The following is a 144179-nucleotide window of genomic DNA, read 5'->3' on the forward strand; positions in this document are numbered from 1 at the left end:
TGGCACACACAGAGGGCCCAGAGCTGTGGATTTTATTTGGAACGTCCTATGTTGATTTTCTACACCAGCCTGCAGTCATGAAGGGGTGTGCAGTGGTTTGTTGCATTCATGGCAGCTTGATGTTTTTCACATTTAGTCACGTTGCAGCCACAAACTTTGATATATTTTAATGAGGGTTTTTTTTATTGGGTTTATACCAACACAAGGTGGTACAGCATTATGAAATGGAATTATAATTGAAATATTTTGTTGACAAATTTCCCAGAAGCTCTGGCACATGCTTATATAATAGACGACCTGGGTGTGATTTAATGTGAGCCAACATATACAGTTATGTGATTGAGGACATGAAGTTCATGCAACGCATTAGATTAGACTGATGATTTAAAAAGTTGAGAAGTTTGAAGAAAGGGTATGCTTTAAAATAAAATCAAAAGCTTTGAATATTTCACAGGGCACTTTTAATTCCATCTTCCAAAACTTGAAGAATGGAAGAACTGCAGCAACCTACAAAGACGTGGTCATCTAACTAAACTGACAATTCAGGAAATTGGAGGCTCTAAGAGAAAAAAAATCATAATGCCAATTGTAATTCATAGTTGAGATTCATAGCTCACGTTGAAAAATCTGAGGACAAGAGAACTATTAGTTGTCCACTCCACAAGTCAGATCTTTTTCGCAAAAAGAATAACCATTGACAGAAGATGGATGGAGGTGAAAATGTAGACATGGAATAAAAATCTGTTAGAGGAAGCAAAAGATTTGAGATAGTGATAGAGGTTTATTCTTCAAACAGCCAGATCTACAATGGAATTGTTTAGATTAAAGGACATGCAAGTGTGGGTGTTGCCCAATTAGAGTCCAAACCTTAATCTGATTGACACTCTGTGGATAATCTTATAATTTGTACCTACGGAAAGTTGGTGGAGAGATACTGTAATTACATCAAAATATTGTTTGCTTATGTATTGAGTCGGCACAGGCGTTTGAGAGCGCTTGATTTTCTACACCAGCCTGCCACACATTTAAGCAACGTACAGTGCTTAAATTGTAATTTTTTTCTTCCTTTACAAAAGGATAGTACTTTGTCCAAGTCTATCGCATAAAATCCCTACAATTTTGCACCTGAAACAAGGTGAGATTCCTGTGCATTATTAGATATTAGATACTTGAAATCAAACGAATGTTACACCTTCATGTTCTTCTTTGAACATTTCCCAAAAAAGCATATCTGTATTTGCACTCTTGAAGTTATTCAAATGAGCAGAACTTGTTGCTACGTGTATTTTACACTGACACTTGAAGTGTTAACAATAATGTGCATGTAATCCTGTGTGATGTCACCTCCTTTCAGGTGCAGCACCTTTGAACATCAAATCTTTTTTTTTTTTTGGAAAATGTCTAACTAATCAGCTCTGCTGCCCCCTGTCAGGCGGTTGAACCTGCCATTCTTGGATCAGGTAAAGCTACAAGACACCCTCCGGCCCTTCCCCTGGAAGCACTTTACACAGCCGTTTAAACTCACGCCCAGGGATAACACCGTGAGGCAACTTTAAAATTTACCTCCAAATATTCACAGAGGAAAGAAAAAAAAAATCATCATCCAGCTCTGTGTGTGCCGTCACCCCCCATTCTGTATTAAAGTGGAACACAATGTCCCGCTGATTGCTACAAGCCTCACAGTCACAGCATAAAACCATTACTGATGCATGTTCTGGGTTGCAGGTAGAATTTTGTACCACTGTATGTAAATATTCCGCCACACAGTTTGTGTAACACCTTCACATTTGCAATGGTGCATTTTGTTGATAAAACATGAGCAGTGAATGCGGCGTGTCTGTGCCGCACTACGAAACATTAAGCAGTGACTCTTTCTTCCTGAAGCACATTTGTCACACGTTGGGTAATCATGAGAGGACCCAGTTGTAATAACTCAAGAACATTGCAGTTGTCAAGTTTCCCTAACCAAGACAGTGACTGGCGAATGACAAAAGAACAAAACCCAAAATGATAGTCCTCATCTGACCAGATGGCTGATTGTTTACTTGTGAGAAGAAAAATACATGTCACTGATTGCAATCATCCTCAACCATCACGGCCTCATTAGGCAGCATTTGGAAATCATGACAATGTGGGCACAAAACCCTTGTTAGTTACCATCTTAATGTGACTCCGGACCGACACGTATTCCAAACATGTCAAGAGGAAGGCCAAAGGCATGTTATACCAACTTCAAATGAGCCTCTCGTTAATTAGATACACCTGCTTTAGCTTGGTCTGCAACCCTTCTTCTTCTGATTAACAAAACCAATCAAAGTGTTGGTGTAATTTACCTCAAGTACAAAAAATAAATATTTGGATCACAAGCTTTCCAAATGTTCCATCAACTTCGGTCTAAGCTGTTTTCACCTGTACACATACAAAAGAAATGTTTGCAAATTATTAAATGTGAAAAAAAATTCTGACGATGTTATTTCATTGTTCAAGCTCTTAATAAGGATGAATTTAATCAAATGCTGCAATCAAGTGTTTGAATTTTACATTGTCACGCTCTGCTCTGGTGGTTACGTTTGTATTTGGCAATGTTCTCAGTTGCATAGTGCTGTTAAGGAAAATGTGAAGTGTTTATCCAATGTATTTAATTGGAAGTTATACACTTACACACAGCACTGAGAAAAAGTATTTGTTCTCTTACAGATTGGCTTCATTTTTGTTTTATTGCAATATGTTAACATTTTCAGAAGTTCAAAATCACACAAAAATACCCCAAGTGAAGCAAAAAAAAAAAAAACATTTATTAAGGGAAGTAACCCATCTAAACAATTCAGACCCTTTGTGCAAAAGTAATTGCCACCTTAACCAAATAATCACTGTTTCTTTTACACCAGCAACTAGTATATCAAGTATTTATGTTCATTTTTATTGAGCCTTTAATATTTCTGTGGTTTACTTAAGCTACAGACCTTATAGACCACTTCAAAACCAAACAAAAAAAAAAAACAAAGCAACTCAAAACAATCATCAATGGGATTATTTTCTGAATAATATCCTAGTTTTACACCTGATGTAACAGAAAGCACAGCTCTGAAAAGGTTCACATTTATCTCATGTGTTCTGAGAATATTTGCTCAAAAACTTGTTTTTGTACTTTTGTGTTGCATTATTTTTGGTCAGCAGTGGTTTTCACTTTTGACAGCTGTCTGTCTTATTCTTAAGTCAAAAACTGGCCAAGTCAAGTTAATACTTCAGTGTTTTAGATGTTGTCCCGGTTGACCTCCTGGAAGAGTCGTCAATACACATTTGAATTTATGTTGGCAGATCAAACACTTCTTGAACAGTTTACCATTGTTTCATGTCTTATGCAGCTTTCACTTGTTGTCATTGGAATCCCTAAGCCTTAAAAATGATTGTGTAACCCTTTCTATGTTGATAAATGTCAATAATATCTTGAACATTTGTTCTAAACAGGGTCAGGATGTGTTGGTCTTTGAGCTTCTAAGCTTATTCCATTTTGTTTGACAGTTTTTTCATGAAACTGTTATATTTGAGTAAACAAAATGTGAATAAGGTTTGTTAGACTTCTCACGTTTTCTTCAAGAATTTTGTCTAGTCTCATTCTTAAGAAGTCAATGTTGACTAATAGCTTTTCTGCAGTTTGTAGATAATCAGATGCAGACTTCATAAAAGTGATCTGAGTCTATTTGATTCTTTAGCAATGTGTTCCTACTTTCATCTTATTTTTGCCAACAAAATATTTGTTGTGGATAAACTTAAGCCATAGCATATCAGTTTCCAATTTGCTGGTGGATTAACATTTGAATGAAGAAGGATGACAAGTATTCATATTAATTCTCAAATCTCAAATAAGAGGAATTATAACTCCTAAACTACTCAAATTATTTTCAGTGGGGGGATTTTATTTATTGATTTTCAAAAACTGTGTTTTCTTACAGAAAAGAATAACTTGATGAATGAAAATGATTTTCTATAATCTGTTTTCAAAGCTGGTGTGAATGCTAGGTACAACTTAGCACAAGATGGTTTGTTTGAACTACAAAAGTACAACACAGTACAATAAGTAAAAATAACTACTCTACCAAAAACATATATAATTAATATTCATCTATAAACCTTAACATATAGGACTTTTAAATATTTCAATCACATCACAAACATCAAAATATATTAAAGAAGTCCAGCACATGGACGAACTGACTTTATTGTAGATTTAATCTACTGCATGCATACATAATAAATACTAATGTAGTGCTATAACCAGCTCAACTATAGGCTAAACCATCAAGTTTATGACTCCCCCATCAATGAGAAAATGCCTTCTTTATGATTTCTGGCAGTCTTTGATTGGGGATTTGTGCCCAAATGAAAATGCATTTGAAATGAGCAGCCCTCTGTGGTTCCCACAGTGTGCAAAGATGGCATACAGCAATAATCTTAAAAAAATGTAATTAAACACAGATAAGATTAATACAATCAGGGAGAGATGATTGAAAGATGCTGTTGTTGTGTAGGAGGGTGGTCAAGCCCCGGGGCCCCGAGGCCCCCCAAAAAAACGGGTAAAAACGAGGTGACTAGCAGCGGGGAGGGAGAGGGAGGCCTTCGCGCTGGGATTAGCTTGGCCAGGTGGGGGAGCTTCGTGGTTGGAGCATTTAAATTAGCGGTGAGATGACAATCCCCATTAGGAGGGATTAAAGGCCTGCTGGCAGGCAGAAATGCACTGGCACTGGCAGGGGCATCCGTCACGGAAAACCCAAGGCAATGTGGCACAAGTCAGTCACTCGACAGCTGCTGTGCCCCTCATTACAATCACACTTGACAATGTAAAGTAATCTAGTTGTATTTAAATTGCTTTTTGATCAAAGCACAGGAGGGTTTTTATTTTTTGCAATTGCAGATGTAACATCACGTCATAGTTTCATCCTGTTCCTAGAGTGCCTAAAGTTTAGGTCTGGCTGTCTATTGATTTGTTCAAAACTCTAGTCGTCAAGCTATGTGGTGTCCCTTCAAAAGAACAAGACCCAAGTTCAAAGGTGAGATGGTGGACAAGTTCAATCACCGTGGAAGTCCCTGCAGAGAACCTGTCTGTTGGTGAAAATATGCTGTACAATGCTGCTCTTTGTTTCAGACGCATTCTCCAGTTATGATGGCAAAAATGAAAACAAAGCCATAACCAGCAATCGGATTAAACCAATCTCTTTTTGTGTCTTGATTAACATACATTTACATGAGAATAGCCCACCATGATCAAACGGTGGTAGATGAGTGTGGCACCCTGTGCGGTGTTATGGACCCACACCGCAATCGTAGCAACGAGCGGCATATTCCTCTGCTCGCCTGCATCTGGGCAGACTGTTTGGCCTGCAACCATCATCGTAAATGTGTCATTTCTCCCACGGCAGCTTACAAACATGAAGTTTTAAAGCTCACCACCCGCTGCCCTTGGAACTGGGATCAGGGCGCGATGAGAGGATCGTATCTCTATACAAACTAACGATGACATCTTCCAGCTAGAAATGAAAACAGCTGAGGGGGAAAAAAAATCCAGAAATATCAGGCTGAGGGGATCTCATATTTGAAACCCTACTAAAAAGAAACTCTAAAAAATATATTTTGTAGTTTTTTTAATTGGAAACAGTGTGTTCTTACCTTGTGACTGCAGGTAAGACTGAGAAATCATGCCAAATTGTCGACTGCAGCTTCAGACCGCATGATGGGAACTGGATGCTAAAAAAAAAAAACAGGAAATGGAGACAGACACCGTCGGATGTCACAATTTGGTATTTCTACAAAGCTCCAGAGAGAAAGACTAGCCTAAAGCCATCACAGCGATACAGACAAATAAAGGCAGGACGAGCTGTGCCCACCTGGTCTTTTTTTCCCCTCTGCAGAGTACCGAATTCTCTGGTGAGCACGGAAAGTCAAACAATTAACAAGAGGGTAGAATTTTTTGCCCTCTGAACCTTGTGGAATATGGCAGCAGTATTTAGAAAATGCTGCTGTTTTTTCTACTGTAAAATATACCATTGCAAAAAAAAACAAAAACATTGTTTTATTGTTTAAGCACCCAAAAAAAGTTAGAATTTCTTTCTGGACATTATATATGACAGAATCATATAAACGTTCACACTGATTTTATTTATGAATCCAAACAGAAATAGATTTATCTGGTAACATTAAGTACAATGTTAAATGTGGAAAACAGACCAGCCATATGTTTAAGTATCATGCACATTTTTTTCTCTCACAGCTATTGATTTGTATAGATCCGGTAGGGAAAACAACGTTATAAAAACTCCAATAATAAAAAAAAAAAAAAAAGCAAGTTTATGCCTCATCCAAAACTGTTTTCATGTAGTTCTGCTCAGCCAGATGGGCATTGAAGCTCCATTTAAAAGGCTAACCGAAGCAGTTTCAGAAGAGAACGAGCGAGAACATGAAGCTACCCCCGTACCGTGTCCGAGTGCAGCACACTCTCTAAGTGGAAATCTTAACTATGGGACCTCTTCACAGCGAGGAGTTCTCTGCTTACATAAAAGAGCCGGGCGGCGTCTGGGACATTGCACTCGGGACCGGGTCATCCCAGTCCTCTTGTCTGAGTGGAAAAGAGAAAAACACGGACATTAATGTAAAAGCAAAGAAAAGGGAACATGTTTTTTTATTTACAGATGGGGTTGAAAGTTTCCGGCTTGAGTTGTTTTGTGTGAACTCAGTGTACTTAAATGTGGAAGTAATAGTTTCTTTACTGTATATTTATTATTTGCAGAGATATGTTTCACCATCCTGTGGATTTAAAGTATTACTTTAGATGTATTTTTCTTCCTTTCGACAATGATACATTTCTTATAGTAAATTCAGGATGTAGACAGTAAAGGACATAAAAACCATACATTTTTTTTATTTATTTATTTTTTATTAGATTGTTTTGTCAAAAGAAACACATGGAAGAATCAATATGGTTTCTTTTAGGGTGTTTGCTTTGGTTATAAAATGCACTTTAAATATAAAGTTATTTCCTTGCACTGATAAAATGAATTGAACTGAACTGAATATTAGTTATTTTGCACACTTCTGGAAAAATTACCAGAAATTTGTCTCTGCTACATTAATGTGACATTTATAGTTTTTTTTTATAAATGCAACATGTGTAAATATTGACAGTAATTAAATCAGAATAAATGGTACTAAACACAAAATAGAGCAGAAAAGATACTGGATTTCGGCTCTAAATTTTTACCATACCAAATCATAGCATATGAAAATTAATCGGTTAGCTGGTGTGTGTCAAAGAGAAAATAATCAAACCGACTTCCTTTCATGGATGAAGCAAAGTGCAGAGAGTGTTTCTGTTAAAATGAAAAATGTTAAAAATGTATAAATCAAATGCTTAACCAATATATTCAAAATATCTAATTTATTGTTATTTTTCCAATTTTTCAATTGGTTATTTAACTGAGTATATAATGGAAGTATCTGTCATATGCAACCCTTTCTTCCTAAATGTTAAAACTGAATAATCAACTTTTTTCCTATTTCTTTGCAACATTGATTGTACCCAATTTTTGTGTTTTTAGCAATTGTTTTTTTTTTCCGACTCCCTTTCCTCGTTTCATCCTGTCTCTTCACATGAAGCCGAGAACACACACTGTTCAGAGTCCATAGAGCCACTGGAGTCTAGTGTTGGCCTGACCTGTCCACATTTTCTCCAGCCTGTCTCCGTGCTCCCAACATACCCTTGTAAAGCGTGGTGCTTCACACTCAGGCACCCCGACTCAGGCTTACAGGGAGCTGGGGGTGTTTGCTTTTGGAAAAATGGATGCACTGGTCCTACACTGCCCTCAAATGGCAGCAGCCACACTCGTACTCGTCATCAGATTCTGCCAGTTAAGAGAGGAGTGATGGAGGCTGAGGCCACAGTGAGGCCACAGTCAAGAGGCGCCCAATCTGGAAAACCAGCTCTAGCTGATGCATGTGTACAGATGAGGCATGTAGCTGGAAGGTTACAGGCAAGGGTAAAGAAATTTGCTTCCAAATGAATTCTCAGTTGTTAATGGTTTAGTCATTACATCCTAAGAGAGTTAAAAGTCAGAACATTTTACAATGTGAAATGCTTTTTAACAGTATTATTTTATGAGTCTTATAATCATATTAAATAAATGTCATCATCTTTGTGTGTCATCACTGATACAGTAGGTTCTGATATTAATATATTTGTTGTAATTTCCCAACTAAAACAATACATATATAAAGTGCATATATATATATATATATATATATATATATATATATATATATATATATATATATATATATATATATATATATATATATATATATATATATATATATATATATATATATATATATATATATATAAAGTTAAACAAACTACATTTGGAAATCCATTACATCCTCTACACTCAAAACAAGGGGCCCATAAAATATACTTGAAGTGTGATGCACATATTTTCAGCACAGTTTTCCTATCAAACATAGGATAAGTCAAATTTATTATGGTATTGTTGACTTTAAAAAACTTTCTTAAATAATAACTTCTCTTATATCCTGGATTCATTAGGAGTAATGGATCCAGAATATAAGATTCTGCTTCTCAGAAAATAAATGTAGCAGTATTAGATTTAGTTCTGCCATCATGTCGTAGAGGTAGAGGATTTGATATGTTCTTTCTTTGAAGAATGTGACAACTTTGTTAAGTATAATAATAAAGATCTCAGAAATATGAGTAATAAAAAATATTAATTTTACCTCATTAGGCTAAGGTGTACAAAGTTCAATAATGTGGATTTAATGTCTTCACCTTTGTCTTTCAGTTGAAATTGCACACATATTTGCAAATTCTTGTTTGTTTTGCCAGGGTCTCTCTTGATTGCATAAGAATTTATACAATAGATATAATGTGCATTTCATAAATCCCTCACCAACAGAAAGGATGTGTATAGTATGTCTTAAACATACAAAATAGAAATTACATTAAAAAAAAACAATATTTTCGTTTTTTATATTAATTTTATTTCTGTATCTTTTAAGAAATTAAATTATCCTCCATAAAAACTGCTTCTTAGAATGTGTGTGTAGCCATCTTAATCTCCGAACTTCCACAAGAGGGCAGAAGACAGGTATCAAATTTGATACAGCAGGTTTATGAGGAAAGTGAAACAAATTTAAGGGGTAGTAATTTCAGAAATTTAAAAAAATATACATTTGGTGCCATCTGCTTAATTTAATGGCTAATAATTTTATAAATGTAATGTTTGTTTGTTTTTATTTTTTACCATATACCGGCTTTTCTCTTTTTAGTGTCATAACTGATAGGATTTCTGGTCATTTGACAGGCCTTAATTGTTTATCTCCTACCAAAGAACCCAAGAAACATTACCAAATACCTAAAGAGTAAAACTAGATGCACATATTTTTGATTTGTTTATGAGCCTCCTCCACCCCCCAATTTATGCCAAAATAATTTTGCTATTTAAAATGTTCTGGTAGCTTTTATAGATTATGCTTGTCCAAGATGCCGATATGCATTTATGATGATGCAGCTTTTTGAAGAAAGCAACAAACATATTTAAGATTGAAAATGTGTATTAAAACTCATAAATTTGGGATTGTAGTGTTAAGCTTTCCAAACCACAACAATGTAAATATGTTGACCGCTACTGTTTTTCTCTACATTTATATTTTAACAAGTACACATACTGCAATAATTCCCATGCAAATAGACACCAATAAGTAAAGTTGCGCACAGTGCTGCATATAGTTCATAAAGATAAATCTAGACGGTGAGCTGAGGCCCAGATGGCTTAGTCACAATGGCGGTGCAGGGCCGCCTTTGATGGGTGGGAGTGATTGATTTCAGGCTTGACTGGTTCTGATAGAGTCACCTCAGGAGGCGCCTGGCAACCACAGGCCCACGCCAGAGCCTTTCTGCAAGGAACAAGATGGAGCTCAAATTTGCTGGATGCCCAGCAGCTTCATTCCCTGTCCCCATAGAAGTCCAATACATTCTGCGTACTTAGGAACCACTGGAATTGGATAGATTTTGTCACTAGCTTCAACTTTCAATGGCGAAAAGCAGTTTACAGTGGCGTAATTGGTCATTCAATACATCCCAGCATGTTATCCTCAAGACGAAACACGTCTATTTTCAAGTATTTCTTCTTCGTTTTTTTTTAAACCATTTTTTTCATGTCTCATCCTTCGAAAAGCCCAGAAACAACAGCGAGGCCGTAATTTACGACAAAACCCAAAGATAAGCACAATTGGTATGGTACAGACGATTCACTCAAATAATTCTGGTTGATTTTACATCCATATGGTTTTTCCTTTGTTGCTTTATGCTCTGCTGAAAACGCTGTAATTTGCCCGGCGTGAAGATATTGAGCGATAGCTGTAATGGAATATGACTGTCATCTTGGGGTGACATTTTCAGCACTGCCACTGTGCTGCGACCGACTCCGCTGAGCTTGCTGGGCGGGAGGGCACTGTGTTCTCCAGTAACATATTTGCCCCGGAGTCATCTCAGTTACCCACTACAGTGTGACATGATTTGACAATCAATTAACCGTCCCCTCGACGAACGGGACCCCTCGATTAGAGCCAGTCGGTGACGTAGTGAAAGGTTTTCCTCAAATAGAAGACCTGTCATTGTAAAAAGAAATGTTTTCTTAAAAATGAGTGAATTGATTTTTACTTTGTTCCCAACAAGCATTTTCCTGAAGAAATATACATGCATGGGTTATAAAAAGAAAATAACGAAAGGAGCAGTTAAAAACTACACTCATAAGATGAAAATAGCCTGTAAAAATGAAAAATTGACTTAAATCTGCAATTATATTTTATTTCTAATCACACCACCTAATTGCTTTAACTAAGACACCGCACTCTGATTTGCCATGGCATTAGAATTTCTATGGTAATAATTACTACTGCGATGACATTGACATCAGGCAGGTACACTTGGCCTCATTTGAATAATTAACATCTTAAGACGCACTGCTCTTTCTCCGTTTCCCCTCTTTCTTCAATCATCCTCCATTTCTGCTTCTAATTGTGAGTTGTTGTTCTATTTTTTTTAAGGATGGGATTGATGAGGCCTGTGCATAATTTACCAATTAGTTCTACACATGTATGAAACTGCAGCATATAATAACAGTGTCACATTTATTTAAGATTAAAGTTTAATGTGTCTTGCTGCCGATGACTTGAGAAATTAATTTATCTAAGAATATCCCTGAAGCTATTTTTTCTGGAATATGAATTATATGTTAGAATACATGGAAGAGTGAAAGAGCAAAAATATTGTCATCCAAAGTCTTAATTAATATCTACTTTAAATTATGCTGTCGATAGTAAACAAGCTGTTGAAGAAGCTGTTTGAAATCCAAACCTTTTTGGATAGCTGCCACTCACATAGGCCCGGCTCCAAACAGACATATATCTCACTGGAGACGGAGGGGCGGGCAGCGAGGTGACAGAGAGGGCAGGACAGCGTTGCCCGCCTGGGGAGTTTGGCATGTGCCCTCCCAGGGCCTCCTGCAGACCTGAGGTCAAAGTAAATAAAGGGGCAATCGCGAACCGCCTCCAGCAACCCCCTTACTAACCCTTTCTCCTGAACACCAGTAGCAGGAATTGGGCTCTTTATGCAGTAGCCACACCCTCTCAGCGCTATCCATACTCCTACTATCGATGCCGCCTTTTTCTGCATTCTTCAGCTCCATGTTGTGGCCAAGGTCCTTTTTTGCCACCATGTATAACATGGCAACAGCACTGGGCTATAGGATGTGGAATATAGTGAGTCACATGCACTTAAAATGTACAGCTGCACTTCAATCATATGTTTACATATACACAAGAAACAGTGCTGCGCAGAAATTCAATATTTATCCTGCAACCTTTCCTGTATTTTGTCCTGTTATAACCACAAACTCCATTGTATCATGGTAGGACAGAACAATGCAAAGCGAAATGTATTTGTGAACCACATGTGCTTTTCGCAGCCACATTTAATGAGAATTAAACACATCAATTTTTGGCCATTATCTGTCAATAAGCTAAAGCTCAACAGGAAAAAAAATGGAGAGAGTCTGTAAACAACAATTTTCAAGTCTTGTCACAAGTTCTTGATGTGGTCTGAACTCTAACAGGGCCATTCTGACACATAAATACTTTGATCTAAGTCATTAAATGACCCAACTGACTGTATATTTAGGGTTATTCTGCTGGAAAGTGATTGTCCTCTCCAGTCTCAAACCTTGCAGGCACCACAAGGTTTTCTAGCATTATTGTATTGTATTTACTTGTATCCATTTTTTCTATCAACTCTAAATAGATTCTCAGACTCTCGGTAATCAAATAAACCCCAAACATGATGCTGCCACCACCATGTTTCACTATTGAGAGGGTTTACACAGATAGCATGTAGCCAATCAGCCCACCATTTGACTCACGTGACCCAAACACCTTCTTCTGAACATGACTTTGGGTTGGACAATAATTTCAAGACCCAATAAAATTGTTTTAGCAAAACAGAAGTCAGTGGATATGAATACTAAATCTAGCTGTACGACTGTGACACATCTTATCGCACATATGCACGCATTTACACACTTGCATACCTATAAGTTAGTTTGATCTGTTTTCCATCTTACAGAGATTACAGGCAAGCCACATGTATAAACACAAGCATATGTCCATGAAGACACGCACACTTTCTCCGGTAATGAAATCCAAACCTCCATTTCATTCAAACAGATGAATAAGACCTACAGACTGATTTCAACTAGACACGGTGTTGGGGAAAGAGTGTGCACTTCCCCTATAAGTTTAAAAAGTCGAAAAGGGTTCACAGATAATAAAAAAAATAATAGGAAGCTGTGGAGCTCACTGAGCTCCTAGCAGGAGCCACAGGATTTGCAGTATGAGATGACAGCTTAGGAGAATTGTAAGCTTGTGTTAAATGTCTGCTCATAGTCGACAACACTCACGTTATTCTCCTGAAAAGTTTTTTTTTTACCAGTATAATAAAGTAAACTTTCGCTCTTGTTACACATTTTGACACCAAGTCACCTCTGAATGCATGGCGGTGAAGCATCTGGAGCTTTACCACATCTGAAATCATTTACAACAATCCACAAAAGAACATTATGCCTACATCCTCTAAGTTAATGTCAGGGCAAAGACGACACATGGAGAACAACTCCTTCTCTCCTCCTCCTCCTCCACCACCTTTTCCCAACCCTCCATCCTCCCGTCCCTCCCGCTGGAGGAATTCCCAACCCTCTCTGCAGGTAGCCAGCCAGCCAAGACCAGCAGAACATGTGTTTTCCTGCCTGTTTGGGTCAAAGCAGGGTCGTTCATTCATTCCCAGAGATATAGCGGCCCAACTCCCCTGCTTATGCGCTTTGTATCGTATGCTGGGGCCCTCACAACAGTTGATGAATTCGATTCATACAAGTATGGATAGATAGGAAGATGGAGGACATAAGGAGGAAAGCAATGAAAGACTCCGTCGAGAGAGTGAGAGACCCCCCTCTGCTGCCTCCAGACGCATCTCGTCTCAGCCAGTTTGCAACTCAATCAGAGACATGTGCAATGTTTGGAGAGGATTTGTATGTTATGTCGTTTTTTTCCCACTTCTCAGATGTTCATGCCGGGGATGGTTTTGAACTTTGACCACAAAGTTATGAATTTTCTTTTAAGGCTCAAAGGAACTTAAGGAAAACATTTCCAGGAGAAAGTACACAGGGTATTCGACTTTCAAAGCCAGTTCGAATTATATGGGGTTGTCGTGCTTTTAATCATGCTGTTTCCTCAAGTTGGTTTAGTTCAGTCTTTGGAACATCCATAATATTTCTTTAAAGAGCTCAGTCTACAAAAACAAAACACGGTCAAATAATATTATGATACTTCACTTTATTTAGTTAAGATGCAAGGTACTAGATAAAGGTTAAAAAAATGATAAAATTCCACATTTTAATATGTTCAGTTAAAGATAGCTGATTTCAGCTAAATTTCCATGTTTTTCCATTCTAAAATAAACATAAAGCGGAATCTCAGTGGTTGACATCAAAACAACTAAAGGGACAGATTTTTAAAAATGACATTACTTGGTTGTAGATTGCTTTACTTACTTTGTTTCACTTTTTTTTTTTAAAGAAGTATTTACCCAGACAAATGCTTAAACTGGTTTTCTTTCCTATTAAAAATCCTCTTGGCTCACTGCTGCTGTGTCTAGCTGTTTATTTTTTGGACAAAGTCATTGAGATGACATTTGTTGGGAATTTGGTGCATTATTAATGAACTAAATTAAATTAAAAAGAGTACTTCAATGCACTTAAAGTAGTCACTTGGGAAAATATTTTAATTATACAAATCGATTCTGCTTTCATCTGCAATCCCGACAAAAGAGTCTTTTTTTTTTCCACGCTTGAAAAAAAAAATATAATCCTTTGTGCAACATTAGCATATGGTTATGCATGCAAGCCCCTGTAACAACAGCTGTAGACAAGCTGAGATGGCTGCAGCACTAATGAGACATAAAATGAATAAACAACAATAATAACACTTAGGTATCGCAGCCTGTACTTAATGTTTATCAGGTGTCGTGGCGCCCATGACACAGTGCTGAGTAAGACTCGCAACAGGAGGCATCCCCTTGGCCCCGCAACCAGCATGTGGGCACCGACTGGAGCTGAAAAGGCGAGACAAGAGATTAAGGAGGCAAGGAGCTTTGTCTGTGCACCCTCTTTGCCTCAAACCCAAGCCTGTTCATCCGCTACAACACACACGCACATACATTGTGCTCCCATTTTTTCTTATTACCGTAAGCACAAAGAGAAAGGAAAGAGTGAAATAGTACTTACTAATGGACCAAAAATGTACCTAACTCCCTTGCTTTTCACTTTCCAAAAGCGCTGAAGAACCATGCACTCGCCAAATCTGTTCTCTGTCCCACTGTTAAGGACTACATTTAGTCAATCATACAGAGCCCTGTAAGGACTGGATTTCGGGACATTTTGCAAGACTGGATGAAATTCGAGTTAATGGGTAGAGAGTTGGTGGCTGAGTGAAGAAGCCAGGGAGAGTAGGTAGTTAAAGAGCAGAACAGTGCCTTAGGGGTACTCAGTGTATCCGGACTCACACTGGGAAAAGTGTATTTATCAACTTAATAGCAGGTGTCTGATTGAACATGACTATGATTACAGTAAGTTGTTCCTTCTCTTGGCTCCTCTTCTTCCTCATCACACAGCCCCCCTTTCTCCACTTCCTCCTGCTTTCAACCTCACCATCAGCCATCTTCTTTTATCAAACATTGTACAGCAGCTGCTATTGTCAACAAAAACTGATTTTTTTCCCCACAGGGCATATTACAAATTAAAGGCATGCTTATTTAAATGCAGAGTGCAAGTAGTCAATAGCTTCGACTGGCAGTGCAGTATCAAACATGGTAGTTATTTCCCAAATTTTCACAACAAAATTTTGCTAAACTGTGTGAGCTAAAATGAAGGGTTGCCATGCAACAGGAGTTATGGCAGTATAAAATTATTAGAAATTTTTGAAATATTTTTAACAAGTCACCTTGTTTTAAAAATACAATAAAGTCATACATGTAATTTAATAAAAGGCAATAAAGCAGAAAAAAACTAACGTCCTTCAATATTTTGAATTTTCAGACATCTCCAGTTTGATGTGTTTCTTTGCTGACAAGTCTTTTTCCTCTTTTATTGCCTTTTTCTGTTTAGATATGTATCTAACAGTCGTTTAGGGATCATCTTCTTTGCAAATTTGCATTTTCTAAACATTCTGTGGTGTGCCTTATTTATTTTAGTCCAAATACATACAAATAAATCTGAGATAAATAGATGTTTTTGCTGATTTCTATAATGCGCAATGTTGCATTTTGCACAGACCTGAAGAAAAAGCTTGTGCATGTGCTTTTCTGAGAGGGAAACATTTAAATAAACAAAACTGACTTGTGGAATCGTGGGAGAGGGAGCCATTTAGCTGATAAGGCAAGGAAGGCCCTTCAGGTGTCTCCTGCTCCACTGCTGTGTAAATGAGCTCCAATTAAACAGGCGGCCCCTTGCTCCGGGTCTCCCCGCAGCCCTCCCCAGACTCCTCCATCGCTAAAGCCTCCCCCAGCCCCTTGCTGCTCGCCGTAAGGCCCAGCCCACCCCACAGCTCCTGCAGCTGCTCGCTCACTCCCAGTCTCTGTTTCTAACTCACACTGCGTGACCCACAGGCCTGCTCGACTTGTATGTGCGTGCACTTGTGTGTGTGTTAACAGTTTTCTATTGATGTGTTTGCTTGTCTTTGCATTTCTCTGTGTTTGGAAGCCCAGCAGCATTTCAGCCTGTTGTCATCTGCTGATAAGTGACAGAGCGATCCAAGACCCGCATCCCTACATCAAGTTGCTGTGTTCACATTGCCGTAATTGCTCTGAAATTGAAAACTTTTCTGTTTAAATGTGTAATTTTTAAAAAATGGAACACTTTTGCTTGATAGAAATCATTTCCTATGAACCCATGCTCCCCTATGTTATGATATCTAGAAGCATCTTTTAGCAAATGACAGAATGTTAACAGTTTGCAAACATCATCTGATTCCTCAGAAGGCCTTTGACATGCAACAACAGGGGCCTGGGAGCAGCAGGCGTTTTGGCCAATTAGACAAGGTGGTGATTTAGGTGACCAGATTGGAAAAGTCACTGCTGGCTGCTGGCCAGGCCACCGGGTTGCAGCCTTCAAAGGAGGAAACCATGTCACAAGTTTCTAGAGGACCAAACCAACGAGAATCAAATTTTAAAAGTATTGCATTTTTTATTTGGCTTGAAATCTAGAAAAAAAAAAACTAAACTGGATCACTTGATAATTTGAAAAGGTTCTCTTTTAAAAACATTTCAAGATTTATAAAACTTCTCTTCTATTTCTGATAGACACTGGGCTCATTAAAACTACAGTGGTTGTCAAAACTTTTAAACTTACTAATTCAAAGCAAGCATTTTGACAGCCAGACAAGCGTCCTCAAAATCCAAATGTTAGCAGACAAGCCAACCTCAGCTAATTATTTCCGTACTACATCCTGAAAATGTACAATTATGTTTTGTACGGGGCAATAAAAGGATTAAGTGTTAAAGTTTAAATGCATCAATACTATTCTCCTGTTTTGTGGTGTTGAAAATTCTGTGTGCATAGAATCTAAAATTGCCTCTGTTTATGTCAGAACCGCTAGTCAATCTGCTTCCTAGATTGGTCCCACTTACCGTAAGAGAAAGAAACAATTACCTGCTCTCCTCTAGGTATATAGGCCCTGTCAGTGGTGCCTCGTGCATAATACATACCTGACATTCTCCAAACGTTACCTGCCACATGTAACCAGTCTAACAGTAAAAGGTATTTGTCTGCACCCCTGCTGCTCCAAATGCTAGATATTTAAAATTAATGGCAGATATTAAGATACCTTAAAACCCACAAATGGTATATTTAAATATTAAGTCACATGTAATTAAGCAGGAAGAAATATTCGTTCCTGTTGTTAGGGCAATTATAGCAATTTCCATCAAGGGATTTCTCAGCTTGGCTTTTGTTCTGATCGATAGTGATTAACATTACTTCTAATTGAAGTCATTTTCCCGGACTTGGGTTATTTCTCATCCCTGGCCTTAGAAAAAGAGGAAGCTGGACAGAGCGCCAGCAGCAGGTGGTGGTGGAGGTTTTAACTATTTGATTTTCTCCTCTCTGGTTTCTTCCTGTGAGCATATTTGACTGTGCATAGGGGGGTCATCCGCAGGTGCCTGTGGTGGTCAGTTTTCCCAGAGGGAGAGGTGAATCAGTGGACAGTCGGAGATGAGGACACAGTGGGGAAACGCCACTGGGGTTAACAGCTATTTCCTTACATCACTTAGGAAAAAGAAAGGAATTAATTGTGTGATGTCCACCTTGTTGGGTGGTAACCGCTCCCTAAAAATCACAATGTTGTGTTTTCCTCTAATCAGACGACCCTATTAAAGTGACAGTGGGAGTCAATCTTTTAAAGTGAGTTCAAAATTAGTAATTTTATGTATAATTTTATGAAAGTTCCAACTTTTACCTCAACAAGAACATTTGGTAGCTTAATTTAAAATCAAAACTGTTTCAGAAGGACATAAATTAATTGATTGAACTTGAAAGTAGTCTTTCTATATATATATATATATATATATATATATATATATATATATATATATATATATATATATATATATATATATATTTATATATATATATATATATATATTTTGGCTCTAGCAACCTTTTATTTGAAAGTGCTCAGACATGAAAGTAGGGTAAAGAGAGAGAGGGAAATCATACGGCAAAGATCATCAGGCCGAGGATTGAAACTGCGACAGCCGTGCCGAGGACGAAGGGTTATGCTTATCCCCTGGGCCACCAAAGCACTCCAAAGGTAGTCAATATTTTAACTAATTTGCTATTACATTGCTGATGAGTTTCAGAAAATATTGTTGAACTTCCTGTGAGGAAGTAGCAATTTGAGTATCCCCACTGTAGACTATACAAAGGTGGATCAATAGGGAAGACAGAAAGAAGGATCAGTTTACCAGCATGACAGTATTTTCCAGGTTTTTACTTTAAAGCCATTATAAAAATTTCTAAGGTCTTTTGAAAAGAATCTAACTCTGAAAACATGAATGAAATCACAATTCTAGAAGACTGATCAGTGTGGACAGTTGTTTTATCCCTTTTAACTGAGACACTTGTTGGCATCAATATGTGGTTTATTTAGGGGAGGAAAACCAGAATGTTTTGTCATCATGGACATTGTTTACCTCAAGCAAATTGCTCCAATATTTAAGATAATATGCATCTTGAATGTATGGTGCTTTGATTTTGACAAAAAGCAGTGTTCTTTGTGCTATAAAAATACTTTTGCTATTTTAAGACGGTTTATGTTGTAGTTTGAACCTGCCAACATATTGACTTATGTCTTCACTATTGGTGTCAAAAGGCAAGGCTCCACTCGAAATTCCAATGGTAGAGCGCTCCAACAGGCCCTGTAAATGGAAGCACAGATTACGGAAATTGTCACATAAACACTTTGCGATCAAGGAGATGATAGAGTAGTTTATTTCCAAAGTTACCAATGTGACCATGGTAACTACAAAGAAGCTGCTAAGATCCACAGGTGAGACGGGAGACTCTAGACAAGACACATTTTAAGTCTGGCATTCCTCAACTTAACTTTCTGGAAGAGTAGTAAAAAGAAACTCATTGAAAGTTATAATAAGTCCCATATGCAACTTCTTATGACTGTGGTACCAAGTGGGGAACAAAGTGCGCATGCACTTGTCAGAAAAGTCCAAAGTTGATTTTTTTTCACCTACATGTAAAATGAATTTGAAAGGTAATACTCACTCACTGTACATACCATCTCCATGATGCTGTAGGGATCCTGTTGTTCCTTAGGGACCAGGAAGTTGATTCAAAGTTGAAGGAATAATGGCCAAAATTTGAGGCTGTTGTGCTATGCTGACAGGGACACAGGTTAAAAGACAAGTTGTTATAACATTGTATTGAGTGAGAGGGACTGAATACAAATGCTTATTATTCATTTTAGGTTACATTTTGTGAAGCATGTTGAAAGCATTCTGCCATTTTCTCATTTTGTCATCGATTACTCTGTGTTGGTCTGAGATAACTGTCATAAAATCTCACTAAAATCAGTTTTAGTTTGAGTTTGTTGTGAGGTGTTCACAAAATTTAAACTTCAAGTTCAATGACTATAAGACCTCTGCAATCCACTGGATAGCTGTGACAACCCACAGCATTATCAATTCCATTTTTGGGAGAAGACTTCAGGAACATTGAGATGCACAAAGCCAAGATATGTTCTATTTTTAAAATTCTGGTAGTTCAAGAATGTTCTGCATTGGCATAGACTTTGACTGGACATCCCCACATAACGGCAGAAGCAAAGTGACTCAATTCCCAGTATGCATGTTTTAAAGTCAAAATAATTTTAAAATCAACATTTCTGACAATAGCATGGAAGGCTGCAAGTGTGTACTTAAGAACTGTCTGGGATTGCATGAAGAGTATAGCAGCCTTCCTTGCCATTGAACTAAGTCAGTGGTTTCTGAAAGCTTTTAGAACAAACTAGATGAGTAAGTACTAAAACTTTCATGTACCTCCATATTGGCCAGTAGTTTCAAACAATAATGCAACTAGTTTCTTCTTGAAGACAGAAAGAAGAGAAAATACTCTTCCTATTTATATAGGAATACAGTAATTGGCATATCCCTCTGGCTTTCTGGAACATGGTTGGATTTGGTGTAACTTCCAAATCCACTTTACAACTTCAGACTTAAGTATGTACCAGAGCTGTTCCTGGTCCACTGTTGTCCACTTCACATTATTCTGGAAGTTTTGGATTTTTTAACACATTGTATAATATAAATGGTTCACTTATTTATAGAGGGCTAGGTCTACACTAGAAAATCTTTTACTAGCTCCGAAATGGGGTATTAATAACCGCCTATGCTGAAAATAGATCTTTCTATTGCTGAGGTGGGCAAATAATAGAGGGCAGAGCAGCAAGACTGAGTAAGGTTGACATTGTCAGTCAAACTGATAAATTGGTATATTGAATTTCTGTTTTGGATGACAAGTTCGCAACGGCTGTTTGTCATTTATCAGGATTGCCATTCATTACACCCAAGTTATTTACCAATTGATTTGTCAAAACCCAGCCAAACCATCTAATGGCTGCTGCACAGAAAGAGGTCCAAGATATCTTGATACTTTCATTAGCTGGTGTCCGTGCCAGATAGTGAAACTATTTCCAAATGTGTCTCAGTGTAAGTAATATGCCTATACACTGCTTTGAGTGACACAGGTCTCTCTTCGGCTGCGCTGTGACCCGTTTTAAAGATCAACGCCATCCCATGAGCGTTGATCATGGGATGGCGCAGCAGTTGTCCTAACGCTGAATGTTATTACAGAGAGAAGGAAGGTCAGACTGCTGCCTTGATGATACATGGGAAGCACTTTCAGATTAAAGAAAAAAAAAGTCTTGCCTTTTTTTCTGCCGTGTCGCATATTGACCTTGGCATTTTTGACAATAGCATCCATCACACGAGTAAAACCGTTCCAACAGGCAACACTGGTCCTCCAAGCAGCCAAGTGAATCAGATTAAGGAATAACACCGGTAGATGGATGCTTGACGTCAAAGAAACAGAGGGATCAGTCTTCCCTTTCCGTATGCCTTCCACTTCCTCTGAAAACCCCCCACATACCCACAGCCTGGCTGGATTATGTTTCTCCAATTTTGACACTGATGATTAACGGCTGTGAGATTACAGCATTTTTTTAATCGATCCACCAGCACTGAAGGGGCGATTAATATAGACGATCATTGAGAGATTGTCAATTTAATCATCTGTTGACCACATGGCCAATCAGTTTAGAAAATGATGGTGCTTTGTCTCCATGATGACAATTACTCATATAATTTTAGCACAATTTGTACTCTTGGGGATTATTTTTTTACTGTAATTTCACAAAATAAAAATAAATAAATATAATATATTTAATAAACTTTATTTCTAAGGCATCAGTGTGGGCTTGTAGACATATCTATAGATATTAGTATTAATGAAATACACATTCACCCCTTTTATATAACTGCAGATGATTTTGCAAGAAATCTCTATATCTAAAATAAACCTGACAGAAACAATAACAAGATCAAAATTAATTATTTATTGAATAAAGCCACTTAGCTTGAAGTTGAAGATATATATAAATCTTAATCTAAGTACTATAAAATGTGTTCAATTTCATAAAAAAAAAAAGGTATTACAATTAATATCTGTTTTATTTTTAAAAATCAGCAACACTACTCAGGTAAATTTAGGAATAATTCAAACTACATGAAAAAATACAGGGCTTAAGAAAAAGCTAACTCTCTCTGTTCTAATGTAGAAATAATGTTAAAATTTACTAATTACATGAGATAATTGTATCTTTTTTTAAAAAAATAAGCTGATTAAATTGTTTAAATAAACCTAACAAACATGTTTTTTGTTTTTTTACTGAGAAGCTACGATCTCCTCGACTGCAGAGATTTCCTGGCTTTTGCGGTGAAGAACAGGCAGCACAAAAGCCAAAGCTTTATACAGAGCCAACATGGAAAAAGACATTAACTCTGCGCGTGCAGATGTGTGTGTGCATGTTTCAGAGAAGGGCTGCACTGTAGCACTCAGCTGGGAGCATCCAGTCACTGACCCCTGTCTTCCCAACTGTGTGGAGAAAACTCTTCAGCGTACATATATGTGTGTGTGCGTGTGCCTGTGTGAATATGAAAGAGGAAGAGGAGTGTATGTCTGCAGGACAGAAAGTCAGTGAGACAGAAGTACAGCACAAAGAACAGAGGAGCATTGTGCACCTCAGGCCCTCTCGTCCACATGCTGTCTATACACAGCCCAAGGAGAAGTCTTGAACCGCACCGGCCTTTGCTCTTTGCACTGACACTGACTCATGCAGGGAAACATGGCGGGCCTCACTGTGTTTTTTCTGGGCTGACCAGGTTCCTCGGACTCCTGAAACTGTAAATACTCAAACTGTCGGTTTTCATGGAGCTGTTTTAACTATTTTCCTTTTTAAATTCAGTTGTGCATTGTATTCAAAACTGAAGTCTGTAAATATTGTCTGTTTACCTAAACTTCAAAAGGTTTGATTAGAAAAATAATGTAATAATAATGTAAATGAAAAGTACATAAATTGCAATTTTTACAAAAAAAAAAACAAAAAATCTTCAGTATGCACAATCACTTAAAAAAATCCAGCTGATCAACAGTTTTGTTTGAATAAAAGTATGAATATAACTGGCCTAATGTAAATAACAATGAAATTTACAAAGTGCCTTATAATGGTAAAAGAATCCACAAAAAAATAACAGAAAAATAGCATTTGCAATGCCGTTTATTTCCCGTCTGCTACTACAATCAAATTTGAAAATAAAAGCCTCTCTGATTTTTCCCTTTACTGGTCTCAGTGTGATGGGTGTTTTCTACAATCAAGTTTGTCCATGGGGACTCTCTAGAGAAAGAGGTGAGCACCAAGTGCTTCCCCACTCACACTATCACCACCACACTGTCATGGCTTTCTGTCCCACTATACTTTGCGTTCAGCCTCCCGAGATGATGCAAAACAACAGGATGGTACCGCAACAGCTGCATGATCTGCAGCTCTGTCCACTTAAAACTTATTTCAAACAATTCACTGAAGCTTTTATTCATGCTGATATGACTACAATGAAAGAAAAAGACTGACCTTTTTAGCAACTTACAAACTACCCTAAAATGAAGATACGGTTTCATTGTTTCCTCTTTTTGAAGAGTGACTATATTGGGTAGCAATGTAGGTCTGCAATGCACTGAACATCAAACATGGAACAGGAGCACCCTCTACTTATCAAAAGTTAAAATGCAGGATTTTACCAAAATCGTCTCTATTCCTACGGCTCCAACTGTCCGAGAGCCAAGCCGTGGTCCCGCTCTCCACAGTTTTAACAGAAACCATGAGAAAGGAAGCAGCTTTAAAGGCTTCATCAACTGTGACCAACCGCCGTCAGCAGTAACCCGTGTTATACAGGCCACAGTTATGACACCCTCAAAAGGCTGCCCCTGGGGAGGCGGGCGACAGGGAGGGGTTACAAGCGAGGAACAGGGCCTCAGAAGTTTCCCACCTTCCCTTGAACCACAGCCACACATCCTCGGCAGGAGGCGGACAGGGCCAGCTTTGAAAAATAACACCTTTGTGATCCCCTGTCTTTGGGGATGGACCGTGGCCTGCAGATGGCTCTGGATACTTTCTGTGTGGATGGATGAAAAGGAGAGAAAAGAGCAGGATGAGGACGAAAAGCCAAACTGAAACCTCTAACATTAGGATTTTTTTTATTGTTCAGGTTTTTATTTTTGGTTTTTGTTTTATTTTTTTGTTCTTTCAAGGATTTGCATTCAAAACCATCCTAATTATTTTCAATTACCCAAGTAATTTTGATTGACCTTTGCACATGAACGCAAAAAATCTGTCAATACAAGGTTAACATAATGGCAGCCTAATAGCTGCATAAGTAGCTACAAAATGTATTGATGCCCTTTAAAGGTTTTCATGTCTATTAAAAACTAGAACAAAACAAAGTCATAGATGATTACTAAGCCTGAGAAAAATAATGCATGGTTTGAGCTTTTTTTTTTTTTACAGATTAAGATCATAAAAGCAATGTATAATTTTTTTCACCCCCCAATACTATTGTCACCAAGTACAATTCTGTTCTACTAATTGCCTTCAGAAGTCACCAAGTAGGCAAAGAGAGTCTAGAAAAGTCTAGACTAGACTAGTCTAGATAAGAGAAAATTATACTCTTATTCAATATTTTAAGAAAACAATTATGAATAAATCACAAAATGGAGAGCAAGGTCTACAGCTTAAAGCAGTGTTAGGTTATAAAATCATAAGCTTTCAATATTTTCCAGAGTGCCTGTTAATTCATCCTCTCAAAGTGGAAAGAGTATGATAAAACTCCAAACTTACAAAGACATGTACATCAACTAAAACTGACCGACTGGACTTGGCAAGGTAAACATTCATAAGAGAAGCAGGCAAGATATCCACAGAAACTCAGGAAGAATTTAAAAGATGCGCTGCTCAAATGAAGGTATATGTTGACAGGACAACTATTTAAATAAGTATTCTCAAAGAAAAACTGGCCAGGTAAGATATAAGGCATGTGGAAGAAGGTCAATTGGTCTAATGAAATGTAATTTTTTAAAGAAAAAAAATTTTTGTTATATGGAGTATTCTTCCTCAAAGACAGAAGCTGGTCAGGTTCTATGTGAAGGTGAATAAAACATAAGACTTGACACTGTGATGAAGGTTCACCTTCTCGTTTGGCAGCAACCTCCAACCTCCATTGTAATGACTTAAATCAGAAAATATTCATGTGTTGATTTGTTTTGCAATTGGACATGCAAAACGTGTCTCCAGATGTGCAGAGCTGGTGGAAACATCTCCCAAAAAATACTGAAATAAAAAGTATGTGTAAGTATCATATTGAGGGACTAAATGCACTTTTTAGATTATTTGAAATGTGTCAGTTTTCTTCCAGTTAATTACACCTCTGTCTTGGTCTATTACATGAGATCTCAACAAAATGCCTCATGGTTGCTGGTTTTAATTTTACAAAATGTAACAAGTTCAATAAGTATGAATACATTGCAAGCCCCTGTAAATAAAGTCAAACAGAAAGACACAGAAATTCAAAATGCACTTCCAAGTTATGCACTGGAAGATGAACTTCAGTTGACCCAAACTTCTCGACAGTACTGAATTGAAAACATCAAACTCATTTCTTACCCTAAACTTTGTATTGACTTTTAGCTGGGGTCCATCCCACTATTATATATATTTTTTTGAATAAAGCACTTTTTTTTTCCTTTACTTTGTTGCCACAGGTACGGCATTGCCACAACATGATTTTCTGCCTCTTAAGGCAGAAAATGTTTTCATGCAGACACTTTTCTCTTTCCACACATTTGAACTTCAAAATGTATTGGTTCTCACCTCCAAGAAGTGAAGTTACAGCTTTCAAACACAAGCATGCTGCTTGCAAAGTCAGCACGGGTGTAGGTCTGGAAGAAGACAGTGTCTTGCGGAGGCTTGTGTTGCCTCCAAACAGCTGTGGTTGCCTCCTTTGTGTTATTTGGAGGGCCTGTTGCCCCCTTCCCTATTCACGGCTTTCAAACCAGTCTCACTCACTTCTCACTCCCTGGGTTCCTCCTCACAGGTCATAAATTAAGCCGAGGGAGGGGAGGCTAGAGATCAGAAGGGGAGAAAAGGGGAAAAAAGATCAGTCAGAGCCTTATTTCAGTTACAGAGTTAAACATATGAAAAAATATTGTTTCCAAGAGTTTCCCTGAGCAACTTGTGAGAGACATTTGTAGATTGGTAATTTAGCCGGAGCAATTAGGTTCATCTCGTTGCTGTTGACAATATATGTTATTTTAATGACCACAATTCGTGGCTAAGAGCTTCTGTGATGCTGTGCATATGTTGGTGTGCAAGAAGAAGAGTGGGTTGTGGAGTCGCAATATGGTTATGGTGACAACCAAACAGCCTCTCCTGTCAAAACAAAGCCTGCTTGTGGTGAATTAAAGCCAGTAGTAACACTGTTCCAACCTTTTTTGTTGCCATGGACTTGAGCTCAGATGGACCAAATTCTTATTTTCGCTTCCTATTTTTTGGGTTAAAGAAGCATAATAGACACATTGTATTCAGTAAGGTTGGCAGAACATACTGTGACAATGACTTAATGACATGAATAGGAGAAATATTGCACAGTTCAGCGGCTCACTTCATGTGCTATTGTCCCCTTTTGTGATACGGAGAGATCAAAATTATGAAATATCATGCGGCACATGTGGGATCTATTCAGCGATGTCACAAAATCTCCCATTGCAAAAAGAAAAAAGGAAAAAAGAAAAAAGAGAAAAGCGTTAAATGGCTTTGCATGGCTGTGTACGGAACCATATGGACACCTCCACATCTTCTCATTTCATACATGTTTCTTTTGACATCAATAATGCCGTGGTATCCAGTGGCGTCTGGAATGCATCCAAAACAATTATAAAGTTGCCTTGGAAACTGAGGTCCTGTGCCAGGGCGAGGCATACTGTCTGCGCTCAGATAACCACATGGAAAGTCAGAGCAAACAAAGCACTTGACAGGGGTGCAAAAATGAGAGAAATGAAGAGACAGAGGGAGGCGAGGGATGGGCAGAGGTGGAGAGACAAAGATGGAACAAAAGCCGGTTTTTTGGGGGGGGAATAAAAAATATAAATGATTAATTGGAATATTTTTAAACTAGGGTGTGAATACTACAGGAAAACCTCTGTCAGTCACCAGAATTCCTTAAGAAAAATAAATTATATCTACACTGAAGATCAAAATCGTTTCAAGGTTAAGCTGCCCCTTCAGTGACACACTCAATTTTCCATGTACAACACAGGGGCTAGATGCACTGTAACCTTATATGCTAACCTAATGAACAAGAGGATGAAAGTGGTGTAATGGGGGTATTTTTACATTCATCTTTAGGCTCCTCATTATGCGGCCAATCTGACAACCTCGTTAGGAGTGCACGAAAGATTACCCAAGCGTATAAAGAGCAGTACCTTTACACAAAAAGGAAATAAGAGCAGAGAAGAAGAAAAGGAATCTTAGAATAGGTAGGAATGTCAAGTGCAAAGCCTCTATGACTGGTACACACATGCATATTATCCAAAGGCTTTACCCCAGTGGGAGCAAGTGGGCTGTGGGAGTCAGTAAGTCAATCTGACTGGCTTTCAAAGACCCCTGACTGTCCAGTCTGTTTATTCAGACGAGAGCGACTGTTTCACAGTCACTGCATCACTTTGTTTTGATCACACTGATGAAGAACATGTGTTTTCTTTCTCTGTGAGCAGTTGATATGATAAAGAAACCTGTCTGTTTGGGTCCCAATACATTAAACATTTTTATTTTACAGTTTTAAAACACCAAAGTTGTCTATTGCTTTACCCACACAAGGTCACTATAAGCGATGGCCATGAAACCAATCAATTAAAACACATTTTTAGGCATTTGCACCTGAAGTGTCAGCAGATCTGTGTGCGAGTGATCATTTGTTCTCATTAGCGTTGCTTGAAAAAAATCAGTAGCCCTTGAGAAAATCAGGTAATTTGTATTCGCAAATAAGGATACTCGACCCAACAACGGCACACAATTTATTAAGCGGCAGCAAGTGCATTTGTGTGCATCTGTGTGTGCTGAGTAGGGTTGAGTGCAGCCCTTTGAAACTGAAGGGGTAACTCCAGCATTTGGCCAACGTTACTCCGTGCTTTTAGCTCAACACTGCACTCTAGTGGATCCAAAATGTCATACTGCAAATTTAGAGTTTTCTATGATTGTGCTTTGATATTGTTTGGAAGCAAAAAATAAGGTTTTGTGCAGAATATTTTACTATTCAGCTCTCCTACTCTATTACAATCTAACAACTTACTTAATTTATTCTTTTAATAATTAATATGCAATATTGCAAACTTGGCATTTATTCTCATTCCACTTTGCAAGCAACATATTAGCTTTAAATGCAATACCATAGAATACAGTGGTATTGCATTTAAGGAACATCTGTAAATGCAATGCCATTGTGAAAAATTGTGTCACTAACACCATTTATGGTGGGGACAGGATGCTGTTAATATTGACTCAGGACTTTGTGGATCGGTGGAGTCTTTGAAGACTTCCTCATTCATATTGTCATTTCCACTGAGAAATGATAATGGACGGACCTAGGGTCTAGATGTTACCCCCCTATTTAAAAAGGGTCATCACACTCCCAAGTCACCTGGTAAGGTCTGTTCAGAGGTTTGATCCTCCTGGAGAGGAGGATCAAATCTTGGATTCAGGAAGATCAATGTGGTTTTAATTCTATTTGTGGAAGACTGGCCCAGCTTTACACCCTCAGCAGAGTACTGTACAGTGCATGGAGTTTGCTCAAGCACTTTTTATTGTTTTGTTGCTAAAAATGCACTATATAAAATTACCTTTACCTTTATCTCAACCAGTCTACATGTGTTTTGTGACCTTCGAGAAGGCATTAAGTCATATCCCTTGGGAAATTATGTGATGGTTACTCTGGGAATGTGGGGTACCTGGCTCTTTCATATGGACTTTCAGGTCTGCATTACCGGCAGTGAGCCAGGCTCATTTCCAGTAAGAGTTGGTATCTGCCAAGGTTGCCCTTTGTCATCAATTTTGTTCATAACCTTTATGGACAGAATTTCTAGGCAAGGTCAAGGTGCTCAGATAATTTTTTTGTAGCCTTATGATTGTGTCTCTGTTTTTGGCAGATTATGCAATATTATCACCGTCATCAGGTTGTGGTCTGCAGCTTTCACTGAAGAATTCCATAGCCTGGTGTAAAGCGGCTGGGATGAAGATCAGTGAGTCCCAATTTTGGCCATGATCTTGAGCCAGAAAAGGGTATAGTGCTTTCTATGGGTCAGAGAAGAGATTCTGCCCCAAGTGGAGTTTAAATATTTAGATTTTCTGTTTACAAATGAAGGAGAAATAGAGTTTGGTTAGAGTTTTTTTCAACCCATGTGTGGGTTGTATGTGGGTTCAGTATCCACATGGTGATGTGGGTACTGAACCGACATGTCATGGCGAAGAAAGATCTGAGCCAGAAGGTGAAGATTTTGATTTATTAGTTGATACACATTTAGAGCCACTGCTCTTTCACAGTGAAATTGGCTGAAGTGGCTCTATGGCACCTGGCTATAATGCCAACTGGATTCTTCCCTGGAGAATGTTCTAGGCATGATCTATCGGATCCACCAGAGGAGGGTAACGCCTAGGAACTCCCCTGGAGAAACTGACCCAAGTGACTGGGGAGATGAAAGTCTGAATCACTCTTCTTATTCTGCTACTACTGCGACACATGACCCCAAACTAGCAGAAGACAATGGATGGATCTCTTTACAAAAAATGGTTGCATAATCCAATGCCTTTTAGATAGAAATACAGTGCACCATATGAATACTTAAAATGAGGTTCACAGTGTTTTGCAGGACAAACCAACACTAAAACAATATTAGTAAGGGATGCATTTTGAATTCATCCCATAACACATCTCATCTGTTGCACTATAAAGTCTGGGTAATTTATTATAGGTAGAAAACTCTGCAGGATAGATGACTTAAACTTTTAAGATCTTAAACTTTAACCACATCAAAATTAACCCATCATTAAGAGCCATCTACATTTTTATATGATGATATTTCTTTTTGCTTAAAAATATTATTGTAAGGCTTAGAAGCCACTAAATAATCACATAGAAGAGACCAAATTTACTATGTAGACTGTAATATTAAAACACTGAGAGAAAGGTCAGGAGTCATCTTCATAGTTATTCTTCATTCAGTTAAGTAACACAATAAATAAATCACACCAAAAATCTGAAATTCTGCTGTATGAGGACACAGTAAAAACACATGTTTTGCTGTAGAAAACATCCTAATGTTTTACAGCATCCTAATGACCAGATGGCCATTGCACGGGAGTAACACATGGAAGAACTTGACCTTTAAGTTGATAAATTTCAGCATAAACTCCTCCTGACACTGTAAATATCTTTCAAAATGTGGAGTAAGCAAGGGAACCCTCACATATGGCAAAAACGCCTAATGCTAAATGTTTATCCCACCAACCAGAAATCTGCTTCGAAATGTTTCACAAATTTAATTCATTTTTTAAAAAAACTATCTAATCAAAAGACAAATTAAAAGTAGTCATCCATGCCTTTGTAACAAGTGGCCTGGTTTGTGTAATTACTTGTACCTTGGATTTACTAAATCATCCCTATAATCCATTCATGTAAAATACCACTGCACATGTTTTTAACTGGAACACAAAGAAGAGTGCAGGTCCCTCCAATTTTGTCTTCTCTGGAATGCTTGCCTGTCCATTTTAAAGTTTATTTTCAAACTTCTTTATTTATTTTTAAATCTTTAGATGATCTTGCCCCTCTGATCATCTACCACACTTATTTTTACATGTATTAATATTAATGGTTTTAAATGGTCGTGTTTTGGTACAACAAAACAAATTTATATATATATATATATATATACATATATATATATATATATATATATATACATATATATATATATATATATATATACATATATATATATATATATATATATATATATATATATATATATATATATATATATATTATATATATATATATATATATATATATATATATATATATATATATATATATATATATATATATATATATGTATATGTATATATATATATAAATTGTATGTTGTAGTTATTATTTAAGGACTTTCTGCATTAAAACTCAGTTTTCAACACCTTCGTGTGCTCTGTTTATTTCAGCTCTAGTCGCGTCTGCTTGCTTCTGTTCGCTTAGATCTACTGTGCGATATTCCCATTGGCCCAGGAGAGCAGGAAGTGCTGTGACGTTTTCCAATCAGATTAGAGGTTTATTCCACTGCTTTGCTTCCATTCTGAGTGACCCGTTATTATTGGAAGTAGCACGTCAAAAATCGGTGAGTATTTATTTTTGTGTCGCGTTTTATGTCTCGGCTTTAATGCTGAGTTTGAAGCTGTGGGCTTCAAACGTGGAAAAAAGTAGTCCGACGGAAAGCTTTGCACGAGCGTTTCAACGAAGAGGTGGGCAGATGAGACGTCGGTGTGCGCTGCGATTCTCTCCAAACGACGAGACGCGAGGAGTAAACATGCATAACACGACCCGTCGCCGCGATCTCCATTGATGCAAATCTCTACACAGGAGGGACATGGCTGCTGTGCCTATTGTTGGAGTTCACGTTTAAGTCTGTTGTTAAACTAAAGCAAGTAAGAGGATTTCCCACGTTGCCGAGTTATATCTGGAAGCCTTTCACTTCCAGATATAACCAGGAATGTCTGTGTCGCCCACCAGCACGTAGACCCCAGTAGCACTGAGGTTCTCCGGGCGACACCGACGACTTGAGGAAAAACACACTTCCTCATGTCTTATATATATATTTATAGATATTTACTTTGATTTTCTTTTTTTTATGAAGCAAAGACTATCTGAATTTCCTCAACTACGACGGTTCAGCATTTGTTTATGACTGTGACCTAAATTATCACAAGATGGCGCCAGTTTGCTGTTTTAAACAGTTTCTTACACATCAACAGGTCTCCCAGCATTCTGAAGACATGAACATGTACGCTGTGCCCAGCCCAGGAATACCTGGGTGTCCACCAGGATTAGAGTACCTGACAACTGTAAGAGCATGCTCCCCTATATTACAGTTAAAGTGCACCTTGATATCCTTTGGAAAAGTTAAAAGTATGTGCACAGTGGCTTGCACAAAAAATTACCGCTCTTGGCATTTTTGTTTATTTTTGTTACAATACAAGATGTATTTAAATGTCTTCATTCAATCTAATTTCCAGATAATACATATGCACAAAATATTCTAAGTTGGTGAAGTGAAATAAGGAAATATCTTTCTGTAATAATAATAATAACTTAAAATATTAAGTTACTGAATGTATTCATTGTATGCATCTAAAACATTTCTGGTGCAAACAAACGACCTTCAGAAGTTGCATGTTTGATGAAATGAACTACACCTATGTGTCACATGATCTGTCACCATACACCTTTTGTATCACTTCATGCATTGTCTCAAATGACCAAGCCTTGTGAATCCTGTCACGTAATGTCTAAAACAAACTCCCTTCTTTGTTTCTATTTTTATTGGTTGCATTAAAAAATGAAACGCTTATATGTGGTTTTCCAGGTGGATCAGCTCCTCATCAAACAGAAGGTTGAGGTTGTTGAAGGTACAGTATAAAGTATGAGTATTTTCCTTTTTTTGCTGCAACAACAGCTAATGTTGTATGCTTCAATTCACACAGCCCTAGTCGGTTTTGAAAGCAATAACAAGTATGAGGTGCGAAACGTCATGGGTCAGAATGTGTTCTATGCCGTCGAGGAGAACGACTGCCTGAGCCGGCAGTGCTGTGGCCCCGTGCGGCCCTTTAACATCCATGTCCTTGACAACTTTGGCCAGGAGATCATCAGCGTCACCAGGCCGCTGAAGTGCATGTCTTGCTTCTTCCCATGCTGTTTACAAGAAGTGAGTTCAATCGTCTGGTCACGGATTGGATCTTAGAAATCAAATGGGAGCATTCAGATGTTATTTATGCTGCCTTTCATAAATATTCAGCCCCACTTTATGTGGCAGACCCATAGAAAGTAGCAGGGTAGTGTGGAGAAGAAGAAAAACTGCATGCTTTTTAAAAAAAATCAAATGATAATAATAACATAATGAAAGTTTCAGGAGACATTTTACTTCTATGTCCCTAAATAAAATTTCACCCAAACCTACCAAGGTTTGTTTGTCTGGTTCAATGCACAGGTTGAACATGGAGAACTTTAAAACAGGGAAGAGGCCAGCCACAACTAGGATGGTAAAATTTGTTGATAGGACAAATCATCATTTTTCACTTTTACAAATTTGGCCATTATTGACAAGTGAAAAAAAAAATACAGTTCTGAAAGTAAAGCCAGCAAAATCTTCTCAACATTAAACATGTGGAAATAGATGCTTAGGGCAAATGAGGCCAAAAACAAATATTCTGACCTTGCAAAACACTGTGTGGCAAAATATCCTAAACTCATCATTCCATGGTAGGGTTAGTGGTGGCAGAACCATGCTGTAAGGATGTTGTTCTTCAGCTTGGACAGGAAAGTTCTGTCCAAGCTGGTCAGAATTGATGGAAAGATGGATGCAGCTAAACACCAAGCAGAAAGTGGCTATAAAAGACTTGAGACTCAGGAATAAATTTTACTTCTAGCAGGATGATAACCTAGGGAACTCTTAAATAAAATTCTAATCAAATTGGTTTACTTTTGTGGCATCATGTCAAAATGTTCAATGTTATGCATAGCACAATATTTGTTCTTTGTGTTTTGCATGTATTTTGAAAGCATGGTGGTTTAGGGTCACATTTCTCTGCCTCTTGCAGCTCGAGGTGCAGGCTCCGCCCGGTAACACAGTGGGCTATGTGATACAGCAGTGGCATCCATTGTCTCCTAAATTTATCGTAGCAAATGAACACAATGAACCTGTACTGAAGATCCATGGGCCCTTCTGTGGCTGGAGCTGCCTTCCTGATGTTGACTTCGAGGTGGGGCTCTTTATTTAAATGATTTTAATCATTTAACAGTCGGAACAGCTTTTCCCTTTAACAGATGTCAGGGAGTTTCCAGTGAGGAACAGGACACACTGGCATTTTGGTACAATCTGGCCTTTGTTCTATGGTTCACATAGTTTTATTAGACTGAGCCGTGAAGAGGGATCGGGGTCAGTGATGTAGACATTTTACAAGACCCTGAGGATCATGGTTTATGGCCATAATGTCTCCCTCAGGTCTTTGAAGACTTTACAGAAATAAAGACATTCCTTTGGCCATAAGTAACAATATAAATGAATATAAACTGCTCACTGATCCTTATTCTAATTCAACAAAGTTCTTTTCTATATCCTATCCTGGATGCTTTTTGTCACAGATTTTGACAATGGACGAAGTCAGCAAGATTGGAAAAATCAGCAAACAGTGGACAGGACTGCTACGGGAGGCATTCACAGACGCTGACAACTTCGGCATCCAGTTTCCCATGGATCTGGATGTGAGGATGAAAGCTGTTATGATCGGCGCATGTTTTCTCATCGTAAGTGCAGCATAAAAACATTTATTTTATATATACGTATATACTTATAGCAGCAGTAAATCAGTCTGAAATGTGATGATGACCTGTAATGTCACCATCTTGTAGAGGATGCAGTTTGGGGATTCTCACGTTGTAATTTGCAAGCAAGCATCTGTAAAAGTGCGGCTACCGCAGACGCCATGGCCTCACTTGACCCTGCTCTGATTGGGAATGTTTCTTGTTGCTGGTAGTCAGGATTTTCATGGAGCTTCTAATTAGATTACCACTTATGCTACTTTTAGTATTATTTATGACCTAAAAAGAGTTCAGTGACATTAAATCCAAGACTGTTTGAGCTACAGTTTGGATGAAACTTTTACATGGACCTGCAAAGGCTAGGGATGCCATTTTAATTTTGGGGTTTTGATGATTTATTTGATTATTTTTCTTACACAGGTTTGAATTTAGAGATGTTTTTTCTTCCCTACACAGGGTCAATTGTTTCTATACTCACAATTAAGTATTTAAGTAAATATCCTGAGGCAAGTTGACCACAGGATTTCTGTCGTCTTCAGCAAGCTGCTACCATGATTCTGGCTTTACAAAATGTGATCTTGCGATTTTGGTTGTCTAAAGGTGTAACGAGGCAGAATCGGAGGGGTATTTTTGCTAGTTTTCTAACATGGACTTGGCTGTTGAGAGTAGTTTGCAAATTTCTAGTTGGGCTTGGCTTTCCGAAAGCTCTCCATTATTCTATTTTATTCACTCTAAAGCCAGATTTGGTGTGTGCTTCAATTTGTATTGAGAGGAATGGAGACGAAATCCTTCTTACTCATAATTTCTTGTATTTTATGCCAGTACTAGTTGTAGCAAAAGAACTCACCCAACAGCATAATGCTACCAACATTGTGACTGACAGTTGAAACAATGTTTATTGGTTGGCAAATCTCACCATAACTCTTCCAAACATATATCTTGTCACAAAAATTCAATTATTGCCTCATCCATCCAGCTATCCTTCCCTTTTGGCACCTGCAAAGGTCAGATGAAGGTGTTGACTTTGGATTGAGGGCTTCATTCTAGGCCTTTAGCCTTTCATTACATGGTCACATTTCATTACATGGTCACATGGTCACGTTTAATGTTAGCTGGTGACATTAAACTTGTTTAATGTCACCATCCTCCTCTGACATCAACCCTATTGAGCACCTTTGGCGTTTCCTCAAGCAGAAGATCTGAGGGTGAAATGCAGTTCAATCAAAACAGCAGCTCTGGGAAGGTATTCTGACATCCTGCAAAGAAATTCAAGCAGAAACTATCCACAAACTCACAAGTTCAATGGATGCAAGAATTGTGCAGGTGATAACCAAGAAGGGGCCCTATGTTAACATGAAACTAGGTCTGTTAAGATGTTATTGATAGAGATAGCTTTTGATTTTAGTACATGTGACCACTTAATGCTATACATTCAAAGAATTTGCACTTCTTTATAATTCATAAAATGTTTAGAAAATCTGCTGTGCATAATAATTTGGAATAGTGCATTTTGAGTTTTTTATTTTTGAAAAAAAATAGTGGTCTTATGGGAACTTTATTCAGTAAAATTTTACTTATACTGTAGTAATTCATGAGTTGAAAATTATACTGACCATCATTTGCTTTGACCTTTTAAGAAAATCTGAGAAAATATCAATAATTTGGAACATGGCATAGTTTTACATAAAATCAAGAACTAGAGTTAATTAGTGGACACAGTTTGGTATCACTATCCCAAACTTGCATCAAAATTGACTTTTGAATAGATAAAGCTGTTACTATTAATCTTTTGGAGTGACCTCACCACCAAAGCCTTAACTGCAACTGTGTTTTGTGGACCAGACGTAAAAGTTGAGTTAGTAGCTGGATCAAACTAATAATGAGCTGCACGTACAATAAAATAAAGATGAAATATGATTTATTGCCTAGCTGTCTATTTCCATTAAGTAAATACATTCCAAGCCGTTTTATGATACATTTCCACCCAATAAGTGTTACATGAATACCAGTTTTAGTTTTGGCTTCATTAACACTTTCTTCTTGTTCTTGTTAACAACAGGATTTCATGTTTTTTGAGACTACCAACTGAGACTAGGAGCCAAGCAGGATTTCTACATCACATTCCTGGAGGAACAAGGCCACAAAGCCATGATGATCAGTCCCAAAATGCAGTCCGATCAAACAACCTTCAGTAAATAGAATACAAAAATGAGCCCAAAAGTTCTAACATTGCATGAACAATGAAATGTAGAAGGTTTGTTTTTGCTTCAGCTGCTCAGGTTCGTTGGTCATGTTTCTGTGGCTGTGTGGGTTCTGTTATTATTTTTTGATTTTTTTGAATAGCAGTGATTGTATGGATGTTGCTGTGTTTATTTTTAGGGTGTATTTACATGATGGTTACTGATTCCATATTGAGCCCAAGAGTTTTAATAACTACTATGAAAGATTACTTTATTATTTTTTTTACAGTAAGAAGACACTGGTTTAAGATTTAGAAAAGGAAAAACAGCCATGTTCTGTTACACAAACTATCAAAAGTATCCTAAAAGAATTTTCAGACATTTAACACACGTTGCCAATTTTGTAGGTATGTTAGGTGGTGTGGTAAAGGATTCAAGTAATATAGAAGTTTGGATTTGTGAAAAGCAAACAAGCTTTGAGTGTGTGTTAAGTGATTCATATACTGTAATGTTTTGATGTTTTGCAGCATCTATAATTTTATTTACACAGTTGATATTTTATTTTTTTAGGGATGAACTGTAGCTTCTTATGACATGTCAGCAGTGACCAGGAGAGGGAGCTAGATAATTACTTAGTATTGGTTCATTTTTGCAAATGAACAATTTCAAAACTCACTAATAGTTGGTTATCTATTTATTATTTTTCCATGCTAATCTGTACATTTGGACAAACTCAGGTTGAAATGCATACTGCTGTACTGTAGTTCTGATTACTGCTGATTCTAAAAATTATGCACCTGCATTTAATTCTATCAAGATGATTTATTTTTGTTTCCATCCCATGGAGCATACATGGCATGATCTGTGTATCCATGTTCTTACAGTTCCATTGTGATATTTTTGCAGTTTAAGTATTAGAAAGCATACAAAGCCAAGAGGTTCTATTAAAGCCACTGGCAGCTACTCGCTCTTTGATCAAGTGGAAATGTAACAAGGAAGAGGATTAAGTTCTTAATAATGCCAGTATTTTTATAGTCCTGTTTAGGCATTTTATAATTCTTTTTGTTTGTTTTGTTTAGGCATTTTTTTACAACCCCCATCACTTTGCAAACTTCGAAAAAAAGACCCATCTTAAGCCATTTTGTCATATTTAAGACCTGAAATTCTATAGATTTTTATTTTTGTAAAGGATAAAGACTACTGCCAGTTAGAGAAATTGATTATACCTGTGTGAACCGAAGATGTCCTCTGTCAACAGCGTTTCACTCTGCCTTCAGTGAGACGACACTTACTTGTAGAATTACCATAAGTGGATTTATTTCACCAGATTTATTTCCGTTATTGATTTGGAGACTTTATGACTAGTTCATGAGTTGGTTGTCTTTTTCTAATTTAATGGCATAGAGATTACCAAGCTAAACCTGGAAAAATATAATTTCTGCTGACCTGATCATTTTACAGCGCAGTACAAGTTTGAGATGCTCAGATACATTTTGTTTGTGCTTAAACATCAGTTTGGGACAGAATGTGATGCAGTGTAACTTTTAAGCAGATAAAGCCTGTATTCTACCTTTGCACTAATACTGTGAATTAATAAAATGTTTAGTCCTTGCAATGTATTGAAACTGAGCTTGGCTTAAATTGTGCAAATAGTCTGCAAAACCACCTCAATAAAATTTGCAAAATTGTTCAATTGCAACTGGTTCAATTTTACAGTTTTACTTTATTGAAGACTTTCTGGAAGTTGTCTGTGGCACTGTATTTCCAGTCTCAAAAATATACATACATCCTCTCTGATATCTGGTTTGGTAGTCCTCAGTATGCATCTCCCTTAATTTCCTATTTTGAGCTGTAACGCAAGGAAGAACGGGAAAAGAACATCTTTTTCTACATGTTCTTTTCTCTTTGAAAGGATCTAGCTGCATATCAAACCACAACCAGAAAACTCCCCTCAACCCCAGAAACATCTCTTATTCACTGCTGGAAAACATTCATTTCTTGATTAAACCGTATATTGCAATAGAAAATGAGAGGTTAAGTAATAGTCAACATTTGGTGTGAATTAGATTCAGCGACCACAGGAATACATAGATGTCAGTAACACAGTGATTTGCTGCTTGAGAGATCTCAATCTGTGGGAAATAAAAACATTTTAGCTGGTGCAAGTGAGAAGATGTCAAGTGTAACACATGTTTTGACCAAAGATTTGACGTGTGTTCTTATGGACATATGTCAAAGCTTTGTGTCTCATAAACTGTAAAGCCTCTGTATGCTCTCTATATGGGAGTCAGGCAATTTAAACACAGAGCAGTTGAGATATTTTTGATTTGTTCTGTTTGACTGAATAGGATTTGACAGATGGACCAGCCAGCGGCCATTTGTTGTACCCTATTTACACCCCTGACGGATTCCCATTGTAATAGGTGTTGACCATGTAGTTTTTAACCAAGCAGTCTCTGTTCATTAAACGTATCTGGATTGTCTTATTTTCAGAATATGGACCTTAAACATAATTTTAAATGCTATGATTTATTTTTTAATCAGGATTTTTTTTAATGCAAACTTTGGTTTATAAGTATATAGAGATCTGAGCCAGTGGAGCCATTTCATCCTATAACAAGTCATTAAAAAAAAAAAGAATATTTCATTATTCCTGCAACTTAGCATGCACTGGGAGCTGTGTGGAATGCATTGTGCTCTGTAATAGGGTGACTATGTACTGGTGTTCTCAAAGGCTCTCACTGGAATTTAAGCTATTTGTGTTTCAAACATACTGGGACAAACACATGGCTGAACCCACATCTGTGCAAGCACAGCCTAAGAAAACAACACCCAGAAGGTTAAAGACAGAATCTGTAATTGTCACATAATTAGTTACTTTACTCTGGAATAAGAAAGACAAATCAAGTATACAAGAGGAGCTAAAGTTAAGTATTTTAGAAGTCAAGCATAGGCTAGGGTTTGGGTTAGGGTTAGGGCATATTAGCTAAGTGGGTTGCATTATTTCACTCACCCATGCCCACAGCAAATCATGGTCATGACAGCATCATGATGCGGGACGACGGCTGCAAAGCTACAGATTAATAATTAGAAAGTCAGTTTAAAAGCCATCTGGATTTTTGACAGTTTTGAAAAAAAAGTTATATTTCGGTATAACTTGGTTCATAAATTAAAGTGGCCCAAAGGACACATAATGTATACAGTCCAGACTAGTCTCACTGGTGGAAATGAAAATTCCCGAAAGCACTGACAAAAAGAAGAGGTGGAAACATCTAAGAATAAAACATTTGATTGTTGCTTCCCGCCCTACCAAACACTAAAACCAAAAATGGACAAACAGAATTAATGGCAACTCCTAACTCAATCAAAGCCACAGTCCAATAAAACATGGGTTCAAAAGCATTTCTTTAAGTGTGGCAGGATGCCTGTTGATGGAAGGAGAAGATGGGACTTAAGTCCTGCCTCTGGGTTTGTATGTCCTAGGCAGCCAGTCAACCCTGAAGAGAGCTCTCCATAGCCATTATGGAGAGCTCGTCATAAAACACACACAAAAGGCACAAAATACTAAATACAAATTAACTTAAACATCTCTAAAAACACTCTACTGCTTCAAGTTTAAGTCCCAGTTCAAAAAAGAATAAAAAAAAATCCAGTGAAGAAAATCTATCAAAGAAAACAAACTCCACAACAATTAATGTAGAATTATCTTCAAATGTATGGAAATTTAATAGTGCACAGAAATGTCTGATGAAAGTAATCCTTGTCTCTCAAGTTAAATGGAAAGACGACAAACAGTCTTGCAAGAATTTACGATTACACACATTAAGTCAAGTGTAGCAGCACTTATCGCAACCATATCTTGACAGAGTGATTGATCCTCATTCCAAATGATTGTGCAAGTTTTCTTGTGGTTCTGATGGTTTTTCTTTTTCATGTCGGAGCCTGAATCTCAGAAGTCCTACGCAAATGGAATATCCAGGAGATGATCGCCACTGATCAGCTAATTAGTGGTGAAATTTGGAAAATGTTTGGCCACGTCATTTTACAAAGCGAGTTAAAAAAAAAAGGGAACCTAAAGTTTTCCTTACCACATTATTTGAACTCAGTGACACGAAAAGAAATGAGTGCAAACAAGTTTCACCTGTTTACAATTCTTTTGGCTAAAGCAGCCTCCCACATCAAAATTTTAAGCATAGTCTTCCGTCCAATAAAACGATAAACATAGATTACAGAGTCTGACACATTAATAATAATTTAAAGTTAGCACTGAATATTAAGGAAATCTGTCATTTTAAAAGCTTGATCACTTTTTAATCAATAAAAGAAAGAACTTTAATCACATTTATATTTATTATATATATAAAATAAAAGACACATTGTCATCTTTTTCTGTTTGTGTAAAGTTATTGTTTAGTTAACCTTCTCTATCGTTTGAGGGTGATGGCGACCGAGGATGTGGCAGCCTGGCAGATCCCAGGATCCCTGGGCAACTGCTATCACCCTTAATTTGCAATAAACAGCCCTATTATCTTTTTAAGTTCGACCTCTTCAAATAACTGGCTAATTCGACAATTAGAGTTAAGAGAAAGCTATTTACTTTTAAGCTTAAAAAATTGCTAGGTTGCTTAGATAGCGCATGATGTTGAGTTTTTAGATGCCGAGCCTTATTAAACAGGGGTTCCTCTTTGCTACTCTAACACAGTAGCCATGTTATAAATATGCCTGGTCAAGGTGTGGTACATTTCAGATCCTATTTTTAGTCACATGGACAAAAGTGACTTGCTGAAAGACTAAACAAAAATGCCAGCCAAACCTTTTTTTTCTGTTTGTCCAAAATTGTGATGCTGGTGCACCCACCAGGTCCAGGAAAGAAACCATATATGTCTGTCCCCAGCAACACTCACCCTGTAGTGTTGCCAGACCAGAAGAGGGTCAATCCATCGAGTTCTGAGTCAACTTAATCTCCTCCATGTGGGACATGCCTCGTAAGCCTGCAGAACAGCAGCATTTCTACCTCAAACGTCTCTATGATGATGGAGTTCATCACAGTATGCATGAGGTTGAACAGAGCCACCCAACAGTAGAAGTTTATTTCTCCAACTTGTATCTGAATCCTTATTTTTTCAGCCATAATCCTTATCTAATGGGTCTAGTTGACAGCAGGACCTTTGGCAATCCACAGACCAGAAAGTATGTTCCAGATATCAAGAAGTCTCAACCGCCTTGGAAACATATTACAGTGTTTGAAAAAAAAAAGGGTTTTAACCATTAGTTAAGATTCAGATTTAGGAGATCTGTCACTTTTGTCCACCGTCAAGTTACTGAGGTTTGAGAAAATGTGCTTTTATGGCTCTTTTTGTACTAGTGACCCTTATTTGCAATAGTTAGGCAGGAAACGGGCAGAGAGTGGAAGACATGCAGAAAAGAAACTATGGACAACTGCGTCAAAGATTAATAGCCTCTTTACCTCTGAATGGCGTACCACCCCATAATCAAATAGGTTTAACAAAAATCAGCATAACATAGTTCTCTAACAATGCGAGGGCCGCAGTAACCAACTTAAAATAACTTTTGTTTTTCCTGTAAACTATGCCCAAACTTCTCCTCATGACCAGCTGGATATATAAAGATATGATGTGTCATATAGACTGGTAGCACTGTCTTCAATGATGGGAATCAAAGTATTGGTTTTGTTTTCTCCAAACATAACTAAAAAAAGCTAATTAGTAGTGTGTGACTGCCCTGAATGGCAATGAGAGTGCACTGTAAGGAAAGGTTTGTTGGAAGGTTTATTTTTATTTATTTTCACAAGCTTTGTGGTTTTAACATATGGTTGCCAAATAAGGATATTCTAATGAAACTGCCCAAAGAAATCATTATGTGTAATTCTGAGAACACGGTCCAAGTACCTCAATCTGCCAAATGTAAAATTAATTGAGGTATAAGGTGTGCCAAAATCTTCAACTGTTATTCACATATTTTTTAAAATCCTAGATAAAGTTTAAAGTGAAATGTTCAAAACATAGCCTCTTGCTGACAAGTTTGTGGGAAATGTAAAAAAATCCCCGGGTGAAGTTCTTGAGTCTTTAATTAAACAAACCAATAGAAAATCCCATTAAGAGGTCCTTTATAGTCCCCTCCTCCACCACACCTCATGTCAATATATGCTTTGCATTCCCACAATTGTGACCACAAGAGTCTGAGCTAAACAAAGCATGACGTAGAGATGACATTTTTTTCAGGAGGATGAGCTGACTAAACAAAATGACTGATACGCTTTCCACCAATCTGGATTGGTAATTAAACTTCCTGTGAAGTGATCAAAGAATTTGGGATAAAAATACAACCCATTCTTTAACAATCACAGAGCAATTGTGGGTTCCTGAGAAAAGGTTTAGGGGGCTGAGTTTCTAGGTTATGTGACTCACCAGCCTGATTGCAAAACCATCCAGTTTTACCACCAAAAGAAGTGGAAAGTGGTGTAGAAAGGAGGGTGAAATCCAAGGTTTTTCTCAACTACTTCTCAAAGGAATTTGCTGTCTTGTGTAGACTATGAACAACTCTCTGAACAACCTAACAGTTTTGTAGCTATCGAAGAAAACAAAAAAAGTTTAAAAATATGTAGACATGGCTATGTTTGCTTGAAGATGTTTTTTGCTTATTACTCAGCAACGCTTTTGCAGTCTACCTTCTAACTGTAGTCTAATTACACAGTGCTTGCAAACCCACTGTCTCCACAACAGCACCAAAACAGAGGATACATCACTGCTGTCAAGAAATGGCATCACTAACGCTCGTCATCAGGGAAGTGTGCAGGTTTGTGAGCTGAGAAGATAAAGCAAAATAGAAAAGCTAACACTGACCATTGTGACATGAAAAAAAATTCCATGTGTCTTTATTTATTTATTTTTGGCTAAAATGGTTTTTGCTTGAGGGTTGTTGCAGCATCCACTGGTACCCGGGGAGAGTGGAGATAATTATTTGCAGCTTTGCCTTGTTGTCCACACAGGCTCCAAGCTTTTTACTCTGTCCTCCTCCAACTAACCGCAGCCACATCTTTACTGAGGTATTTTACAATTTTTGAGCAATTAAATGTCATTTTCTCACCCACACCTTCTGTACCCCACATTTAAAATTGTCGCCAGTCTCACTGCCACCACCTACCCACAGTTTACTGTATATATTCAAGTACTCAGAAAGGTAGAGTTGTACAAACACATTGTCTTGTAAAATGTCTTGACGTTTTGCATTGTTGTATTGCCAATGTAAACCTTAATGTGATTTATAGTGATTTTAATTGGTAGACCAACACAAAGTACCACATAATCACATGGGTAAAAAAAAATGCTGTAATACTGTATTACTTTAAATAAATATCTAAACTAGTGTGCTATGTAGTAAATTTGTATTCTGAGTTGGAGGCTGGTGAGAAACTTCTGAATATGTGGAATGTCTCCATTCGGGTATTTTCTGTTTTCTTTTCAAAGTTTTGAAAAAAAAAAGTGATTAACAAAAGCATCCCACAGCATGATGCTGCCACCTCAATGTTCTAAGTTAGTCATGGTGTGTTCTTGGTTATGTGCAGTGTTTGTTTCACAAAGCATTTACCTCAGAATAAATTAAATCATGGTCTTATGCCTTAAATTATATCAAATCACAAATGAACCTTCCTGTAGCTTTTTTTTTTCTTACTGCTTGTCCAAACTCTATTTTCAAGACTTTTCTCAGTCAAATTTATGGTCGCCTGTCCACTGGATTTTTGCAGCTCCTTCATAGGTACAGTGGACCTACAGAAGGCTTTTTAAAAATACTATCTTTATTTTTTTTTTTCCCAGGGTGTGATTTTAAATGGGCAGCCATGTCCAACCAAAATGTTTTGAGTTCTGCAATATCCTGAGCATTTTCTAACGAGACACTTAAAAAAAGAGACACTTATAAAGTCTGCTGATTTTATAGTAAGAATAAATTACACACGAGGGTGCTCTGTTAGGTGATTTTTGTAGGCTTTTGGGTGCCTTGATTTTATTTGATGATATTAAAGGAGTCTGAACAAAAATGCAGACTCTAAAAATAGTGAGAACTACATATATTTTTTATCCCTCTCCAACATGGTTTAATTTGTATTGGTCTGTCTCATAAAACTCAACAAAACGCAATGAAATTTGTCGTCTAAATATTTTAAATTGTGAAAAAAAATAAAATAATAAGGAACATGTATACTTTTTCAATACACTGTGGGTATTTGACTTCTCAGAACATGACATTGATGGAACAATAATCTGCTCAAAGAATATTAACACATGTAATGGTTTCCTCAAACTAATAAACCGAATGACTTTCAAAATCGTTGGCAGGTGTGATAAATAAGCCAATGAAATGAAGCAACACCATATATCATTCTGCAAAAATGCATCACCGTTTCTGCCCCCCACATCCTATTGTTTTCATGTTTCAGACAGTCATTCACAAGCCACTGAACAAACAAATGTATTTATGTCATATATTTGTTTTGAGCTGTTGAAGATCACCTTTGAATACAAATGTAGAACTGACACCTTTAAGGAACAACCAAGACGAGAGGTAATCTGTTGGTGTTTGTGTTTGAGCTTCACAGTGGGGAGACTGACCTTTTTCTGATGTGTAACAAAACGGGAGAAAGACAGCAAGCGTCAAAGTGGTAATTTTCTCATGACATACCAATTTCCATAAACATGCCTGCTCCATACTCTCCCCACTGTGAGTTGCAAGCTAAAAAGAATGGCTGACGTCCAATTCAAGCTTTTTATGTTGGTTTTCTGGCACAACTCTGTATTTCCAAGGTTTATCAGGGCCTCACTGGAAGCGTGTAATTTACATCATATAAAAGCTTGAATTTCTACTCACTCTGCTATAAACCCATGATGTCATTACATACACTGGAAGTCATCATCACTGCCACTCACTGCCAAAAAACTATGTGAGAGCTTAAGCGGCAACTCTATTCTAAAGCCCCTATATATTATGACTACAATGGAACACAAAATCCTCTTCATAAAAAAAAAAAAAAAATCACTCCTTGTAAATTTGGATTCTTACAATTCATTCCTCTGCTTATGTTATTATGGAAATAATCTACTGCCAGTCATCACAATGTTCTGTCAAGTGTTTGCAAGGAGGAGAAACCAGTTGGGGGAGGTATGTCTTTTCTTCTTAATAAGGAATGAAGAGAAATGAAGAGAAACAAATAAGATGTAGCCTTTGGTTTAAGGTTTAGCTGGGACACAGATTAAGTCTGACAGTAATTGGAAGCCACATTCAGAGTCTGTGGTTTTGCTTCTTTTTCCCCATTTCCCAAAGTAGGGAGGGACAATTGGTTTATACCATAGAAGTTGATGCATATACCAGAATAGGTACCAACTGCTAAATAAACATCTGTCACCACTGGTTGTAGTTAGAGAACTGAGTTTGTCAAGATTCCATCAAATACCACTGTTGTGACATGAGTTTACTCCTGTAAAAAGGTATAGATACAACAACTATGACTTTCTTGTCTCACCTAAAATGGTGTTTTGAATCAATACCAAATAATAAAAGAAAGAAAAAAACTGCTATTGGGAATACTTTTGTTCTTGCCTTATTGAAAGCTAGGTTTTAAAATTGGGGTGTCACAATTGTTAAGTTTTCCTTTGCTGTGGGTGTGATTTCCATGAGTTCTTTTTAATGAGCGTGAGTGTGCAACTAAAAATGGTCAGCTTGACGCTCAGGGGGGAGGAAACCAGAGTGGAGACACATTCGGTGGGTGTGGGGCACAAACACAGCTGTGTTTAGTCGCACTTTCACGCAGGACGTCCCTGTGTCCATGAGGAGGACCGTTATCCTCCCTTTCTCCTCCCTCCTCATACCCTCTGCTACGGAAACGCAAGTGGCTGCTGCGGCAATTAGTGAACCACGCCTGTCGGGCTCTAATTTCTCTGAATTGTGCTCCTTTATATACAACCCCCCTCCGCAGCTGAAGAAGCTTGTCTCCAGTGGCTGCAGGTCTACTCGTCCAGAAAACGCGCTATTACAGGCTACTTGTTCAATTACTCTAACCTCGCGAGAGCTTCCAGTGAGACCCCTTCGGGGCTGTTTTGGACTGGCAGGGAATTAGAAGCTCAGTCCGTCACACTGGCCGGTAATAAGCCCAGCGACAGCCATGGATCCCTTCAGGTTCTGTTTGATGTTATCCTTCTATATGAAGTTTGGAAGTTCTGTCTTCTCAAGTAATGCGCCTCAAACTCCTGCGCCTATCCCTAATGGTAAGGCATCATCTTTTTTTTTTTTTTTTGCGCCTGTTCTAACTTTAAAATGAGTGAATGTGTGACTACCGCTCACTGTGAAGGGAACTTCTGGGCTTCCGCCACAAAAAATGATGTCACTGCAGCCTATGAGACCGTGCAGGGTGCATTCACGTGTGGGAATGTCATCGTGTTTGCGGCGAACATATGCGTACAGCGTGAAATTGATTGTGCGGTTTCTCGCAGTCTTGTCTTGTTGGCGCAGCTTTTATGTTACATATGAGAGGCAGTAAAAGTTTTAGTGCCAGAAGCGCTAATTGGTGAGGAGGGTCTTTGAACCTTTTCTGTAAATACCGCAGCGGGTAGATGTTGGACATGATATAGGCTACCAAACCGTAAAAAGTAAAAACCAAAAACAAATAACGTTTATAACTCATTTAGAATGTAATTGGGAACCAGAGATGTGCTTGTAAGTTTGTTTATGGGCATCTGAGAAGAGCAGTTCCTCTTTGAACGTATAGGCTGTTAAACCGCTATGTCTAACTTTTATTGACCTCGATATCCTTTCCATGTTGGCAGATTGTTTCTGGCTGTTTGTACCAAATTACGCTCAAATCCAGACAGACGTTCACACAGAGGTCTTGTAAAATATGTGGATGTTTAAATGTTTATCTTTAGTCTGGAAATTGGAAGATACATTTCTTTATAGGCCTGTAAGAAAAAAAAGAAAAAAAAAAACACTGGAAGAATCTCTCCACTAGAAACAAAAACATTAGTTTCCATCACACTTTTAGTCAGATTGCTTTTTTACATTCAATCTAAATTTGAATGTAAAACAATGTACTGGAATCTGTGATCCACTTCTGGTCTCAGATCTTGTAGAACCCTGCTCAGAATTTGATAGAGCCTGAATCACCCTCACCCACAAAGGATATTTCTTTCAGATTGTTTGAGTATTATTGCTATGTTGTGCTATGTTTACAATCTCTAAATACATCTTTTACTACACAGCCTACAACTAAATTAAGGGCTAATTTGGATTTTTTTAGATGAGTTTGTGTGAATATATATCAAGAGTAGTTCCTTATCTTTGATACATGTATTTATGAAACTATCTAATATTGGACAATATTGAATAAATAAAATAAGTACTGGAAGCCTTTGAAGCCTAAGATGTTGTCAGATAGTTGCACTATTTTTGCAGATTTTAGTTATTTACAATGCGTGAAACCTGGAGTGATCATATTCTTTACATTCAACGCAGCATTAATGGAGATACAATATTCACACGTTCTTAAAAGACTACAGTTATTAAAATTAAAATTACACTGGGTGAGCCTGATGGTTGTATCAGCCCATAAGAATCATTTCTGTGAAAAATCAAGTATTAGCACTCCAGAAACCAGCATGCAGGCCTTGCTGGTTTCTGCTTGCCGCTACTTATTTCTCTTATGCCTTGGACTGACACTGTGCGGTACAGTGGGTTGAGGAAATGACTTTTGTGAACTCACCTCCAGGACACCCAGGACGCTGTGGTTCAAATTCCCAGAGCACTTTCAACACATGTTTGGTTTGCATTTACATTTTTTTTAAAGAGGACTAATTTCTTGGTTAAAAGGACTCTATAGGATCCTAACTATAAGGTAAACACTTCACTGTAGGTTCCACATACAACTGACAAAAACTAACTTTGAACTGAGTAAGATTTACCTTTGGTAGGGAATGTTTTGTGAGTGGAACATAATGTGAAACTAATCATACTGGACAGGCTTCCTGCTGCATTAGTTGAAACAGAAATAAGAAAAAAAAGGAATAGGCTTATTTCACAGCAAAGATGTGAGTTTTCATTGTGAGAATCTAAAACTCACCACATTCTCACAGCTTTCCCCATCTCCTTCCTGAGAGTATCCTTCTGTGGCCAGAGCTCAGATACAGACTGTGATTCAACAGTGAAAGGGAGCAGTGGAAGAAGCAGGAATGCAGAGCTCTCCATTTCTCAACAGCTTGCACCTGGCTGGTCACTAGGAACAGTGGACATTGCTGTTGGTGTGGTCAGTTTTGGAAAGTTACAAAAATTGGGCCACGCAGACAGCCCCTGTCCAGCCACCTGAAAGGACCCTTTCACTTATGTTTGACTGTTTGAACAGAAATTCTAACAAAGTAGTGAATTTAACATGTAGGTCTTGGTGTAAGAAGCGCTGCAAAGTTTTGTGCCTTGCTCTGATTCTGAATACTTTGTATTGTAGTATCAGAGCAAATATTTTAGTACTTTTTAGGGTATTTAGAAAGCTGCATCTTTAATGTTTTCTGAGTCCTTGATTTGTTCTGCCCTAATGTTAAGTTACCAAATCATGTGTGTTGTATATCAGCATACTATTCCCATTGCTTAACATCCATCCTCATTATGCATACAAAATACCCATGAACTTATTATTTCTTTTCAAATGTGTGTAAACTGGATGTATTTGAAGGAGTGATATCCTAGCTATGGAGTATTCAAATTTAAATTATGATGTGTTTTAATTTTTTATGCAAAAAAAAAGTAATCTAAAAGTAACTTTCTCCATTCCATGCATGCAAAGTGGTAGATTTACTGTGCATAGGATAGCTTTACAGAGTGGAAAGTAAAGAACACGTCACTGATTTCACTCCACCACTGCCACTGTCATCAGACCAAACACATACAACATGACAGACCTCCACCAGAAACCAATGGCAGCAAGATGGAAATAAACATTAGTTGTTAATATCAGCCTGGTTTTATCTATTGTACCGATATGTTTATTTTAAAAAAAAAAAAAGACTAATACCAGTCAATATTGATATTGCCAATATATTCTATATTCTGACAGAAATGCATTCCAGAAAAAGATTTTGAATAGGAGTCAAAGTTTAAAAGGTTATAAAGTAAAATTAAAATGCATTTAAAAAATACACAACTAGTTCAAGTGTTATGCAATGCAATCAGAGTTAATACAAACAAAAATACAGTTAAACACAAAAAAAGACATAGATGTCGCGCAAGCCCCAGAGACCTATATGGTAACATTTATTTTGGAACACTTAAGGAATACTTAGGTGAGGCCTGGTAAACGCCATCATTCATTATCTAGTAAAGTGCCTCTCTTTTACATAGTAAAAGCAACTCTAGATTATACCTTACGCAGACATCTCTGACGCGACAGCAAGGAGATCTTTATAGAAAAGTAAAGGAAACTCCACCTATGGTTGTCCATGCCATTCTGTAAAGCAACACTATGTTGCCTGTAATGCCAGTCTAACAAACTAACAAACTCTGCTGGCAGGCAGGGTCTATAATCATCCCGTAAGACATTGTCACTATATCACCACAAGGTTGGGTCCATGCCTTCTTTCAGCCAAACATGTGTTGAGCTGTTTGTTTTTAACTTAGAGTGTCTGAGGTAAAGCACTATAAAAACTACTGAGTTACACATAACATATTAATATGTACTTCAAAGACAGACTTATGACTTTTTTTAGTTTTCTTGAGGAAATATCAATAATCGATTGTTTCTTCACTCATTTAATCAATCAATGCCAATAAGATATTAAATATTTGATATAATAGAATATAATGCCAGTTATGCCATCTTGGTTTTTTTGCAATGCAGTTCGGTTAGCCTGACAAACTGAAAATTTTTAACTAGTCTCAGTGTCAAGCTTACATTAGGGTTATGTTATTGGGAGACAACAATTCTTGTTGGCTTTGCAAATATTTACTTTAGACTGCTGATACCTGAAATAAATATTCCAGATTATTAGGATTTATGCTCTTTGAAGTTTTTATTAGTAATAGTTCAGTTGCCTGTAGTCAAAAGACGTTAGTTTCTAGAAAAGTGAGAAATCCTGAGAGTGATCGAAGGCCTATATGAAACAATAATTGTGTGTTAAACCTAAACACTGGTTGTTTCAACCTTGGTGGCAACATCTGCCATCAACCATATTGCATTGCCTATGGTTGATGGCAATGCCAATAGTTTTTGCAGAATTGTTGCATTTTAGTCAATTATTAATCGCCTATTGAGGGTCACCCTGCAGCGTTTCCATGAGATTTAATTACAAATCTGGACTGGGCAACAAAACCTTCATTTTGTTTGTTAAGCTATTTAGAAGTGTGTATTTTGGGTATATTTTTCACCTGTTGAGTAACCCAAAAGCCTTTGAGGAAGGAATTTATGTCCAAATCATGAAATGGCTGCAACCTTATTTCACTACACGTATAATGCTCCTTTTCTTAAATGCTGTACCAGTTTTAAGTTAGATGTAATCTCATTGACTGCACCTTCCAAAAAGTTAGTTTTTTGTTCAACAGAAGACTAACTTATCAGAAAATGTTCTGAGAATATTTTCTCTGAAGTTTTTGGGAGGTCTGTCGCAATCATTTTGGGCATAGTAAGACAGACAGACATTTGTGTTATTTTTGGTCATCAGTGGTTTTTCAGGATTTTACCATTGATGCTATTTTTGTCGTTCTATTTCTTATTTTCCAATAATCACTGCTGTCCTTTACTGAGCCAATAGAAGTCAGTAAATCTTTAGATTAAATTTAGTTTGGGGTTCTTTTATGACCTCCTGGATGACTTGTAGGTACACTAGTAATTTTCATTGGCCACTTTTTGAAAGGTTTGTCTTTGTTCCATGTTTTCTCTATTTGTAGACAAAAATAGCTCACACTGTGGTCTACTAGAGTTGCCAATCTTCAGAAAGATTTGGTTTTATCCTCAGACTGATAGACGTCAGTGACTTTGTTTCTGATCTGTTCTCAAGGTTTTCGTTTTTCTTTTCAGATTGGGTTATGGTGTGTTACTTTTCAATATCTCTATTCCTGTTAGTGAGTTGTTTAAAGGGATTGTTTTTAATTCTACATCTTAGGCAGTAGTCAGGTCAGTGTGTGTGTCATTTGAAATTGAATAAAAAACCAAAAATTTAACCAAACCAAAACCACAGCTACATTTCTTAAAGCTGCAGTCTTAGTTCTGCTCACAACCTTCTTGCTGCTTTCTGCTACCCTACAGTTGGTTCTACACAATAGAGCCTGTCATGAATGCCTAGGATAGACAGCATGGCCACCACAATAGTTGCTTATTTCACAAATAAAATGAAATTGGAGTATATCAGGTGCAGTTTTAGGACCTTGCCCACAGAAATGAACACTCCCACAGACTTTATTTATGACTTGTGAACAGTTGCTAAATTTTGTAGTTTGGTAAATCTGCCTCATAATGTGCAGTGTTAATTTATCAGTGAGGAATATCTCAGTAATAGGAAACTTAATGGTCTAAAGAAAATGGCCATCATAACTCCTGGCACACCACCTGAAGCAAACATCCAAGCTGCTTTTGTAGAATTCTGAGCTATTCTTGACACATTATTTTCTCTGACGAGACACAAATTGTTTTTGGCGAAATATCCTAAGGCTAAAGTGCCTGTGGTTTCACACATGTCATTGAAAGTATTATTATTTTTTCTGTGGGTTCAGAGTGTACCCATAATATCATAAAAATTTTGTATTTTGTACAAAATAGGGCCACATTAAAATATTATAAATAGAATGTTTTTATGTTTTTCCCTTTTTTTTCTTATTTGACTAAATTATTGCAATGTGCCAAACTCACTTCCAAATACCCTAATCTGACTTCTTTGAGGTTTTTGTCCATCTTGCAAAGTTCTCTTAATATTTTGCACAAATATGCTTATTCTCTTTTTTTCTCTTTTAGCTAAAAACATAAACAATTACTGATGAATTATCTACCTCAGGAGATGGCGCAATCTCCTGAGATTAGGAAAAGTTTCCATGTTCTGATTTGTGTTTTGAAGAAATACAAACACAAATACAAAAGAGGACACTGATGATCTGACTTACATTGATCATTCTGAAATGACTTGTATTCCCCATGAACTGAGCGTTTTAGTGACTGTTGGAGTGAAAACCTTCTTTTGTTTGCTTAGAGTCAATGCCAAAACTAGAGCAGCAGTTTGCACTCAGAAACCTTAACAAATAAATTCTGTTACTCTTTTATGTAAGCTTGGGATATTCTCACTCGATGCTTTCCCTTTTGAAAAGAAACATATACCTTAGCTATTCTCTGGTGAGTAAATCAGAGCTTCTGCTCACTGAAGTGTGAAAGTTTAACCAAACATCTCAGCCACTCATGGGCCACAAAAACTGTGCAAAGGAAAGACTGCTTAGAGTCAATGCCTTTCTTGGTGAAGAAATTCAGTAGCACCATTTGCTTTACATTCCTCTCCTCCTGGGCTGTTCAAACAGCACTGTCAGGAGAAAATGCTGTTTATACTGACTGGACACTCATCCTCTAAAATACCAAGTTCATAAAAAGCTCCCTTGTTTGCTGATGATATATGGATCTCAACTCTGCATTAACATTTGTCAGTCTATGACAAAAACGAAAAAAAAAAAAAAACACTTCAAAGGGTTGAACATTTTGCAGAAGATGAGATTTAAGTTGAAAAATCTTACATAATTTGATTTGATAAACTTTCTTTGTCTGTTTCTAAGCAAAAACAGTGAAGCATTATAATATATCTCTACATAGTTATTCAAATACTTAAGTAGGACTTAAAAACTGGCGTGGAAAACATTGTCTTCATAGTTATTTTTTGAATAAAAGTGATGTATTTGTTGATTTTTTTTTTTTTTTTTTTTGTCATACATTAGAAACATTTGACCATGGGTGTAGATTTAACTGTTAGGGGAAGTGGAGGCCTGTAATTGATGAATTCCATCAATTTCCATTGTTTCCATTGAATGTAACTGTTTTACACGTGTATAAAACAGCACCTACTGTTTCACACACATGTAGGAAAATGTGTTTCCTAAGAGACATTATCTCCTTTCTTTCCTAAGGAAGAAATAAGTCTTCCTTTCCTAAGAGAAGGAAGACTTCACAAATCTAAGAGTGAAGTCTTCCTTCACTCTTAGAAGGAGTGAAGGAAGGGAAAGCATGTTGCTCACAATAGGTTACATTTTCTTCCATGTAGTAAAACCAATGGCCTTCGGCTCTGCCTTTTTTGGGATAATGTATTGAAATACTTGGACAGAAAGTAACAATTATCATCTTGTGCCTGACAAAAGGTTAGGCACAAGATGATCAGGCATAACATTGTAACTAAAGACAGGTGAAGTGAATAACAAATCATCTATTAATTATACTATCTGGTAAAAAGTGGAATATATCATGCTGCAAGTGAACATTTTCTTCTTAAAGTTTATGTGCTTTAAGCAGGAAGAAAATATTCAGCTGTAAAGATTTTAGAGTTCCACAAATCTTTACACTTTTCATATTGGGATGGACCAAACATCTATGGACTATACAGGATAATAAAGTTAAATCTAAAGAGGTTCAACCTCAACTTGCAAAAAAAATTCTGCCACTGACATCATGGTGCCATAAAATGCACCCTACATTCAGAGTTCTAGAAAAGTCCATTCCTTGAAGGGTTAACACGAGTGTGGGATCAAAAGAGAACCAGCACACTATTAGTCAGGTGGTCATATTGCAATGCCTCATCAGTGTAAAATGCATTATTATAGTTTGTTGTGTTAAGTTAGTGAGATGAGGGTTGCACTTGCTCTTTAGCTACGATAATGCTCAAAATGCCATTTGAATTAGCTCTGTTAAACCCCTTTCAAAGACACAGGGGAATTCTCTAACAGACTGGATTCATAACCAATTTAATGTGGCATTGACTAATAAATGATTTACAAGTGTTAGATGTAGCCATGGTGTCTATTAAATAAAGGTCAGATTTGCTTTTCATTTTCAAGTAGTCTTATAAAACTGTTTTAATGGGCCAATAAGTTTTTGTTGCCATCTCTGAAGACTAGCACACGTTTTGCAGACTTCTACTGTCTGCCAGTAGCAAATTAGACTTCTCCCTTCATGTAGTAATAACATCTGATGAACAAGATGTATAGGTGTTGGGAATTTCCTCAACGTGTCTCCTCAAACAAACACAGCATATTTGATTCAAGGTTTGGAGGCTATTCAAAAAAAACTCTTCCTCTTTCTAGTGTTACATTAGACTACTGGTGAAAGTGTGTGTTTGTTTAACCCTTCCTTAAACCTCAAACTTCAGCACTCAAGGCAACTGGAAATGTCCCTGAGGTTTCTGGGAACCTCTCTATCCCAAGAGCAAAGAGATAATTGAGTCTGTGTTTGAAAATATGCCACTGTTTTTAAATGAAATTAAAATTACAAGAGTCATTCCTAAATCAAGACATAGGTTCAGACTGCTAAACCAAAGGATCAACAGTATGTTGACATAGGTTTGAGGTTTACAAGGGACATGCTTCATAGGACAGCAGAGGGAATCTCAATACTTATATTTAAGCTTAGGAAAATAAATATTTGCGGATATGTTTCAACTCCAGCCAATTTTTGTTACAACTTTATATGATGTAGTTTCCCTATGTAGGGACATATCCCTTCATCCCTATAATTTAGCTGCCAAAAAATATGTGATGAATTTTAACTAAAGTTGTGTCCATTTCAGAAAAGCTGGTGGTATTAACTGTGGCAACTAAGGAAACAGATGGCTTCCAGCGCTTTATGCAGTCTGCCAATTATTTCAACTACACTGTGAAGGTAAGAGCATCCCATTTACTAAATCCATGCCCAAACATTCGTATTGTTTGTAATTATACAGAACTAACACACACTCAGCAGGAAAATGCTTTCCACACACAGTTGCCAGAATCAATTGAGCCTGTGAAAGAAAACAAAGATGCGCAGCAAGCTGCGAAAAACTTCCATCCCAAAGGGAAACTCCACGATGCAGCTCCATAATTGACTTTTGTGGTTAAAAAAAAAAAACAACTTTTTTGTTTGTGCTTAGTTTGGAGGTTGGTGGTGACATGCCTGCACTGCTAACCTCATATGCCCCTATATGCAGTTATTTTACAGTAGTTTGATTATAAAACTATTCTCAAATGTTCAGTAATCAGGTTACAGAACCAGTAGATTAGGGGTGTAATGTATACACTGACATGTTTTAAAAGCTCTATTTTTTTTTTACATCACAAAAACATGGTATTTTAAGAGGTGTGGGTAGATTTTTATATCCACTGTTCATCAGCACAAACACACATACACTAAATCTTCCCATTAAAGAATGTACATGGATATTTTTGTTTTCTGGTAACATTTATAAATAGAAATTAGTGAGATGTTCCGTCCAGCTCTCTTAAGTATGACATAAAAACATGGGGCCAACTCCTCCAGAGATTTAGGAGACTTATGGTTGCTTAGATATTGTTGTAAATGGACATTTTCACAGCCAAACTTTATTTGCTCAGCAAGTTCATAGTTTAGACATTTTGTCTGTCTTTTTGTCTGCATCAGGTCTTGGGAATGGGAGAGACATGGAAAGGTGGTGATGTTGGTCGTTCTATTGGTGGAGGGCAAAAAGTCAGACTACTGAAGGAGGCCATGGAGAATCTGGCTGCTCAGGAAGATCTTGTCATTTTGTTTGTGGATAGGTATGTTACGAGCCAAACTAATGTAAATTCATCTATATTTTGCATCAGTCTTTTTATTGTAACATATGACATACTTGGTTTTGAGTTTGTTTTGTTTCTTTACAAGCATTAGTTTGATTTACCTTTCATTTGATCTACACTTAACTTCCAACCAGAAAAGGGAACCTAAGCACTTTTTCCAGCATGGTGTAAATGCTAACCACCATGTGCTGTAATAACAGATTTGAAAGCCAGAATTTCTTAGTGAAAGGTGTTTTGGTTGAAGCATAAACACCAATCAAACATTCAAAAACAGGCATTATTATATGTGAGGAGAACAATTCTCAAATACAGGTAGCTAAACTGTAAACTTTTAACCCTAATGGAAAATACTTCCATGGGTAAAGATAAATACTTTGCGCAAGTCTTTATCTTTAAATCGAGCAAAACATATTTACAGTGACGTCTTAAATCTATAATTTTAGTCATAATTGCAGCTCATTGCACCTTGAAGCAGGTTGTTAGAAAGTAATTTTCTCTCTTTTAAAAGAAGCAGTAGTGGTCTAAATAACTACTTGGAAATGACAGAGGATCACAAGTAACTCAATGTGTTTTATATTTGAAATCCTCCTGGCCCACCAGGAGTGTACGGGTAGGTACTGACTAAGACTACCCATCACCCTCAACATGCCACCACAAAGTATTGGCATCATCCTTTGGGAGTGCTTTTGTAGAACTGCCTTCCCATAAACTCTGGTCAGGGTGTCCTGGATCTTTTTTAGGCAGATATTGCACTGCCCCTCTGCCATAATAAATAAACAGCTCAATGTTTTGCATTGCTGGTCCCCTTGCTGCTGGGTAACTCATCACTCAATTCAGTGTAAAAGTAATTTAACATATCCTTGTCAATCATATGATATTATCTAGCCTTTTTAGTTCCATTACTAATGCTCTGAGGTTTTGGTAAACACTACAAACAGCCTGGAAAGCAATACAATAAAATGCATATAAATGGAAATAGGAGATTTCCAAGACGCATTTGTCTTGAATTTATTTCCGTGTAATTCTCAGACACAATCTTGAATGGTTTTATGGTGAGCAGGCCTATGTTAACAGGATAAGTACGTGATTTATGATTTAACAAGTCACAAGGGATCTTTCTATGAACATGTGTCTGCCAGATGTTAGCAAAACTTTTCAACTTCCTCGCCTACGTCAGGCTTCCTCTTGTGGCTCAACCTTTACTTTTCCTGCCATCTCTATAAATGGCCATATAATGCACTATTTTTAGACATTTTAGAAGCTGTATATGTTTTCATACTTTCAAGCTTTCAAACTTGTGGTGTCAAACAAGCAGAATAAGCTCCCATTAATCGATGTTAAAGAGACAGTGACTCTTATGAAATTATCATAATTTTGCTCTGAAGGCCAACTGCACACTCCAAACCAATAAAAACACCAAATAAATTAAATTACTGATACTTTAAGATCAGCCCTTTGGACAATTATGTTGTTTTGTGTGTGTTAATGTCTGGAAAAATAAACCCCATTAGAAACCATGGCACTGCACAGGCTCTCATGAAATTTAGTCTTAACAAACACAAAGACTGCTTTCTTTACATTCAGATTTCTATTAGTCCAAGTCAAATGAACCTATACTATGTATCAAACGCAGTGAAATATGTTGAAGACAAAACTGCTCCTCCAGGATAAATAAAAGACTAACGATCGGTTACATTTTATCTTCTTTCCTTCCCCCTAAGTTATGATCTTATCTTTGCTGGAGGGCCAGAGGAGATTCTCAGGAAGTTCCAACAAGCCAATCACAAAGTGCTGTTTGCTGCGGAGGGACAGATATGGCCAGATAAGCGGCTAGCTGAGAAGTACCCGTTAGTCCGAAGTGGCAAGCGCTACCTCAACTCTGGCGGTAGGTTCTAAAAGTTCAGTTTGTCTTTAAGGACTGAAGTGTTTTTATTGTTGTTTTAAGCCTGATCCTTCCAGTTCACACTGTAAAACTCACCCACAAAAACAATCTAACGTTGCACCTAAAATATGTTCATTGACTAGCACAAAAGTAAGACAACCACATTTCTCAAACTTCTATTTTTCTATTTTTTTTAATTGTTGTATTGTTTTAAAGAACATTAGCAGATGTGTAAAAATGTGTAATAATATTAGTAAAAGTTGTCAATCAAATATGTATCTTGAATCATGCACTGAATTCTTTCTACCAGATATTTTTAACACATAAATAGCTTTTCACAACATACACTACACCAAATAAAAGTTTTTCTATGCACCACTGACATACCAGATATTTTAAAACTGAATTTTGCTGAAATGGAAACTTGGGGATACATGCATCTTCACAATTGCCAGGTTGGTTAGGACAGCTAACATTGGCTACTTAACATTTTACAATAAATCACCATTTGAAATTTATTTTAAATTTCTAATAAGATATTTTTGCATGGTTTTAGCATTGGCTTGAAGATGTGATGCAAAAAAACCTAATGGAACCTGTAAGGGGGCAAACAGTGTCTCAGCACTTTACCTGAAGGCATGATCTAGAAAAATGCAAGAAACACAGGAATCACTGCTTGTTTATGTAGCCATTTAAACTGTCTGTCTCAGCTTATAACAGTCTTTTACACACTAATATAGATGTATTTCTATAGTATAAATACAGGGATTTCACACAGAGCTTTAAATATGTGGGTTTCCATTATATTATGTCTTTAGGGTACAATAACTCCTAAAGACTATACTGAGTGCTGAGACTATACAGTGTCTCAGCACTTTACCTGAAGGCATGATCTAGAAAAATGCAAGAAACACAGGAATCACTGCTTGTTTATGTAGCCATTTAAACTGTCTGTCTCAGCTTATAACAGTCTTTTACACACTAATATAGATGTATTTCTATAGTATAAATACAGGGATTTCACACAGAGCTTTAAATATGTGGGTTTCCATTATATTATGTCTTTAGGGTACAATAACTCCTAAACCACCCCTAACTTGATACCTGTATTTAACCACACTTTACACTATGTCTAACGCTTGCGGAAGATTTTATTGCAGCATACTCTATGCATGTGTAGAAATTTGAAGTAATGCTGGATTACACAAGTTGAAGCCACTTAGTCATCCCAGTTCTCTGGGTGTAACACATTCCATCATTAGCTGTTCAACTCTGAAGACTTGCAGACCATTCTGGAATTCAGTGGGCTAAGCACAGTGTTCTAGTATTTGGTGGAAAGAGTGCTGCAGCACAAACAAAGAATAGCAATAAGCATGTGTTAGTTTTAAAATAGGATCCTTATTGCTAATTCCTGGTGTAAAATTTTTGTATATTTTCCAAGTAAACTTGGATTATGAAGTATTTCCTGTCTATGGTGAGCAGAATGTGGCAGGAGGAAATTTGGCCAAAGTTTAACCTTATGCTTAGACATCTTTTTTTAGCCGTTATCCTCCCAGTGGTCAATTAGACATAATTACAGTTACATGTCGGGGTGTTTTCCGAAAGTAATTGCAAATGGTGCATCTTATAGACTTAAAAATTCTACGTAGGTAGAACATTTTGCAACAAAGCAAAAGCTTATTTATGGTTAACCTAAACCCCATCTTTCCAATTCTTTGGAGCATTGAACTGCTCCTTTCCCTGTGGTCATCAATTTGGTGCGACCTCCCATAGTGGAGCCTAACTGTCTCAGACTGATCAGAGACTGCTTTTTGCGTTCATTGTCATTGACTTGACATGTGGATTTGTCTTGGGCCCCTGAGTGTGCCACAGTTTGCATGAAATTGCAGGTTTTGTTTGTGTTCCTACAGCTACCGCCCAAGTGACCAGTGAGGAAAGTTTTATAGCATTTGGACGTGCACAGTTATGTCACTGAGAGTGTAGTCTTCTGGGGATGGAGCTGAGATGGAGAGATTCCTTATTGGTGTTAAACTGAATATTTAAACAAAGGAATAAGAAGGTCACTTAATTTTGCTCCTCGATATAAAACAAAGTTTTGTCAGACAAAATGTTTTCCAGTGCCAGGTCTCAATTTTATATACGGTTCTTTCAATTTTTTCAGTTTAGTCTAGCACTTTTGGGATTTACTGTGAATGCTCAGGAAGGTTGCAAACTGCAACGTGTACACCACACTACTTGGAACATTCCACTACAACATAAAAGCACTGAAATCAGGGCACCAACATAGATCCGGATTTGAGTGCCTTGAGCTGCTCTAATGCAAAGTATTACCAAGGCATTCAAAAATATCTTAATAACCATCCCAAAATCTGTAATCTTGTCTGGGGATTCCAGGATAAAGCTAATTAATGATAGAAAATTTGAATTGGGGTAAATTCAGCATTAAACATCTATTACCATGTTCAATTAAATCCTGAAGTTTCATGCTACATTGTTTAAGTCTTTTTAGTGTTTTGCAGCGGGAATATTTTACAGGGATCAGGGAATCATTGTGTCTTTTTCGATCTAAAGGATAGAAAGACTAAGGCAGAATGTTCACTTCACTTTCCCAGGATCTGTAAAATGAACCACATGCCAACAATATAATCTGCATAAAATTGATGATTTTACTTTGAACTTTCTTCCCTCGTTCCTACCATTTATATTATGTCATGTCTGTCCATTGACTTGTTTACAGTGTCTGAGGTTTTTTTCCAATGATGGGATATAAAACGACACACACCAGCAACATAGCTAAACCCTGCAATCTGTTACTGTGGTTGCTGTCCTTGAGCGACAGAGTGAGAGAATAAAAAGGAACTGAAGTTATAGAGGAGTGTACCATGAGAATGTACATTTAGAGTTTAAGTATGTAATGTGAGATGGTCACAACAAATAGATTGCAGCTTTTTGTAAACCACTTTTACTTTCTGTGGAAAAGAAAATGTCCCTGCCCTGTGTTTATGTGTGCCTCAGATAATTGCCAAAAATCACACTTTGTTTAAGGCGTCATGGCTTCCTCGCATGAAGTTGGAGGCTGTTAAGCCAGCCAGCCACCCAGCAGCCTGCCAGTTGTGTAAACATCTCTCACCATATCATTTACACATTGGTATGAATTTCACACTATTCATTTATTTGCAGGTATAATTGGCTATGCCCCATATGTAAACAAAATAGTTTCACAGTGGGATCTCCACGACAATGATGACGACCAGCTCTTTTACACAAAGATTTACCTGGATCCATTGAAACGAGTAGGTTGATGTTTTTCTTTGTATTGACATTTTTCAAAAGAAATGTTTTGGACTGCCTAGTACATTTTTATGTTCACATCTTACAGGAATCTCTTAACATGACTCTGGACCACAAATGCCAGATTTTCCAGAATCTGAATGGGGCTGTTGGTAAGTAATTATTAGTATTTATTGAGTGAGTGAGAAGACTTAGTTCTTTCTGAACTAACTTGGTATTGACATTGTGTGGCATATGTCAGGTTTTCAAACTTGACCTTGAAATCTGGTGTTTATGATTTTTGGCAGATGAGGTGCTTCTTAAGTTTGGAACTGACAGAGTGCGAGTAAGAAACACAGCGTACAATTCTTTGCCTGTTGTCGTCCATGGAAATGGAAACACTAAAGTGAGTATGAAGCTCTGCTCTTTGGTACAATTGGGAATGGGCTTGCAAAGAGTGGCAATCTCTTTAAGAATATTTTAATTTCTAAGCGACCCCCAAAAATAAGCAAAATATGTATCATTATCTAACTTTTTTTTTTTTAACAGGCAGATAAAAAAGCAACAATTATTCCTACTGCCACTCAGATTATCTATATCACATAGTTATTTTATAATAATGTAAGATGTTATTTTATAAAAAATAACACATATAACATTTATTGTTTTTTGTTTTTTTCTTGTTACCCATCTGCTCAAGCAAACATTTTGAATTGCAACCTGGTAAAGTTTGTTTGAACTTTAAGGTAATTGTGTTGATTAAACAAGACATGCATGCATATTTTTATCCTTTGTTTTTTTTATGAAGTAACGTGAGTTTAACTTCTTGCTTTTAACTGTGTAATTACTTAAGCTGTCTGAATGAAGAATGAAGATGTTTGAAAAACATGTTTTAAAACCACATCAAAGTTTAAGGTGCCTTAGTAGCCATACTTCCTTTTTAATGACTCAAACTCTTGTTAGATACATTTTACTATCTAAAAAACAAAATGTTAGTTTTTCACATAGTTATGCTGTTTCATCCTAAACCAGTATTTACTTTTACCATGCTGGAATGTAAGCTGTTTTTTTGTTTGTTTGCTTGTTCCTTTGTGAAATTATGCACTACTATGTATAGCGAGTGCACTTTTAACAGTGCTTTATTTCACCTTGATGTAGTTATGACTCAGTGGAAGGAGTAGTTACCCTGCAATTGTAAAGTTATGAGTTTAATTCCAGCTCCCTCTCTGCCAAATGTTGGTTTGCCATTGGGCAAGCCTCTTCGCACCAAGTTGCCCATTTGTGTTTGTGCATGTTAGCTAGTTTGACTCAGTGAATATGGTATTTGTGCTAAAGTATTTTGGTCAACGTGAAGCTATCAGTATTCAATCTATCTGTTTACCATTTGTAGTAGGTTGGGTGCACATAACTAACTGAGGCAATACTGACAAAATATGGTAATTATGAATGGATAATATGAAAGGAAATAAGTACAATGAAATACTTAATGTAGGAAAATAAGGTTCAAACCAGTCTCTCAGAATTTTCTGAGAGAAATATTCTCTCAGATATTTTTTGAGAGAATATTTTGTCTTTCTTAAAAGTGAGGGAAAAGTTTAGCTGCTTTCATTCACCCACCTGTGCAGCAACAAGTTGGGGAGGAGCAGCACTACATTACACTATGCTCCATTGGACCTGTAAATATTCCAGTCTCTCTGGCAGCTTACTGTAAGGATTGTAAAACCATAGGAACAGTATAATGAGAACTTTTGGTGGTTTTGAAACCACAACTTTTTAAAATTTGGTATACCTTGATGTTAGATGGATTTCTTTTTACCCTAGTCCTTTATGTCTTTCTCAGTAACCACTCATCATGACTAGCGTATTTCACTTGATACATTGCCCCACTTTGGGTGAAAAAAAAATGCAGTATATTGGATACTTGCCAGATGACCCTGACCATAGTGTGCTCCTCATCCATGTCAAGGTTGCTTGCTAATGCTTCTGACCATGTGTTTCTCATTTGCTCAATGCCATCATTCAGTTATCAGTCCAAGAGAGTCAGTAAGTCAACAGGATGTCTGTAAGATAATGCTCCAATTTTACAGAAGTTTATTCTGATATTTCCCGTCCTTTAACTCATCACAATCTTTTCCCACTAACAACCACACGAGCTTTGAACGAAACCCACCAATTTATTGAGTCATTTTTCCCAAAACGTCATACCAGCTGGAGTTAAAGCGCTTAATGGTAGAGCACTAAATACATGCCTTTCTAGGACTGGACAGTTGAATAACTGGCATATAGTTAAATATTACCTCATGTTTAATCATCTGCAGCTCATTCTGGTTGCAGGAAGATTGTATTTCTACTTTAGCATGGGTAAATTAGCAAAGTAAATTAGATACTCTTACACAACATAAGATAAATAGATACTTAAGATGAACATAAATCTTAAGATAAATATTCCTTGGCAGCAGTGGATGAGGTGGGAATATTTAGGAAATAAAAAAAATGTTAATATGATACCACTTGAAAGGGTTATGCGGTGGTCAGAATTTGAAAGACTTTTTTTTTATTAATATTGATGGTGACTTAATTTCATTTTCTGTATATATGTTTCATTTCAAAAATGTTTTGCTTTGGATTTCTTTAATTGAAATGAAAAACTGGATTTTTTTTCTTATTTTACAAGACTGACATAGAGGAGAATCAGATGAAAAATAATACATTATTAACATGGCAATTATACAAGAAAATCAATCAAATGTTAATTGAGATGAAAAAATAACATGAGCTAGTCATGTATATTTGGCACCAATATTTCAAATGTTGTATTCCAGTGACTTTTATTACATAATATAGATTTGTCCATTGCATCAATTACTGAACATTCTCTGATTTCTTAACCAATCATTTTGTTTCATCACTAATTTTGACCACTTTTGCAGAATAGAAGTCTAGAATAGAAAAAAAAAGTAAACATTATACACTGTCTTTGTTCTTTCCACAGATGTACTTGAACTACCTGGGGAACTATGTCCCCAACGCATGGAATTATGAACAAGGGTGCAGCCACTGTGATGATGATCTTCTGGATTTGTCTCAGTTACATGTAAGTGATTCACATTTAGCACTTTTCCATCTGTTTGTAATACTTGTTCTTTCTTAAACTGCAGCCATGGAAATTTTTTTTGACCTAACTTTTAGTGAAGTAAGGAAAAGATGAAACTGTTTCTTGTATTTCCAGTACGAGCTGTCTAGCTACGGGTAACCGTCTAGACAGACGAAGTGAGCTCGGTTTGTCTTCTTTCAACAGATAAGTGAGGCTGTCCTTCTTTCCTGCAATAATAGCCTTATGCTTTTTGGACATTTTTAAGGCACACAAACGTGATGTGATCTACTTAGGAGAAAAGGGAAGCATTGCATGGCTGTGGTGCAGGATATGGTTTCTGAGGTTTTGAGAAGTGATCATTTAAAGGGGAGTCACTGTTGACCAGCCTGCCTTTTAGTGGGCTCCGCAATCCGGCTTTTTTCCACAATAGTGAGTTATAGCGGTCATGCTGAAAATTTGTCAGTCTATGCTGCAGTTGGGCAAGACTGGCAGGCTTTCGGAAATGTCTCAGGCGGCGTGCTTCAATCTGCGAAGAATGTTATAGAATTTGTCACGGAGCTTGGACTCTATCACCAATTTTATTTATTTATTTTTTTTGCTTTGTTCATTTTTGAAAGTTTTTCTTTACATTTTAATGACATGAGGAGTTTGTGTTAAAAAAAAAAAAATTGACCATTCTCATTTCAAACTTCAATGTTGCTTTAAAGATTTTCTGTGAGGTCCAATGGATAATTGTATTTAATTATAAGTAAATTTATACATGTCTTGCATTTGTATTCAGGACACTTTACTCTGATACCCTTGCAAAATATTTCACTTCTACCAATTACCTTGGAGACTACAATTGTGTATTCTAGTCTCAGTGTAAATGCAGCTTTTCTATAAAGGCCTCATGGGTTTATTAGAATACAGTAGAAAAATATGTAGAATACAGGAAAAGGTCCAGGAGAAAGTTGTGGGAATTTTGAACCCTGATTTAGATTTAGACAATGGAACTAAGGGCGTAAAATAAGAAAAATGTGTCTTTTCTCAGCGAATTCTGCACATGCTGACTATGAGTTTCATGTCACCACAAACTCACCAAGACATGGTCATCTTCCTTTAATGACAAGACTTGACACTTGGGTGAATGTTCACTTTCCAGCAGAATTGTGGCTCTTACCATGCAAACAATTAAATTGTGTGGACCTAAACATAGTCATGACTTAAGAACTCTTGACCAAAATCCAGAACGGCGTGTGTAAAACTTGAAAACAGATGCTCAAAGTTGCTTATGGTCACTGACACTGAGGTTATTTGCAAGGAAAATTGAAGATTTTAATCTCTGGATGTACAGCATTGCAGCTCTAAAAACTAATTGGCACGAGACGGTTGAATGCAACATTCAGATTTGAGAAAAAAAAGGAAACATTTATAATATCCTATCCTCTTTACAAGTACGCACTGCTTTTCTTGTTTTGTTTGTTTGTTTTTTTTTTTTTTTTTTTCTTTACGTAAAATACCAATAAAATAGACTGGAGTTTGCAGTTACCATGTTACAAATGTGAGAATGTCCAATGGCTATAAATATTTTGTAAGGTGTTTTAAACTTTTAAAACTACATTAACACTAACTGAAGCACATAAAAAGCATCCAGCTGACCTTTCACAAAGAAAACTAAAATGTTTGCTGAAGTAAAATAGTTTGAGAAGACATATCATTCCACTGTGTCTCTTTGTTTGTTTGGGACAGAGACGACCAGGATATCGGGTCATGTGGGAACAGTGTTCCCACTGTGACCAGGCCTTTCTACTCGGGTGAACTCAGTCCACAGGCAGTCCTGTCTGGCTTTCATGAACGTTAACTTTGAACCTTTGGCCCTGCAAAGACACTGGAAGTCGTGGCCTGCCAAAGACTAGTAGCGTGCCATCCAGATAAGCCCAATTTGTGTGTCTGCTTCATGTTGAACCTCATTGTAAATGCCCCAGTTTGTCAATGTGACCTTTTCTTCTTTATTGGTCCACCCTGTCTACAGTCCTGGTGTAACAATTTAAGCTTGTGTTGGCTTGATGTTTGAGGTTTCTTTTCTGTGCCTGAAATACAGTCATTGCGGAACGTGCAAATTAGATGGTTCGGCTAAGAAGGCATTTTATCCCTGGCCCAGACCTTTTGCTGTGAACTGGTCAAGATGATCACAAGTCCAGACTGGCCTGTGTGGGCTAAGCAGAGTATCATGGGAAAGTCTTTCCTCATCTCTGTGTCCTCCTTTATTCCCATCTATGTATAGCATTTCCACAGTGTCATTTTCTGAGTCTTTTATGTGCCTTCAATCATCACTTGGGCTTGAGTGTAGCAGAAAAGCATGCAATGCAAAGAATAGCACTAAGTATTGTTGAAGACATCTGCAGAGTCAAAATTTTTATACATCTATATGTTTGAAGCAAACTGTAAATATTCTTGATTTATTTGAAACAGTGTTGTTTCACTGTGATTAGTTGTTTAAAATAGAAATGATTTATCTTTCATTTTATCCAAACAGGAATATCCAGATGTGCTGGTCGGAGTGTTCATTGAACAGCCAACTCCATTCCTACCTGAATTCTTCCAGCGACTGCTCACTCTAGACTATCCAAAAGATAAACTGAAGCTCTTTGTTCATAACAACGTGAGTGTGTGCAGCTGCTTTCTGGGTTTTCTTTTTCTAGATCACTGCAATTCAAATCCCCCCCCAATAATCTGTTAATATTGGCTCCCTGCCCAGGAGGTTTATCACGAGAAGCACATTCAGAGGTTCTGGGAGGAGAATAGGGATGTGTTCAAGAGCTTCAAAGTTGTGGGACCAGAGGAAAATTTGAGTCAAGGAGAAGCCAGGAACATGGGAATGTATGTACGCTTGTTATAAATGAAATATCTTACAGAATTTTGTGTTTGATAAACAAAACAAGATTGAGTTAACGAGTTCATAATGTGCTTGCTCTGAAAAATCTTTTGTATTTAAGCCGCTGATGCTCCAATCTGTCCTGCCATCGCAAGGTTTTCTTCAAGAACTGTAATTAAAGACAGCATTTTTTTGTACACGAAAAAGTCAGTTATGAAATTATCCAAACTGAAAACACAAGAGAAGGAAAAGGGTTCTCAACCATTCACAGGTTTAGCTTTCTGCTATAGTAGCCTGAATGAACAGTTTATACAAATCCATAGAAATTGTATTTTCCATTTAAATAATTGCTGCAATGTGAGCACATAATGCTAGCATGCAGTGCTTTTTATGGCTGCAAAAATATATTTTTGAGTTTCCAATCCTCCTGTATTTTGTTCACAAGTTTATTTATTGGTGCATCCCCTTCTTCAATAAGTTTGAATTACAGATCTTAAATGTATGTTCCTTAACAGTATGTCATCTCCAGTCTGAAAGACAAAATCAACAGAATCCCACTATCAACAATTCATGCTCTAAATGTCATCTATCCATCTGATGGATAGATGACTAAGTATGATATATATAACCAATGTTTTTTTGTTTTGTTTTTTTTTACATATAATTCCTTATCTATATAAGGTTTAAAAATACTCAGACTCTGTGCTAAAACTCTCTTGTGAATTTAAACAAGACATTTCTGACAATGTTCTGTTTATTTTATCAGGGATCTTTGCCGCAAGGACGCTTCATGTGGCTACTACTTCAGCATAGACTCCGATGTCATGCTCACCAACCAGCAAACACTGAAGCTCCTCATTGAACAAAACAGGTACTCACACAACAGCTGAAACAGAAGTCATACCAGAGTTCTCTGGTAGCTGTTGCACTCGTTGAAGTGTGGGAGTCATTCCTGAAGTGACAAACCCACAGGAACATTACAGCTATGTTAATTAAAGTTTTCAGAAGGGTGCTTTGGGTTCCAGCTCTTTTGCCCTTCCTCATAGAAACAGATGGAGTCGGGTGCACTAGTCCTAAAATGCTGCTTAGAAATACAAAAAAAAAAAAAAAAAGACACAACACGCAAACCCTATTTCCCCTTCTGCAGCATATGATTGTGAAGAAACCTTCCCATAAACTGGATGTCACTGTGGCTTTTGTTACTGACTGGAAGCATTCAAGGCGAGAGACTTTCTCGGATATTTAAAGGCACCATGGGAATTTTCTACGGGCACTGGGGCTGTTGGAAAAAAAAAAAGAAAAAACAAAAACTAGAAATGTGCTTTGCGCAAGTCTGTCATAGAGCAGACAGCTATCTAATTTATATTAAAACAATTTTGGTATGTCTTTTTTTATTAAGCTGTAACAAAACAATATTCCACAATACATTTGAAATATTTTTATTAATAATAAGATTTGTTGAAGCACTTCCCCTCCAAAATGTGACAGTGAAACATTTTTAGAGCTACCAGAGGCAAGGCATGGGAATCATTTTAATTCAATCAAGCATAATAAGTGGACCTGGTTTGCATTAAATGTTTATGGGATTTGTCACTGAATTGACAGTTATTTCAGGTAAAAGTTAATTGCTCAGCTCCAGCACAATGTTTTTAAAGGGAATCTATACATTAGATGTTGGTCTTGTTTTATCCACTTTTACAAAAGCACCCATTTATTTCCCACTTTGCCTTCACAGAAAAGTAATTGGACCACTTGTCACTCGTCATGGCAAGCTCTGGTCAAATTTCTGGGGAGCCTTGAGTCTGGACGGCTACTATGCACGTTCTGAGGATTATGTCGACATTGTACAAAGGAAACGAGTGTGAGTCAAACATATACCACAAAACATTTCTTTTTTTTTTCAATTTTTCCATCACAACATGCGAGTTTTAATCTTCAAGTGTAATGTAACTCTTATCAAATGCATCTCAGTGTTTTGAAAACTTTTTTAGCCACTATTAATGATACACAGCAACATAAGCCCATTAGCTCATTGGAATCAGAGCAAAAACTTGAAAGTTCACCTTTAAAGTGCACATTTGTTATTTATTAAATATTATACATGGCGCTGTGATTGTGGTAAACTTAATCATCTTCCATTGTTCTGCAGGACAACTGTTACAGTAATGTTATCACTATAACTCTCACAAGCAAGGAAAAACAAAAACAAAAACTTGAATATCACTTAACATATATCAACTTTGTTAACCACATAGTTGCTACAAGTCAGTAGTTGCTAAATCCTAATTCATGCATGGAGTGAATACAATCACCAATCTCTAATTGTTCCCTTAAGATAGCATGAAAGTAAAGTGTAAGATTTTATGTTTCTTTTTGCTTCAAGGGGTGTGTGGAACATTCCTTACATGGCGCACATATACCTCATCAAGGGAACTGTATTGAGGAATGAACTTAAAGAAAGGAATCATTTTGTCCTGGAGAAACTGGACCCAGATATGGCTTTGTGTAGAAACTCCAGAGAGATGGTAAGAAGGTGGGAAACAATGGTGTGTTGGATGTTTTGCTATTAATAAGCTTCTGGCGCATTGTCTGAAAAGATTAAGATAAATGTATGGTACAGTATCAGTTTTGTAGAATGGCATTGTTGGAGTTTTTAATGTCATGCTGGAAGTAGTACAAATACAAGGCAGCTAGGCAATAGTGTGTCAGAAGTGTCAAGGTATTAAAAAAGGATTTTGTTTCCATACCAAGAAGGCTTAATGATACAAGTAGAAAATGCAACACATCTAACTTTTAACAGAAGCCAGTGACTCAATGGAAACCAAAACCAGGCAAGTGTGTAGGTGTTTTGAAATGTATTTGTCACCAAGGCATGACCCGTCTATGTTCATGATTTGTCTACAGATCATTAAGGTACTCTGCTCTACTTGCATTCCATCGTTGTTTATTTTTTCTACCATTATTGCCATGATCTCAGTCAGTTGTAATGCTTGGCTTGGCAACTGACAACATATATCTTGCATCTTGCATTTTTTCCGAACACCTTTAAACTGTTCACTTAGCTCTGCTCTGTGCACCCTACTTGTCACCTCTCATCACCGCTGAACCACGACCCTGCTCTGCATGCATTCCTCCCATACTAACCCCCAAAAAACATCAGCTTCAGAGGGAATCTTGCTCTTTTGATCACGCAGGCGCGTTTTCACTCCTACTAAGTTCTACTATGTGTGACATGGACATATTTTAATTGTCACTTTGTCTCTTACTCTTGAGTAAAATTTATGCAGTCTTATTTACATGATGCTTCTCCTTTATTGTAGACCAGTCACAGGGAAAAAGACTCCCCTTCTCCGGAATCATTCCATATGCTCAGGTCCCCAAAGGTCAATATTTGCTTTGATTGTTCTGCTGTCTGATATTTTAATTTTTAATGCACTCAGAAACTAATTGTGATTCTTGCAATAGGTAGTGCTAAGTTAAAACCTGAGGTTCCAATAACATTTAACATTGAGATCTAGAATTTCTACCTTATGATGACCCCTGGAACTTTTTCCACATTTTGTCATTTTATGATGGCAAACTTCAGTGTATTTAATTGGAATTTCATATGGGTAACCCACACACAAGTTTAACAAATTAGTGACATGTAAGAAGAAGAATACATTTTTATTTCACGTTTTTACCTGAAAAGTGTGGCATGTATATGCATTCACTTCCCAGTACTTTGATAGCCCTAAATAAAAAAACAGTGCAATTCGTTCATAATTCATTCCTGTAAACCTGAAAAATAGAGGTCTCTGTGGTGTGAGCAGCAACATGCTGTGAGGATTTTTTTTTTTTTTTACACAGACAGGGAAGCTGGTGAGACTTGCAGGGGGGATGGAAGGAGGTAAATGCAGTGTAATTAGGAAAATCTGTCTAGAGCTGTAAGACGCCACGGTATGATGGCATCGATACAAATAAATTATTTTCATTCAATTTCTCTGCTGTGCATAAATAAAAACTGATATATAAACAATCTATGTTTGTGTATAAAACATGAGTAAATGTAAAAAAACAAAAAATAATAAGAAAATGTTCAAGGGTTTGGATGCTTTTGCAATGTCTGTCAGTGTAAGAAACACACAAACAAAAATAATTCTTACAGTTTTTGGGAAAATAATGTGAACCTTTTGTTTGTGAAAAGTTTAAATTTGTGAGCAGCTAAGTTTAGTTAGACTTTAAAGGGCTTAAGAGTCATTTTGCAAGTCCTCTACTCTGATGCTTTACCCTTACAAACCAATCACGCGTTAGCAGCACCTCCCCCACTGAACACACCGACTGATCTCAGACTAGGCTTCAAAACATCACATCCTTTTACCTCGCTTATTATGCATTTGGCCTAAATCGCATCTTTGTAAACACAAACCAAGACATTTGCAATTTGGTAACTCAACACCACAAGACTGCAAAACAGACCCATAATCTGTGATTTCTGACATTAACAAAGCCTAGTCTGATAGTGAGTCCAGATCCACTCCCACACAGCACCCTCCCTGTGCATCACTGTAATTAGAGCGTCCCGTCTAGATCTGCTTCATCCCAAGATGTCCTTCTTGCTTCCACCCAAACACATTAATGACTCTGTCTTGTCCTTACAAGAGCAACTCAGAGAAGACTGACCAATAAATAATCTCAGATTATTTATATGCCACCTGTCTACTTTAATCTAGAGTTGAGCATGATTTCAGTGTGTTTTTAGACACACTTAAATCAATTTTTATTCTCTCTGTATGCCAGTGAAAACCACTAAGGGATTTACCGAGCTTTAAATCTGCATGTTTTATGGTTATGTAGATGCCCATCTGTTGTAAATTGTGAGACATTAAGAGATTTTTCAGCTTTAGCATTTGTATAGAATTTAAGAGCATTTATTTCCGTTTGCTGCAGGGAGTATTCATGTACATAACCAACCGTCAAGAGTTTGGGAGGCTCATTTCCACAGCTAATTACAACGTATCTCGTTACAACAATGACTTGTGGCAGATATTTGAAAACCATGTGGTAAGTCATGATAGTCTTTCATTATTTTTACATGCATATGAAATCTATTTTTCCCAAAATAAACAGCAGCCGCCTGTAAAACCTATTAGAGGTAATGGAAGAATTAGAAATGTGAGACAATAGAAAGCTGTAGTGCAAAAAAGGTTCCTGTCTGGGAGGGAGAGCGATTAGTCCTGTGAGGTATGCAAGTTGGCAAACAATGTAAAAAAAATGTCTGCTTATCTAAAAATCTCTCTACATGCAGGACTGGAAGGAGAAGTACATCCACCCAAACTACACACAAATTTTCACTGAGAACCAGTTGGAGGAGGTTTGTGTTTATGTGTGGCTTCACATGTACAGACTGAGAGTGCGAAAAAGACAGTGACATAATGTCGCATTGATATCCCAACATCTGGTTTTAGCATGTCTGGGTATTGTATTACATCAGCTGCAACCATAGGTGAAGATATGAGTCAAACTGACATTCAAATTCTCTGTAGTCACTCTATGCATGTGTTCATGTGTGTGTTGCAGCCTTGTCCAGATGTGTTCTGGTTCCCAGTGCTCTCAGAGAAGGCGTGTGATGAAATAGTTGAGGAGATGGAGCATTATGGTTTATGGTCTGGAGGCAAACATGAGGTCAGTATTGTTGGTGGAGACTTCCTGAGCATAAAAGTAAAAGGTATTGCAAAACAAGCGCATGCCTGTGGCCACTATTTTCTGTAATTTCTTTGGCTTTTTATAAGTATTTTGTGTGTTTAAAAATAATATTCTGCTTCTAAGCAAATATAGTTTTTTTATTCTTATGTATAACTTTTGATTTAATGGCTACATCTACGGTCATGGTAAGAGGAAAGTACACCCTGTTCTAGGGTTTCACTCTATAAATGATGTGGCATAATTTGGTTTCTATAATTATTTCAGTCTTACATCCAATGTACAAAACCACTCGCCACCAATTCCTCACTTCCAATAGTTATTGAACAATGATGGGGTCAACTGAATTTTTTTCAAAAAAGCGTAATACACTATAGAAACCCAAAATACTTACAAAATGTGTCAATTCCTACTATGTTCTTTTTGCAATGAGCATATATAATGGAAAAGTCATATTGGAGAAGTAGTAGCTGAATACAAGTAGTTCCTTGTTTTAAATGTATTTAGTTTCATAAATAAATGACAAATCCAAAAGCATGGATAGCTAGTTTGAGGTAGCTAGTTTGATATTTACATGCTCTCAAACTACATCACAATCTTAGCTGAATGACAGCATGAGCTTTAATAAGAGTCAACCAGCCTAAAAAGGTTATAACTTCAATCACTTGGTGTGACATAAAATCTTCTGAAAATAATTTGCAATTAAACCTAATAAAGTTAAATAGATACCTTGCAAGGATACGAATCAAATCTCTTTCCCAGGGCTACAAGATTGTATTATTACATCCCTGGTTTGAGAGCTCTTACAATGCTGCCTTCCTACTTTACTTAATAACAGAAAAGCTCATAGACACTGAACGAGCAGACAATAGTTTCCAGGTCTAAAATGAGAAGCAGCTCTAAAGAAAGAAATTATAATCAACATTTATTTTTACGTCGTTTGGCCTGTTTTATGTTGCTTTAAATCGGTAATATGATGTGTCTTTGAGTTTGCCGGGACAGACTAAATTCACACAGACACTTTGAATGGCTCTGTTTGGGAAGTGACTCTCCTGGATGGGTCATCAGGCTTCATGCTGACAGACAACAGCCCTGCCTGTGGTTTTAGTGGCTCACAGACACACGAACATCATCATCACAGTGAACGCTGTGGTTACACACTTTGAGATCGTTGGGTCATTTGTTCCATTGTTAATCACACTACTTTCTTTTCTCTTCCTTTTTTCAGGACAAGAGAATCGCTGGAGGCTACGAGACAGTTCCGACGGATGACATTCACATGAAACAAATTGGGTTTGATAAGGAGTGGCTGCACTTTCTCCGGGAGTTCATATCGCCTGTCACATTGAAAGTTTTCTCCGGCTATTACACAAAGGTTAGTTTGACATGACTCAAAACCCTCTTCTTTCTTCTAAAAGCTAAAACTGTTCTAATGAACCCCCCGGGGGGAGTAATAACATCATGAATATTATGTCAAATTGACTTTCAGGTTCTAATGTAATACCCTCGTCAAAACATAGCTGGTGTGTTGCTTTGGTTCCTTCATTCATGTTTGAGGAAACGTTGACTCTCTCATAAAGCACCAACTATTTCCACAAAGCTCCTCCCTGGAGCTGCAGTCTCCAGCTGACCTTCTTCTTCTCAGAGCGCCCCTCCGCAACACTTTCCACACGCAGCTCCACCCTTCAGGCTGTGTTGTTTTGCAGGCAGAAACACTGTTCTTTTAAATATGGGACACAGTCCAGGAATTGTTTTGCACATGTAACTTTATAAAAACATTTACCCTGATGTTGTTGACAGACCCCTGTTTGTGTGTCATTCAGATTTTCCAAATTCATTAATTTCTTAGTACAAACCTCTTCTTACATCGTTATAAAAAAAAAAGTAGTCACAAAATAAGAACTAGCAAGTAACACAACGTCATTCTGTTCTATCATGGCAGGGATATGCATTGATGAACTTTGTAGTTAAATACACACCCCACAGACAAGCCTTCCTGAGGCCTCATCACGATTCCTCCACCTTCACCATCAACATCGCTCTCAACAACAAGGATACAGATTTTCAGGTAATATGCGTTTTGATGTCTTTCCATATATATCTATATACATATTTATGGTCCTGGGTTCGGTTCCTGGCCGGGGTCTTTCTGCACGGACTTTGCATGTTCTCCCTGTGCGTGCGTGGGCTCACTCAGAGTTTTTCGACTTCCTCCCACAGTCCAAAAACATGACTGTCAGGTTAATTGGTCTTTCCAAATTGTGTGTGCATGGTTGTTTGTCCTGTTTGTCTCTGTGTTGCCCTGCGACAAACTGGTGACCTGTCCAGGGTGACCCCGCCTCTCGCCCGGAACACAGCTGGAAATGGATGGATGGATGGATGGATGGATGGATGGATGGTTGAATTCACTATAACTGGAAGCTGATGACAACTTTTAATTCTGGTCTCATGTTCAAATACCTTTAAGGTTACGTGTTGTTGTTGTTTTTCTGAGTGATGTTTTGGTAAGTGTTGTAAATTTTTCCAATCAGACAAATGGAATTTGTTTTGCGAGACAGAAGTAAAACTCTTTTTGGAGCAAAGCATCTATTGACATTGGTATGTTGGATATGGGCAGAGTTTAAAATGAAAACACCTGTGGCCTAGCAAGGATATATTAAAGGGACTTAGTGAAAGTTCTTGTATGATGTACTTCGGGCTCCATAATTCATCTTAAAAACGATCTGTTTTTCATCTGCTCTGTTTACACATATTAGGGAGGAGGCTGCCGTTTCCATCGGTACAACTGCTCCATAGAATCACCAAGAAAAGGCTGGAGCTTCATGCACCCAGGACGCCTGACTCATCTTCACGAAGGTCTACCAACAACCAATGGCACTCGCTACATCGCTGTGTCCTTTGTTGATCCTTGAACTGTCCTTAAATGCCCTACTATAAATTATTTTTTCTTTATTTTTGCTTTAGTATTTTTTTTTTTGGATTAGTTTTTGTGTTTTCATTTCACAATGCAATTCTCTTTTTTAAAGCAAACGCTTTGAAAGAATTACTTTTGTTTTTGAAGAATCTCTGTCAAACAGAGTGAAAATGGTAAAGAAAAGTGACTGAAATAAATGGCATAGAGTAGACTGGAAATAAAGCTAAATCAGACAACATTTATGTGTACTGTAGGTTGCCATAATGTTTATAATAGTGATTTTACCATCGTGGTAGCCGTCATACACACTGGTATCTTCACAAACAAGCAGCTGAAGCATATGCACATTTAACTAGAGTAATTGTGTTTCAGGTATAAAATGTTCTTCACAGTTTGAAGCTTACTACTGCTGGTGCTCCTCAACTTCTTTATTTACTGGATAGCATGTTAATTTGTTTTTCTATTCTGAAGCAGCTTATTCACGACTTTGAACAGAGCTACCTTAGTTTTCTCAGTATTTTCACTAACAAGCATGTCAGCAGATTTTAGTTCACCTGTTAGAATTTTCAGTTTACTGCCCTCTTCTTTTTCTTTCTTTATTGAAAATGTCAAATTTACAGAATTTGCTTTTCTGTAAATAAAAATGCCTTTTTTTTTCCAGAGATTGAGTGACTGGATTTTGAAACTCAGAAAGCCAACATGTTTAAGTTATTGTTGAGATTAAATAAAATCTCTTTAAGAATGGTTGCTACTGTATTATTTTGATGATTATGCTCCTGTTCTGGTTTCTCATACCAGGTCAGCCCTTCCTGTAAATCCTGGAGACGTTTGCAGAAAAATGTTTGGATTACATCACCTGCCTGGTGTTGCCATGAGATGCTCATTTTACTTGGGCATCTCTTAATGTTAGTTCATTAAAAAGTAACATTGATTTGACACGCATCTACCTGACTTGAATCTATATAATTCAGTTCAATTTACTTTTTTATTACATGTGAAGTGACGTAAGAGGACAACTGTTTATGTAAATTAGTGAACGGAATTGAACTTAATTTAATTGGCACTTCTATCTCTATGCTTAAACTCATTTGAGACATTTTTTTATCTGCTCTCAGAAGTTGCTACAATGTTCTTTCTGAGGACCCGAGACAGATCTTTTAATCTTACCATGATATTCACTCTCACTTCAACAATAAGGAGCACACTAAACTAAACATCTGAGTTTCACTATTGATTCATGTTCAAATCTTTGACCTTTGGTCCAAAGGTCCTTCTCCAAATACCTCTTAGCTTATGAACTTGCCCACTCATCATGTTTACAGACAGACCTACATGTTATTTCTGTTTCAGGTTGTTTTCAAGTTTGGACATGTCACATGTAGAATCAGTCAGGCCTGCTTGCTCTGTAGGGAGCTGCACTTGTGTGTTTTTTGGGGTGTGGTGTGATGATATACATAGGTAAGAATGTAGTTCAGTGTATCTTGGAGGGAGTGTGTAAACATGTACATGTAACCTAAAGAAAACTTTGCAGGTCAGAGATCTAAAGACTGAGAAAGTGCAAATGGGGAACCTATAGCAGGTGGAACAGGGTAAGGTGTCATGATTGAAATAGTGATGTTCAGTCTGAATAAATTCAAACCAGTGCTTCACTGATACGAAACATCTAAGGTCTCATATCTCTATCAATTCTCATTATATTTTAAAATCCACAACCTCGAGAGAGTTGCCCCCACCTCTAGGGGCCATGTTTTCACCCTACGCTACTGGCTGCCTGACCAAAGGCACGTTTCTGCTCCTTGTAAGGCCGAGATGAAGGCTGAATGTCTGAGTAGCTGCTATGAACCAGCAATGATGAGGGGAGATTTGGGTCAGGCTAGGGAGGGAGACTTATTGCTGCTGAAAGAGCCTTTTGTGTCCATCATTTCCCCTGAACTGGCTCGACTTCATACCCTCTGAAAGGTGACATTGATTGTAACCAGGAATGCAGCAAAACCTCCACTCTGACCGAGATAGAAAATTGCCACATAAATGGTTTTATCAAATATAGGAAGGGATAAAGAAAGCTCGATTTATTTTAGTCCAAAGTGAGAAAATTTAAAGAAGATGTTGTATTTGAATCTTAAAAGGCAGCTTGTTTTAGGCATGCTTTAACTTGTTGATATGTCATGCTTTAAGTAAAGTAACAGAATAACATACATTAAAGTAAATAGAAATATGTCAATAACTATACTGTTTTCGGGGGAGTGCAGAGATTTAGGTATTACCACAGCTTACACTCTGCCCTGCATGGACTTTTAAGAAATGTGTTTATAATCACACTTAACCCTGCCAATGAGTGATCACAGTTGACTCAAAACTGGGGAATGTGACAACAGCAGCTCCCCATTTGTAATTTCTGTCTCCTGATCACGTAACAAAGAAATCCCTAAAACATTTAGTAAAAATCGGATATATTTGTCAAGATTTTTGCCTATTTCATCTAAATTATTACATTGTGGCTCAGCTGTAGTTTGGATGTCCTGCTGGATAATACAACTTCTACCCCAGTTTTGATTGTGTTGCAACTTTTAATAGATTTAATAGGTTTTCTTCCAGCAATGCCCAGTATTTAGCGCCATCCATTTTCTAATCCATTTTTACGCTGTGGGGAAAATCATCCCACCATGGTGCATTGTGCTTTCAAGATAATATTCAATTAATGAAGGCCACACTTCACTTTTAATTGTAATCCAAATATTTTCTTTCCACACACCACTTCATGTTTTTCTATCAAAGAAAATCACAATAAAATGTGGCTCTGATTGGTTGTTTATAGCTATAGCACTGGAAGAAGGCAGTAGGAACTCAATTATATATATATATATATATATATATATATATATATATATATATATATATATATATATATATATATATATATATATATATATATATATATATATATATATATATATATATATATATATATATAATATATATATATATATATATATTTATATATAGATATATTAGATATATATATAATATATATATATATATATATATATATATATATATATATAGATATATATATATATTTAGAGATATATATATATATATATATTTAGATATATATATATATATATATATATTATATATATATATATATATATATATATATATATATATATATATATATATATTTCTTAACATTTCATATTTCTCATTCCAAACTGTCACAGCATAGTGAGAGTTTGAATAAATGTGTTAAAATATTAGTTTTTTTATAAAAGTTACATACTGCAGCTTTAACCACAAGGCAAAATTGTGAAGGAAACTGAACTTTGCGCTAAAAAAATAATTGGAATACACTATTAACATTGAAAATTTATTAGTAAACTGAACCTATTTGCTAACTTTACATTGGTGATTTTCAAACTTCTGCTTGGCTTCATGCTGAAAAATTCTGAAAATGTTTAAACTCCCAGAAACTTATCTTTGATATTGTGACCAAGTCAGCTTTTTTGTGAGGAATTATGAGGATTGTAGCCAAATTTTTTAACACCAGGCACATGAGTTGAAGGGGCCCAAGTATTTGTGCACTTGTACATTGTATATACAGGATACCACGTGGCTAGCTCAGAGTAAATTTATCTAATTATGTTTGAGGAAGAGGGCGGAGTTTGGGGATATCTGAGTTCAGGCACAGTGCAATTTAGAGTTAGTGGAAAAATACTAGAAAGAGACTAAATGTGAGGACAGATTCTGTGCAGCTGTGTATTTTTTGGCCTCATGTGCAGCTCCATGAGATTTTTGAAATCATTAATCTTCATTTCACACAAATGTTAAAAATTGGAATGAAAAAGCATCCATCGAAAAACTGTCAAGTAAAAAATAAATAAATACACTCAACTCATGCTTTGTACTGTCGAATTACTGGCAATGGGAGACCTCTTTAACATACGCTCTTTTCATCCTCACTTTATTATTATTTTGCTATGTTGCTTTATGTCTTTTTAAATTGTTTTGTGTTGTTAAAGCTCCATCTGGGGACATGCATTGCAAATTAGATAAGGCCATAAATGTTATAATGTTCTGTTTTTATTCATTATGAGCATGTCTCCCCATGCAAATGAACAATAAAGAAAAAATGTCTGACGTGTTCTGCTGGACCACCTATTTATTAAGTGTGTCTCAGCTTTAAATGAAGCACATTATTTTGACAAAGTTGTCCAAATAACTTTGTTCGCCAAAACTTTATATAAGTTTATTGCAATTTTATTATTGTTTCCTTGCCTGGTTATTTACTCAACTTCTCCATCCTGTTCTGTTTAGAGGGAACACATCCATTGTATTGACAACAATTGCAGAAATATTCCAAAAAATATATTGTTTTTCATTTTATGTGCCACAGCCGTTTATGTTTTTATAGGGATTTTATGCAACAGACCAACACAAAGCAGTGTATAATTGTAAAATGATGGAAAAAGGCTATAAAGGCACAACTAAAGATGCTCAGTGGCTAATAAGCCCCCTTTACTCTAAAAGAAACTATGCCTAAATAAAATCCCTTTTAATCTTAAAGTAGTGTCCAAGTCCTTCCAAAACATGGCTGCCCACCTATCCTTAAAGGCCTGGCAAAGAGAGCATTAAGTATAGTATCAACCTGGAGGGTTATGGTAACTCAGTACTGTATCTGCTGCAAACATCCAAGGCTCCGGGTGAAGAATCTGATAAATATTAATCATGCTTCACAAATATTCCCTGAATGGAAAAATGTCAAGAGGAAAGCAACTGCTGCAAGAAAACTATAAGAAGCAAACATGTTCATTAAACTTTATACGTGACAAATTCCTTAGTTTGATGCATACTTATTGTCTCGCTGCAAGAGAAAGTTCTTTGCCAGACATAGCAAGCAATTGGATGAAATTCCTTCAATTTGAAATCACAGATATTTGGCTGCAGTGAATGCAGCTGTAGCATTAATACACTATGAAGATGTGATCTTAAGAGATGGGGTCCACTGGACTCTGCAAGATTTTTGTCCTGTGTGAGGTCTCACTCATCCTGCGTTTGTGTGCTTATATGTGCGGTTTGGGGAACTGACTCCCCTACGCCCCCCTTTCTCTCAGTCCCTACTTCCCTGCTGTCCAACATCCCACACTCCTGAGCGTCACTCTAAGAATGCGGGAAATTCTTTTAAAAATCAATAGAATTTACATTTTAAGCATTTGTATAAAATCAAAAATAATATACCTGTATGGACGGACTCCCTTCTGGCAGCCTAATATCTATGATTATATGCAACCCAATGGTGTGGTGGCAGGGACAAGACATGGGAACTTGATCTGGGCAATTTAACAAAAAAAGGGGAATTATTATGAGCCTGTCATCACGCATATCATCCAGGTGAGTAATCAAATATGCTCAGATTATATACTACCAATTATAGCAGATTGTATGCCTTGAAACTATCAGCACACTCCCTTTCTAGCCAGCCAGACTGTTTACCATTGTCATAGCAAACTGTTTGTACATGCCATTTATCCAAATTACACATCTACACTCTGTAAAAACAATCAGCAGCCCCACACTCCCAAACATATATTGATTTATGGAGAAGACAAAAGTGGAACAGAGGATGGGTGGAGGATGGGGAGTTGTCAAAAGCCACAGGAGCTCCTTTTATAGCCAGCTAAGAAAATCAAAGCAGGACTTTTATGAGCTATTCTGGAGACTTCTGAATGATCTTTCAGAGTGTTTAGTCTGACTTTTTGCGCCTTCAATCATTTCTGTGGAGGTTGAATTTCAGATGAAAAAAATAGCAGTGAAGGGTAATTTGGTGTCAGGGTGTGTCTGCATGGGTACACAGGCTACGTGTCTTCGGTCAATAAAAGTGCATGAAAAAAGAGGAAAAAAATAAAAAGGCTCATGTTCAGGTCCCTGTGTTTACAATCCTTCAATCCTAAAGTAGATGTAATCTTTTCTAAAGATTATTGAAAGAAAGCTCCAAGATATTACCAAAGACAAACTGTAAAATACCAGAGGAAATGTGAAGAACTGCTTTGCAACAATATTAAGGATTTAATTGCTGTAATTCCATCCTTTTTTTCTCCATTGATTGAGAAAAATGGAGAAATAAACATCAGGGTGCCATTTTTTAATGAAATATAAATAAAGTACTTTTTTTTTTTTATAGTGTTGCACGTTTTACATTTATACGCCAATCTTATTTTCTTTCAGAAACAAACTTCTTGGTAAAATGAAAAGCATTTTCTGTTAGGATCCTGAGTTGTTTTTAAGTTTATTTAATATATTTTGTTCCCTATGTGCTCTCTCTCCCCTCCTGTGCCATGTTGTCTCACTCTGTCCTCGCACCTGCAACCCTTTAGCTCATCTGCTCAGGTCTTTTGTTCCAGCATTGACCCTCACAGTATTTAAACCCTTCTCTTGCTCATACTCCTTGCAGTTTCCTCCTATTAATTCCCATTGACCCTGGACACTTCCCCTGATTTTCCTGAAGGTGTTTTGTTCTGGATTATAGGTTTTTGTTTTGCTCAAAGTCCCTGTGGTCCCATGGCTTTTTTTTTTTTTTTTTTTTTTTTTTTTTTTTGTAAGTTTTTGTCTTTATTTATCCATTAAATCATTTAACATGACCCATGCTTTGAGCTCCTGTCTGCATTTTGGTCCATTCTCAAACTTTCATATCATGATATTTTCAATCTAAATTTGCCACGTGTATAAATAATTTTGGGCATAGTTGTTTTGCTCTTTGTTTAGTTTGATAATTTCCGGGGGGGCGGGGGGGGGGGTTCACCTCTGTAATCAATGAATGATGTCTGAAAACAATTGATACTTAGAGGAAAGCTGTAATTTCTGAATTAAAAATTTATTTAAAACTTCAGGGTTTCAATTTTCTCTAAAATTCGACTTGAAATATATGACTGCATGCTAATTCATCCAGGTTTGATTTTTGCTTTAAGGTTATTGAAATTCTGTTATATTTTAAGTCCAGTCCACATGTGGAGTGCACATTATGATTGTTACATTTTGAAAGGAACAAACTTGTTGTCGACACAAGAAGCTAAAACAATGGTCTGATGTAGTGACCTACAAATCTGGTCACTCTGACCACATATTTAGACCTAGACAACAAAATGGAGCAAGAATAATTTGGGGAAACTTTGGAATATTTGAAAGACTGTATTTAGACACTGAAATCAAAACACTCTTGATGTTTGATAAAGACAGGCAGTGGAGTAGCATATCTTTCAGAAGAGTCTGCTTGCTTCAGTGTTTGTTTTTGAATAAACATTTGGTTCTGCTTACATGAAGTCAATTTCCTTGCTACTTACACCAGAGATAGTTTGCAATTCTTGGCATGACACAAGAGACAGCCACTCAGACTTATCGTTTTCATACTGGATTGCAGTGTAATAAAGCTCTGTCAATCATATCCATCTTTCACAACCAATATTCCAGTATTTGGTTAAGAGGATAATTGCTTAGGTCATAAATGTGACCAAGCTGTCAACTATAGCTTAGATCCTATCAATTTAAAGCCAGTCCAAGTGATCATTTTTGGTCTGAAATACTATTAAAAAATCTGCACTGAACTGAGGCCCACAGTCTTTGTACCTGCTGCCGCTTGTTTTTGACCCCTGTGGCCCTGTTTTCTCAAAATGGACTGATCAAAGTGCAGTTTTCATACATGTGGTAAAAAATTTTCAGTTTTTTTTTTTTTTCTTGGCAGACCACATGTTGAACACATGGGTCACATTGGACAGGGAGGTACGTTGTACATTTTGTGGATGTTGGACACATGGGACATGTTAAATACTCGGGGGAGTCATGGCAGATACAGAGACATGTAAACATAAATTTGTTATATCTCCTTTATTATATAAAGTAAACTACATTAGTTTGCATAGTTGTGCAGTTAATATAAGTTTATATTTTGGAATTATAATTAACTTGAAACTTCTTTGTGTCATTTGCCATCAGAATGTATTTTTGCTCCATCTACGTTAGCGAACCTGAACGTGACGTCACACTCAGGCCACTCAACCAGACCGACCCTGCAGTAGCAAATATTGACCAATACCAGTCGGTATCATGTTCTCAGGCTAGACCTGGGTTTTGTCACCTCCCTTGTCGACAAGGCTATCAGGAATATTGGTGAGAGCAACCTTTTGAAACCGACTTTTTTTGACCATGTTCGGCCAGAAGGATGAGGATCCTGTGGATATGGCACACCTGGTAGATCGCCTGTCTGTTTATTCACACGGGGTACAGGATATTAGCCAGGGACCTGGACATCCACCTAATCTCCAGGTACGCTCTGCAGGACTTGGTAGGCCCTCGTCGATCTCTTTATTCCATCTTGGGGATCCACGAGGCCACCAATTACTGATCTGGATCATTTGCTGCTCAACTTGCAGCCAACACTCATGGATGTCTTTGGAGGAGATGGTAAGCTTAACTTTGTGCAGTTGTATGCGGACTCCCCACATGTCCGCAAACAACTGCCATATAGGCATTCAGTCTGTGGCGCATTGTTAGAAACATACCATAAATTAAGAATAATGGCTGGTTGTTTTCTAGTAGTTAGATAACCCAAAGTTAATAGTCAAGAGTAAAGTAGCAATTATGTGATGTCAGTTATACTCAAAGGCACTTAAACAAAGAGAAACAATAGTTTCATTGATAATTTCAACTTACACAAAACTTCACAAGTCTGCTTGAACGTGTTCTTTTGTAATTAAACACCTCACCTCATTAATCTTTGTCAAGGTTCCTCCAGGAAAATAAAACTAATCAACCACAAATACCATTTCAGTCTGCATTTATTCCATTTTTGTTAAATTTTCAGCGCCGAAGGTTATGTAAATGTTTTCAGGAAAAGAAGACATGAGATCATTCCCATAGTTATCCTCGATCTTTCATAGAAAGCACTGTGTCATTTCCTTTCTATATAATAGTTATAGTTAATTGTAGGCTGCCAGTTTCGAGCCTCTGTAAGATTTGCAGCAGGCACTTCTGTCCTGAAGTTCTGATCAGATATTTCAGATGAAGAATCCCTCATGCTGAGGGTGTGTCTGTTTTGAGCCATCCATGTGAACCTGTTGCCCTTGAAGGAGAAAGAGGCATTGGAAGCACTGCAGTAGCAGACTGGCAATCTGGTAACCACAACACATCAAGACAAAACCCAGTGGTGATCCACCCTTATCCTTTTTTGGCTGCAACCTAAAAGACCAACCACAAGTAAGGGATTTCTTTTTCTTTGAATATCGTTGGTGCTTTTACAATGGAATATTCCCCAATGGACACTGTGGTCTGCAGGCCACTACTGTGGGACTGCATCTTCCATCTGGGAATCTTGCCTGAGTCTTTGTTTTGCTCTCAAATTCACAAATTTGTCTAAAGGGATAAAGCTATTTTGCATGAGAAGTTTGCACAGAAAACAACAACATCAAAAAAACAGGTGAAGGAAGATCAGTACTGGATTGTGGATTCAACAACTAACAATTTTTTTCATACAGTTTTTGGAGTAGAAATGATGGCACTATGTAGTGTTACATGAGTTATTTGCTGATATTTTTAGAAATAGGAAGTAATGTTCCTTGGTTTGGTATATGTTTAGAGGTACTACTCTATAATATTAGGTTGGTCAGTAATTATAGAGCAAAACCAAGCTTAGCAGTGGGTCCTCACTGTGAGATGACTGAGTAAATTTAGCCTTTGAAGGTGAAGGTCTGATTAAATCAGTACAGAAAGTCAAGAGGTTATTATGAAGGACATGTGGAAACTCTACTTCCTTCAGGGAGGTTAGGAGCCACAGGAAGTTGAGAGAGCTAGAAATCACACAGATCTGTTGAACAAAATGAGCTCTCTGGAATGCAATGCTGAAAACTGACTCAAAAGGTCAAATGTCTTTCCTCCCTCTCTGGCCAATTCTTTTCATTTCCTCTCACTCCAGCATTTTAAGCTCCTCTGCTGTGAAAGTGTGTGACAACTCATTAAAACTGCTAATTACTGCAGACTGTTGGATATTTTCTGCTTTAGGTCATGGAAGAAACCAAAGAATGCAAGTATGTGGTAAGATTTCACCAAAGCTTTTGGAAAAGAAGAAAAAAATATGACATTTTTTAAATGAACATTCACCCTCCCATCGAAACAAAAACTTTATTTACAAGACCTTGCTTCAGATTTAAGGTTATGCTGTAGCCTACAAAGATTAATTATGAGGTTTACCCAATCATACTCTGAATTATAGCAAGGCCTTATTAAAACCAATCTGCTAATTTAGTTTTTTTAAATTAAGCTGTTCTTTGGTGATTGTTTTTCATTTATCAAAAGATAATAAATAGGCTTTTCTAAGAGGTACAACTAAACAAAAGCACATCACGCCAGTCTTCACTTCATTCCACTTACTTCCTATTTCAAGACCAATTTAAACTTCATCTACTTGCTTTAAAGGTCTTAATGAGCAGCTTGCTTCATGCTCGTCTGCATGGTGACTCCTAAATCAGAGATTACATCAAGAGGTGATTGAGTTTTTATGTCGTGGCCCCAAAGCTCTGGACTGAACTTCCTCAGCATGTAAGAAGAGATCGCTTTGTTTCTGTGTTTAAATCTTTTGTTAACTCAGTGTGCAAGTAGCAGTGATTGTTAGCATTTTAAGGGTTTGTTTTTGACTCTGTCTCTTGTTGTACCTGTTGTGCAATACTTTGATCAACACTTTGATCAAAGTACGATGTGGTACACCTCATGATCCAAGGTGTACCACATTGTCCATCAAAGTTGGAGCAGAGTGTAACAAGACCCTGAGAGGCTGCCAAGCCGACTGATGTTTCATGTGGCTGCTGAAGACAGAAGCAGCATGAGTGACTCAGATATATTTAGGACACTGTTTGAGTTTACGATATTGTTCATTTGTAAATAGTGACATGTCAAACCACTAATCAAGAATTACTTTTGTGTAAAGAAGTCAAGTTTGGTGAACTGGTAAGACATTGTGTTCCTTGGTCACCCATTTTCTCTCAACAAATCTTCATGAGGTCTTAAAGGAGCAGCTGTATTGAATGTCACACATGCTCTTTTCTACCGTATTTTACGCACTACAAGTCACAGCAAGTTATAAGGCGTACCTTCAGGGTATGGCCTGTTTTAACACTTTTTCATACATAAGGCGCACCGAATTATAAGGCGCGTAGAATAGACGCTACAGTAGAGGCTGGGGTTACGTTATGCATTCATTATGGAGCTGCGCTAAAGGGAATGTCAACAAAACAGTCAAATAGGTCAGTCAAACTTTATTAATAAATTACAAACCAGTGTTCTGACAATTCCGTTCTCTCCAAAAATGAATAAACAACAGTTTTATTATTTTCCCCGAGGTAAAGTCAGTGACGTGCTATTTTCGTGACAATTTGCCTTTTAAACAACAGCAAGGTATAGCATGTAGTGCAACATTGATATCACGTAGTGGAGGGGAACTTTTCCTCGACTCAATAAACACGTAAAAAACACTGATTCTGTTATGGTAAATCAAACGTTAATGGCTGCAATCACAATATAGTAACACTCAATCGTGCAAAGCAATAACAACATATATCAAAAACTCAATGTTGTTCAAATGTCAATGTTCTCAATATGACAAACCTTGTTCAGCTGTAAACACACAAAATAAACATGTAAAGCTCACTTTATTAATTTATTCCTCATCCACGAATCCCTCGAATTCATCTTCGGTGTCCCAATTAAACAGTTGGGTGAATATGGCATCCAACATGCCCCTCTCCGTCTCGTCAAAGTCGTCATTAATCGAGTCAGTGTCACTGCTTTTGTCTGGCAGTTCGGTGACAATTCATGCCTTCCTAAAAGCTCGGATCACAGTTGAGAATGATATATCAGCCCAGGCAATAACGATTGCCTGGGATAATGGCGTATGTCGTCCGGCGCTGTCTGTCCGTCTTGGTGATCGTGCGTTCTTCTTCTATCATCCACCTTTTCCACGTAGTTCGCAGTCTAGCTCTGAATACCCTGTTGACAGCAATATCTAGCGGCTGAGTTCTTTGCACCGGCAACGAGAGAGTCTGCTTTCGAGAGGGCTAAGAAACGACAGTTTGTGCTCCCTCAGAATGCTAGCCAGGCTGAAGATGCTACTGCGGACCATGACTACACGGCACATCCACCAGCAGGGTCCGGGACGGTTGTGCGCATGCGCGGGGTTCACGCTTCCGCGTTTTTTAAAGCGGATGTGAAGTTGGACAACTTCCGGAAACAGTGGGATTATTTTGAGAATTTGAGAGATAAATATTAGGATGGCAGTCTTGCCAGTAGTGCAACAAAAATGGATGAAAGCTGCCGTTAAAACCTAAAGAAGAAGAAGAAGAAGGACAACTTCCGGTGGCTATAACGTTAGCATTAGAAGGCTCAGAAAATGGCTCAGTATCGGCGCAGTTGTTTTTGTTCAGTCCCTGGTTGTTCATGTGGGGCAAGAAAACAGCCTTATCTGTCATATCATGCGTTCCCGACGGACCCGGACCAACGGAGGCAGTGGATCCAGGCGATCCGAAGAGATGAAGGTCCGGACTTTTGCATAAAGACGGGGGGCACTTTTGTATGTAGCCGCCACTTCACACCGGAGGATTTTGCTAGCGGATCCACCACCAGCCGCTTTAAAAGTGGAGCTGTTCCTTCCCTGTTTGCCTGGAATAACTTTACTGCACCGGCAATGAGAGAGTCTGCTTTCGAGAGGGCTAAGAAACGGCAGTTTGTCCTCTCTCAGAAAGCTATCCAGGCTGAAGATGCTACTGCGGACCATGATTATATGGCACATCCACCCGCAGGTAAGTGTAACGTTGATCAAGCACAAGTTTTGCTTTGGCATATCACATAGAAATAATAAATGTTGTAATCTGTGACTGTGATGTGATGAATTAAAGCACCAGTTTTGATTAGCATTTAATTTGTGTGATATCAATGAGGTTGTTGGTTTTACATGTGGCGTTTTAGAGGCTATTGAGATAAATGGAGGGGGTTTGTCAGATCACCTCCCATGAAGTTTGGTGGGTTTCCTAGATAATTATTGCAGACATAGTAAAAACCATTAAGTAACCAAGGTATTAAAAGGGAAATCCAGGGGAGAAACAAGGTGAGCTTGAGGTAGGTAACTGAAAGCCACAAAAACTTCAAGGAGAATGTAGCAAGCTTTCTCTGGAGGCATAAAAAGAAAAAGAGCTGAAATGCCACTACTGAGACAGACAATCTGGCAACGGTTGGGAGTCCCGCTGGTCCTTTTATACTAACTTGATGACATGATACATTGCAGGTGTGTGAGCAGTGTAGCAGGAACAGCCTTGGCAGCAGGAACAACCTTGGTCTCAGAAGAGATCAGCACCACATGAAAACAGGGGGTAGAAGGGAACATGAGAGAAAACTAACACACACACAACCCAACTGGTGAACGTTCCAATTTTACAAATGGAGCATAGCGGCAGTCTTCTGAATTAAAACAAAAATCCATGAGAACACACTGTGTTTGTTAAAAGATATATTGCAGTCTTGATATGAAGAGCACTTAAAAAAAGAAAGAAAGAAAGAAAGAATTTTATTAGTTTTAGTTGGGTTCTTTGAGGTCTAATTCCAAGTTTGAGTCTTACTTAGCTCAGCAGATTTGCCCCTGCCAAACAATAACAAAAGTCATGTCAACTCTGACCCAAAATGTTTGCTGACATAAGCAGGAGAAATGGGGAATGATATCCTGCAAAAATAAAAATCAAACCCTTGAGCAAAGCTAAAGTATACAACTCACAGACACACATAGATTATCTCAAATCACATATTGTAGGTAGTCAAATACTTTGGGCCAAAAGAAAGGGAAACTGGGCTATGTTTGTCTATGTGCACACTCGTGTAATCTTCTATAATGTCTGTTTGTGCTGCAGGTTAAATGGCCTCCCAAAAATGCATGGTTTAGCATTGGACAGGTTGGCTACCTGCTGTTTTCAAGTTCTCCTACAGCGATCTTATGATCTACCTCCCCTCTGAAAGGAACGCTCCTTGGTGTTGACTTTGCTTAGTAGAGGTTTTAATAGACTACCTCCTGTTTTCACTTCATATTTAAGACTCCAAACTAAAGAAGAAATAATACCCACATAAGGCTCTAAATCACTGCAATTTACAACTCCCTAACAAGAGATCGGTGTATAAGAGTTCAGCCTGTAGTCTGAACCCTGAATAAACTCTGGCTTGTTTGTAATGGAGAGAAGTAACATGAAAATCCAGTATGTGTTGAGAGGAGAATGTAACGCACCAGGTATTTTTCCCTCTAAGCGTGGCACAACCACAACTGCCAGGGCCTCCCAATATAGGGCAACATGAAAGCTCAGGCTGAAACTAATGAATCATGGTAGTCTGGGCAAAGGGTGACATCATTTCCTTTAAACCTCATTGGGTCTGGAAACTGACACCGCTCCTCACCCTCCCTGAATCCCTCACAGCACAGAGCTGTGTAACACATCCAAATACTAGAATGTTCTTCAATGGCGATACAAGTTGCAGCAAGCCTTGATATGAAGAGCTCGAAAAAAGAAGAAAGAAAGAATGCTTTCACTTAGGGTATTTTAAGCTCCATTATGAGTATAATGGCAGCCTACAAAAGACAGCAATATTCTGGCACTTCCCAAAACTGCTTTTTATGGAGATGAACAGTAATCTATTTTTTAAATTGTAGGGTACTGCTTCTGCCAAAGGAAAAACACCCATTAAGAGGCTGATTCTCCCTATTGTGTTTCACTCACAAATGGAACATTAAGCTAAATTTCATCCTGCACAGTGTCATTATTTTTGGTCCAATGAAACATATTAGAGTTTAAACAGAAGTGTGTAACAGAAGGGCCGAGCGATGTGCATTGAGAGGATTAGAGAAGCTTTTCTCTGCTCCCAGAGAGCCCAAAGAGTGATTCTTTAAAATAACGTCATTTCCCGAGAGTTATTTCCGCTGAACTGACTTTGTGACTCAGTACTGATAAAGTGGATAAATTCCCTGGCGGCTTGAAGTGATGTATGAAGGAGAGGTCTGTTAAGAGTCATACATAATGGCTGTAACACTCTATAGCCTCTCTGCTGCGTGGGACAGACATATGGTGGATGAAGAATGGAAGTGGGATGAAGCAAGTCATGCAGCAATGTAACAAACCTCGTGCTCCCACGAGTTTTAGTTCTGCTGAAGTGTAAGACGAGCCTTACATTTTTCAACCCTAATAAGATGATTAAAACCTTAGTTTGTGTTATTGACTTAAGTTATATGGGGAAAAAATAATCAAACCACATCAATCAGGCCATATGTTATGACAACTGCAAAACAATTCATAACAGTAGTGGACATTTTGCCCTCAGAACTGATGTGTTAGAAGCAGGAAAAAATGAGCAATTCTAAGAATTTGAGTTAGTTTGATAAAACTAGACAGCTGGGTGTGAGTATCTCCAGAACTGCAGCTGTTGTGATGTTGCTCAATGCAATTGTCAAAAATGATCACCTTGGAGACCAAGGCTCACTGAGGCATGTGGGGTGCAAAGCATGACCTGTGTGTTAACCCTGATTATAAGAATGGGTCAGAGTACAGTGAATCACAGTTTGTTCCTGCTGTCCATTCAGAGTGTCTATGGTTTTCACTGTGCAGCCCTGAAAACATCAGCGATCTGGATCTAAACTTAGTAAATGGACGACAGGGCAATGGAAGAAGGGGGTCTGGTCAGACGAATCTTGTTATCTTACTTGAAGAACCTGACATCAGTATGCATGGTAGAAAAAAAGTAATGCTAGTGATAATGTGCCTTGCTGCTTAATGATGTAAAACTCCACTAGCTGGAGCTTTGTTGGACTAAATGAGAAGAGGGTTATACATTGACGGTAAGATTTTAAGTTCATAATGTCATAGGCGTTTCACAAAGCCTTTCTTGGAAAACCCTCAGCTATCTTATAAGCAATATATTTCCCTTTTGCAAATAAGAAAGGCTTTTAAAGGCTATTAAAAAAAGTATTCTGTTATGCAGGATCTTTATTCAGACAAGTCGTGGCATTTCCAGACACTGAAAGACCAACAAGATTACCTGAAAATCCCAAAGAGTTATTTAGTTTCTTTTGCTAGTGGCTCCACATTTCAAATCCCATTTCTAATTATACTAACTTTGTTCTTCAGTAATCATAAATTAGAACCATTAATTAAAACTTTTTTTAGTCAACTAAAATAAAGTGTTCTAAGCTAAGTGGCCAGATCAAAGTGTCAGGAGCACAAGTGCATAATTTCCCCTGAAGAAACTGTTACATCTGATGATTGGACTGCATGTGTCTGTATCTGTGTGGATATGTTTATTACTATGGGAGAAATATGTTCAGAACTGTGCTAGGAGTGACCAGAAACATAATTATTTGTGAAAGTAAACTGTAATGGGAACTTGAAAGGCAATTATAGGATTACAGAAAATTGGTCGATGTTACAATATTATTGTTGAATGACATTTGATTTTAAAACCACAAATCACAGTTGAAATTTAGATATTCTCATTGCTTTATCTTCTGCGTGTTTCTACCTTCATGATTGAAATATCTGACAGCAAACCCAGTCATACTGGCACTGTCTGTAATAGAGATTCACGTTCTGTGATGAACGCAAACATGTTGCTGATGTCGTCCACAAGGTGTCACTGTGAGATCAAGCCTGCTTCCAGCATAAACACCTCCAGCCTAAAGCAAGATAATCACATTTCAGAGAATTTCAAAGTTTGCTTCCTAAAACAGTTTGGATCAAAAATCCCAATTACCATTTGCTCATTTGCATTTGTCAAACACCCAGCCATCAAAATTATCAGACACTGACTGAAGTTTGTGTCAACATCATTAACAACAAAGCAGAATTTCAAATGAAAAGGAAATATTTGATCACTGAGATGAGAAGCTCAGAGCTCTTCATCTGCTCCACTTCTTTCCCCATGCTCTGCTAAAGATGGGGCGCAAAATTGGGGAGGGGGGCGGGGGGTGATTAATCTTGCAAGCACATACTTGAAAAGCCCTAATCTCTGCTTTTAGAGAAAGAGAAAGGCTGCTGGATCTTGGCAAAAATAAAGTAAACATCAGTAATTATCTTATGTAACCTGCTGTGCTATTCAAAACACATCTTAAAAATTGAGCAGTAAGCTCTACTGTTAACATATTTAAAAGGTTTTCCACTAAAGAATAGAAGAAAAAAAACATGTTTGCTGGCACACCACAAGGGAGCGCCAGTGATCTTTAAATAAATATCTTGTTTAGGTCGTAGCCAAGCAGCAGTTTAACTCCAAAACTAACTGCTGGCACTGACTGTGAGCCCTTAATTCCTGGTGTTTATTTCGGTTTCTGCTTTCTGTATGATTCACTCATAGCAAACTGGGTCATAATTAACAAACATCATTTAATAATAATGCCAATTCATTAGTGCAAGACCCAGGCAATCTCTTTCATCAGTAGAATAGAATAATGCCAGTGGGGTTTGAAAAGCGGGTCGGGGGATGGGGTGGTGGTTGAAGAGAAGCAGGGATGTGGGGATAAACAGCACTACTGATTCTCTGCTTTATTGTGGCTTCCTGGTGGATTTTTCTTTGCCTTGTGTGAATTTGTGATCACAAATAAACCCAATCTCCAAAGCATAAAGGCATTTCTTTTACAAGGTGAGGAACAATTTGGAAAACATTTTACATCATGAGAAAGAAAAAAAAAGCTCTTTTCATAAAGAAGCTAGTTGGGGCAATCTTTTTTTTAAGAATAATGATAAAAAAAAATGCAGGATTTGAAGATTTTAAAAAATCCTGTTGGTGTCAGGATTTTCTGAGGCAGCTGGAGTTTTAAAGTGTTGTAAACAAGAGTTTTGATTCAGTCATCCAGCTTTGTAGATGATCAAAGGAGACTGCTGCAGTAAAAGAAGAGGTTGTCATGACAGAAGCTGGGTTTATATCCTGAGTATTTGCGTTCACGGTGATGTATTAGATTCTAGGACAGCAAGTGGCTTCCACACAGCAATAGCACAGTTGTGTGTGTGTATGTGTGTGTGTGTGGGTTTCTTCAGCCGGTGGTCTTTTGTCACCCCAGGATTAGAATGCTTACCTATGAAAATTGCACTCCTGAGATGAAGCATCAGGTGGAAAAAGGAACATAACTGGCAGTGATCCTGCTCTTTGTGTCTGATAAATAGAGCCACGATAGGCACTTTCATATTGTGAAAGTGCCAGTCTTGGAAATCTTCATTCATGTTTGAGACTGTGGATAGTGAATGTAAAGAAGAGTGGCAACAAACCAAGAAATTGCACAAGCTGACTTTTTAATTTTTTTTCACATTCTGGTCTCCTGTATTTTGAGTTATTCCTCTGTTCTAAGTCTTTTGTTGTTTCAAATATTTAGTTATTGGGCTCATTACCCATGCTTTCCCCTTGTGCTTTTTACTCTTTTAATTTCCTTGGCCACCAAAAGCTCCTGGTACACAGGTGATCTACATCAGTGTAAAAAAACTCATCTGGTCCTTGCCTCAGCAAACAGTGTCCCTTGTGTTAATACTCCTGCTATGCTTCTAGTTATCGCCAGATTCACAATTTCCCTATTCCAATGGCTCAGTGGTTTGAGCCGTCCTCTGGACTATACCCTTTCTGTTGCACATGTACCCATTTTGTCACAGGATGCAACTCCATCATCATTCCATCAGGTTTGCAACCTGTCTATGTTTGAGTCCTCTATAAACCTTACACAAAACACTAATATAAAAATATTGTTTTGGTTTTTACTTGTAATAGTTCACTGCTACTGCTACAGAGTTAATTAAGGTTTTGCTCAAAGGTTTCACCTGGGAACTGATATTAAAACTGCAGCAGGTAACTTTTATTACAAATATGTTTTTTTATTGATTTTTAAAAACTTAATGTGTCCTGACAATATAAGATAGATGACCTTCTCTGCTTCCTCCCTGTGGTCCTACTGTTTGGTCAGAAACAACCAATCAGATCCAGGAGAAGGGTCTCAGCACTGTCAATTGTGCTTATGTACAATTGACAGTGCTAAGACCCCTCTCCCTTCCATTCTGCTACACTACGGCTCTTTCTACACAATGGAGCTTGCACGGTCTAGTAAGCAGGGCCACTGATGAAGATGGATAAACAGTTTGCAGTAAGTAAGGGTAAGTTATTATACCTCCTTTACACACAGAGCACATACACAAGCATGATTGACAGTGACACTCCTCCTGGTACTAATTGGTAGTTTTTACAGAAAATTACATACCTTTTAGCAGAAAATAATTTACAAATCTCTTAGTTGTGGTTTGGTTATGATTTTCTTCCTTCAAGAAATAAGAATTAGCCGCACTGACGGGAGGCGAGGTCAGGGATGGATTAGATATATTTTTGAAGGCCTGTTAAAGACTCACTAACTGGGTCAGCTGAGTTCACATCCTGCCTATTTAGTTATCATAATGTTCAGCAGTGTTCAAAGACATAATCCTGTACGTCAATGTGATACAGCACATTGAATTCTGAAAGCATTTGAAATTGCTCATCACCCAAACCGATAATGTGAATCACAGAATAGGACAATGCAGGAGGTGAATTAATTCAGCCATGGATAAAATCTATTCAGATCTTCGCACACATTTTTATTTCTTGGATATAATCCCCCCTGTGAAACAGATTATTAATAGAAGGCAGTATTCAGCCTGTTATGGCTCTCTGATACAAAGCTTATTTACCCAAAAAATAAGACAGTAAGGCCACAATACAAATTCAACTCCTTTATTTCGAAGACTGATTTTTCTATTAATTTTGTAGAATGGAAAGTACACATATCCATGCTGCTGAGACATCGCCTTAAAACTTTAGTTACTTACTAGAGCCTTTGTGAACTCTACCTTTGCAGTTTGTCAGTGGTTCTCTAGAGTATCACAGCCACTGCTCTTGTGTGGGTGACAAAGGCATCAATAGTGGCAGCAGGTGGTATCTCGGTGATAAATTTATGAACAATGTGGGAGGTGAATCATAAATTGAGACATCACCTTTCTACCCCTGCAGGCTGTTGCCTGAAGTTCGCTATCTGACACATTCCCATTACATTCTCCCACTGTGTTTTTCCTCCGGTGAATCAAAGAAAAGTGGAGAACCTGAAATGCAGCTCTGTATCTGTAGTCGTCCTTTCATAAACGCTGTTGTCAGTGCTGGATGTACAAACAATTAATCTCAGCCAGGGGAGGAAAACAGCTGTAATGCACAAGAACAAAAGCTCAAGATGACAAGATCTAGTTCATTTTATTCTTTTTTTTTGTTTGTTTTTTTGCTGTCATGAATAGAATTATATGCAAACATGTTAATATTGTAAGTACTTCTTATGTTTGGCTTGTATTCAGTGACTTCACCCATGATTTTTTACAAAGGCAAAATAAAAAATGAACAAGTCTATTGGTAATTAACTTAACATACACTCTAGATGCTTATCCAAAGGAAAGCATCTTTTATAAAATATTTAACTTGGACATTGTCTTCCTTTGTAATTTTGTTCCAAAAAACAAAATAAAATCTTGTTTACACACAGTCTTAGCTTTCTCCCCTTGACTTGGATTGGCTCCAATAGATTTTCTGCTGGGTCAATCAGTGAACAGCAGGAGAAGTTGTGAATGATGACACCGATTTTCTGCGCTGTTTTAGAATTGTAGTCTGCCTGTAGCTCAATGTTAGTGGAGGAAGTGCCATTCAGTCTGTGTTGGTCATGCTTCCAATTATTGAATTAACAATAGCAGTTGGTTGTAGAAATAATAGTAGTATCAGCATTTGTATGGTAACTGGAAGCATTTTTTATTCAAAGTACAAATTTATCCTTATGTGACTTGGTACAATTAGCTTTCATGATCTGGTATGTGTGGTTTCTTGATGCGTAAGCACACTTCATCAACCAAAAATATGCTGACAAATTTGGTAAAGTCAAGATTTGGGAGCAGTAACATTAGTATAGTGAATAAGGGTGGGCGATTACTGTAAATAATTAATTACAATAATTAAGAGCAATTAAGCAGAAAAACTATTTTAATGTCAAACCTTATAAAAGTACACATTTGATTAAATGTTAAATTAATTTAATAATTGTCAAAATTAGATAAAAAGATCATTCAGAATATCTTAATTATATTTGAGCACCTTGTATAAGCCAAGGTTATGCAAGGTGCTTAGTTAGTTTCAGGCTGAATTTTTAATCTGCTTTGTATCAAATTTCAATAGATTTTTCACACAGCTACAACTTGGTTTAGATAACTTTTTCCTCTTTTTAAATTAAATCCCTTTTGATTTTTGCATTTTCTGATGTGATCTTTGTCTGATATTAAAATAAGTTTGAAGATCAAAAGAAAGCTCGAAGGCAGGATGGGGTGTTGTAGTCTTTTTGTCAGTGCGATAATTTGAACTTCCAGGAAAAACCTTCGGCAAAAACCTGCCTTAACCCTGGCTTTCTTGATTTGACTTTCTGCAATGTGAAAATTCTGCTTCACATTGTTTTGTATATGACAATGAGCACCAATATGCTACTGTTATTGTACAGTACCTCATCTGTGTATTAAACATAATTTTGCTTCACATGAGTAGAACTGTGTGTAGAATAATGGGGAATTTGGGCAATTACAATTGCCCAATAATCTGTCAGGATACAAAAACAGGTAGGTATAGGCATGATGATAGATGCTTAATGGTAATCTGCTTGTTTGTGTATCAATATTTTCCCTCTGAAAGGAAAACCTTCGACACATTTTTCGTCTTAACATGACTTGACATGTTAGAAAGTATTGCTAGAGTTGCAGCATTTTATGTACAGTGTATCACCCATTCCAATTGCATTCCAATTTCTTTACCTTACTCCCTGTTTTTGCATACACCATTGCCACTCTGGAGAACTAGATTTTGGTTTACAAAAAAATTAAAATCGGTTTCTGTCAAAGACATGGTGGGAGTTGAGTTTCCAAAGAACTGACAGTAATAAACATGCAGGGTACTTCTGTGACAGATGGCTTGAGTCTTGTCACTGATATTTCAAAGAAAGTACAAATCCTGGACTAAAAATCCTCAGAGCTACATTACTTCATGTACCGCTGTGACAGCTGGATATGTTTTCTTTAAAATTTTAGAATGTTGTTCAGCGTCTGACTCATTTCTCAGGACATCAAACAGCTCTAGGATACAAACGGTAAACACAGACGGGAGAGCGGATGTGCAGCACAGAGGTATGCAGACGCTAAGTGAAAAATGATAAAATAACCTAAACTGAGACAAATATCCAACTCACTAATGACAAAAACTTTAGCATGGGCTTTCATGTTGTACATATTTGCAGCGGGTACAAACGCAGTAAGTAAACAGATTATGCTAAAATAAAGTTCTGTCACATTGAGGCATACAAAACATAAAGCTGTGAACAAAGTCCATGTAAAATATTTTTTTTTGACATGGAAATTGAAATTACAAATACAAATCTGACATCTTTCAACTGGTTTTACCATAAAAAGTTTGCTGCTGTGGAGTTCAAATAATCACATAGCTTTGTGTGTAGTTTCATTTTCAACAAGACAAAACAAGGTCAGGTTTGGAACTTAGTTGAACGTATTGCTTTTTTGAGCCACAAACTGGATTTCTTTTGTGTGTGTGTCTTTTTGTTATTTTTGTGCATTTGTTTTTGTGTTCCATAAAAATTAAAAGTTTAATTAAAATACTATTCAAAAGTAAGATCACCTGCTCTCATAAGAGAATAAATACATAAGTTTAGGGAAGTGTAAGACTTCTCATAGGAACATATTTGTTAAAACAAATGATTTTAATAAAAATTAAACTTTGCAAAGAATTTTGTATGAAAAAATGAAATTTGTCTTTTTGATTATAGATATTAAGTACATTTTTAGAATCAATTTTCAGTACCTCTGTCTAAGTGAAGGTTTTTATTAGCTACACTGTTATTCTATGGGGTTTTTACCATGTTTTTTTTTTTTTTTTTTTTATGTGCAGGTCAGGACCAAGAATGTTTTCTAAAAGCACACAGAGACAGGCACATAAAAAAATGCTAAAAAGCTTGAGGGGAAAAAAATCTACTTCTATTATGTCAGAAAGAGCATTAATCCATTGTACACATAAAGAAAAAACTAACAAACTAAAAACAATTAAAAGAACAAGGTACTTGGTCTTTTAATTTTACCTTGGTCTGCGCCAAGTTAGAGCAATTCTGGACAAATTCATTTTCCAGAAATCTGTTTAATTTTTGAGAAGGAGCCTTTGCAGATTATTTTTAGAGGCAGCCATAAAATAATGGAAAAAATGTTCTGTAATTGGGTTCTGATGAAGAAGGAGTTTACTTTTAATGCCACAGAGGAACTGGATGTCCCAGGGATGTGAGCAATGGAGGAAATGATGTTTACAGAAGCAAAGAAGCACCCTTCTCTCAGAGGTGCTTAAGCACTTTACATTACAAAAGAGGGAAATGGTAACAGGGAAAGCTCATTATAAACCTGATATTTACCATTCAGCCAGACAATCTAACACAGAGGGTTGTTTTTTTTTATTTATAATTTTGTCTCTGAATTTGATAAGATACAGAACACAGGCACAAGCACCACGCTGCCTTTCTACTCCCCCCAGCACCCCTCCCAAAAATCCACCAGAGAGGCGAGGAAAATGCATACCAAATGGGAAATCATTATTTCTGCTTTTGACAATTCGAATAATAAGGGGCAAGAGGTTTTTTTGTTTGGTTGGAGGGTGGAAGAAAATCATTTAATTCTTATTTTATTATATATTACTGTCTGTTTCAAACAGCTCAGAGAGCTTTCATTTCTGTGTTCAAGAGAGAAGCCAAGTATAAACCATAAATTGTGTGCAATAACACAAGTAACCTTTAGCAAGGCATTAATGATTTCCAAACAATGAACACCGACAGTGTCATGTACTTTGAGAAAAGAGAAATGAATGCTAATTAAAAAGCTGAACCCAAGACTCTGTTCAGATTCTACTTGAACAATTATATTTCTTCTGGTTATAAGGACTTTGAATTTTACGGCTATACATTTTTTGCCCAACCTACAAACAATGTAGTGGCAGACTTACTTAGTTATTTCAAATCTAATTGGGGGCCATTTGAGGAGATTATTTATGTAATATAATTATTTGGGCTGTCCCTTTGTGGATTCCTTTTAAAAATAGGGAACATTTCTAATCTCCCTCGCTGTTTTCTTTGATGTTCTCCACTTCTGTCAGGTTGATACTTGACACATAAATAAACCATGGATATCTCGTGATGCTCAAAAAATATTAACTTTGGTACCACTTGCTGATCTAAAATAAGAGAAGCTTGATCTGATTTAACTTCAAATAGAAAGAAAAAGCTGAATGTTCCTTCTTATCTGGGGTATGTAGACTTCTGGTTTCGATTGTAAATGAACAACCCGCCATATTGTTGGCACATATCACTTACAGAAAGACAGAATATAAAAAGGAATACACAAAAAGCAAGGAACGATATATTTACATTTAATTTGTATTACCTAGTGCAATGAGTATTTAATACCCAAGCTAAGCTACTTTGATTATGAAACTGATGTTGGCAAATATAAGGCTAAACACTGTATCCCTTGAAGTTGGTGAACAGGTCTGCACACATCTCAGAAGTGATTTGGAAACACTTCCCTGTGCAGATGCTTTCCAAATCCTGAGGGGTTTTAGTGTAAAATGTATGTGTACATGCATGTAGGTCGCTTTGAGATGTCTGAAGGCTTGTCTAGCGCGGCACGTTTTGAAACAATTTGCTCTTATTTAGATTTTTAGCATTTGATGTGCGTATATCGCTTTCAAAGTGGCAGGCGCTAGAGTTGAAAAATCAGAACTTGTACAGCTGTAAGATGCGCATCAATCAATTGGAGAGATTCTGTTATGTGATGTGGCAGCCTGTAGTTAGTGTCCTGGCAGGAAATGCTGGCACTGATGCCGGTTAGCAGTTTTGTCAGACTGGGCATGGGTGAGACAAAAATAGCGCTGAAAGCAACCCTCATCACCACTTACCTTCTGCAGTAAGAGGTGAAAATCACTAATCTCAGAACACCTCCGAATTATCTGGTGAACCCAGGCATCTGACCATGACTCTTCTTTTGCTTTCAGTTAAAAAAGACACTGAACAAAGAAATTCAGAGACAAATGGCAAAAGTCAAGAGGCTTTTCCGAATGTGCATCTTTGCCACACTTTGCTCAGACACGCGGTGAGAGCAATTTTGAAGCTTGATATCAAGTGTCTGTCTTACAAATGCATGAGCATCCAACACCACAAGCTAGATGTCTGTTGACCTTTTTGTCACTCGTTCATTTACAATGAACGAGTAACAAAAAGGAAGGCATTAATTACTCTTCCTGTACATAAGTAGAAAAGCTCCAAACCATAACGTTTCTACCTCCATGTGACTGTGCGGATGGTATTCTTGAATTCATGGTCCATCTGTCTTCAAACCTCAAGGTGATGTTAAACACCTAGGCATTGGCCACACATTTTTCCAGTCTTCTCTGATATTTTAAGGAGCTCATTGGGCCTGCAAATGTGCCTTCTTAACCAGCTAAACATTGAAGGCACCACAGGAGATTAGTTGATTATGGCTAAATGTGTTACCTATTGCTTTCTACGTGACTGTGATCTCAGCTTTCTGCTGTTTTCTGCGAAATTGTGGGCTGATCTTTTACCTTTCTCACAATCTTTCTTACCTGAAGCACAGAGCTCCAAAAACAAGTGATTGTTAGGTTGTACCTTTCTATTTTTAAATTCTAAAGCCAGCATTGATCATCTTCACATCAATCGTTTTGCTGTTGATCTTGCATCCCATCTCCGCCTCTAGGCGGTCTATCGTCCTGCTCCTGAACTCTTATGAATTCTTAGTGCAGTATTGTTTCAAGGGACAAGACCAGCATTTGTTCCCCATGGGCACATGTTTAGAGTTAGAATTATTCCATATTGCTGTAATTTTATATTTGTATGCTAGAGTTAAATTTGACTGACTTTGTGCAAATAGCTCTACCATAGAGATAGGAGACAAATTCTTTGTTAGGGGCTACATTTCAGTTGTAGATCAACTAATAAACTGAACTTATTCAGATTACTTCTGAAAACTTTTTATTAAGGGATGTTAATGACTGTATTTCTACGCATGCAATTCTTTTCATGTGAGGTGCTTCAGGTGGCTAAACAAATTATTTTAATATCACTTCCCTCTGCACTAGTCATTCAGAATTCAACAGGCAGTGCTATGTGTAATCTACTTTATATACAAAATTTTGCTACTTCTGTAAAGATATACATAACCAGCTTATTTTTTTTATTTACACGGTGATACACAGTCCTTTTTACAAAAGCCAAGAAGAAGAGATTGTGGATTGCCAAAGTTATGAACCTTAAACCATAAATATTTAGCTATGTTGTGTCCAGAATGTTATTGACCAATTTTGTCTGAGTGAAACTCCACTATACAACGATGAACAGCTGATGCATTTCTTTTCAGTAAAACTTCCTGTTTCTATGGTCCGTCTCACAGCAATTTGTCTTTTACTTATATTCCAAATGAAATAAAACTGTAGAAGCCTGGCGGAAAACCTCCAATCCAGGGGACAGTTTGATTGATCACTCCTGGTTTAATTACAATGCACATTTAGTGGCAATGGAGAAATGTTTGCTTCAACTAAACTATTCAAGAAAGGACAACAACTGTGCGCTTGAAAGTAACATAAACTTGCTTTCATTGTTGTTTTTACATAAATGAATAAACATGGAATGTAGGTTATTTTTAGAGTGCTGAGTGTAGAGGTAGTGTTGTCTGAGGTCTCGTCCAACAGCTACTTAGTGGCTTGAGAACAGATGGCCGCTCAGTTAGACTTGGACCATGAGTCAATAATATTTGCATATTGGATCGCTGTTGGCACAGAAATCACTCGGTTTGATTTTACCTGTTTCACTTCAGGCCAATTGAAATGTCTGTATATTGTGCCTCGATGGATAGTGAGATGCTTGTGATGCTTTGGGATAAAGCAGCAATAAAAATGATAGCGTTTCAGTTCCTATATTTGTTTGAAACAAGTTGTTAACATTAGTTTTACTTGTTATCAGTTGAAAGCAAGAATATTTTCCTTGAAATAACAAATGATCCAATGAAAATGCCAGAATCAGTTCAAAGACACTGCATTCCTCTTGGGGGGAATTCATCCTGTGACCTTCTGTTTGTGTATTTCTGGAATAGGAAATCCAGTACAAAATATAAAACATTTAGTGAAGTTCAGATTTCAATGTATTTCAATGTAATTTTGGCACAAATAACACTGGAGCAGGTTGGAGATTCTATGCTTTTTAAATTATGTTTACAAATAAAAATCTGAAACAAAGAGGTTGTGCATGCACTTGTATTTAGCCTTCTTTTTTTTGATACTCTACATGCAGTCTAGAGCAGTTGTCCCCAAACCCCAGGGCCGTGGACCGGTTCCGGTCCGTGGACCAATCATTACCTGGCTGTGCAATAAATAATTAAATATATTCCGTTTGATGTATTATTTGAGTCTGGAGGATCTTTCATTTTGAAAATTCTTTTACTGGATTTTCTCGGTTACGTCTTGCGTGCCAACATTGAGCCCACAAGCAGCAAAATGAGTAAGAAACAGATCAGATGTCTTTGGAAAGTTTCTTTGCGAAGGGAAAATGGCCCAGTGACGAGACTGGAGAATGGATTTATCCCGGTAGGTGATTCCCACATTCCAAGCCCGCTCTGCACAATATGCGGTGACCGGCTCGTTAATGAGGCAATGAAGCCTTCAAACTGCTTTGCGAGGTAGAGACCAAGCACCCTCTACATAAGCAACACTTCAAGTGTCATTGTCTCTCATCACTCCCAGATGGGACCGTCTCTTTGTAGAGAAAGAAGCTCAGGGCTCCCACGAGTCGTTATTGAGTTAAAATTTTCATGGAAGTAAAATGTTCGTTTTTGTGCCGCATCTGTATCTTATTTTGAAGGGATATGTAAACATTACCACAGAGACTAGAATCAGAGAATGTTATGGCAGTGGTCGAGACGAGATGAGAGCTTATGAGTTTTAGGTCTGGTTCACATGACATGATTTAAGGATTGTCAGCCAATTTTCCAAACTTCTGTGACCACAGAGAGGATCAATGTCCAACAGGTTCGATCGGTTCGTGTGTCCAGCCGCATGATAGGAGGAAGACACGAACCAATTCCACTCACCAACATCCCGATTCCAGAAGAAAATCCAGTAAAACTCCTAGCATACCATATGTGAATTTAGAATAATCAAACATGACTATGTAGAAGCAGTAGTGATAGTTTGTGGTCTCATTTTAAGCGATAAAAAACGTAACAAAAAGAAAAGGCGTTTGATAAAAGATGGAGGGAGCCGCCGCTGTTTGCTGCACTATGATTTGGAGGTGAGTTATGTTTTTTTTTTTAAGTTAACATTTTTAAGTGAATAAACATAACCACATATAATAAACATATACAAAAATGACCTTTACATAAAGTAATAAACATTTACACATACCACCTCTGAAGTCCACCATGTCAACTGTCTCTCAAAGGTTTGTGAGAGAACATGAATGAACACGCTTCATCATGTCAACCAGACAACACCACAAACAATCATGGTTAAGGTTTGAAGGAATTTTCAAGCAGGATTTGCTTATAATACAATATCCAAGCTACAATTCAGCAGAAAATTGAAAGATTATGGCACAACATGCCAACTTACGAGGACCTGACGACCAACCCCCAACAAGCAAGTAGAGCAAGTTGAAACCTTAATCAGAGAGGTAGCCACGGGGTCCCTGGGAACCCTGCAGAGATTTACAGATTTACAGGAGGGACGAATGTGTTGACAGGACAACTATTGGGTTTGCACTGTGCAAAATCCTGCCTTTATATTTGTGGCCTAAGGACCTGCAGTTTTAATTTCAGTAAAAGGGCATTCTACAAAGTGTTGACTCAGAAGAACTCTCTTATTTCTATTTGTAAATATTTGTAAACTACATGTTCTTTTGCTTTTACGTCATAATCCTGAGCTACTTTGCATTGGCACATATAAACTTGTAACTTTTATCAAATGTGGAAAACAGTCTGTCAGCAAGGCTCTGTATTACATTTTTCTTTAGCTGAATTTCAAAGAACCAATAAAAAACAAATTCTCAAGCATTTTAAAAGATTTCCTCACAAAGAAAATCTGTTAGTTCTTTTAAGACAGGTGCTAACGATGATGAAAGATAAACTCTTTCTGGGGGAAGAAGAAAGGTACGCTCCATACTTTTGGGAATAACTTTTCTTATTTTTCGTGGTTACGCACAATGAGGCTTGTAATGAACTTGCTCACTTCATGCTTGCAGGTTATAGAGAAAGATTATGTGCCTGATTGGACTTTTCTTTCAGATTTTCCTTCTGAGCTCTTTGTGGCTGTTTGCTGGAAGGGTGCTTTGCCCCCCCAGCTCATAAATTAAAGCAGGCAAATGTGATTTATCTCCTCCCGTTTGGATCCTTTCAGCTAACTCCCTGAAATAACAGCAAACATAAATAGGGGGTATAAAAGGAGCCCTGAAAGCTTGAGAGTGTGGATTATGCTATGAATCAGTTTATTAACGGCAGCCCATGGAGCGGCGCTGGGAAGGGAGGAAATTTATTCATTCATAAAGCAGTGTTTACAGCATTTATCTTCACCTGAGAGCATGCCTCTTAAAATGTAACAAAGGACCCCAAGACAAAGATTTTGCATGATGGATCTAAGAGTTGCTGTGTCAAAGCTGCCGGCAGACTTAAAGGTATTTCACTGCTCGTAGGTTTGCTGAAGGATAACATCTTCTATACTGTGATGTGTGACAGACAATGCTGCTATTGTTTCTTCACCCTGATTGGATCTGGGTAATGTGGAACAATTCTCCTGTGAGACTGACACGAGTGGAAAAAATGACACTTCAGAGGATCAGTGTTCTCAAGGATTTGTAATCTATTCATAACCATTTAATGTAAAAAAAGTGTCTCACCTGATATGGAAATGTTATTTTGTTAAGCATTCCTTAAATATCGTGGTTTGAATTTTCTTTTTATGCAGATATTTCTTTATAAACTAGGTTCCTGGTTGTTTAGTATAAGTTTTAAAAGAAATAAAAAAATAACTGACTTGCTCCAGTGTCCAGTATTGGAGAGCTTTAGCTGAGCACTTACATGCAGAAGCCTATGAAGTTTAATACATCTCTATAAGTGTGGTTATAGCCTTGAGCTTTAAAGAGCCATTCAAAGAGTATATCTGTTACAAATTTCTAAGTCAATTGACAAAACCAAGAGAGAACGTGATACAAATGCATGAAGATAAAGATGATTTCCAAATAAAAAAAAGAAGAGAAAAATAATTGTTTACCGTCATCTTGTTAAAATAAATAAAGTTCAAGTTTTCATCAATATTCCAGAATTTCCAGCAGATAAATGTTGCAAGGAAATATTGGTTAATTTTGCCGACATCTCATGCTGATTTTTTTACATTGCAACCAATTGATTAGATTCATGAAAAGATGGATGGAGTTAAATAGAGAGCAATTTTAGACAAAAACCTGTAAGAGGATGGAAAAGGGCTGGACACTATTTTTCTATTGTAACAGAGCAATGCCTTTAAATTTATATCTAAAATGGGATGATTTACATCAAAATGCAAAACATCATCATGTAATTATGCTGACTTCAAATTCAGCTTAGGGATAAGAATATGCAGGTAAGCATTTTCTAAAAGAAATAAAATTTGAATTTGATATAATAAATGTTCAAGGAGGAAGCACGGTGTTTCACATTCTTCACATGAACCATGAAAACCTCAAGTACTCTCAACCGCAGCACCTTGCCTGCCAGATTTGTGAGAATAGGAACATCATTTTAAGCAACTCGTCAAAAGTCAGTATGGCTCATTGCATTCTTTCTTTTTTTATATATTCAAAACGAGTTCAGAGACTATCTGCGAGATTAAAAAGACAGACATTTAACTAACTAAATTGTCTCTTTGTAAGAACATTGAGATTCTGCAGCACGTGGAAAAACCTATTTGAAAACTGGCCCAGACTGGCGAAAGATAAAACAGTTTTTGGCTTACATTTAAAAGTTGCATATATATCTTTAACAATATAAAAAGTACTCTTGCTGATTAGAAGCATCTGCTCATTGCTGCTTTTATGCTGCTAACCTTGGCTAGAAGGTATTGCTCCCCGGTCCTTTTAAAAAAATCGATCAAAACAGTTATATTTACTGAAAGCAACTTTCTTAAGTATGATGAAGCTTTTGAGGGTGTTGTTGATTATGCTGTTTTATACATTCTATGCAGTTATGGTGTTTCAACGGAAGTTGCGTGTCTAACTACTTTCCTTTTTGTTTTGCTTTTATGTCTATAAGTCAATATAAATAACTAGTGTAATCCACTCATTCACTGAGCAAAACCTCCAGATTTAGACAATCAAGTATGTTTTCCCTTCATCTGCATCATCTTTCACATTTTGTAAATCTCATTAAAAAGCCTAAAGAAAACTTTTATTGCAGTAGCATATTTTTCAGGCAGAAAACAAAACTTTAGGTGTTGGTTTTACCTTTCTTGCCAACTGACTATAGTGACAAGACAAACCAATGTTGTCCTTTAACCTTGCTTGTCGTAGTTACAGCTTTTTTAAACTTTATTTCTTCTAAATATGGACAAGTTAGTGTCTATTTTCTCTCAGATATTTCCTAAGGAAGTTCAAAATATTGTAATTCTCAAATGGCATGTTTTCTTGTCTTTCTCATTTGGAAAAGTGGTAGAGAGAATTCAGCTATAAAGAGAAATGCATTTTAAAGGAATTTGCAGGTGGACAATCAATGTTATTTGTTATTCTACTGCTGCAATAAAATATATATCGCAATGTACACTATGTTCAATTTCTGTTGCTGCTGTGGATAAATAAATAAGTCTTATTCTGCAGCAGAACATTAAGAATGCTTCTTTAGTATCTTAACTGTATGGAAGTATATTTCTCTTCTATTAAGCTGCTGAGTTTTAGAAGCACAGTCATCATTCTGAAATAAAAAAAAAAAAACAACCATGCACCCCCGCTAAAGAGTTTGTGTTTTTTTATTGTATTTTAATTATTCAGGATGAAGGTACCCCACACTCTCACAGTTAGATGCTTCCTGGAAACTGCAGGCAGTGCTGTTGCTTCACTTCTATATTACTGACTATGATGAAGAGGTGAGAGGTGACTGCCTCAGAAACAGAAGTAAAATTGTTCTTAGTCCACAACAGTTGATCTAACAGTTACAGTAACAGTTGATGATGCATATATGTAAGTGCTGTGCAAGTTCTACACTGCTATTAGTTTCTAGTTCAGGGGTCTCCAAAGAACAGCCTATCAGATATTGGTGGCCCTTGAAAAGATTTTTTGTGTTTCATCATTGCAATTTAAGAAAAATAAAAATTGTGCCCATAAGCACAGGGGACTGGTGCAGAAAACCAATTATTTTGTGTTTCTGGGTCAGCTTTTTACAGAAAAGTGAAAAAAGGGAAATATTAGGCACAATGCAAAGTATTTGTTTTATTAATATATATATATATATATTTTTTGCTTCAATTCCAACTTGATCATAAATGAGGTCATAACCATTTGGTGACATTCATCAAACTTGACTTCATCCAGCAAATGTTATTCATAGAAAAAGTGACAAATCCAGTTATTGTGGTGAAGCAAATTCAGCCAAAAATTGTGAGATATGAGATTAGTTAATTGTTGAGCATGTAAAATGATATGATTTTATTTTGAAATTGCATTGTAAAACAACGTAATCTTCAATCTAGGATTACTTTAAGCAAGTGTTGTGGTCTTAGAGGAGCTCTGGTCTGGTCTTGGTCTCAAGTCTTTTGCTGAGACTAAGTCTTTTTTTGTTCTTGAAAGTGCCAGATGCTGGGTTATTTTTCTCAAGATGAGCCAGGTGAACCCAGCAGCTTCAACATTGTTTTATTATCAGTTGGATTGAAACTCACAATTATGTCCAATACAACTAATGAAGGTATAAGAAGACATTTTAATGTGTAAATGGAAAGTGTTTTTTTTTATGCCTGTACTGTCGAGAGAAAGAAAGAACAATAAGTTGAGTACTCCACTATCACTTGTCTGCAATCACTCTGATAGTTAGAAAGTGTGGTAGTTCACCTAGCTGAAAAAAGCTAGTCTTAACAGTACAACCAGTCTTTTTATGTATACAAATGTATATATGCTAATGAACAGCCAACTGCACCTATGGTATTTAAATTACAGCAATAATGTTGAAAACTCTTTTTTTTTGTTTGGGACTTGGTTTTACCTCTCAAGAAGGTTTAGTCTTGTCTTGGTCTTTGTATGGTCTGGTCCGGTAGGTGGTGTTACCAGAAACTCTATTAATGATTTTGGCTCAGGTGGCATAATGTTTGGATACCTTTATTAATTTGGGCTTACAGTATAATTTAAGCAAGTTTAGCAGCTTTTTGTGAAGTCAAGGGAACACACAGACTCTATCAGTTGATTCTGAAAGGTTCAAGTAATCTCTATGTCGCAGCATAGCATATTTCTATGCTAAAAATAACATTTTATCCGGGTGCTCCAAGATATTAAACACAAAAAATACACTAATAGAAAAATTTAAAATGAATGTTCAAAAGATTAACATGCAGTGTGACTTGAAATTATATTTCTAGACCTTTGACCATCAATAACACCACACTGGTACCCTACAAGACAAAACAACAGAGGTCATAACCGAACAGCAGCTTTGACTCCTGATAGAGTCCACAAAGTGTACAGCGAGAGAGCAGATAGATGGTAAAGAGACTTTGAGATGAAATGTAGAGCAGATGGCACTCTGTGGGTGGTACCGACCATCTCTGATATGGGCAGTCATGCTGGGTGAGACACAGTCTGTCACTGATTGGTGTCTATCTGCCCCACTGGTTGGTTGATTTCTAGCATCAAACACAGCGGGAGACAAGGCCCAGTGTTTTTGTGGTGACAGCATGGTGGACGAATCATTATTACCAAGGACTGACTTCAGTGGTCATCAAGACATCATTCAAGAAAAAAAAAAAGAAGAAAAAACTAAAGGATGCTGCTGTCTGAATCATGATTGACAACTGAAGAATAAATATGTTATCTTGCATACTGGTAAATCTAAAAAAAATAAAAGATTGTGAAACAATTATATATTTTTGTGTCACTCTTCAGTAAACAAAACTGACATATGTAGATTCTTTAGACATAGAGTGAAATTTTCAAGATGTTATATATCTGTTTTGATGATAATAGTTTACACATAACGAAAAACCCAGAATTTAGTTTTAGAATATGAAATAACATTTTTAAGTACTTTTAATGCGTACACATTACTGACCTTCTGCACGTGACATCACACGAAAGTGATCCACTTCACCATGGTGGATGTCAAAACAACCTATGTGCAAGCTAATGTCTGTAAAGCTACAGACAGTTGTAGCCTAATGTTGGTTTTATTTAGTTCATTTTATAGTAACAATGGTCATAGGCTGCTGTGCAATCAGCTGCACAAACAGACAAGGATGCAAACCAAACTCAATATTTTATTGTAACCCTTTAATGAGGAAAGAAAACGGTAGATGTGTTTGATGGTAGATGGCAGATGGCAGTCGGTAATTATAAAGACTGGTAGCCTTCGGTGCATTTGCAGATTTGCAGTGAACACTTTTGACAAGATAAGAAGATTAACATTCATGTACTGAGAAAGTAAGATTAGGAAGATGCAATCAAATATTGCATGATGGTGCAGTTAGACATATAATCCTGACCTTGGAGAAAATGCCCCACCATCATATAAGAATAAAACTGGTACGCATCTAGACTTTTGTATGCTTTTTGTCTGCTCCAGTGACACAGTGCTATACATTATGTAAAATAAATTCAGATAAAGTCAGCGATTTAATCAAAGGATCAACATCATACCTACAAAAGCTGGTTGTATAAAGGATGTTGTATCCAAGCATGTCCATGGAAAGTTGAGTAGACAGCAATGACCACAATCTTGAGATCACTGCCAAGCAAAATCCAAAATCAAGACTCATTAAGTGGAAACAAAGTCTATTCCTGGGCTACTAATGTCACATTTCTTGTGCCAAAGTCCATTCAAACCAGGAATTCCAGAAGTGTCTTACCTGGGCTAAACAGAAAACATAATTAGGCTACTGCTTGGAGGGCAAAAGTCCTGTTTAAATCAAAGTACAGTTTGCATTGAAAATGAATCTAATGGAAATTGGATAAAAAGGTCCAAGAGTCAGGTGGAAGAGAGTACAGACAGAATTTATGTTGCTTAACCAAGTAATGAGTTAAAAGAAATGAACATGTTTCAGAAGCCATATATTTCTGTTTGAAATTATGTATTGTATTCTAATTTTCTGGGAAATATGTAATGAATCTAGATAATATATGAATTTCACTTACCTGAAATGCGTCACAAAAATTTCAAACTTTTTTGCAGCGTTCAAATTTGATGAGAAGTGCCTGTTTTAATATTTCTGTGTTGTTGAGGTGAGATAGACATTTCTTTTTTAAAAGCCTTTTGTGACTTTAGTGGCTTTTATTTATCAGTAGCTGGACAGGAAGAAGGACAGAGAGAATGAGAAGACATGCACGAGTCGGCTCAGGGTTTGATACGGAGACAAGTGTATTGAGGACTGTACGACTCTACATACAGTGTTTCTTGTTTCCCAAGAATTATACATTTTTATCTGATAAACTGGGTGTAGTGTTAGATTTTTTTTTTATCACTTTCACTGTTCTCATCCTTTTACTTGAAAATGTCATGTTTTTGCTCAGACAAAACTCTAGGATCCTGCATGATTATATCCACTTAAATAAAGCATGTGACCTTACAACACTTCTTTACCCTGAATTGTTAACATAAACATAATGCAATATTCCAAGTGCACATGTGGCCAAATTATCTGTGCTTACCTGAATAAGCACCAAGATCAATCTTTGCACTGCGCAAATTACTGTCTGCAATATGGATGCACTACACAAAATTGCTTCTTTGAACCTCTCTATTGAGGCCACATCACTGCCTTAGATGATTATAAATCATACAGCAGATTCAAAGCCTGGAAATGTAAATAAGGTTGTACCCCAAAATAGGATTTGTTTATAGAAAGACTGATCTTGCTAATATTTCTTACACGTATATAGTATTCAAGAAAGATATTACAGTGCTGATCTTGAAATGATTCCCATGGATAAGCTCAGTATGAATTTTCGGTAGACAATTCATATTAAATTAAATAAATGCATTTGGTGCAATTGCTGGAAAATTTGTCTTGCAGTCAAGGCGTCAAGGATTTAATTCTCCAAACAGAGTTTGAACGATCTCCCATTGGGCGTGTGACTTTTCGTCCTTCCACAGCCCAAAGTTATAACTGTAAGTCTAAAACAGGCCTTAGGGATGATTGTGTGCATGCATGGCTGCGTTTCCTTTGTGCCTCCATATTCCCCTCTAATGGATTGGCAAATTGTTCATAAAGTACCCAAACTCTTGCCCAAAGACAACTGGAGACAGCTGCCCACTGCAATCCTCCAAGGGTATACAGCCATAGGCAATGGAGGGATAAATGAATAATTTGGAGTCCTATGTCCAATGTCTGTCAAATCACTCAATGAGAACATGTTTCTCAGTTAATTATTTTTCCAGAAGAAGGAAATAAAGAAGTGGCAAATAGACAAAATAGGAATGTTGGATCCCGTAAAGACAGCACTGAATGGGGAAGACTGTTGGTACATTGGTTCCAATAGACTTACTTCCTACAGAGTCTGCTGTAGGAATGGACTTAATCTGAGCTGGGTTCAGCAGAGAAAACCTATACAAATAAAGCTGTAGCTTAATGTATTTAGTCACTTGCAGCTTTTCTCTCCATTCACTATATTAACAACTAAGAGAGAAACAAATCTTTAATATGCTTAAGTGGCTAGTTTTCTTAACTAGTTCTTTAAACATACCTTAAGTCGCAGTTTTTTCATAATTTGTCTGGGGGTGCGAGTTACACTTAGGAGCGACTTATGTGTGAAATTATTATATCATGTCATGTTATTTTCACACTGAACTGCAAGAGAGCGCTCTAGGCTTTTGTTCTTCCACCTTCGGAGCGAGCGGAGTTCTTTACAAGCAACACCGAGGATGAAGATTTTATTCAAATTAGTGATTTGGAGTGACACGGATGGCTTGGTTAACTTGCTAGCATGTTATTTATGCTATAGTTATCTGAATAACTCTTAATATGTTATGTTAACATACCAGGCACATTCTCAGTTTGTTATGAGTTATATAACGTTAGCATACCATACAATCATTCAGCGTGTTGTTGCCTCTATTCAATTTTTATTTTAAATTGCCTTTCAAGATGAAATATCTGTTCTTGATGTTGGATTTTATCAAATAAATTTCCCTCCAAAATGCGACTTACACTCCAGTGCGACTTTTATATGTCTTTTCCTTCTTTATTACGCATTTTATGACTGGTGCGATTTGTACTCCGGAGCGACTTATAGTCTGGAAAGTACGGTAATCATGATTTTACCAACCAGGATCACCAAAGTGATTGCAATTAATATGTTTTTCAAACGGACAAATCGATCGAAATGTTAAATGTTAAATTTGACTTTTGGACAATTGAAGCAGGAAAATATCTAAATGAAATCTAACTTCTTGGGGGATTTCTTATAAGCAGGTGGGACAGACAGGAGAAAAGTAATCAGTATAAATTTGCTAGAACAAGAGCATCAACTATTTTAACTGAATGAGACAGTTATTTCCGACTCAGAAATATTCATACCGCATTATCGTTTTCCTTTTTTTTTTTTCTCATAACAACGAACTGCAGCGGATTATACAGGAGTGTGAATGCTTTTGGAAGATGCTGTATGGTCGTCGTATATTGATAGCGGTTTTGTCGCTAAACACTACATTTTATAGATTCCCAAGACTATCAACTTGAACAAGAGAAGGTCTGCTTTCATTTTCTGTTTACATAAAGCATCTGAGGCCAAGACAAGCTGTTGCTAGGAGGCGTGAGAGTGGGCTGCAAGCGGCAGGGAAGGGCACAAGCCAGCAGGTGGGCACAGAGGAGCCACAGCAAGAGGGACATGGAGGTCAATTGCATTAGCTGTCTATAGGTGCAGGGATACTGCTTTTTGTCTCTATTATTGGAAAAAAAAATGGATACATTTATCAAGTGTGTGTATGTGTGGTGTGATTTGTTCCAAGTCAACCATGCAGATAAAAAATACACTTCATGCTAGATTAAGCAGCTATTAATTGGAATTCTTCCTGCTCATCTTCAGGATCTTATTGTCCCTCACAAAAAAATCCATTAAAGAGTATCCAGAATTGCTTTGTCTTAAACTGCAGGCAGTCTCTAGCTTTCCGTTAATGTTTAACAGGCAGTTGATATCCAGCCTACTTAAAAAACTCAATTTAATGGCCACTGAAAATAACTTGACATTGACAAAAGTAGAAAATAAAGAATGATGAAAATTGCATCATGGAAATAAGACATTCCTTACAAATTGTGGTTCAATAGGAATCACTAATCACTGTTTCATTGATCTTTCATATGACTGTGTTGGACACAATTTAAAAGCAATGGCTGCTTTCTTATTCATTACTTTTGTTAGGTTCATGTAATTTTGGTGACAATTGTGGAATTTTTATTCATTAACAGAAGCGTACCAACAATTTTGTTCATGTACAGAATGTATGTGTACATAGTAAATATATAACCAACATTTGTTACTCGCTAATTTTAGCTTTCAGTAACATTTTCATAAATGTATAATCCTTACGGCAGGAAATAGCAGACCCACAGTAATCGCCATCATGTTTTCCCATATAGCTATGTTCCTCAAGTTCTGTGTGGTTCAGTGTTGCTGCTAGTAACATGAATTTATCTGCTGTTAGTTTGTGTACAATGTGTGGTGTGGCCCCCGAACAGGCTTTTTAAAATAATCCTACATTTTTGGTGAAAAGTTAAAAAAGCCAGATTTAAGAAAAGGATGAGCACAAAACCTTGGGATGCATAAATAAAATAGTTCCTGTTCATCACTTCAGCTTGTTACAGATAGTTTGAGCAAACCACCAGTCTCAACAACTGCTCTTCTTTGTGAATAAAATATCTATTAAGTGTGAAAAGATATTATGTGGCAGCTTTCCTTACTATTTATGTGATCTGTCAGTACAAAATGTCTGAGGATGTCTACAGATCAAATCAAATCAGAAACTGTTCTCTTCCAGTGTTTATTCTGCATTGTTATTTAAAAATAATCCGCTGCAGCAAAGTAAATATCCCAAATATTCCCCAAAGTAAATATTACAAAAGTACTCAACCAGCAAGATTAAGACATTCTTGTGCTTGTCCTCACCAATGCAGTAGGTGCCACAAGCAAAGAGAAAAAAATACTGCTCAACTCTTCTGGTTTATCTGGTTTTATGACATCATGGGGATTCCAGCTGTGACTCCTTTCTCCTGGAAATAGTACATAAAAATGGCTTTACACACATTTTGGGACTCACAGTTTTTATCAGTCTCTTTTGGAGGTTTTTTTTTTTTCTGTGTGGTTTAGTTTGTTTTGTTCTTCATAAGGTTAGATTGTGTTTTGTGTTGCAATTAGAGAAAAACAAGATTCTTTTTTTATTATTCTTCAACAAGTTTTGAATGCCAAATATTTTCCTGAAGATCCCATAAAGACTACAGTCCTCAGCTGTATTTTCATTCTGTTACTACATCATGTTTCCAGAGAATTTATGCACTTTAAAGGTGACAGGCTAATTTCAAATGAGACCTCTCTTTCTTTGCGCTATTTCAACACATTTTCACCAGCCGCATTGAAATTCAGCAGATCTAGTCCCATTTTCTATATATTACACATGTATGTTCTCTCCATCTTTCTTAGATCCCTACCTGTGAGGGGAAACACTAAATGATTTAATGCACCGCCTCTCTGTGCATAGTGGAAGAGAGTATCCACACGCCTTTTGTCTGTGTTCCTAGCTGCAGTACAGAAAATGCATTTATAATGTAATATTTTTTCAAAGCTGCAGTTCAGCTCACCTGGATCTTCGGCTAGAAAGGCTTCAAAAGTGCTAAGTGCATTCAGAAATGTTACGTGCTTAACATTCATATATAAGTCTCTGATCCTCTGAAAAACACACATTGTTCACCGTCTTTCCTTCCACAGCTAGGTTGTTGGCATGCTCTATTGCTCCAACCTGCTCTCAACCACGGACCTTATTAGCTACTTGAGAAGGGTCTTTTGTTCGGGGTCTTGTCTCAGGAGTCTTGATTGGCCTAATAAAGCATGTCCACAGGCATGTACTGCACATTGATTCAGCCAATTAAGAGGGTGACAAACTCTGGACATGCTCTCTATGCAGACGCAGACGCCTATGTTAGGATAATGATTCTGGGGATGAATTCTGAAAAGCTATGTATTAAAGATGTCACTGTCAAGCAATACTGCTCAAAGTCAAACAGTATAACACTTTAATCAGGTCTATTGGAAAGAAAAAAAAAACAATTTTAGATGAACATTGATCAGTAAATGTGTTTTTCAAATTTGTTGAAGAACACATACTTTACAAATTTCAATATTTCCATTTAAGAAGCTGTTTACTCACTAGAAGCGTACAATGTGTTGATTACTGTACTACTAGTTCTTCTGGCCAAGTGTTTCAAGAGAGTCAAACAACAACTTTTTTATTTCTCCGTAGGACTGCAAGCTGTGATTTTGATTTGAAAGAATCCAATAGAAAAGAAACTGATGAAAGACCATTGATTCTTCAAGCACAGGGCTAACACTTTGAAATACCAAATACAGAAACAAACAAAGACAAATACTGTGACCAACAACAGGTCTTATTAACAACAGTAATTATTATGACAGTATTTTAGTATACTGTTATACTAAAATTGTGACAATCATACTCATGTAGAGTATGATTGTCGCAATAATGTTTCACTTTTTATCTTTTTATGTTTGTTTACATAAAAGCACATTTTACTTTGATCTAAAAGTGTAGACATTATGCACATTTTGTGAAATATTATTCACAAAGTGGAACAATTTGAGTTTGCTCTTCAGTAACAACAAACTAGGTTTCTTTTTACCATCATATCACCATCTTGTCTTTTTTTTTTCTCTCAACATATGTAATGATTGACTGAACATGTTGGACTGAAGGTCTGGTGCTCAAAGTCCTATTGTGTCCCAAAGAAGTCAGATAATTATTCACTGGATTACGTAAATAAATCAAATCCAACTTCCCAATTGTGTAAGCCATTTCATACACTTGGCAAGTCAAGGTCATCTGTGCAGACAGATGATCTATTCAGTGCAGACAGAGTCTCCATAAATAACACGTTGAAATAAAGACAACATGATAAGTTCATTCCTGTGACAATTCTAGGACTTAGACATAGCTAATATCTAAAGTGAGAGATGTCTTTTTTATTTACAAAGTTAACCAATTCTTATAATTTCTAATGTTTCAAATTTCCCAAGAGTATCTCTGCGATATCTACTGGCAGTCATTTCCCAATATATTGAAACAACACAAATCTACTTTATTTATTGTATTTTCTTTCCCATTTTATAAATGTAGACAAGAGCAATAAGTCTCTCTGTGTCATGTTTTGCTTATACGGCAGATGAAAAGACATAGAATATATAACTTTGATCAACCTAATAAGCAAGGTATGGATTTAAAAAAAGTAATTGCTTGACTTCATTTAAACTGTGAAGGGTGGTGTTGGAAAAATATATTGTATTGAAGATGTCTCCAACCGGCACTCACTGACAGTGTCTGTAATCAGAACTGTGATTACGACGATGATGATGATGATAATAATAATAATAATAATAATAATAATAATAATAATAATAATAATAATAATAATAATAATAATAATAATAATAATAAATGGAGGAACTGGGTTCCTGACTAAGAAAGAAATTCAAATAATTGACTTTTGCATAGATCGGAAATTTTAAAACGATATGCCACAATGATGGCATATCGTGCATGTATTTGACTGAATATAGAACTTTGGATTTTGCAGTAAAGGTTTTGTACTTTTAAAATGTTTACAAGGAATATATTGTGCTCTAAAAGCTTTTGAAGTACTGTTGTATCTGTATTATTCTGGATTAAATTGTGAGTCTTGGACATGTGGTATACTTTTAAAAATATAAAATTTTACAAACAGTAACAACAACCTCATGTCATTACACTTATCGCTTTTAAATGTGCTTAAACACATTTGCCATCAGTTTATTTTTTAGCTACTGTTAAAATTACATATCACAAAAATAAGATTTAGTGTTGCTATGTCAGCTTACAAAGGCAAGGATGGAGTGTAAGAGAAAATTTTTTATGCAGGTTGCAACGTTTCATTTTTAACCTCACTTGAAGGTGACATAAATCACTTTCTTAGGGAGTGCTTGCATTCCACCTTGAGAGCACCTAGTCCCATTTTTATCAGTATTAATGGTTGTCCCCCTTACTTAGCCAAAGCTATTTCACACTTGGTTAGGTCTGGTATTAGAACGTCTCCTTGCCTGTATATTTAGCAAAGCCCTCCTAAATATTTTCGAAATCCCCATTAAACCAAGCAAAGGCTACAACCAACACGCTGTGCAAACTAACAAAAGTAATTCATTTTTGTTTCCCATGCTACGCATCTCTTAGTCAACATGCCACGCTGTCTGCAGTAAGGGTCTTTAAGAACCCTAAGTGGTAAATGTTCAATAATGCTAAGACGTCCTGGCTCAGTCTGTATGCACAAATACTGAGCCACACTTACACACATCTCTCTGCAATCAGCCTGCTTAAAAAAAATCATTGACTTCCAGTGATGCTTAAAATGCTGAAGCAACTTTTGACAAAAGTGCCGAAACAAGCGATAGATTGGTGGAATTGGTTTAATAAAGACACTTTTAAGAAAGATTGTTTTAAAACGATGAACTTTATTTCACAGAAAATCCCAAAATTTATACTTTCCAGAGTGAGAAACTTTACTGGATCACAATTGTTAAACTTTCACAAAGCTCGACTTTATCCCTCACCCCATGTGGCCTCCACAGAAGCACTGTTTCTTCCTTCCTACTCCGCGTTTGGAACACACTGAGGAGAATATGGGTCAATATCTGCATAGTTTCCTGTCTCCATACTCTTCTCCCACTTGATTCACTTGTACTTAGCTCCTGGAAAAGAAAAAAAAGAAAAAAAGAACTCTGGCATACAGCCATGCTCACAGGTTCTCATAAAGGAAGGTGGAAATCATTTGGTATTCAATTCCCATTACTAAATGGTATGCTCAGGTTGGGAGGTAAGGTTATATCCTTGGCTAAGGTAGAGCTCAACTCATAGGACCTGTATGTGCATAAGGTGATCTTATTATTTCACTTAAAGGTAGAAACTTGCCCTTCTTTAAAACAAATTCTGAACTGTGAAGGTGAACTGTAGGAAAGACTTTCATGTGTAATTTGAAAAGGGATTAAAATTCACTGTGGGATCATTTTTGAGGGTGCAAATATGAGACCAGAATAGCTGCTTGCACAATTCTTGCTAAATCACTTTTAAAACAGCGTGCAATATGCTTTGCGTAACTCACACCTAAACATAACACATATGAAATGTGTTCCTGAATGGACAAAGCTCCCTTTAAATCTAACAAGGCATGAAATAGAGTTTGTTTCTCAGTTAAAGCAAAGCATCCTACTTGACTTTGACAAACTAAAGCAGCATACAGAGCCAGTGATGAATTTACTCACACTCGTTATGAACAGGGATGTTATTTAAGCTGTATAACTTAGATGCTTCTGAGCTGCTGCATGTTTTAATCATTTTATTTATGTAAAAAAGTGGTTGCAAGTTGTGTATATCCATATATATATATTTATACGCGTATTTGTGTGTGTAGAGTGGAAGTGCATGTATTTGATAATGCATGTATAATTTCGGTTGAAGATTAGAGAAAAAAAATATTAAAAAATTCAAAGATGTACAAAGTGAAAAATAGAAAGATGGCTGTTGTATAATCATATCAACTCTGGTATTAAAGTGACTTAGATGGTATCTGAGGGTGCATTCACACCAGCCCTGTTTAGTCTGCTTTAATCAAACACTATTTTTTCTAGAAAGTACATTTTGTTTGGGGGTTTCACAATCAAACTCTTGATTCTGACCAAAACAGCAACCTCTGTTTTGACTAAAAACCTAGATCTCAGTTTGGTTGAAGTGAACTCTGGCACAGTTCAAATGCATTATGTGAATGCATAATAGGCAAGAGGAGGACCCGAAATAAAGCACAGGGCATTCTAGGTAAATGAAGCCAAAACAAATATGCAAGTCTAGCGCTAGCGGGAGAAATTGTTTCTTTTGTCTTTGCCAAAGACAAAAGAGGAGTCATACAACTGCAAGAAGCTGATACCACTCCATTTTTGTTTATATTTTGTGAAGAAGGCAGTTGTGCTCAGTGTCTTCTTCAGAGGTTTTTGCGTTGTTACCTTCAGTAGCTCTTGGGGCAGCATCCCCACAAGCAAGGTGGAATACATGTTTTTAAAAGGTTTGGATTGTTTGTTTGACAGTGCAGTGTGGAAGTGAATTGCACCAGCTGAAAAGATATCATGCTACAATTTTGATCACAAATGGAACCATGTCTACTGGACTATCAGGTGTGAAAACACCCTAAAAATAAAAAAATTAACTCTTGGTACGATTATAGAAACTTCTCACCGACATATTATAGACAGCACAAGTACTGTGCTCCAGAAAAAAGAAAGCCAAAGAGGATGTTTTTGCAGAAACTTTTGCAGCTAATGAATGACATTTTTAAGTATTTCCAATTTCACAGATGTGATCAATCATTTCAGGAGTTTCTTTGTCTTTTTCTGCATGTGGCATGATGTCTCACTCTCTCTGAAAAAGAAGGATGGATATAATGAGTACGTTCAAAGGTTTCTGCTCCACCTGTTGTCTCTCCTCTGTCTTGATGATTCGAAGACTCTTTCTCTCTACAGTAGCAGGATATTCGCAGCACACCGCTGGACCATGAAACTGCCAAGCTTGCCCTTAAAGCAGCTGATCTACCCTTGAGAGCACACTCTGCCCCGAGTAATTTTAGAATATAAAATTTGACTTCAATAAGAGGATAGGTGTTCCTCCCATAGTGATGACAAACGTTACTTCGACAGAAATGATGATTAACAGCTTTGTAACAGGACCTCCACTAACATCAAGCACTATTGTTGACTATAGTGAACCCAACTACTCATTTACCTTGAAGGTCAATTGAGAACATTTAATGGAACCGAGGCCCTTCTCTCCTCCCCACCCCTCCAAGAGCCGTCTAACATTAACTTTAAGTGTGACTGCAGGTGTAATCTGTCAAATGGGCCCCTCACAGTGAGTCATTGGCTGAGTGCGCATGGATTCAGCCCAGACCTCGGAAAAAGCCCATGATTAAATGGGAAGTGTGACATAACTCTTGTTTAATGGTAGAAAAACAGTGTGTTGGCAAACAGCCTGGCCCATGGAACATGAATTCCATGTCCCCGTCGAATGGTGCTTGTAAAAGGTCAGCATGACTTTGAATTATTTTACTCCTAAGAGTTAAGAAGAGGCAGAGGACACTGATCCTTTTTTTCTTTTTTTAAGATCCCCAAATCCCACATTTATTAAAAGAGGCAACAGGTTGTTCTTTAAAAAAACATTAGTATTCTTCACATTTCTTATGTATTTGCTGGTTTCTCTTTCTCCAAATCCTACACATGTAAATCAGCTAAGGGAGTGGATCAGGTATTCGCCTTTTGTGGTCTTATTCAATGATTCCCTCTCATTTTTGTTTTTCTTATTTCTTGTTGTATTGCAACCACACACTTTATTATTGGAATGTTAGGTAATCAATAACCTGGTCATTGCCTGCTTGTGCAAATAAAAAATAAAAAATAAATACAAAAAACTCTTGCTTCCATCGCAGTCTGGACTTTCTTCTCTTTACTGATTGTCTCCGATATATGTCTTTTTACTGGGCCAATCAGCAAACAGAAGTAGTTGTGAATGATGACGTAAATTTTCTGCAATTTTAATAATGGCAGCGGAGGAAGTGAACGAAGCCGTTGAATTAACATCAACAGCCACCTTGTTCAGGTTAGTACGCCTCTCTTTGCAGTGGAGGATGGTTCTTTACGGAGCAACCATCCTCCATCCAGAAATTGCCTTACGGAACAGGCAATTTCCGGTAAGCTTCCGACCGGAAATTGTAACTGCCGCATTACATGTGTCACTGGCAGATGTTAGCAATTGGGTAAAATTAGCTGAGTCCACACCTCCAGCAAGCAATTGTTTGTCAACAGTCATGAGCCCAGACCTTCTGGACGAAACAAATAACATAGTAACAGAGGCTGGATTTTACCATGTTATGTCATTAGCAAAACTGGTATATAATGGGAAAGTGGAAGCACAAATTTTAAAGTAAAAAAATAGTCAGACAAATCTGAAAAGTGCCATACATTCATTCAGCCCTTCTGTCTTCTGATAAACCAGAATAGAACCCAGGGTAACCAAATGCCTTTAAGGGGAAATTAATTAGTACAAAGTCCACCAGGGTGCATTTTAATCTCAGGATAAATCCAGCTGTTCTATGAGTCTTTCTTAGAGAAAGAAAAAGCATTATGTAGACCGAAGAACATATAGAATAGGAAAGGGAGGACATTGTGGAGAAGCGTAAAACAGAGTTAGGCTGCACAAAACCATCAGGAGCTTTGAACATAATTGCACAACTCTATAGCACAATTGCAAACATACTAAGACATGGTTGAGTGCCTAAACTTATAGGCCAGGAATGGAACGCATTAAACAGAGAAGCAGCCGAGCTCTGGAGCTGCAACTGAGAACCATCACTCAGACGGGAGAATCTTTTGACAGGACAATTATTAGGTATGCTCTCCACAAACCTGATCTTTATGGAGGAGTTGTTAGAAGAAATCTGTCTCTCGTTTATTCATAGAAACTGAACTTTATCTCTCTATAGAGGACAAACCTGAGTCTGTTTTTTTCCCCCCATTTGTCTCTTTTTTGGCTTTATCAATTAAAGGACCAATTGCTGTCAATGACTATGAATAGCCTGTTTTTCCTCTCATTGATTTGACCACTGGCTATGTTTATATTTGTTTCTCTCTGAGATGAAGCCACTGAAACAGTTACAGATTATTTTAACTCTTCATTTTTTATTTTTTTTTTTACATAGAAAGTATTCTTGGACTAGAGCTTCTTTTCATTTTGTCTCTCTGCTGTGTTTTCTCAAATTTCCATCATGTTCAGAAGATTGTTGCTCCCAATTAGTTGAGTTCTCCTGGAGACTTCTTCCTGTAAAGAGGATGTCATTGTTCTCCATTTACACCACCTACATTTATATATAGACAATAGGGAGGCTTTTATTCAGCAGGGAAAGGAAGGCTGTCCACAGTTGTGGGAAGACAAATAGAGCTAACTAAAGGGAGATCCTGGTAGAAAAGTTGTTAATGACTGCAAATACCACAAGACGGAGATGAAGGTTCAGTTTTCAATAGGACAACAGCGTCATACACATCCTCTGTCCAGTCTGATTGAACTTGAGATATTTTGCAAAAAGTAAAAACAAATATTGAAGCTGGAATTGCAAACAAAAGGTGGTTTGACAAAGTGCTGCCTCAGTGGAGCTGATGTAACCAAAATATTTTAGATTTTCATTAGGAAAAAAAAATGGAAAAACATGTCTCATTTTCCTTTCACTTCACAATATGCACCCCTTTGTGTTGCTCTATTACATAAAATCCGAACAAATTGCCGTGAAGTTTTTGGCAATAACGTGGAAGAATGGGGAAGGTATAAAGACTTACTGAAGACTCAGTAAAAGCATAAACCAAAAGCTTTTATTTCTTTTTTTAAAGTGGATTTTTTAAGTACTACCTCTGTTTGGACTTCATCAAAGTAATAAATCAAGAAAACAACACGGCATAGTTATATCTGGAAAGGCATCAAGGCAAAATATGGTTAGAGACAAATTTTTGCACAGGAAGCAAAAGAGATGCTGATTTCCAGCTACGCCAGCAGGTTTAATACAACAGCCTCAGTGCGCCTTGATAAATATCCCCTGGTGTCGCTTGTGTCCATAATACCACCACGTCAAAGTCAATTCTCTGACCGCCTGACAAGCGTGCCTTTAAGAAAAAGCAAAGCAAAGCATATGACACAAAGAAATTGACTTTGCCTTGGGTCCTTCTCTGCTTGACCAAAAAAAAAAAACAAAAAAAAAAAAAAAAAAGAGAGAAAGGGACAACAACTCAGCGAGTTCTTGGGAATAATCGACTTTTCCTTAGAGGATGCAATGAATAATTCTCTTTTACCAGGAGAGACGGAAAAAAACTCCCCCGGGGTATTGAACCAAATCGTCTTTTCTCTCTTCATTAGAAAAAAAAAGTCTACAAATTCTTATCAGCATTCTGCATTCTCTGCCGTTGGAGCTCAGATAATTGATTATGTTTAGGAGGTTCACTATTGGATATGCTGTGCCTTCGCAGTGGAAAGAGATATAGCAGTAAATTAAGTTTACCTTCACAGGGCACAGTCAGACAGAGATTTTGTGACCTCAGAGAATACAGGTAAATTGAAATTAGATTATATGGGGTGAGGGGAAACATCCAGAAACCCAAATGGCTGCACATATGCTATCAGTTTTTTGCAAGACAAAACCATGATGGATATTTTTACGTCTATGCGAGCTTGTGTTTAACGCTGAATTGACCTGCTTTTGGGGGTGCTGTAATAATAGCATTTAGAGGAGTTGTTGTTCCCAGGTAATTTCACTATGCAGTCAAAACTGTTCTTCCCCCTGAACCACCAATGCTGGTTCACAAATATGTAAACTAGACCACTGAGAAATTGCTTTTCTGAGTCGCACCCTGTCAGAGTGTGTCTCCATCTGAACTCACAGGTGGAGTTCAGATGGAACTTTGGCTGGTCTGCCAAAGGGGCTGCTAAATTGATCTTATTATATTTTTTTCTCCTCTAAAAATTCCCCTCAAAAAAAGATATAAAAAACTTGCTCCTACCCAAACTGTGCCTTTAAAAAAATGGTAGAGGTCTTCTTGAGGTTACAGCTTACAAAAATCATTAGTTAACCTTCCATCTGCTCTTTGTGCCACGGTAATATCCCAAAAGGTACCAATGCTTATTAATGCAAAACCAAGTATATTATCTCTTTAAGCTCTATGTACCAGAGTGCAAGATAATTTGTCCTCCATCACTGACATTTTTCACCAACATGTTATCCAACAGCATGCAAATCAAACATTGACTCCAGAAAGGGCTTTCAATGCTTGTTTTTCTTAACACACTTCGCAAAAGTAATGTACAAATTAATTTGAAAATCCAGATGTATGCTAATGTATTTTCTTTCACCAAGTCTATGGCAAAAGTTATAGGTCCGAAGTGCATCAGTCCCTCCTGAAACACTAAACCTTCAGAAAATGATGCTTCCAGCTCTGTACTTCACATTTGTGTTTTTTCAGTCTGTGAAGCTTCTCCCTCCTGCCTTTGCCCCAAATGTAAAGTATATCCAAATGTGTTGGTATAACAGCATAGCCATCAGATAGTTTCCTGAGATTTCCTAAATAGCTTAAAGACATAATAATCCTAGCATATATGAACATCTGATGTTGAAAAATTCAATGCAGTTTTATTTCTATCTTCTGGTAATCTGGTATTCTTTGATAGTTCTAACTGCCAAACTCAGTTTCAACTGTATCCAGTAGTGACTGTGAAACAATAGAAACATTATATTAAACTGAACATTTTTGGTTCAGTGTTCCAGATGTTTTTGACTTCTTAAAGAAAAATTATTTAAAAAATGCTGCATCATTTCATACTTGCACAGTAAACAAATATAACAGTTTCTCTCTCTTTTTTTTTTTTTTTATCTCCGGAGGAAGTCAATGCTAAGAGAGTGCTGACACAATAGGTGTTACCATTAGAACATGTAGGTGCCACAAAGATAAAGCTGTAATCTTCACCGGCTGCTGCATCCTTCCACCCATAAAACGGCACAAAACCATAACAAAACACTTATCCCACACAAAAATGTACATCCACCCTAACAGTATAATTTGCCCACTCTCTTTGATTACTCCTGAAGATGGGCCCACATCTCAGGGTAGGAAAAGATAAAAAAAAAAAAAAAAAAAAGAAAACTATATCCTCCCATGCTGGTTGCGAAAGTGAGGGTTCATTTTATTGCCTCCGGAGTGAAAAGATAATTCTCCAACGAGGTTTTTATATGGAAAGCCTCCAGTATAAATATTCAAACCACAGTTTATTTTTTCCTCTACAGTTGGATAAATCCTCTGTTCATGAATGTTTCTTTTCTCACAGTCCACAGAGGGACCTTGGGAGATGAAGGGGGCTATTAAGAAAATAAATAAGAGTGTGTTCAAACACTTAGCTTGATCAAGACCAAGCATTAAATAATTACTGTAATTCACTTAGGTTTCTTTTAAACTGCGTAACGATTTTTTTCTGTTTCCCTTCTGCATAAAATTGATCTGAAGAGGAGGACTAAACAAAGGACCTTTGAATTAATTGGGATTCTGTCCTCCGAAAAAGTAGTGCATCTGTCTCTGTGCAGACTCGAAAAAGCTTTTACAGAAATGTAGATAGGACGGTGTGAATGAAAAAAAAAAATCTGAAAAAGCTGCTACAGCCTTTGCATCCGGCAGAAATGTTGTAATGAAATTGAAGGTGACTGGTACATTTAGAGAACCAAAGCCACAGAGTGAATTGGAATATCACCTTGTCCTTCTCCTCCAAGAGAGACAGAAAGAGAATAAGAAGAAAGAGTGAGAGGAGGAAAAAAAAAAAGTTTGAGCGAACACATTTCTCTCCATGTTCACTGTGCGTCTGCATCAATGCTGAGGTCAGTGAGCTGTAAAATAGACCGAATGAGGGAGAGACATGAAAGAAATAAAGAGAAGAAAAGCACTTAAAGTAGCCACACCCGAGGTGGACATCACTGGACATGACACAAAGTTAATCTAGACAATTTCAGGTGGGCAAGCTTCAAGGCCAAATCTTCTCAAAATCAGCTAACATTATCCTTGTAACATAGTCGCCGATCGGCGTCTGTCTTTCAGAGTGAAACAAGTGTCCAGAGGCAGAGGGAGAGCCATGAAGTGAACAGTAATGTCAGTGCTGCTCTGCACCCATTCCCTCCCATCGTACTCCTGCTGGTGGTGCTTCAAAGAACCTGTCCTCACTTTGAAGTATAAGGGCAGTTCGCTTGGGGAGGAAGTTTTTTTTTTTTCATTCGATAGACTAATGAATCAAATTCTACTCCTAATTATCCCTCTGTATGGAGGGGAATTGCAGAAACATCTCTATTTATCTTGCTTTTCTTTTGCCATCAGTAGAGGCAAATGTGAGCACTGAAATTCCACAGGTGTTTGACTTCAGTCCATGAAAGCAATTTTGGAGTCCGCTCTATTAATGTGCAGACTAGGAAGAAAACTCAGATGAGACATTAACCCTTACAAAAAGCAAACAGTGATAGTGACTAATGCGTGGACAGACCTAAAACGCCATCATTAATCTAGAACTAATTTTTGCAGATTCTTATAAAAAGACAATTTAAAAACCCAATTTCCTTGCCTTTCAAACACATTCATCTATCAGAGAACTTCACGTTATGCCATAGCTGCCTTTTCTGGGGGTTCATTCTGCAAATACTAATAGAGCAATTAAAGTAATAGTTTCCAGATGAGCTTAACTAATACAGTAAATACTCTTTAACTGAAGTTAATTGCATTTTTGAAAAAGACTGTAATTTGACCTGTTTTCATAGGATACATTGATCTCCTTTAAGATAGTTTGTGAACAACGAATTTCTTTTATAAAAACAATAGAAAATAGGAAATACAAATCACTTTGTAAAAGGCATAGACACCTTTTACAAAGGTGTCTATGCCATTTGAAATTTGGCCAAACTACAACTTCAAACTTTTAGTGGGATTATATGTGAAAGACCAAGAGACATCACATAATATTTTTGAAGTGGAAGGAAATTGTGCCATAATTTACAGATAATCAGTGGTTTTAGTGTCTCTTGGTTATTGTACTATCTAAATGCATGTATAGACATGATTTATGACTGCTTGCTAATTGACATCAACTGAAATGGGTTGACGTTGATAATAGCACCCAACATCTAAGGAAGATTTACATGTAGAGAAAATGTGAATTAAAATAACACATCAAGAACAAGTCTGTTGACAAAAACAACATTAAAATCCACTTTTGAGTAATCTACTTCTGACCACTGAGTGAAATGCCTGGCCACATCCATTTTCCTCTCAGTAAGTATCTCTTTATGGAAATGTTAGGCCTATTATCAATGCATTTCGAATTTACCAGCTTGTAGCCAGCATCTGCTATTTGCTAAGGTTTTCAGTTGATAAAGTTAAATTAGGTTAACGACGGCAATTTAACTGTTATATAAAAAAAAGTACGCTTGAGCCTGAAAGAAGGCTGAAGAGATAGAACAAGAACAGAAAGCTCATCTAAAGATGCATAAGTGGCATCTGCATAATCAGCTTGTCTACTCTCATTGCATGTGATATTTGGAATTAACACAGTTGGACTCATGTGCACTGTATTCCCTTATGAATCTCCATTATCGGTTCTCATTGAGTTAAACTCAATTCAAACAACTGACAGCAAGCACATTTTATTAAAGCATTCCTTTTGTGTCTTGTCTTTTTCTTATGTGCCATTCTAAAAAGAAATGTTTCTTTTTCTGATTAATTAATTTCAAATCTGCATTGTTTCTTTACGTTTGTTTTCATGCATTAACACCTTATGTCTATTAAAACTGTACTGTCACTCTGAAGGGGCTGCACAGTGGTGCAGTTGGTAGCACTAATGCCTTGCTGGAAGAAGGTCCTGGGTTTGATTCTCGGCCCAGGGTTTGCATGGAGTTTGCATGTTCCCCCTTGGGTTCTCTCTGGGTACTCCGGCTTCCTCCCACAAAACATGACTGTTAGGTTAATTGGTTTCTCTAAATTCTCCCTAGATGTGTGCGTGCATGGTTTTTTGTCCTGCGTCTGTCTCTGTGTTGCCCTGCAACAGACTCCAAAAACATATACATCTTATCCAATTGGTTCATGAGGACACCATGTCCTTATGACAGTTACGTTTGCATCCATCCAACTTAAAGTGGCAGCAGTGGATAAAAAAGGGCCTGACAAATGGTAATGGTAAAAATAAGTATGTGAAATTTCAAATTTATCTAAATCATGTCTATACATGTATTTAGAAATACTGTTAGACATGAGTTATTCAGTATCATTAAGGGAGTAACTCTCAGCCAGATGGCTAGAAGTCTGGTTCACGGGTGTAATACAGCTAAGTGAGCACATTTTAATTTAATTTAAATTGTTATTTAATCAGATCACACATAGAACTCAATGTTGTGATTGGACACAATATGAATATCGCCTATGATAATCAGCAAAGCTAATAATTAGTAGAAGCTCTAATTTGCAAAATACAAAGCGACTGAGCAATACTGTGATTATTCACATCCGTTCTGTGAATGAGAGAAACACAACTGGGCCTTCATTGTTCTAGTCATGTGTGAACAATCAGATATTAATACATGAGAGGATTTTACTGGTAGCAACAGATATTATTTGAGGCTTACTGTATTTACAGCTATAATGAAAAACAACATTGATGTTATTCCAATTTTCTTTGCATTAGAGTTGTTTGGAGCAGTATAAATGCAATTACCTAACATAGTCTCAAATGTGGAAATACAGTATGGGATATATAGCTCCCATTTCTGATACATCAATCATATAATACATCTAAATACGTTTTAGATTTCTATATGTTAGACAAACTAACACAAAGCAGATTATGGCATTGTCTGTTGGTCTTTAATAAATTTCAAAGGTCTTATTTAAAAATGCACAGTAGACAATGTGAATCAGCATAAGTCAAAGAAAGAGTGAAGAGGCTCAAGTTAACCTTGGTGGTAGCTTTCATAGAAAAGTATAATTTTTAGAAATTTGCTAAAATTATTACCATGTCCTGACAGTTTGAGACAGATTGTGGAAAAAAGAATCAAGCTATCCTCCTCTCTCGCCCGTTGACCACTGGAGATGGGCACCAGCGCCACACCGCAAGTATAAGCGCATCGGACACTTGATGGATAAATGGATCTGTTTCCGCCCTGCAACCATTCTGTCACTTGCAGAAATACATGACTCAGTCAGAAACAACTAATCAGAGCTAAGAGGATGATTTTAGCGCAGTCACTTACCCTCATATACACACTCTTTAGTTTACAACCTTCCCCCTTCTCTTTCTTAAGACACACCTCATTCCCCACAACAGAATCTTCCATAAATGCAAAACTAGTAAACATGACCATCAGTGACAGTGGATAACCAGTTTTTCTGTAACTGTAAATACTTTTTTGCCACTAGCACACCTGCAGTGCATACACAAGCTTGATTGTCAGTGCTAAACACTCCTGACTTTGATTGGTTGTTAATGCTGTTTTCAGTATGATGAAAGGGGGAAGACAGAAGAGCTGTTTGTTTCATAGATTATCTGTAAAACTGTTAGGACATAGTGAATGTAATAAAAACTATATAAAAAAAAACATTTTATACAGAAACTTCTCCAATGACACTGTAGTTATGTGGTGAGAAGTCAGAATGAGTATTGCCAGTCACAGTGAATACTCCGAAGATTATTTTTATCTGTTCCGTTGATATCTTAATAGTCTGCTTTCTTTGTATCATAACATTCAACATGTTAAAAACTAGATAAGTGGTAGGAAAGTTTTATTGCATAATTCGCTTCAATTTCTTCTGGCAGAAAAAAAAAACTAAGTATAACAGATAATTTTTACATTACAGAGCCTTGTATGTCCATGAAACAAGTGCAGCTTCCTCCTAATGGGAAATCAAAAAGACAATGGTGTAATCTCGTAGTGGGATGTGAGATGTCTTTTGGTGTTTGACTGCTGACTAATAAGGCTTAATGCCAGCAAGCTTTATTAAGGCTGAACCTACGATCAGATTTCAGCTTTGGGCACATGCAGCTTTGTGGCAGATTGAAATGAATCACCCCCTCAAATCCGTATCTCTCTCCCTCCAGTGTTGTTTTTCACAGCAACATGACTGCCACAGCATCAACCCACCCGACATGCTGCACCTTTCTTCTTTTTTGACATAAATTGGGAAAAAAAAAAAAAAAAAAACTTCATGGAAGCTTTTACTGTGCCTTAAAACAGATGCTAAGAAACACCATCTGCCCCAAATAGAAAATCTAATCCTATTAAGCTGTGTCATTTGGGGGACATGTGGCATAGCAAGAAAAACAGTAAGCTGCTCCTTTTCTTAAGGGCAGCAAGAGGCGAGTGGGAAGCATTAATCACAGGGGCACGCATGGAAGCAGCACGAAAGTGAGGATTGGAGTGGGGAGTGGGTGGTTGAAAGGTTGCGCTGGCAGAAATTACCACCAGTTTGTCACTGTTGTTGGTTCGAAAGCTTTAGGCACCTGCAGACCAAGTTAGCACTGATTACTATTGGTTCCAGCAACATCAGGCTGGGGATGACTAATCAGATTACAGAAGATGGAGAATAACTACATTCAAATGTAGTTATTGCATACCAATAGATGGTATGCAAGTAATTCAACAAGCTGTGTCCATGTACATACGTTTATTGTTATAGTGACTGACAGTCTGAAATTTGTAAATGTAAAATTGACTTTTTATTTGTTATACTGGGAGGATTCGTGTGGAGTAAAGCAAATTTTCAGTACATTAAGTTCTGAACTGTTAAGAAGTATATAGTGGAAAGTGGATATGTACACAGTAAAAACACATCCTGAAGCTTCATTGGATTTATATAATAGAGTATAAATCATTTTACCAAATTTTGTTTTTCACATTACTATGAGTGATCATTTTTGTGAGACCTTTTTATTGCTGTTTTCAAAGTCATACACTAAGATTACTTTGCCTCTGAATAATTTAAAAACCTAGATGATGATGTCACGGCTTTGCATGCTTTAAGGGGGGTTAAGAGAAGATGCAGCTGTGGTTGTTGCATGACCTCGTGGAACAATCAAAAGAAATCAACTAAAATATAAGGAAGAAAATACTGGTCCCCCACAAAGTCTGGTTCATCCTGTGGTATAATTAGAAAAGGATTCTACATCCACCTGTTTAAACAATCATGAAAAGTATAACTATACAGATGTATCCATTTACAGAGTTGTCAGATTATCCTCTATTTTCAGTTCAACTCACTTACAATAAAGTAAATCATATTCATCATTCCCCTTCTCAGCATTTTGAAGTTAGTTTTCAGTTCCCACATGAACTAGTTCTCATTCATTGATCTTATTGTCATTGTCTGGCATCTGTATAATTGTCTCCTGTTGTCTCCACATATACTGTGATTCATAGTGAATCATATTCCAAAGCAGTATCCACATATTTTGGTGCTTTTATCAAGAGGAAGAAAAATGTAATCTTGGACTGAAGAATGGTCCATTTAGACCAACTGCAGTCACTTCTAACCTTTTTTTTACTATCATTTTTGGCAACAGATTTGCCTTTGTCTTTTGTTTTTTTTTCTACCAACCATTGGAAAGATTATTGCATTGTCAGAAATCCAAATGCTCAAAACACCATAATACTCAAAAACTGCCAAAGTTCTCTTGAATTTTGCCTCATGATAGATTTTCACAAAATACTTTCTGACCTAAAACAGAAAAAGTTTAATCAGGGTTTTTTCAGTCCATCACAACAAAAGTTTGTCATTTTACACTGTAGTGCAGCCGATGTGGTGTAAAACATTTTTATCAGTTTAGAGAGGTGTTTTGTTAATGTGAAATATGCTGTAGAATTGTATTGCTCTGCATCCCTGCAGACCATAGTGTTGGAGTACAATGAGAATTGATAGTATATGCTATTATGAGGGGAAGGAAAAAGTCAGTGTATAGCTACAGAAAGTCATTTGTGAAAGTTTTTTGTCTATTTTAAGAAGCATTGACTTTTAGCATCTGTGATTCAGCACAAGAATTAAATCTTTTCAGGCCTTGTTGCATTGTTAACACCAACTGCTGTCTGTAAAAACATTACTGTCAAACTGGAAAAAAAAAATCTAATATTTTTTTTTTATAAAACTAGATGACCTTTATCTTTTGAATTCAAATTATTTTTATTTCTTGGACGCAAAATTGTGCAGCAGTAAGACGTAAAAATTTAACAACTCCAAATTTTTTCACTAAAACAACAGACTGAAATTACCAATCTGAGAGAAGTGCTTTAAAATCCGTTAGGTTCTAGCCCAATCTGTGACTATTACCAAGGTGTTTATGATGCCAGGAGCTGAAACCTTATTCTCAGGGGTCTGAAAGTCGAAATGACCCACACCATTAGAGATTGTCCAGCGTACTTAAAAGTAGACCTGAACACTTTTTCCAAATATTTGTGATTTGTGTTGGGCCACTCATATACACATTTGTACTAGTTTCCAACAAAGTTGGATTTATTTGACCAAAGCACAAAGTTTCAGTTAAAACCCCAGTAAGATTTAACAGTCCTCACATATTTGCATATATAAAAGGGGAAACAGAAAAGGCATTCTCTTTGTTTGGTTCCCAGATAACAGATGGGGATGTACATTGTGTTCATCGGCTATTGGAAACTGGGATACTCCCAGGATGCCACTCTTTGCTGCAGTTCTCTACAAGCAAGCTTTAGAAATATTCTTTCAGGAGGTAATGGAGTTTATGTTAATTTCAGCCCATTTCCTTCTGGAAAAGTCTTCAAATCTTCTCCAAAATACTGCAGTTTTATAGGTCAAAATAACAGTTAGCCTCAACAGGGGGAAAATGAAACAGGAAAATCACATTTGGCATTTGGGCTTTTTAAAATAAATAACTGCATATTTAAATTTTATTGCAGATGGCCAAAATGCCAATATCTCCAAAGCATGAGAAGACCATTTGACCTTTTGTTTTTCTTCAGTCTGATAACAAAAACAGGCTGTCAACATCCTCCGTAGGCCTTATTGCTACTACACACTCATGCTGATATTCATCTCACATTCTGTACAAACATATCCAGAGAATTAATTAACATTCTTCTCCTTTTAGATGTCAAAGTCAGCACATCCAGACTGTGCTAGTTTTGTATGAGTCTCAGTTTTAAATTATTTCATGGAAAACATAAATACTTGCAAGTTATCAGTGTATCAATGGCTCAATTATCTTTGTGTGCTAAAAGCTTACAGTATGAAAAGACAGCCTTTTGATAAAAAATAAAAAAAATAAAAAATAAGACTTTGGTGGTAACAGGTTTAAGATCCGCTGATTGCCCCTTGGTGACATTTAAAGTCATTCAACCTTTTGTAGAATCTGCAAAGCCTGAGGTGCTTCACAGATCAAATTAAAGTTGTTTACAGTTTTTCAAAGGTTGTTCGCAAGCAAAAATATAGCTAAAGGATAGCATTTTGTTCTGCTTCACAGAAGTCTCCTGGCTGATTTCTCGGCATTTGGCTTGAGGAAAAAAATCTGAAGATGTCGAGTTTTCTTTCATGAAGTAATTACAGGGGCTTTCATGTGTGTGCTTTTACGTCAACTTCTGCTAATCTGTCCTCAGGAAAGAGACTTTAATACAAAAAAAAAAAAGTTCAGTTTCTCTACACTGATCATGATAATTTTTGGTCTGACCAGCAAAAACATTTTGCTAATGTACTCTCAGCCATTCACACCATGAAGACCTGAGCGCTACTTTTGCAATCTCTTAAGACATACAACCATAAGACAAGCTTGCTGTGCAATGAGAATACCACCACAATAATTCATGGATATCAGGCCAGCCCAGTATCATTAGTGTCTTAGGCATAACTTTAAACTCCAGCTCGGTTCGCCCAATCACTGAAATTTACATGCACATACACTGAATATTTTGTTGATTTTTCTATTCAGAAACAAAAAATGTTAATTGGAACAATTTATCTATAAACCAAAAATGATAAAAATATTACTTAAATCTTCATGGCAAAGACTGTTCAGGCATGTATCGATGAGTTTGCATAACACAGTTGTGAGTAGAGTAGGACTGTTTTAGTGTCAGGTGACAGTTGTTGGCATATTGGCAGGTTTGATGTCTTGGTTTTTATGCTTTATAATTCATAAGGTCATGGAAAATAAATGGGGAAAAAAGGTGAGAGAACATGCTTTTACAAAAATCTATTTCCATTACATCAAATGTTGTGTAATAACAGGTTTGGAATCGAATAACTTAGTGTTATAACACTTCATCTTAAGGGAAGACTTATAACATCTGAGACAAAACCGTGCAGGCTCCAATAAGAGCATGTCTTGTGTAGGATGAGGGAAACGTGATATCTAACTCTCTTGGGACATAAAACATTTAACTTTCAACATTTTTACACATCAAACCATCCTCACCACAACCCTCTATTCCCTTGCAGGAGCAGCCTCACTCAAAACCCCCTGCTTTGCAGTAGCCCCGTCAAAACTGGTACCATCTGTAGCTTCAGTAATGATGATGGCAAAGAGACCAAGCACAGCTTTGAAAGTCAGCGCTTTGACTTTGCTGGGCCGGGCCAAGATTAGGAATCGGTATGTGGTGCTTGGAACTGTGCTGCGACTTTGAACCCTCATATGGTTTGAGATGGAGGGGTGCATCCAAATCTGTTATCTGTGATACACATGCTTCCTAATTCTATGTCTGATGTCAGTTCTATTGACCTCATTGGTCCAAAGACAGGTCACATCAATAAGACTTTTTTTTTCTGACAAAAATAAATTCCTAACAAATTTACTGACAGATTGTTATTCCTGCAAAAAGAACAGAATGTCCAATATGTAGAAATGCATCAATCAAGAATATGTGGCTGATTTCCAAAGTGAGAGACAGACATATTGTCTCTGATATTTGGTATTTATGAAACATTGACCTGCTACCACACATTTTTACCAATTTGGATGTCTCTTTAAAAACTATAATATATTTGTGTTCAATAACAAAAGCCTTTAGCTTTGTTATTGAACACTTTGTTGAACATAAATATTTTTGTGTCCAAACATACATGACACGTTTTGACAGCCGTTTTAGCATAATATGTCAGTTATGCTAACTAGAAACAGCTTTATCAACTCCAGAGTCCCTCAAAAGGTTTCACACTACATTCAACAATTCACCCATTCACATTCGTATTCACACTGATGGTGGCAACCTACAGCTACCCTGGAGTCTGACATAAGTGAAGATGCCATGCGCTGATGTCACCAGACCCTCTGACCCCCACCAGCAGGCAAGGCGGGTGAAGTGACTTTTTTTTTTTTTTTTTTACTTTCTTTGAATTCCGAAATTTACATGCATTTGGTCCATATCAGACAAACCTGTATTTAAAAGTGGATGACTTGGGTCAAACCTTTTGGGTGCTACTGGGAATCAGGCAACCTTCTGCAGGAGAGAGGTCAAAATAGGTAATGTGGTTAATCTGCAATATGTAATATTAAAACATTAAACTTCACACACTCAAACACATACACACACACGCACACACACACACTCATATATATAATTGAAAGTATTTCATAGAAAAGTAAACCGTATTTAATAAATGACACAAAATTTAAATGTATACAGTGAATTCTTCAATGGTTGTAGGGTAAGTGGAGTGTGTCTAATTTAAATAACGATTAGAGTTTCAGTTTGCATAGCCCCCATTTTTATTCAAGGTTATCATATGGCGAGAATCTCAAAGTGGCCCATACCATTGGAGAGAAAAGGTTTTCTTCCTCTGGACCTCATTGTGGTTTCCATACACATTGCAGCTTTAATGTGACTAAAATATTAAATCAGTTAACCCAAGAGTTAATAGTATCATATAAACAGGATCCTAAAAGTCGTATTCCAACCCTGTGTATATCTTATGATCTCAAAACTAATATATATATATATATATATATATATTATAGTTTTATGTATATATAATGTGTTTATAGTGTGTGTGCAGTTTTAAAGGAACACTGCTATTGGTATTGGTTGTGGCATCACACCAGTATTTGACAGCTATTCCTTTGAGTTAATCATCACAACAAATAAATCGATTATGAATTAGAATTTTAAATGTAAACAGTGTAAATAATTCACGAGAAACTCTGCAATTTGGACACAACCGGCCTTTTCATGTTTTGAAAAATGTGTAAAATATTGATGCTGTCCCTGGATCCACATTCAGTAGCAGAACAACAGAGAAGGATGTGAATCACAAGCAGATCTAGCTATTTTTTTTCTATTTTTGGTTCAAAGCAACTTGGAGAAATCTTTTGTCTGTGTTATTATGCATTCCTCTGAATCATTTTGTCTTTGAAAGTAAATTACAGGATGAGTTGCGGTGCAATTCAAACAGGCTTACTCTCGTTGGGATTTGTGCCACTTCTGCATCTTAGTTAAAACTTATATTTCCACTGCTTCACAAAGCATTTCTAATAATGAGAAGATTTGTGGCAATCTTTTAGTGGCTTATTTGCATATATAAGAGTGGCTTTTCTTTCACTGATCTCTTCAAAAGATAAAAAAGACAGTGAGCTGAAAAGGGACAGATTATTGTACAAAGATTTGCTTAGGCCACTGGAAATGGAAAGCTATAGTTGTATGAGGTAAAATATTAAAAATGCAACAAACTGCAGATAATTGCCTAAAAATACCTCTCAGCATATTTAGATGAAAATCATCTTGATACAAAAGTATCTCATTCTGCAGATTAAGACTTTATTGAGGCCACACAAGATCAAAAGAAATATTCTATAAGTATTCATGCTGCATAATCCACCTCAAAGGTCATATTTTCTCCAAAGTACAGACATGTCCATCAATGTATTTTGAAGTGAAAATCAGATACTTTTTACATTTTTCACTCTCCCAGACTGGAAAAAAACTCCCAATTGCAATAGACAGCAGTGTTTATGAAATTGTTGATTGAAGCCATAACTCAAAAGTATTTGCACTGCTTTTGTCTGATACAACATATTCTAACAGACGTGTTCGCTCTTTTAACTGTCAACAATCTTAAAACAAAAAAGGGAATTTTGTGCTCTGCCTCATTTTCCTCCTTCGCCTTATCTGCTATAAACTGTGTCATTTTATCAGACCAAGCAATCATCACAGTTTTGAACGCATCTGAAGTAGCAAGTCATGAGTTGTCTAAGAAACCCCCCTAATGTGAAATCCTGATATTTGCTTTTATCTGTATTGCTGTAAGACGCTAAATTCCTTGTCATCTGTGCTATCTCTCTGATGCACACAGTGTGGCAAATCAGCGAGTTGTTTGCTATGATAGCTAATTATGTGCAGCATAGGCTGTGGCTTCCCCCCAAAGTATGGATCATGCAGCCCGTGAAGACGAGAAAGGAGTGATTAAACATTCTCCAGCCGTTCCAGCTACCCCCCTCTGCATTTAAACAGGCTTTCCCCTGTGCTGACACACCTTGTAAAAGCTTTTTACACAGATGAACAGGAGCATGCTTTTACCACACATATAAATCTCCAGAAGTGACATCTGTTTTTCTGTGGAGATTGTCTGTCTGATTTTAGTGTGTTTATATAACTAAAGGAACAAGTCACATAAAATAATCCAAAACATAGTGGGACATTATCATTCTGACATAGTACGTGCAGTACAAGCTGTACCTTGCTGTGAAGATCAACCGGGGTTTTCTTCAATGGCAATTACAGTCACTGATTTTCTAATCCAATCTGCCACACCTAACATTCCCACAGGAAAATGTGATTGAATGTGACTGATCTGAACATCCTGGAATCGGTCTGGGATAACATTAAGAGACAGTCGGAATTGGCAAATCAAATCCACAAACCAACTGTGGGAGGATGACTCAAAACAATATATATATATATATATATATATATATATATAATATTATATATATATATATATATATATATATATATATATATATAATATATATATATATATATATATATATATATATATATATATATAAATAATATGTGGTATCACATATACATAATTTCTGTAGAACAAGAAACGACTTGAATATCCTGTAACCCTTTGGAGTTTTCCATCTCTGTTATCAGCAATAGAATGAGAAAGGGGACCTGTCAGAATATCCATCATCATTATCAGAAAAATCACATCTGTATTCATCATCAGATGTGAGGCGAAATGTGAACCTGCTTATCATCCCTCATGGGCTGCGGGTCACTCTTCAAAAGTCAAAGGCAGATCCTGCATGCCGAGATAGTCGTCATGTACCACATTTTCCATTTCTCTTTGAACTTTAGATATATTCTCTGGAGAAATAATAATGCCTGCCCATGAAAAATGCCTTGCTAGATCAAATGTCCTATCAGCTCCAGCATTTTCATTATGTTCTGATGTTGTGAAGTTCCTCTGAACATTACATTGTTCAACTTGAATGCTAACAAATCATATATATGTACTGTGTAATTTTAGAAGATTACCTCTAAATGGACAGAGAAACATTGTTGTGCCTCACAGAAATTTGTCGACAGCACACATCGCAATTCTCCACAAAACCACTGAGATATCTTAGGTTAAAAAAAATAAATCGTCTACTTGACAATGATTCGCAATCAAAGACCATAACACAAAGATATAAGTTTAAATGTTTAATGAAGGAAATGTTTGGGGGAATAGCTGGATTGGATGGGAGGATAGATCATCTGAAAGACTTTCTGATATAGACTGGGGAGGATGAGACTTATTGTGGAAGTGGAGTTTTCAGGAAATGGCTTTTTCTGAGTCCACTTAGGACCCTTAAGGCGGACCTGTAACAAAGAGGAAAGGATAGAGATAAATAATGACACAAGGAAATATTAAAGAGGATGAGGTTATTAATAATGAATAGCAGAAAGAGAGATTAGGTGACAGCTGGTTGACGGTAAGGTTGACAGAATGTGACATACTGTGAGGCGTGACTGAACTGGGAGAAGAATGCTGCTGTGTAATTAGAGGTGTGGTTGAGGCGTGGTCCTGCTCCCAAAACTGCGTTAGCATATTAACTTCATCATGTTGATGGTGATTGCTGGATGCACTTTTCTTGAATTTTTTTCTTCATTCTCCTTTGGAGTGTCCATCAAGAGAAAAGCAGAAAAGCAACTCAAGGGTAACCTCACCAGGTGGTGGTATCACACATCTGGTGCATTTTTTTTTTTCTCATCAGGTTCAGAAAGGTGGCCTCTTTGCATTCTGTGGGGTGAACGTCTCCTCTGAGCAAAACATAAAGTCAAACAGCCCCAGAATAATTCCACCATCGTGACCTCTACTGGGATCATACCTTCTTAATGCAGACAATTACAGTCTTATTGACTTGGAAAACAGTTTCTGTGCAGTAACTCTCCAAGGCTGAGCAACGGTACGACATGGGGGATTAGAGGATGGGAGATGTTTAGTTTGGTTCTTTTCTTTCTTAAGGTTTTTAATGTAAAAACCTCATACAAACATAATGAAAGTCTAATTGGAAACAGTCTTCATTTCAGAATGGAATTATGTTTAAATTGAAAAGTAATGTAAGTATAATGTCTAATTTAAGCAGATATCGTGTTGTGATTTTAAATGCTACTAATATCTTAATCAAGATATTTTTGGCTGGATGAGATGATTGAAGTCACAAATAATTCTAACCACTGAAAAGGATTGTTCAGTCATCAAAGATCATTTGTTAAATGTTTATCACAATTTCTAAAAGAGCTTTTGAAGTGTTTTGGGGGTTGGAGTGATTTGAGGTCACAACAAATTGTTGTTTTTCCCCTTAATCCTGATCACTCCTAATACTAAACATATTCACTGTTATTGTGTTTGGTCTGTACACAGTCATTACGTTCATACTCCCAGATTAGTTAATATGGATTTAACTAAATTAAAATCATGAAAGTTATTTATTACTGGTAACCAAACAATAGTCCCTAATTTCTGAAATTCTGAACTGTCCCTTTAAGTTGCTGGTCTACTGCATAATACAGAGTGAGCTCTATCAGTGAATCCCAGTCTTATTCAGAAGCACATTTTAAATCTGTTTGATAATGGATTTAATAAAATATTTTTCGAGATCTTAACATTGCAATACACTAAAAAAAATTTAGCACTCAGCAGGAAAGTGTTATGAATTATGACTGTGCAGCTTGTAATTCAAACACAGTGTTCTTTTCCTTGCAAGCGCCGTGACATCTAACAAAAGAGCAAAGTGTAGATTAGAGTGGGCAGTTTGATTAGGTAAGGATTTTTCTGTCAGGGGGTAAGAAAGGTGGGTCTGTGAGGATGCTGGCACATCCCTCCTTTCTCTTATCCCCATGCTGATTAATGGCAGAGTCTCACATTCCTCTGACAGATCACTGAGGCCCAGGGAAACCTCCAGAGATGAGGCTTCCTGCCAATTACCTTCCTCAATAATGCCTGCTCAATGCCTGAATGACAGGGATCCACCCCCAAGGATCTAACTGAGCTGCTGTTAAAACTAAAAAAGTGGCGGCTTCGTGATTTGTGTGGCTGCATAAGGACACATCTGTAGGTGGGGGAGAATAAAAATGTATTATTGCTACAACACTGCTGCTATCCAGCACAGCTTCTGCTGTGTGATTATGTATGAAAGAGTGTGAAGAGGGTGGAGAAGAACAGCTATAATTCAGCTATCATGGGCAGGAAAGTAAAGCCTGCATAAACACAATGATTTCAACAGCTGAATGTTTTAAGATATTGGTAAAATACTATCGTGTGAGGCAATATCAACGCAGGGCTAAAATAAATAGCACAAAAGTCATTTATGGATATAAAAAAGTGAAAAAAAAAGAAATTCTAAAGTCTGAATATTTTTCCAAACGTCTTGGGGATCATCGCAATGTGTTTTCACAGATATGAAGCAAGCAGTTATGATTATTTTAGTCAGCAGATGCTTTATTTTTTAGCTTGCACTATTCAAACCTGTATTTATTCATTCCAATCTCTTGTACTTGTGCTTTTTTCCCTTTTTAAATTCTATTTATCTTACAGTAATGAGGCCTGGGTGTGGCTGGTGGAATTAATCTCACTTATCCAAAAATTGGGAAAGTCACAGTTAATTTGTAATTTAACAAAAATATATAATTTATTTTTCACAAAGGGAAATGCTATCTTGAATATATATAAGTGGATGTGCTCATAAGAAAAGCTAAGGCAGAAGAAATCTGCAATGGGCAAATACTTGTCAGTACTGTACACAGAGAAAACTGACCAATGAATCAGAGGTTACATATACTGACGTTCTCTGCACTAAACTTTTTGATTATATATTCGGGGAGGAAGAAGTTAGCTTTCAAGGACTTCCAGTTGTTCCCCGTTTTGAAAACTTCCTCTGAGATAGTGCAGATAAATGAGGCTGAAAAGAGAGATTAGGAGCTTGCTGGAGAATCTGCTTCTCTCTACTGATTTGGACATTCATTTTAATGGAACGCTTAACACTTATTCAAGAGCTGGACTAGGAGGCTCAAGGTTCCTCATAGTAAAGTCAAACCACTCCCTTCGAAGGGAAATAGTACCTATTGAGAGCATCAAAAATGTATTACCTTTGCTCCACCTGCTCAGTATTCTCATCAGTCCTGTGGCTTATTGTCAGCATGGTACCTCACTAACAGGAATCATTTGCAGAATAAATGAAACAGTGTTGTACAAAAATAGAAGAAGAAATAATTCCCGACATTATAGTTATATCGCTGCACAAAATGGTTATCCTTAGTCAAGAAAATAGTTGGCATTTCTTGGGAGACAAAAAAGGGGAAACATATTATATTTAATTACCTACAAAGTCAGAAGTAACTGAAATTTTTGTTTTTATTACTGTAAAAGTAGAAATCTAGCCAGCAATGAGATCTCTACTAAGTTTTGGTTTTGATTTCAAAGGAGTTGGTACTGAACTCTGTGGTTCTTTTGTTCAGGAGACAGATCGATTCTCAAGTGATATCTCATTAATTGTTTCACTGTAGAGCTACTTGCATTCAGCTTCTTTCTGAAAATGGGACTGTCCAATCCTGTAGGGTCGACAGACACTCTGAAAATCGATTCCAAAGACACTGAAGGTATAACATCAGACACACTGATAAGAGACACCAGCAAAAAGGTGTAATTGAAAATTACAGAGATTTGCCCACTGACAAAAATGTGGCCTTCAGCACTTTTTTGTATTTTGTAGTCTAAGAACCTATCCGATGCTTGAAACCATCGGATATTCCTGTTCTTCCACACAAAGCTATACCTAAAGCGAAATGTTTACATACACTAAATTAGTTGACCTTTTTAATTTTCAAATACAATGATGTTTTTCATTTAAGTATTTTTGTGGATTGGATTGGATTGGACTGTCTTGAGTCTTGACGATATCAGAAAATTTTGTTCAACTATTACTCGATCAATGGCTTTAATTTGCTTGTCAATTGTGCTACATTTCAAGTGACTATATTTTCTCTGATGATTGTATTTTAGGAGTAATCCACAAACGTCTTTGCTCATGACCACGACATAATGTTCTTTATATAATGTTCTATACAGCTGTGTGTAGATAGCAAATATATGCAGGAAGCAATCTCGGTGAGAAGGTTTTATTTGAGTGTGGATAATGAGCACACTTCTGAAAATAAAAAAAATGAAAAAATCCAGAAACAAATACCTCTAAAATGTCTACATGAAACTGACCAATGACTAACAAGAATCCAGTAATTACAAAACAATAATTTCTTACATTTCTCTCTTTTATAGTGTTTTAAGTGTACATGTGGGAAAATACAAAACAGTAAATTATATGTCCATTGC

General features: G+C 37.0%; 2 protein-coding genes across 5 annotated transcripts; both read left to right on the forward strand.

Annotated features, from left to right (window-relative positions):
- The first annotated feature begins 31161 nt into the window (after window positions 1-31161).
- On the forward strand, window positions 31162-37422 carry si:ch73-206p6.1 (phospholipid scramblase 1). Of its 3 annotated transcripts, none has more exons than XM_055037173.1 (7): window positions 31162-31223; window positions 31858-31947; window positions 32469-32511; window positions 32587-32807; window positions 33700-33861; window positions 34244-34405; window positions 36480-37422. In XM_055037173.1, exons 2-7 carry the CDS (start codon window positions 31879-31881, stop codon window positions 36507-36509), a joined length of 687 nt encoding a protein of 228 aa, XP_054893148.1. In that variant the 5' UTR covers window positions 31162-31223; window positions 31858-31878; the 3' UTR covers window positions 36510-37422. The 3 variants fall into 3 exon arrangements, with proteins under 3 accessions (XP_054893148.1, XP_054893149.1, XP_054893147.1); XM_055037174.1 differs by lacking the exon at window positions 31162-31223 and adding an exon at window positions 31236-31530; XM_055037172.1 differs by lacking the exon at window positions 31162-31223 and having other exon boundaries at window positions 31798-31947.
- Window positions 37423-46431: 9009 nt separating this feature from the next.
- plod2 (procollagen-lysine, 2-oxoglutarate 5-dioxygenase 2) lies at window positions 46432-76840 on the forward strand. 2 transcript variants are annotated; one of them, XM_055037165.1, is made up of 20 exons: window positions 46432-46877; window positions 55392-55483; window positions 56240-56376; window positions 58119-58282; window positions 61460-61572; window positions 61659-61722; window positions 61858-61955; window positions 64542-64643; window positions 67162-67287; window positions 67384-67505; window positions 68267-68371; window positions 69236-69361; window positions 69884-70025; window positions 70821-70883; window positions 72430-72543; window positions 72788-72853; window positions 73060-73164; window positions 74411-74557; window positions 75125-75250; window positions 75939-76840. In XM_055037165.1, the coding sequence occupies exons 1-20, from the start codon at window positions 46775-46777 to the stop codon at window positions 76092-76094; spliced, it is 2271 nt and encodes a 756-aa protein (XP_054893140.1). In that variant the 5' UTR covers window positions 46432-46774; the 3' UTR covers window positions 76095-76840. The 2 variants fall into 2 exon arrangements, with proteins under 2 accessions (XP_054893140.1, XP_054893141.1); XM_055037166.1 differs by lacking the exon at window positions 70821-70883.
- Window positions 76841-144179: the final 67339 nt, after the last annotated feature.

The sequence above is a fragment of the Poeciliopsis prolifica genome, unplaced genomic scaffold (assembly GCF_027474105.1).
Source record: "Poeciliopsis prolifica strain line A6 unplaced genomic scaffold, Auburn_PproV2 SCAFFOLD012, whole genome shotgun sequence".
NCBI lineage: Eukaryota > Metazoa > Chordata > Actinopteri > Cyprinodontiformes > Poeciliidae > Poeciliopsis > Poeciliopsis prolifica.

Excerpts from the sequence above, each read along its gene's own strand:
- si:ch73-206p6.1 (XM_055037172.1), top strand. The coding sequence starts at position 31,813 with ATGGCGCCAGTTTGCTGTTTTAAACAGTTTCTTACACATCAACAGGTC. Across the intron at positions 33,862-34,243 it reads TTCCTGATGTTGACTTCGAG|ATTTTGACAATGGACGAAGT; the intron begins GTGGGGCTCTTT and ends TTTTTGTCACAG. Across the intron at positions 34,406-36,479 it reads TCGGCGCATGTTTTCTCATC|GATTTCATGTTTTTTGAGAC; the intron begins GTAAGTGCAGCA and ends TGTTAACAACAG.
- plod2 (XM_055037165.1), top strand. The coding sequence starts at position 46,775 with ATGGATCCCTTCAGGTTCTGTTTGATGTTATCCTTCTATATGAAGTTT. Across the intron at positions 67,506-68,266 it reads GAAGCCAGGAACATGGGAAT|GGATCTTTGCCGCAAGGACG; the intron begins GTATGTACGCTT and ends TTATTTTATCAG. Across the intron at positions 68,372-69,235 it reads CTCCTCATTGAACAAAACAG|AAAAGTAATTGGACCACTTG; the intron begins GTACTCACACAA and ends TTGCCTTCACAG.